This window comes from Pristis pectinata, chromosome 8 (assembly GCF_009764475.1).
Source record: "Pristis pectinata isolate sPriPec2 chromosome 8, sPriPec2.1.pri, whole genome shotgun sequence".
Lineage (NCBI taxonomy): Eukaryota > Metazoa > Chordata > Chondrichthyes > Rhinopristiformes > Pristidae > Pristis > Pristis pectinata.
In genome coordinates this window covers 39,537,022-39,658,917 of record NC_067412.1, presented here as the reverse complement: position 1 = coordinate 39,658,917, position 121,896 = coordinate 39,537,022, and the positions used below count along the sequence as shown (strand labels likewise).

At 41.8% G+C, this 121,896-nt stretch overlaps 1 protein-coding gene across 1 annotated transcript; it reads left to right on the top strand.

Annotated features, from left to right (window-relative positions):
* The first annotated feature begins 5,630 nt into the window (after positions 1–5,630).
* LOC127573759 (dual specificity mitogen-activated protein kinase kinase 3) lies at positions 5,631–62,382 on the top strand. The gene is made up of 10 exons (XM_052022255.1): positions 5,631–5,672; positions 24,492–24,605; positions 36,763–36,882; positions 42,111–42,227; positions 46,954–47,005; positions 48,259–48,386; positions 54,069–54,146; positions 54,278–54,417; positions 56,051–56,096; positions 56,207–62,382. The coding sequence occupies exons 2-10, from the start codon at positions 24,594–24,596 to the stop codon at positions 56,291–56,293; spliced, it is 780 nt and encodes a 259-aa protein (XP_051878215.1). The 5' UTR covers positions 5,631–5,672; positions 24,492–24,593; the 3' UTR covers positions 56,294–62,382.
* The last annotated feature ends 59,514 nt before the right edge of the window (positions 62,383–121,896 follow it).

Sequence of the window (121,896 nt, the reverse complement as noted above, 5' to 3'; positions counted from 1 at the left end):
GAGTCATCAGAAGAAAACCTTTCCTGCATCCTCACCACAAAATTCAGCATCAGAAGTTTGCACAGGAACATTAAACACGCCTGATGCATTTTGGAAACAAGTCCTGTGGAATAGAACTTTTTGGCCGCAATGAGCAAAGGTATGTTTGGAGAAAAACGGGTGCAGAGTTTCATGAAAAGAACACCTCTCCAACTGTTAAGCACGGGTGGATCAATCATGCTTTGGGCTTGTGTTGCAGCCAGTGGCATGGGGAACATTTCACTTGTAGAGGGAAGAATGAATTCAATTAAATACCAGCAAATTCTGGAAGCAAACATCACACTATCTGTAAAAAAAAAGCTGACGATGAACAGAGGATGGCTATGAACAGAGGATGGCTTCTACAACAGGATAACGATCCTAAGCACACCTCAAAATCCACTATGGATTACCTCAAGAAACACAAGCTGAAGGTTTAGCCATGGCCCTCACAGTCCCCCGACCTAAACATCATCAACAATTTGTGCATAGACCTCAAAAGAGCAGTGCATGCAAGATGGCTCAAGAATCTCACAGAACTAGAAGCCTTTTGCAAGGAAGAATTGGCGAAAATCCTCCAAACAGGAATTGAAAGACTCTTAGCTGGCTACAGAATGCATTTACAAGCTGTGATACTTGCCAAAGGGGATGTTACTAAGTACTGACCATGCAGGGTGCCCAAACTTTTGCTTCCGGCCCTTTTCCTTTTTTGTTATTTTGAAACTGTAAAAGATGGAAATAAAAAAGTAATCTTGCTTAAAATATTAAAGAAATGTGTCATCTTTAACTTTATGCCTTTTGGAAATCAGGTCATCTTTTACTTGCTTAGCCATTCACAGTAACAGAAATTTTGACCAGGGGTGCCCAAACTTTTTCATGCCACTGTATATTACAACAGATTTGTATCTCTTACTGATTTATGTTCACTCTGTTTTCTCTTTCAGTTGTTTGGTTAACATGTGCTGAATTCTAAACTTCTGCCAATTCTCAGGCTTGCATCTCTTATTGGCAGCTTTGTAGGCCTTTTCCTATAATCGCTATGATTCAGCCATGATTGGCTGGCTTTTCCAGTAGGATTTTATTTGTGGGAATATATGTGCACTAAAACAGGCTGTGCCAAATATTTAAATAAATAATTTTTATCTACCATTATATCTTTTTGATTTAATTTCTCAAACTATCATAACCAGTTCATCCCTCACACTTGTCTGTAAGTTTGTTTCATTGAGTTAAGATCTATAATGTTGGATCTCTTGAGGCATCTTTACTACAAGGTTATTAATTCACTTTGTCTCATTTCACAATATTAAATGTAATATAGATTGTTCCTCAGTTGGTTTTTTGATATACTGTTCTTAAAAAAAAAACTGATTATATTTGGTGAATTCATCTTCCACGCTGTCACCTAGAATTTCTTTTGTCTGATGCATTTTCTTTCTTCATTGAAAAATGGGACTGTCAGTTAATCACTGTTAATACTTGTAATTAATCAGACTACATATTAATGTGTTCATTTTTAAAAAATGTTTTAGCAGTGCATGCTACTGGGAAGCTGGTAGCCTTTGTAAGACAAAAGTTACAAGTATCTATGGCCTTCCGTCAGCTTGGGATATTGCCTTGAAACTCAGATCCTCCAGTATTGGGCCTTGTACAGCACAACCTTCCCAGTACCTCACCAGCCTGCATTATTTGAGGAGTAGGCATGAAAGCAGAACTGACCTGGTTGATCTGCCAATATCCAGGGTTGAAAGCAGAACTGACCTGGGTTGATCTGCCAGTATCCAGGGTTGCTTGGCTGCGTAGGTGAATAAGGGACTGGTTTACACTGTAATAATAGGGGATTATTGTGACTACCAGTTTCCCAGTAGTGCTGCCTTTGACTCTGCGTAGCAAATCAAATGGAAGCAGAAGTCCAGTGTGTAGAAGGAGCAAGATAGAGCTCCATCTTCAGAACTGATGGAAGCATTTCTCCCTCTCCCTGTCTTTCACACTTGCACTCTCAGTGAAAACCTGGAACAGACATAGACTTGTCTTCCTGGCTTCTGCCACAGAGGCCCAGCCCCAAATTGCCATGGCTTGCAGTATTTCATACAAAATGTATTCTTGTTAACAGTGAGTTTATAAATTATTTAATAATATGCCGCATAGTGGGCGGGGAATACCCAAGTAGTGAAATTGGAGGACTACAGGTATTTGACAGTTACAGTTTTGCAATCTATATCCAGGAGATTCTTTTGACAAAGAACTGTGCTGCTACAAGCAGTAGCCCACCGTCACCTTCTCGAGGACAATTCAGCACAGTTTTAACAAAAAATACATGAATAAATTTACCTGGCTCCAGTCAATGTCTTCTTGCCTCTCCACCAACATTTCCTCTCTGTTCCTGCCCAGTCCCAGTGTTGATCCTAGCTGCCACATTATTGAATATGAAAAGCATATGTTCAGATTTAAGGACTCCAGCACATCTGAAATTTGCAGTGGGGTCTGTCACCATTTTGGTTATTTGGGTGAATTTCTAGGCAGGTATGTTCTAAAGCATAAGACAGTGATTTATAAAATGATGCAAACCTTGAGTCATTTATACATTGGAATATCTGTCCAGCTAAACTAGATTTTTTAAAGCTAGAATGAGTTTACGAATACTTGTGCTGTTCCATTGATCCAGCTGTTCGTCCAGGATAGGATTCACCCAATTTCTTACCATCTGATCTTTTCTCCACTGTAAAGACATAAGTTTGAGTAATGGTCCATTCCAGGTGGTTCTGGCAAACCTCATACAGATATGGACAACAAGCATCCATATGTGAATAAGCTAATAGATCTATTTTCAGATCTGACTTTGATTCTGTATTCTCCTAGCCCTGAAATCAACATATTCTTCAATATTAATCAGACAGCAAACTATTTGGAAGCTTCATTAGTTTCTCCAGCCCCAGGCCAAGGATAATGGAGACCAATCCAAATTTCCAAATTGTGACCCTAACCAAGATCAAATTGACTGAGGATTGAACCAGAGATTTCCCAGTTCAGTATAATCTAATTCTATGCAAGAATGTACTCCCCTGGTGGTTGTGGCAGCTCTACTTTTGCTCTCTTAACCGTTTGAGTTTAGAGCTTACTGTCTATAGCATGGTCACCTAATTTTACCAAATAACTTTGCATCATTACTTTGCATGTAATCAGATTTGAATATTAGACCACAGATGTTTTTTTTAATGTCTGACATTCTTGACACAAAAAGCAGTCCTTTATTTAAGTGTGGTTTTTATTCAGGTTTAATACTTCTGCATGCATATTTTTAAAGAAAGGCTGGGGCATAATGTTGAAGTGATGTACTGCTAACAAGTTATTGCTGTGACACATCAGTAAAGTATTGAAACTATTTAGTTATTTGTGCTTCTTGGATCTCCTTTCCAGTGTGTGCATAATTCTTAAATCTGTCATGTATTAGCTGACCTACTAAAACCTCTTGCAATTGTATTCCATAAATAAGCTTTTACTTACAATTTTTTTTTCTCTTCTCCAGAACCTTTGCAGAGCTAGGTTCAGCTCTTGCTGCCTTTCCCTAACAATTTTTGTTTTGCTTTGACGTAAGATACTCCATATTGAACCTGATCCTTTCAGTATAATGGGTTGGCTTTTTAGAGCTGAAGAGAAGTTTATATATGGCGCAGGGTTGTAAACCTTCCAAGTTCTTCTATAGGCTGTGAATGCTCAGCTGTTGAGATTGATTCTTGGAGAATCAGAGATATAGTAATTGGACAGGGAAATGTCCTTGAAGACAGGCCATGACCTTGTTAAAAGGTGAAGCAGGTTTGAAGCCCACATGTTGATAGGCCCATTCTTAATTCTTTTGTCATTGTGTCTGTTCTTGTGCAGTGTCTTCTAGTAAAACAAACAGGAATGTGAACAGTGGCTGAAGCCAGTTGTGGCACCTACCCTAGTTCAGATCAGGAAACCAAAATAGCTTGGGGATTCAACATCAGACATTCCAGCCTTGTGCCAGTTACTGTACATGCTGGTTAAACTGTTAACTGTTGAGGGAGTTTGCGACAGAAATTCTTGTTATTGCAGGCTGGAAAATAAAATGTCTTGAAACAGTTTCTGTATCTGACCTGGCAAGTTGTATAGATATCTGGCCACTTAATATGGGCAAAGTTCTGAAATCTTAGCCCTCCCTTTATATTTTAGTGCTACGGCTAAAGACATTCCCAGCAGAGTCTTCCATTATTAATGAGGAATCACCAGAAATGTGTTGAATCACTTCGAGGTCGTCGTTTTGATTTTAGCCAAGGGGTGGGGTTTGTGAATTTCTGGCCTGTGCGAACTTGCCCATCCATCCAGGAAAAAATGCAGCCAAATGTCTGATATTTAAAACAACACAATATGAGCGCAGTCATGAATCTGCAGCTTTGTCCATTGCCAATGGTGCTGTGGAATTGGTCCCACTGTAATTTGGGCAGATTCCCAACTCCAGCCTCTCTTCAATAAAGCTCTTCTGTAATAGAAGGGAATACCTGTCTTTGTAGTGATCTACTAGAGACACCAGTACTTTTTGTTCCTCCTGAACTGACTCTCTGTGGAAATACATAACCATCTGGCATAGAAGGAGATAATTCGGTCCGTACTGCCTATGCTAGGTCTTCAGATAAACTGATTAGTCACACTCCTGCAATTACCTGTTAAGCTCTGCAGTTTTTTCCCAATGGTTCTGAATGTCAGTTGTCTTTTACTGTTGTGCCTGTTTGCATCACCTTCTTGGGCAGTGCCCTCCAAATCATAACTATTTACTCGGATTTAAAAAATCTTCTGCCAGACTTCTTCCAAGCTATAAGAAAGCCAGCCTTTACACAAAGTGCCTTTAAGGGGAACTGAGTGTTCAGACATGCTCGTGCTAATATGCCTGCTCCCTACCAGAATGATGGGCACTGGTTGTGTGAGTCATGTGTTTTTTATTTTGATTTGGGTATTCGGGCGGATGGGGTGAGGGGGAATTTCCCAGAAACTGACTGAGCCAGCTGTTTGAAAAATGTTTGCAGGTTCATTCTGCCAAAAATTATACATAGAAATTAAACTGGGAAAAGTATCTTTGGAATTTTCCCAGGACTGACTGGATTAACATGAAATTTGACTTTGAGAACCAGTGTTTTGTGTCTCATTTTATGGAAACAGCATATCCATTCCAGGGAATACAGAGGCAGTGAGATGTGGCATGGGATTTTCTTGCTCCTCATTCAGGATAATAGATCAGGAAGGAACCCGCCTGGATGTGGCCAGATTTTATTATTGGCACTGCTGAGAACTTTGGTCCTTTTCTTTACCTCTTTTTTTCTTCTTTTCTGTGACTTTTAGGTACTGTGTAAGAAGTGCTATTGGATAAGATATTATTTGTGCATTATCAAATTCAGAGTGAATACCCTACATCCAAGAAATTGCTGCTCTTACATTTTAAGTCTACGCCATCTTCTAGTTTTCCCTCCTCTGAAACCTTGTATAAATCTACCCCATACGTTGCTCTATGTTAAGCCTGTGGTCTCACTGTTTTTGTACAATTTGTGCAGTTTTCTGCTAAGTTAAATATTTCTGTTCAAATTTATTTTCTAGACCCACCGCGAGATCTGGATTCAAAGGCTTGCATTACAATTGGAGATCGAGTAAGATTTTTTCATGCTATTTTAAACTTCAGTTTATTGAAAATTTGATTCCTGTGCTTTCAAGTATTATAATGCAAAGCTTGAAATGATTTACTGGCTGAATTTTGTTTATTTTAAATAGAATTAGTTGGATTTCTTTAAATAGAGGTTTACAGCTGAATCTATGTGTGGATATAATTGCTGTTGATGGAGAGCAGTAACAGATGCTGCAATTTAGACTGTGCAGTTTCAAAACTCCAATACACTATGTGATTATGTAATGATCTTGAGAGGTCTCAGCAGTGAATAACCTTAAGGTTGAATGCTTCCTACTTTAAAATGGGATGTTAAACTAAAGTCTTCATCTGGCATTTCTGGTGGATGTAAAAGATCTCTTGGCTTTACTTCAAAGGGGAGTTATCTTGGAACCTTGGTCATCATTTATCTCTCAATCATTATTAATAGAAATGTATGTTTATTTGGTCCATTATTTCAATTCTGGTTGCTGGAGTGTTGCTATGTTCAAATTGGCTGCCGTAGGGTGGCAGAGTGATGCAGCAGATACTACAGCTGCTGCACGGCTCTAGAAACCTGGGTTCGCTTCTGACCTCTGGGGTTTGCACATCCTCCCTGATTCTTAGGTTTCCTCCGACATTCCATTGATTCACTAGTCATGAGGTTAATTGGCTACTGTTAATCAACCCTGATGGAGATGAGTGACAGAAGAATCAGGTGGGTGGGGGGGGGGGGTCTTGCTGGAGCTGATGGGCATGTTGGAGAGATGAGGTTACAGCGAAATAGAGGGGAATGGGACGTGATGATACTCATAGGAGCCAAGTTGATGGGATAAATGATTTTCTATGTCATAAGAAAATATGAGAAACTGTGTTTCCCCACATAACAGCAAGGGAGAACCACCAGCTGGAAGTTGCCGTCGAACCACACACCATCCTGACTTGGAAATAGATCGCCATTCCTTCACCCTCACTGCATGAAAATTCTAGGACCCTCTCCCACAAAGCATTATGTGTATACCCACACCTCAAGGATTACAGCAGTTCACCACCACCACCACCACCTTGAGGGCAACTAGGGATGGGCCATTAAATTCTGGCTCAGCCTACAAAGCCCACATCCCTTGAATGAATGTACACAGAATATATAAAATAAACAATATTGGCTATAATTCAAATAACCTCATTGGCTATAAAATGCTTTGGGGCATCTTGTGAGGAATGTATATATAAATGTGAATTTTTTTTTAAAGAAAGGTCCCTACTTGTAGATCTGACTGAATTTTCAGAGCTGACTCCTTCCTTTGTCCATCCTTGAGTAAAGTAGTGCAAAGGCACTGTTTTACTTCTGCTGAAAAGAAAATGGTAGAGTCACAGAAACACAAGCTTAGTTGCTTCAACACTGGAACAAAGGTACGAAGCTAAAGGCCAAGTAGCCCAAACTTCCAATGCATTGTACACAGCAGAATTAATAGAGCTGTGAAATGTAGCTTTCGTTTCAGTCATTTGGTGAAATATAACTAATGTTTACATTAAAGTGCTAACATTTGCTTGGCACATCATCAAATAAAAAGAAAGTGAAAGAGAAATTTCTTTTTTCAATACTATCAACATTCCTTTCGGGATGTTTCGAAGCACTTTACAATCAGAGGGATGCTTTTGATGAGCATTCATTTTGTAATATGGTAAAAGGTGACAGCAACTTGGATATGTCAGACTCCCAGAAACAGCAATGAGATGACACTGATTAATCTGCCTTAGAATTGTTGTGAAGGATAAACACTGATCATGACTCTGGGGAGAACACACTTCCTGTAACTCTTTGAAATAGTGCTGTGATATCTTTTTATTCATCAAAGGGACATTTGAGGCACCTGAAAGATAGCTCTACAAAAGTAGGCTAGCAAAGTGTAGTAAAGATTTATGCTTAAGTCTCTGGATTGGGGCTTGAGCCTAAAACCTGACTTGTGATACATACATCCAGGAGAATTAGATCAACGAGCACATCTTTAAAACCATCAGCAGTAAGTCGGTGAAGCATCAGCACTTCTCTTGTTGATTAAAGAGCCACTTCTAACTTGTATAAATATGAGCTAGCAACATTTGACACTGCTGCCTCATTAATCTGGTTTGAACCCTGATCTCCAGTGCTGTCTCTGTATAGAGTTTGCACATTCTTCCCGTGACTCCTCCCTTTCCTCTAGGTACTCTGGTTTCCTCCAACGTCCCAAAGATGTTGGTAGATTAGGGACAATTTACAGTGGCCAAATAGTGTGGAGATGTGAAGTGGAATCTGTGGGGAGATTATTTTTTGTATTTTCTGAAATAAACTTTATTCATAAAATATAAGCAAGAAATGCAAGAAAACTGCATGGCTTTCGTTACATTTATAGTGTTTTTTCAGTCTATATGTTCGTAATATTATCAGTTCTATAATTTGGTATTATAAAATGGGAATTATGTAAATGGGTATTTGATGGTGGGCATTGTCTCTGCTGAAGTGCCCATTTCCATGTTGTATAACTCTGTCAGTCCCTACAACAAATGCGATGAAGTGTTGTTGCTATGAAATGATCCATAGATAAAAATGTTGTACCATACTTTTTAGCAATAGAGGCTCAGGATGCTTTGCAAACCTCCGTAGGTTTGTAAGACAAATTACCAGAGAGAAAAATAAAATGATTCAGCCAATGGACTGATCAGAGCAATTGCCCAACAAGTGTTTGAATCAGAAGGTTCTGTGCTTCTTGTTCTTCATAGATTGAGCACGTTTCTGGATGGACACATTTGTCTTTGGGATGGGATGTTAAACTATGTCTGCACTCACAATATGATGTAGCAAAAGTTCCATTGTGCGAGTTTGCAGAACTGCAGTGGTGTTCTCCCTAGTGTATGAACCAATATTCATCTCTTGGTGTCATGGGGGGTAGGGAGATGTTACATGATCATTGTCACATTGCTTTTTTGGGAGGTTGCTGGGAGTGCAAATTAACTGCTTCACATTCTACATTGCAACAGAGTCTACATTTTGAAATACAACGCAAATTAGGACATCCCAAAGCAGTGACAAGAGCTTTTGAAATGCAAGTTTCTTTTTGGCTTAACCAATGAATTGATTAATGCAACATTTTTCAAGGTACTGTACAAATGAATTTTATCAGATGCCCAATTGCAAATTGTGTGCCTGCATGGCACCTGCTTGGGAATGCACAGTGAAGGTAATCAGTTTGCAACACACATTTTGATGTCTTTGCATAATATAGTTCTATGTTCGTGGCCTGTGAGCAACATTGGTCTTGTGCATATTGGCTGGCCCTAAGTGTGATGCAGCCTAACTCCATCTGGTTGACTGCCACCAAGTCTGAAGTATCATTAAAATCGTAGAAACTTAAGGAACAGAAGCAGCCCATTCAGTTGATCACTGCCATAAGTTTAGATTGCTCCCACTTTCCAACTCTTAGCCCTTAGCCTTTTAGATTAGCCTTTCAAGTGACCATCCAGTTACCTTTTTAAAAAAAAATGAATTTTTGCCTTCAACTTGTTATGTAGTGAGATCCACAGCCCAGTACTCTGTTGGTGGAAGAAAAAATGCTAGACTTGTCTCTAACCCTTCTACCGATTTAACTTGAACCTATGTCCTTGCTAACCGAAAATGAAAATGGAAAATGTTGAAAGCACTCAGCAGGTCAAGCAGGATCTGTAGAAAGAGAAAAGGGGTCAACTTTTCAGGTTGATGACCATAATTCCCCAACTCTGGCAACGTCCTCAAGGCTCCGCAACACTATAGATCTATTGTTTCCTTCCTATACTGTGACGTATTGCTTCCACATAAGAAATCCCAGGGGACCTTTTGTTCACTTCCACCATTCTTCCTCACTGCTGATGGCCTCGGAATCCACAATCATCCTTGCACCAACTCCTGCTCATCTCTGTACTGGGCTCTGCCAAGATCCTCTTGTTGTCTGATTCCTATTCTGAACTTCCCCTCTATCTCTACTTCTCTAACAAGTCCTGCCCACCCAATAGTGTCTCTATTGTTGCCTTTGCCTTCCGAGATGATTCATTACTTTAGAGGTAACTGTATAAATATAGAACACAAACATGTAGAAATGTAAGAGCAGGAGTAGGGCATTCAGCCCCTTGACCTTGATCTCCCATTCAATATGAGCATGGCTAATCATCCACATTCAGTACCCTGTTCCAGCTTTCTCCCCATAGATCCCTCTAGCCCTTAAAAAAAAAATCTAACTTCTCAAATATATTTAATGATTTGGCTTCAACTGCTTCGTGTGGAAGAAGAAATTTCTCCTCATCCTGGTTTTAAAAGGTTTACTTTGAATCCTTAGATTGTGACCCCTGGTCCTTTGCTCCCTAGCACTGGGAACATCCTTAATGCATCTAATCGCAAGAACTGTAGAATTTTGTAGGTTTCTCTGAATATCCCTCTGTCTTCTAAACTCTAGCGAATATAAGCCTAATTGACCCATTCTGTCTCCATACATCAGTCCTCCCATTTTAGGAATGAGTCTGGTGAACTTACTCTCCCTCTGTAGCAAGAACATCCTCAGATAAGGAGACCAAAACTGTGCACAATATTCAAAGTATTATCTCACAATTGCAGCATTACATTCTTGCTCCTAGACTCGAATCAACTCATTTTGAAGCTAGCATACAATTGCTTGCTGCACCTGCATGCTCAGGGACTGTTGCACAAGGACACCCAAGTCTTGTTGCATTTCTCCCTTTCTCAATCTGTCACCATTCAGATAATCTGCCTTTATGTTCTTGCCACCACAATAAATAACCTTGCATTTATTCACATTATACTGCATCTTCCATTTATCCACCTACTTGCTGAACCAATCCAATTATTTAGGAGCTTTTCTGCATTTTCCTCAAGGCTCATGCTCCACTCAGCTTTGTTGCCATCAACACACTCAGAGATAGCACATTGAATTCCCAGGTCCATGTCAATATCTATTGTGAATAGCTGGGGTCTCAGCACTGATCCATGTGGTACCTCACTAATCACTGTCTGCTACTCAGAAAAAGATCTGCTTATTGCTATTGGCTTCCTGTTAGCAGTTCTCTGTCCATATCAACACTTTAGCCCCAATCCCACAGGTTTTAATCTTGGATGCTAATCTCACATGGGACCTCATTGAAAGCTTTTGGGGGAAAAAAAGCACAAATACATCATGTACACTGGTTCTCCCTCCTCTATTATGCTTGTTACATCCTCAAAAAAAAAATTTCAGTAGATTTGTTAAGCATGATTTCTTTCATAAATCCATGTTTACTTTATCTGATCTTGGCATACTTCTCCAAGTGCTCTGCTGTTGCATCTTTTTTCATGGACTGTAGCATTTTCCTCACCACTGATGCAAGGCCAGCCTCTGTTTTCTCTGTGTCTTTCTTAATATTAGAGTTACGTTGGCTGCCCTCCAATCTGGTGGAATTGTTCCAGAATCTGAAGAATATTGGAAAATGACGTCCAATAAATCCACTATTTCCAGGGCCACCTTAAGTAGTCTGGGATCTAACCAGTCAGGCACAGGAGTTTGTTGGACTTTTAATCCCTTTAGTTTCCCGAACACCATTTCTGGACTAATACTGGTTTCATCATTTAGTTCCTCCCTCTCACTGGACTCTGTATGCCCAAACATTTCTGGATGGTTATTTATATCCTCCTCTTGTGAAGATGGAACCAAAGGTTGAATTTAATTGGTCTGCTATTTCTCAGTTCCCCATAATTAATTCACCTGTTTCTGACTGTAAAGGACCTACCTTTTACTGTACTAATCTTTTTTTCTGTATGCATACTTCTCCAAGTGAGTTTTTGCAGTGAGTTTTCTGTTTTCTCTGCAAGTTTGCTCATTCTCTATTCCCTTTCTATATTGATTCTTTTGTTCTCCTTTGAATTCTAAACTGCTCCCAGCCCCTTGGTTTCTTCCTTTTTTTTTATATTTCTCCTCTGTTCAAATACTTTCACTAATTTCTTTTGAAATCCATAGATGAGTTATCTTTTGTGGGTTTTTTTTTGCACCAAGAAGGAATGAACGATTGTATTTCATCCATAAACATTTTAAATGCTTGCTATCGCGTTTCTACTGTCAACCTTTATGTAACATTTTCTAATCTACCACAACTAACTCGTGCCTCATACCTTCATGGTTTCCTTTTATTTATTTGGAATCAACTCTCTCGCTCTCCATCGTAATGAAGAATTCCATCATGTTAAGGCTGCTCTTCCCTCCGGGATTGTTTATTAGTCCTGCTTCAGATTCCAGCATCTGCAGTCTCTTTTGTCTTCTGTTTATTAATCCTTCCTCATTACACAGTACCCCATCTAGAATGGCCTGCTCTTGGTTGGACTCTTGACATGTTGCTCCAAAAGGTCATCACAAATGCACTCCAGAAATTCCTTCTCTGCAGTATTATTGATAATTTGGTTTACTCAATCCATGTAGATTGAAATCACCAGAATTAGCTTTGTGCCCTTAATACATGCACCTCTATTTTCCTGTTTAATGCCATCCTCTATATCACCACTACTGTTTGGGATTGAGTATATGTACCACCCCACTAACATCCTCTGCTCTTTGGTGTTCCTTAGCTCCACCCATACAGATTCCCACGTCAGCATTCTCAGACCTAATATCCTTCCTCGCTGTGGCATTCCCTCTTTTACTGAAAATGCTATGTACCTCTGGATATTGAGTCCCCATCCTGGTCATCCTTTAGCCATGTCTCTATAATTGCCAATATATTGCATCCATTAATATCTATTCAGGCAGTTAATTCACCTACCTTATTGTGAATACTTCACACATTGAAATACAATGCCTTCAGCTTGCATCTTTAATGTTCTCAGTCATCTTAGCATTATTTTGCACCAAGGCTCTGGTTCTCCTTGCCCGTTGATCTTTCTTTCCTTCTCCCTTGACTTTTAAATTTTCTGTCTTTCATTTCTATCCTAATTTCTTCCCTCATCCTTAGTCTCCTCACTCAGGTTCCCATCCCAACAGCCCAGCAAGTGCCCTGCAAAGGCATTCGTCTAAGTTATCAGTATCTGCAGAAGTGGGTGAATTTAAGAAGTCAATATTTTGCTAATTTTGTGAACTTCATTGACCTTGGGTGCTGGCACCCCTCTGTGTTTCCTGTTTGCATTTTAATTTGATAACTTTTAATGTAGTGCAAAGTTTCAAGAAATATGGGAGTAACCGTCAAAAATGACCCTTTGGTGTATTTTCTTCTTGACTGAGGTCATCCACAGAAAAATGATTGTGAACTTGAAATTTTCCTGGTGAAGGTGTTTAGTTTTTTTTTGCAGGAAAATTGAATAGAAATGGAGGTCATGTCAAAACTTAAGATATGAGAAGAGATTGTAGACCAAAGGGTTTAAGTTAAAGACAAACATTAAAGCATAATTCAAAAGTGAGCTTGGTTATGACAGAACTGCAGACTCATTCAGGACCAATCATTTAAGATGATCCAAGAAAATCCTGGGGAATAGAAGTCTGAATATGGTATATTTTCCAGGGAGGAATAACAGGCAATTGTAGAATTTGTATTGTCTGCTTTTGTTGGTGACAATCACAAATATGCCCTTAAAACTCTTAAGTGTTCTACTGTGTTCATATTACTACTGAGGTTAAACATCAGCATTTTTTACCATGTGGGCAAGGACTAGCAGCCTGAGCTGCTGATAGAGGCAATCAGTTATTTGTCTGTTGAAATGTGAATATAATAATAAAAAAGTCCCATTTAGCTTTATTTTGTTGAATATTTGAGTGTTACACTCAGCTGATGCAGTACACCCTCTGTTGTACAACCAGAGAAATAAAATCCTGTTCTTATAATGTAGTGGTGGACTGAGACATCATTAACCACTTTCATCCTTTGGGTGCCTTTTACCATCTGCTCCCATCTACCTTTTGCTACCTATCTCTCCTCCGCTTCCCCCAACCCTGATCTCCTGGGGCTTCCAGCTAGTGATTTCCACCCCCCCCCCCCACTGATCTCTAATCATTATCTCCACCCTTTCACCCCAGCCTTGCTGACCCTTACCCCCTCCTTCACTCTGGCCATATACTTGATCACCAAATCCCCTTTGGCAAACCCCCCGATCACTGATCAAATGGCACAAATTTTATGCTCAGAATAAGTGCGACATCAGTGTTCATTTGCACCCTTTGTGTCATTCGTCTTTCACGTAGTGATTATTTGGAGCAAAAGCTTTTGGCATAAATTTTGCAAATCACAGAGCATCTTCCATAAAAATCCACCTATTCATTTAATGTAGGGAACAAAAATTAATTTTCCTTATCCCCCAACTCCCATCTTTTAAAACACAAGTATTTTCAGAAATGTAGATTGCACTCTGAATTTTGGTGAGTTTGTGAATGCTTTGAATGTAGGAGTTTGCAAAAAGACACCAAAGCAAAGGTTTGGTAATTGTTGATTATTGAAGATTTTTTGGGGAAATGAGTATAGCTAATATGGCCATTCTTTATTGCCCATGGCTGATTGCCCTTGAGATGGTGATGGTGAGCCAACTTGAACCCTTGGAAATGTACTCCCATGGTATTGTTGTTTAGGGGGTTCCAAGATTTAGACCCGACAACAGTGAAGAAATGGTGATATATTTCCAGGCTTTGTGGTGTGAATGTTACTTGCTGTATCAGGCCATGCCCGAATATTGTCGAGGTTTTACTGCATGCAGGCATGGATTTTTTTTTCATTCACTGAGCTATGAATGGAATTGAATATCTGTGCAATCATCAGTGAACATCCCCACTTCTGACCAGATAATGAATGGAAGGTCATTGATGACGCAACTGAAGATGATTGGGCCAGGATTCTGCCTTGATGATCTGCGACTGGGGTGGTTGATCGATAACAACTCCAACCATCTTCCTTTGTATGTTATATGGCTCCAACAATTGGAGTTTTTTTTTCTCCTTTATGTCCATTGACCAGATTTAACATGCTCCCCCTGCCAAATTTGGTTAAATGCTGCCTTAATGTCAATGACGGTCATCTTCATCTCTCCACGAATTCATGCCTGGACCATGGCTGTGCCAAAATCTGGAGCGAAGCAGACTGAAAATTCAAGATGGGCATGGGTGAGCACGATATTGGAGAGCAAGGACCATGTAAAGCACTGTTGATGATTCCTTCCATTGCTTCACTGAGAGTAGACTGATTTTTGGCTGTAAGTAGCTGGATTGGACTTCCAGCTTTTTGTGAACATTCCCAGTATTCCTTTGTATACATTTATTGCATGTTGAATAAATTCTGGTCTGGATTCAAATTTGAGCTATCAAATGAGGTTCTGTGGTTGCATACAACCATTCCATGACTGCTTGAACTCAACACATGCTGAATGAGTAAGGCACTCTGTCTGTGGTAACATAGTTGCAACTCCCAGTAGTTTAGTGTTTGGCAGCTGGCTAATTTGGGAATGTGTTTTTGCAAGTATCTAAGCATGCATGGACCCAAATCTTAGAAGGGCTACTTAGAATTGCATTGCATGCCTTTCAAAACCATGGCACATGTCCTGACACTCCACATGTTGATGTTTTCACTGAAATTAAATCTCGGTGCACAAAACATTGGGCTATGAAGTCTAACTTCTGGGGAGAGTTCTCTTGCACACATTCAGCTGTAGTTGAACAACATTTTTGTGTTTGTTGCTTCTACACCCTCAGGTACGCTCTTTGTTTTATTTACTGTTACAATTACTCTTACAGATGATGAACAGCAATATTATAAAAGTTTGCACAGCATGTACTTGGTAGATTAGCAGAATAATACATGGATTACCAGTCTCTGATGTCAGGTTAACTATATGGTGTCTCCAGGCTGCAGAGTTGTTGGAGTGGTGTGGGAGTGGAGTGTCACATAATGAGTGGCTAGACATTGCTAGTAGAAACAAAATTCAGTGTGGTAAAGTACTTCCCTTTGCATCTTTTCAAAGGTGTGCTTCAAAAAGTGGGAACACGAAATTTTACTCTCATCCGGCAATCATTTGCATGGATAATTTTAACCATTTCACACAAAACTGGACACTTGTTTTCGTGTGATTGGCACTTCTGAGTGGTTGACCAATAAGACCAACAGACTACATGTGCTCTGATACCATATGAAATGATTTACCAGAAAACAACATAATTTTAGTCTTCACCCTTAAGAATACTGAAGTGTTTCAACCAAGGCTCATTTGGTATATCTTTTGTCTTGGCATTAGAAGATTGTGGGCTAAAATCCAACTTCAGACACTTGAACACAAAAATCAAACTATCCATTGCTGTACAGAGGGAGTACTTCACAGTCAAAAGTGCCATCTTGCTGATGAGATGCCACTTGACCCTCCTGTATGCTTCTGAGACTTGGACTACCTGCCGTGGCACTTTGAGACATTGAAGAGATACCACCAATGCAGTCCTCTACAAAAATCAGCTAAATCCACTGAAGGATAAGCAATTCAACATTGGGGTTCTCTCCCGAGCCATCATCCCAGCATTGAAGCTACTCAATTGGTCCTGTTGGAAAAGCCACAGACGCCAGACTCGCGAACCTGTTACTCTGATTCAGACTCTTTCATGGAAAGAGATTATCAGGTGGTCAGAGGATGTTCTCAAAGTTGCCTTGAAAATCATGAAACATTCCCACTAACTCTTGGGATTTGCTGGTCCATGACTGCTCAAAGTGGAGAAGGAGCATTTGGCATAGCACTGAGAACCTCAAGCTTGTGCGCCTGAAGTAGATGGAAGCCCATCATGAACAACTGCAAAAGCAGACCTCCGAACCAACCACCCACCTTCCTGGCCATTTCAGTAAATTCTGCAGTTTGCACATCAGCATCGTGTTGAAAGAGAGTAGGTACTTATTTTTCGTATCCTGCTATCCCTCAGCCAGCAGCAGATTACTTACAGTGAGGAGAGCTGTTGTTATGTTTCCTACAAAAGTAACCACACTTCATTGGCTGTAACTAGCTTTTGGGCAACTTGAAGCAACAAGTATTTAATTGAAATGAACTGAGTAGGCATATATTTTAGGAGTTTTCTGCATGAAGTCAAGAACCAAACTATTTGAACTTTTATAGTATAATGTGGATTTTACTAGTCAGAGAAGTTTTATCCATCATGTATCTATTATTAGCTCATTTACCAATACCATAAATTGTACTCTCTCATCTGTCTTTGGCATATCCATTGATAATTAAGTTAATATGTTCCTCCATTAGTTGATTCATTTTTCAATAACTAGTTGTGAATTATTCCACATCCTAATAACTTTTTGCATGGAAGCAAAACCATAAGAGTTTCTCTTTTTTTATACTCAGTATAAAATTTGGAGTTTGGGCTATTTTGGTTTTCTCGCCAATCGATATTTAAATTTTGACTGATTTTAAAGGCTCCTTAGGAAATGCCTAACAAAAGGGAGATGAGATGAGGATTCAGTGTGCAGCTGTAAGCAATGGTTAGGAGTCTCTGAGCTCATCAATAATAATCTAGAAACCCTGCTTGCTCTATGGCAATGATAAATTAGGATGTAGATTTGTTGCAGGACTGAATGAATTTGGGTCATTCCTTTGGGCAAGGTTTTGTCTTCCAATTTTTGTTAGTATTCAGTGCAAATATTTATTCAGTCCCCAGAGAGAGCTTTCACATTTTGCAGTATCCCAGAAACCTGACTTGGAATAATCAAAAATCTACAAAGGTATTAGATGTAGTGGTATATTGGCATCATCATTTTCTATATCTCCCCATCAGTTCTAGCTTAATTAGAGGTACATCTGACATATGGAGAATGCTTGTCATGAAACTCAATACCCAAGCCATAATATTAAACTTGTATAGTAGCATCAGCACAATGTACTGAATTATGGAAAGAATTTTGGAAGCAGTGTTTCTGCTATACTGATAAGGTTCCATCCATAAAAGGTATTTTTGTTTTCTCTAAGGGTTGTGAGTCTCTGTTCCTCAGAGTGGTGGAGGCAGAGGTAGATTCTTGATAAGGAAGCGGGCTGGTGGGAATGTGGAGTTAAGGTTGTAGTCAGATCAGCCATGATCATATTGAATGGTGGAACAGGCTCGATGGGCCGAGTGGATTTCTCCTAATCTATATTTTCGTTGGATATCCATTGTTCAAATACCAGTTTTATGGCTTTGACAAAATCCAGAGATGAGTTTTGCTTCCCAGCTATAGTTTTGTGTGTTGGGAAAGATCCAACACAATGCGGGAAGCATTCCTTGCTATTATATTTGATACCTTAAAGACAAGTAATAGAACTTGATTTATTAAGAAACTTTGGGGCACAAATTGATCTTGGGTACTAATGCTTAACAGATGGTGGTCATTGACCACCTGATATACACGTGATTGGCATTTGCTTCTATTGAAGGTAATAGGATTAAATCTAAGGCAGGGAACAAAGCAGGGGCTAGATATAATACAAATTAATGGTACTGCTCAAGAAGAATGTCTATCCCTACATAGTTTAAAAAAACCCTGATTTATAATGTCTGCTAGATTGCTGTTGATTAGATTGGTGTCTTGGAATCTCTGCCTAAGGCTCTGGTGCAGTAAAGTCCTGGATAGGTGCAGCAATGGAGGACTGACATCCATTTGATTGTTGCCACTCCATTGTAAAGTTCAGTGGTGTCTGAGCTTGAGCCCATCCTGGGATGGGGTGGATTACGTGGGCATTGATACCTAGTTTTTTGGAAGAAGGTGGATTGGGGATAGTTTGAAGGATTGGAATCAGAATCGACATTTATGATTTTGTGAGGTGGTGGGGCTCGGCATTGGAATTGCCATTTGGAATATTAAAGGGTGGAGGGGTGGAATTTGGGCACTGGCAGAATCAATTGATGGGGGGGGGGGGGTTGGAAAACAGCAGCAAATCAGACTCTCTGACTCTGGGGAAATTGGCTTGACAGTTGTGGAACCTGGAGCGAGATTGGGTGGTGCTGGGATGAATGAGGTTGGTGCAGTGTTACGGGGACTGACGCCTGAAGGATGACGGTGAGGAATTGCATGGTACATACCCTAGTCCCTTGCTGCAGTGGGAAAGCTTAACTATCTTGAGAGTTATCAGTGGTGGCTGCTCCAAGGATAATGTAGGCCAATTTGCCATGCAAATGTGCCTTTTATGGGGAATTATCATTCGGGGCAGGTTAGTCATTCAGACTAACCTGGAGTAGCAAGGGGAAAATCAGGCCGCCTGATTAATAATAAATGTGCACAACATGACATGAAAATCTTGTAGGGGTGCAAAAGCGATCTACCCTCTGAAATGCCCAGCTGTGATACAGGATGACCTGAAAATTGTCATTACTCACTTTCGCTTCAGGAGGAAAAACTGTTTTGTGATTTCCAGCCTCACGTTTTCTCTTGGAAAAAGGTATAGATAACTGTATTTCTGTTCTGCACTATCATGCAAGATAGATGTAGGACAGGGTGCTTCTTTAGCGTGTGGCTAGTTGTCTGTTCAAAGAGGAGAAGTCCAATTTTTTTTGTGTCCGGTTGCTCAAGGCTAGTCTGGCGAAGAAAGGGTCTCCAACTTGCTTGAATGGCAGAGCGCAAAGAACACTAGAAGTACTTGATTGCAGCATTAACTCATCTACAGTTCAAACTAATGTAGCACTTGGGGCACACAACCTTGGGACAATTGAATGCAACATCTTTGACTTGTAAAGTAAAAAATACCTTGGACCCTTAAAAGCAACCCTCCTAGCATAGTGCTGCCCTTCAACTCCCAATTCTGTCAGCCCCACCCTCAGTCCGCCTGTTTCTCTCCCTTCCACTACAACCACCCTAACCTGCGAGCTCCTGAGCCCAGCCTTGAGAGGGGTGGGTGGTACATTTTCTTTTGGTAGCTGTATTTTTCAAGGCTGATTTCTTTGTCTTTCTACACACCCTAATGTGTTTATTAATAATTCAAGGCAGTGGTTTTAATTTGCTTTTTGGCAGAGCCATACTTCCCAACAGATACTTGCAGCCACAAACATGCTAATGTACTTTCTGGATACTGTGGTGTGTTCCTGGGGAAGTGGGAAATCTTTATTTAATGATAATATGCTTCAAAGTGCAGTAGTCTATCATGTTTAATAAAATCCAACTTCCTACAGAAGCAGAGACAATAGCTTCTGTACGGCCTTGTGCCATTTATATGTTAGCAAGGAACCACAATGGACACCATCTTCCCTCAGGAAATTTTGCTGTTGAATAGCAGTGTCAGCTATCTACATCATGCTTTAAATTGACACTGCGGGACTGCACTACTTAAAGTAACAAAGCATTGCACACATTATTTAGTATAGTCCTTCAGATAAAGAAAGACTGCTGTGATAGATTTTTTAAATGAGAAACATATCTTTTCTCATGCACTGTCTAAAATAAATCATCTAAATGAGATGGAGGTGATTGACTGTCAGGCCAGCAGCTTATCATTGTGGTGAAGACATGCAGCTGATTTCTACAATGTTTTACTGTACTTGAATTGTTAGTGTCAGAACATTCAAATATTAAAAATGTTTGAAGGAAGCTTACTTTAATACAATCTCTGCACAAAATAATGACGGGAAGGATGTCAATGTGTTGTTATATCTGATTAAAGTAAGATGGAGGACAGTCAAAATCTCTGGAAACCCTTGCCTTTGTTTTAAACCTTGTTTTGGAGTCATAGTTACACAGCACGGAAACAGGCCCTTTGGCCCAACTAGTCCATGCCTACCAAGGTGCCTGCCTGAGCGAGTCCCATTTGCCTGTGTTTGGCCTATATCCCTCCCTAAGCCTTTCCTATTCATGTACCTGTCCATATGTTGTAATTGTATCCACCTCTACCACTTCGTCTGGCAGCTTATTCCATATACCCACCATTCTGAGGAAAAACATGCCCCTCAGGTCCCCCTTTAAATCTTTCTCCTCTCATCTTGAACCTATGCCCTCTAGTTTTAGACTCCCCTACCCGGAGGGGGAGGGGGAAAGAACTGTGACAATCCACCTTATTTATGTCCCTCATGATTTATAAACCTCCTATTAAGTTACCCCTCAGACTCCTTTGCTCCAGGGAAAACAATCCCAGCCTATCCAGTCTCTCTTTATAACTCAAGCCCTCCAGTCCCAGCAACATCCTTTCTGCAGTCAACTTTATTGACTAGGAATCAAACTAATCTGTATGTCTATTCAAATACATTAAAATAAGCCATCCTAATTTTTTAAGTATGTGCACTCTTAACCAACCACTGGTATCAGTAGTGTCAGGAGATTTTGAAGGGGCCTGATGGGAACTGGCCTAGCGCTTTGTGTGTGTGTGTGTGTGTGTGTGTGTTGGTGGGGGGGAGGGGGGTCGTGCTGGGAGTTTGGGGTGGAAATCAGCCTGGTATTTGGGGGGTATTAGTGAGAATAGTGTAATTTGGTAGGGACATTGGAAGCAGAACTTGAATTCACTGTTGGGGAGAGGGAGAACAACCTGGGTGGGGGGGTGCTGGAGATTTTTAGGTTGAGAGTATAGGGCTTGTTTTGGTGCTAAGCGGGTGGGATGTGAGGATATTGCTAAGTATTTCACTTAGTTTGCAGTCCTTTATAGATTCTGTTGGCCACTCTTGGGGCAAAGAGGGAGACTGAGAACAAGGTGAACGAGTTGCCTGGAATGCTTCAGAAGTATTGCGTGAGGAATGACATTATTGCATGCAATCCTGACAGGAAAATCAGAAGGGTGACTTGCATTCAGTAACCCTGGTGGAATTTCATAGTTGTCGTGGTTTGATCCAGAAATGGTTGCAAGTGCAATGTGTCCTGACTGAAATCAATTTTTCGGTCACACTGTGCTGGAAAATCTGGTACAATGCTGTCTGATTTCTAGGTAATTACTTTTCCACATTCCCAGTTGTAACCTGAAACATTCCACAAATGACACTAGCGCAGCTGGCAGAACTGCTTCCTCTGAGCTACAGTGACCCAAGTTCAATCCTGACCTCTGCTGCTGTTTGTGGAGTTTGCACGTTCTCCCTGTAACTGCGAGTTTCTCCCAGATGCTTTGGTTTCCTTCCACATGCCAAAGACGTGGGTTGGTAGGTAAGTTGACTGCAGTAAATTGCCTTTAGTGTGCAAGTGAGAGGTGGAATCTGAAGAGAGTTATTGGAAATGTTGGGTGAATGTTGACTCTGTGATTCTAGTAAAATGGAGTGAGTGGAGGATTATTGGAAACGGATGGTTGATGGTCGACATGGACTTGTAGACTCAAAGGTCTGCTTTAGTGCCCTTTGCTGTTACATCACGTTGCTTTGTGACTTGTAACGACTGTTGCATAGACCAATGCTGTAGCTGAGCAGCATGTTATGAAAGGCCATTTATTTTATTTGAGAGAATTGATGAAATCTGATCAAGTATTTGCTCTGTTTTTTCCACTGATGCTGCCTGTCTTGCTGAACGTTTCCTGTACTTTCTACTTCTATTTCTGTTTCCCAGCATCTGCAGCTTTTTGCTTTAAGTTAAGCAAATGAGTTTGCTTCCAGTATTCTTTATGAACTGTAGATCTTCACTGAATTTCAAGTCATTGTTTAGTGATATTTGTCATTGAGATGTAATTTCAGTATTTGGTGCCAACTGTATGGAAAGCACTTAAGTGCAGCTTGTAAAAGTGGAAGATCAAAAATTTATATTAGGATGTGCCTTTAGTTTGGTGTGTATGTCTGTGAGCTACTGACCAACCTTATGCAAATTAGTGCCTCATGAGCCATGCTGCGCTTGAAGTGACATTTACCAAGATCATTGATTTCCATTTTGTATGACCTTGTACTGGGCAGTAGTGGCCTTACTATTTCTGTCAATGCTAGCATGCCAGAAGTATTAGCAATAACATCCGTCCACTCACAGGTCTCTTCCTCTTCCCCCCAGTCCCCATAATCACTGTAGAATTTCGTCCAGATCGCAAAATTTTAAAAGCTTGCATAGCAAAGCTTGAAACTTGTGCCAGAGGCCAGCATAGTTGAGGTAGTTGGAGCAGCGGTGTGATCCACCAGCGGAGATGCAAGACTCCAGCGTCCAATACAGTCTGGCCCCAGCTGATGAGCCTCATAATTTGGAAAAAATTATTGATTTATGTATGCACTGGTGTACAGGTCACACTAATGAAGAAGTTGCCCTCTTCCTCCCTTCTTCACCCCAACCTAGCTCTTTTACCTTGCCTCAGAACATTCCTAGAAAATCAACAGTCTCCTGACTTTGCTGTGTCAAACAGATCTGAATACTGCTTTTGTTACATTTATCTGTTGGCTCCCAGCAGTCTGTGTTAATGCATAAATGACATACGCAGTGACACTCTAAGTTTACTACATTGGCCAAAATGCCTTATGATCAAATTATAGCTGGAAGCATCTTGTAATTCGTGACAATTAAGGATTACATTTAACCATGGTAACTATGGCCATTGTCCATTATATAATGCCAGAATATTCTTAGCAAAATGTCTGCGGAACTCAAGGGACAGGAGGTTCCTGCAGTGCTTTTCAAAATAAAACCTCATCTTGAATTGACAAAAAAAAGTGATGTTTTATGATACAACCTGTGCCAATTTTATAGCCAAATCCAGAAGCATTAGACAATCATTGCTCAACCATTTTGCAGTGTTGTTTGTAAGCTGAGGATTGGGTTGAATTTCAATGCCTGAATTAACCTGTTCTAGAGTTCACCTGTTGTTTATTGATTAAGGTTTTCATTTTTATTTGTATACTTCATTAATGAATTTAAAGTTGTTTTTGCTAAGAAATACAAAAATTTGGGATCTGAAATTGAATGGGGATAATTGGTAAATTTGGAACTATGTTAGTATATGCAATGCCAAATATAAAGCCACTAATGGCAGGGTTATGCCAGTAATCTCATTATTCTAATTGAAGAATTCTTCAGGGTTGCTGCATTAAAAAAAACAGCTTGTATTTGACCCATGATCTTTCTGATATTGTGTTCAAAATGAATTAACTGATTAGTGCTTTAGTATGTTATAATTTCCCTAGTTAAGCTACTATCACATAGCAATCCACAATTTCTGACCTTTTCCAACATTCGTGAAGTTTTGTTGTAATTCTTCCAACTTTGTAATTAAGAATAAGTGCTTGGGACCTCACTAAGGCAATACAAAGCTATTTTTTAATAAAAGAACTGCCTTAAAATAAAAGAAACTTGGCTTTATACTGTACAGTTTTCACAATCTGATGGACACAAGCCTTTGGCAAAAGCTCAGTGGGGGTCATAAACCTGCACAATGAAATTCAAAGGGAAGGAAGAATTCTATCAAGAAGCAAACTGACATCGGCCAACCATGCCCTCCCCATGTTATGAACGTGAACTAATGTTTATGGCTGGGTGCCAGTGTTACTACATGCGAAAAATACCAGAAACACAACTTTTTTTTAACAATTCAAATCTAACTACCTGTATATTTTGTACTAAAGCAACAGAGAATTAAGTCCAAGTGTTCTTGTTTGGAGAAAACGATGCTTTGTTCTTCCCTCATTTTATGTTTTATTGGCTGTCAATCTGGAGTGCTAAATTTTCTTGAGGTGTGAAGTGGTGGACTGGGATGAGCTGCTCAGCGCTGCCTGCCACCATCAACCACCTCTTCCCACCACATTCTCCTATTGAATTACATCCCAGTCCATTCCTAATGCTTCACCTTTGCTCGAGCATTAATATGCTTCATTGCGTGCTCCTTAGATCCTTCTGAGATTGGTGCTCCTTGGTTATTTCTAATGCATTTTATTTGGAGAATCAACTGTCTAATTTTAATTTTTACCCTGTGCTTCAATTACAGAATTTTGTGGTGGAAGCTGATGATTTGGTACCTATCAATGAACTGGGCCGAGGAGCATATGGAGTGGTGGAAAAGGTGCGGCATACCCCCAGTGGAACCATAATGGCTGTGAAGGTAACTTTATTTTTAAAAAAAAAACTTCAGGCTCATAAACGAAACATTTGAGAGCCAATCTTCAGAAAATTAGAGCTAGACTTTTAAGGAATTAAATCAGGAAGCGCTCATGTAGAATGGTGTTCAAATCTGGATCTCTTGCAAAGTGCTCATTTCAAATGAACAGTTACGCTTTTGTTATGTGAGATAGTTGAGGGATTTGAATAGATCAGCCATTATCTAACAAAGTTGGAACAATCTCGAGGGACTGAATAGTCTTTGCTGTTCCAATCTTAGGTTGCAGATGGATGTGGTATTTATTTTAAAACTTACTTTAGGTTACAACTTTATTTTTCTTTCAGAGACCCATGTTTTCATTTATTTCCTGTATCTCCTCTTCTTGCTCAGAATCCAAAGAGCCTATTCTATTTTATACACAAATGTTTGCAGTTAAATTTTAGTTACCCCACTCCAATCTCCTGTGATATGCTTTCTCTGTAAGGATTTCTGTTTTTTTGTGTAACTGCTGAAATGCAAATGAAGGCCTTAGCATGGATTCCCAGTTTCTGGGTTTTTGGTTCAGCATTTTAAAAACTAATATTTGAAGCGATAATCAAAACCTCATTCAGATTGTGCAATAAATTCTTGATTCTCATTGATTGGTATTGGTTTATTATTGTCACTTGTACCGAGGTACGGTGAAAAACTTGTCTAGCATACCGTTCTTACAGATCAATTCATTACACCGTGCATTGAGGTAGTACAGAGTGCATTGAGGTAGTACAGGGTAAAAACAATAACAGAGTAAAGGGTAAAATGTCACAGCTGCAGGGAAGTGCATTGCAGTAGACAATTGCAGGTAGGCACCCAGCCATAAACATTAGTTCACGATCATGACATGGGGAGGGCATGGTTGGTGCAAGGTCAAACAAGGTAGATTGTGAGGTCAAGGTATAAGGGAACCGTTCAATAATCTTATCACAGTGGGATAGAAGCTGTCCTTGAGCCTGGTGGTGTATGCCCTCAGGCTCCTGTATCTTCTGCCTGATGAGAGAGAAGAGAGAATGACCTGGGTGGGTGGGGTCTTTGATTATGTTGGCTGCTTCACCAAGGCAGCGAGAGGTAAAGACAGAGCCCATGGAGGCGAGGCTAGTTTCTGTGATGCGCTGGTCTGGGCTGTGTCCACAACTCTCTGTAGTTTCTTGTGGTCCCGGGCAGAGCTGTTGCCATACCAAGCCGTGATGCATCCAGATAGGATGTTTTCTATGGTGCATCAATAAGAATTATCCAATATGGTGAGTAATTGAAGTGCTACTGTATCTCCATTTTATTCATTAGTCTTTCAGATTTGAAATTTCCCCATCACATATGAGGGTGATTAAGAATCAGCATTAAATGCTGGCCTTGGCAGTGATGATCACCTTGCATGAATCAATTTGGAAAAAATAACTTGCTATCTTTGTGTTTTATTCTGTCATTATCAGTCCACGTGTTTCTATAGAACAGGAGGAGGCTATTTGGCCCATTGAGTCTTTGCCACCTCACAGAACAATCCCATTCCTCAGCTAATTGTACCATATAACCTATTATTGCCACATTCCCAACAATTCTACTACCCACCTGCACTAGGGGCAATTTACAGTAGCCAATTAAAGTTCCAACCTGCATGTTTTGGTATGTGGGAGAAAACTGGAATACCTTGGAGAAACTCATGGGATCACAGGGAAAACGTGCAACTGGAGGTCAGATTGAAAATGGGTTGCTGGAGTCGGCAGTCGCGATACTATCTCTGCCACCTATTTTAAGTTCTTTTCATCACAGTTTCTTTATTTTGTTTTATCCCTCTTTCTATATATTGTGAACCCTTTCCTGGTATAGCGATACAGTTGAAGATATGGTTCTCTATTTTACGAGCATTATATTTCAGCAGTTGTCTCAGTTAAGTCTCAATTCTGGATGCCATCTAGTGGTTGCAGTGTCCTTGCAGTGAACCAGGATTACAGCAATAAATTGCACAGGACATTGGTTGAAATCTGTGCATTACCCACTAACTGTCCTGAAGTAGTTTACAAGCAATATACATTTTTTAACACAAAAAATCAATGAATGCACTTCAGTTAGCCTTGACTAAATCTCTTGAGTGGAGCCATTTAAGTTGCACAATGTTGAAATCCATTTGCCTTGATATTTGTATGTAATACACATCAGAACTTCTTCAGAAAACTGCTCATAGAATAGAGTCAGGCACTTGTCTGTCACAAAGTACATAAGTTTGTTTCCAACTCCTAAGTGCAGACTACCTGCTAATGCATGAAAGTACCCAGATGTAACCCATGGTTACCAAAAATTGTGCATCTTAAGTATAGAAGGCACTTCCATGAAATTCACACTTGCTTTCCATGGACCGTGTATGTGTTGGGCACTCATGCAGCAACATTACTATCAATGCAAGGACAACTTTTATGAGATTTAAAGGGATCCTTCCTCAGCTAGTCCCAAGTCATGGAGTCTGGCACTTGGAACCAGATGCACAGAGGTGCTGTTAGTTTAAGAAGGCTTCCCCAGTCACCAATCCCATTGCAGACACCCAAATATATCTCAATTGCAAACCCCACACCGCCACCGCTACCATGCACACAAGTTACATCGTCCCCTCCCCAACCCAATGCAGCCTTAACCATAGCAGAGAACTGTGGCTTAGCCCTAGTGGATTCTTCAACAAGTTATTTTCGGCCCCTAGAGCAGGGGAAAGATTAAGTGTGTTACAAGTGAGGCCTGTCCTGTTGTGCACGATGCCTTGGGTTCACACAGTGAATTTTGTAGCAGCAGGCCCTAGCATAAAATGTATTAACCTGCTACATATATAATACCCATTTCTCAGCACAGAATTATTACTCAGCCACTGTTCCTTCACATGGCTACTTTAAAAGGTTTATTTATCAGGCACATTGTACTTTGGGTCTTATTACCAAGCATTTTTACTTGCAACATAAACATGATTGCTTAGAAATTGGTTGGTGTCTCTAAAAGTGCATTAGGCAGTTAGTGGTGGATGGCCCACTGCAGGGAAGTTCAGTAGCTGTTGAACATACCTTGCACAGTCAAGACCCTTGCTCCACTTGTTGCTGCAGGGCTAGGATAAAGTTTGGGGATGTAGCGGAGAACAGCCTGGTTGAGAGAGTTGGTGATCATGCAAGTGGGGTGTGGTTGTGGGTAGAGGTGTAAGGGCAAGGGTCAGCTGCCAGGGAGCACGGAAGTTAAGGTTTAGTAATCAGGGCAGGGGTTGCTGGCTTGGTAGTCAGGGAGGATTGGTGAATGAGTAGATGGTAGTTGGGAAAGATGTACCTGATGGCAGGAGGCAACTGCTGTGTCTGTGATCAGTGGGGGGTGGGGGGGGGGGTGGTGGGAGATGGGAGATGTGACTTATGGTTAGAAGTGTTGGATTAGTGGATACAAAGGGGGGCCCTTTGGGTGGGCAGGTTGGAGGGTTGGTTGGGAGTGGATAGCAGGATTGTGGTGATTGAGGATTGAAGAACCAGATAACAACTAAACTGTGTGTCAGATTCCCAGTGCTGGTCATGGGACCTGCTCAAGCAGGCTTCCATTGTAAAACACTGTGAAACTCTGCTGCTGCATGAGTGACCTGCAGGCTGTGCAGACCATGTATACACCTTCTTCCAGAATAATGGATCTGACACCATGCTGTTGAATACAACTGTGCTTGTCTGTGCATTGCCATAAATTTGACACCACTCCACAGCATGCTCTGCAGTCTAGTCTTATCACCGCACCAGACTTCCAAGCGATTGTGTTGACCACTTGCTAACTAAAAAAACAATGCCTCTGAAACACAGTATTTTAGCTAAAGTCCTAACGTTTGGTGATGAGGAACATCTGACATAAATTCACAACTTCATCTCCCTCTCCTGGAAAGAGGAGAGCATACCAGGGACCTCGGAGACACTCTAATGGTGACTTCATTTAAAAATAAATGGACTGCTGTAATGACAGAACAGTCTCCCTGCTGACTGCCATAGGGAAGGTTAATGTAAGAGTACTCAACTGCCTTCTCCCAGTGGCTGAAGTACTGCTCTTAAAATTAAAGTGTACAATGGGCACGATCTTCACTGCGCAATAATCTCAGGAAGAAGCAGCTGCACCTATATATGGCCTTGTTCAACCTTATAAAAGACCTCGGCTGTAAACTAAGAGGAACTGTGGAGAAACTTCCAAGTTTGTCTGCTGACGGTAAAAGTCATGGCAAGACACTGAAAAATATGGACCATGTATCATGTGAACCATCTGTCAGCAAAGGGAGAGAATAGTGGCACAATCTACCAGCACTTCCAGTGCACCAGCACAGCCTTTGGCCATCAGAGGAAAAGTGCTTGAAAATCAAGAACTTAAACCCATTACCAAGCTTATGATCTACTGGTCAGCAGTGAATATCATCTTCTATGCACTTCAAAGACTTGGCTTTCTCAACACACTGGAGAGGTACCACCATCACTATCGCTGCAAATTTCTTCAAGTCCATAGGCAAGATAAGTGCGCCATCATCAATATTCTTCCCCCAGGTCAGCATCTACAGCACTAAGGCTCTTATTACACCGAGTTGTCTCCAGGAGGTAGGGCATGTTGTTTGAATGCCTGAAATGAGATTCGTGTAAAAAGCATTCTGATTTCCCACAACGAGATTACCAGGGAGTCAGAAAATATGATTCAAGGATTTTCTCAAATCCTCCTGGAAGGTGGCAGAGTGGAGCTGCAACTGGTGCTATACAGCTCCAGTGACCCGGGTTCAATCCTGATGGTGTGGAGTTTGCACATACTTCCTGTGATTGCATGGGTTTGCTGCAGATGTTCCAATTTCCTCCAACATCCCAATGATGTACTGTTGGATTAGTTAACAACCGCAAATTGCTCCTAACATAGCGGTTGGGTGGCAGGGGAATTGGGGGTGGGTGAGGGAGTCGATAGGCGAATGAGAGAGAATGGATTACAGGGAAATGTGTGGGTAAGTGGGTTTGATGAGAATGCTCTGAGACACTGCATGGGCTCGATAGAACAAGTGGCCTCCTCCTACTTCATATGAAATATGAAGAAAGTGTAATGTATAGCATCCTTACCAACTCATGGAAATCCCTGGCCAGGCCGGTCAAAGTAGTGAAGGAGTATCTGGTGAGACAGTGAGAACCTTGAATCTCTTTGTTGGAAGCCCAGCAAAAATGGTGGAAGGAGTGTCCCACTTCCCATATTAGCTACCGACCTGTCCCACTTGTGACAGATTCTGCGAATCCCACCTCAGAACCCAGGGAACTCAAGTGAAAATCACCCTTGGCTTTGAAGAACTGCTGAAGAAAAAGAACAGCAGCAGCAGATCACATGCAGGGCTGTCTTGGAACAAAAATGTTGTGATTCTTGCATAAATTTGTCATTTTTCAATTACGTTTATCTTTCATCGAGGTTGGATCTCATAGCACCCAAAACACAATATTACCCAGTCCAATTTCTATGCAGACACAAGAGGCTGTAGATGCTGGAATCTGGAGCAACAAACAATATGCTGGAGGAACTCGACCTGCTGACTTCCCATAGTCGATTGTTTGTTGCTTCGATTTCTATGTAATCCGGAGTGCACTACGTTCTACTTCCATCATCTTTTCATGTAAAATAACTTTCTTGGAAGAATTGGAAGTAGACTTGAAACAAAGTTGAACAAACTCTCTGGGTTGTAGTGAAAAAGCAAGGAAGTAGAACCAATTAATTGTCTTTTTCAAAAAGCCAACATGGGTATGATTAGCTGAATGGCCTTATACTGAGCTTCAAGAATCAATATAGTTTTTTTGTAACATGTTGGAGTTTCTTTTTTCTTTGCAAGTGTGTTTCCAGTTTGGCATCAAAATATGTGACTCTACATTTAGTGCAGGACAATAAATAATGGAAAGTGTCACACATTGCTTTGATAAGAGCACAGATAATGAAAGGAGCATTCTTATTGTAGTACCCAGTTTTTGTTTTAAAAGCAGTTTGTGGCTGGGAACAGGGGGCTGTGTAATTTTGCACATGCTTTCCAGCACTGTCCCTGGGGATAGATGAAGACCTCGCAGCTGAGAGTCTTTTTCTGTCCTTTTCCTCTCCCTTTTCAAAATGTTAAAAGGTCTATCAGACACTCCAGTTACTTGCCTAACATTCACAACCCACAGCAAAGGCAGAGAACCATAAATAAAATTACTTAAAAATTATAAGTGTGAGGAGCTTTAAAACAAAAATTGGCAGCAATTGCAGTTATTCCACCTTGGCTGACATAGCCATGCAGTGGGATTGTGCACTGATTGATTTCAATTGTTGCGTTTCTAATTCCCAGAAATTAGCTGGCATTGCTGTAATGTTGCACTGGTAATTAATTCCATCTCTTCTACTGTTCTCCAGATTTATTAAGCAGACATGTAAATCTGTCATTTAAATCTATGTATTCACCAGGTTGACAAAAGCAGTTGAATTTATGGCTTCTATTGGTTTGCTATTAACTTCTGTTCCCTGTCCCTGCTGTACTGCAATTACATAATCTCATACAAGCCTTTAAGATCTGAGTATTATTTATTACTTTAATTGCTGGAACATTGACTTTGAAGAATAACTTACAAGTTATAGTCCTTGTAGATTTTTTTCCCTCATCTTTGAGCTGCCAAGGCTCCCATTTCTATTTGAGGCTGCAAGACAAGATTTTGGATAAGACAAAATGAGCAACAACCAATAGTATGTCAGTAATAGATCAACATCTTATTAAATATGACAAGGGAGGAGATTGCTGGGGCCCTGACCGATTTTTGCATCTTTGTTAGCCACAGGTGAGGTACCAAAAGACTGGAGGATAGCTAATGTTGCTCCTATATTAAAGGAGGGCTGTTGGGATAAGCCAGGTAACTACAGGCTAGTGAGCCTTGCATCAGTGGTAGGGAAATTATTGGAAGAATTAGACTTATGTACATTTAGAAGTGCGGGGACTGATCAAGGACAGGTAGCATGGCTTTGTATGGGTGTAAATCTTGCCTCACTAATTTGAGTATTTTGGAGCAGGTCACTAAGAAGTTTGAGTGCAGGGTGGTAGGCATTGTCTGTATGGACTTTGGTAAGGTGTTTGACAAGATCCCGCATGGTAGGCTGTTCCAGAAGGTTAAGGCACATGAGATCCAAGGTGGGCTGGCTAATTGGATTCAAAATTGACTTGGTGATAGGATACAGTGGGTAGTGGTGGAAAAATGCTTTTCTGATTGTAAGTCTGTGGCTAGTGACAGACTGCAGAGATTGGTGCTAAGACCTTTGTTTTTTGTGATTGTATATTAGTGACTTGGATGTGAATGTAGCAGGTATGATTAAGTTTGTGGATGACATGAAAATTGGTGGTGTTGTGGATAGCGAGAAAGGTTGTCAGAGGCTAAGGCAAGATGTAGATCAGATAGAAAGTTGGGCAGAGCATTGGCAGATGGAATTTAACCCTAACAAGTGTGACATGATGCACTTTGGAAAGTCGAATCAGGGCAGAACATGTACAGTAAATGGTAGGGCACTAAGGATAGTTGGTGAACGGCGAGACTGTGGGCTTCAAGTCCATTGTTCCCTGAAAGTTGCAACACAGGTAGATAGGGTGGTGAAGGCATAAGGCATGTTTGCCTTCATAACTTGGGGCATAAAATTTGTAAGTTTGAATGTAATGTTGCACCATTTTAAAAAAAAAACAAGGTTAGGCCACACCTGGAGTATTATGTGAGGTTCTATTCACCATACTATAAGAAGGATGTGGTTGTGCTGGAGAGAGTGCAGAGGAAATTCACCAGGATGTTGCTTGGATTGGAAGACCTTAGTTATGTGGAGAGATTGGATAGGCTGGGTTTGTTTGCCCTGGAGTGAAGAAGGCTGAGGGGTGACCTGATAGAGGTATATAGAATTATGAGAGGCAAAGATTGGGTTGACAGTCAGAATCTTTTTCACATGGTAGATGTATCAAAAACAAGAGGACAGAAGTTCAAGTTGAGAGGAAGGAGTTTTTGAGGGGAGGAGTTTTTTTTAGACAGAGGGTGATTGATATCTGGAATGCACTGACAAAGGAGGTGGTGGAATCGTATATAATTACACTGCTTAAGAGGCATTTCGACATGCACTTGAACAGGCAAGGCATAGAAGGATGTAGTCCTAATGTGGAAAAATGAGATTAGTGTAGGTGGGCAAAAGGTCAGCGTGGACATGGTGGGCCAGAGGGCCTGTGTCTGGGCTGTACAACTCTTATTACTTTAAAATATCCATACTTAACAAGAGACTATAGTTGACATGTAGCCCTCAGTCTTCCACCTTTTCAGCCTCTCAGAATTGTGACATTGTTTTCTGTCTGTTCTCCTCTTTCCAATCTCCTATCTGGACCTTAAGCCAGCTCTAAATTTGAATCCGTTTACTCAGTGTCTATGTGTGGGCTGTAACAGAATCCACTTTATTTCATTAGCTCTGGTCAAAAAAAGCTGCTACCACTTAAAATCCCAGGGATGTGTGAACTTCACCTGGATTAGTGCCTCCTGGTAGTTTGGCCATTGTTTATCATTATCTTCCTCAACAAGCAGATAGCTTGTTGGTCACTGAAATGTTACTACATAGGAGAGCTACCTATCCCCGCCTCTATTCTATTATTTCTGCTCTTCCATTGCTACATTCACACCTGCTCCTACTCCATTATTTCTGCAGATCTGATCTCATGAACAGTTGTTCATATCTCCTTGCCTCCGCCAGCTTGATCACCATACAGATTTGGTCTGGCTCATCTTTGTTCACAATCTTTCGAAATAACAAATGGACAACCAACTGCTTTATTGGTTACTGGGTTAAAAAGAAGCTACTTTAACAAGAAGGTATTTGCATCTCCTCTCAGTTATGCAGCATTTAGATTCATGGAGTTATACAGCATGGAAATAGGTCCTACAGCCCAACTCATCCATGCTGACCAAGGTGCCTCCCAGTGCTAGTCCCATTTGCCTGAAGTTGACCCATATCCCTCTAAACCTTCCCTATCCGTGAACCTGTCCAGAATTCTTTTTAAACATTGTAATTGTACTCTCCTCTCGCAGTTCGATTCTTCATATGCCCACCACCCTCTTTTTAAAAAAAAAATTGCCCCTCAGGTCCCCTTTAAATCTTTCCCTCTCACCTTAAACTTTTGCCCACTCATTTTAGACTCCTCTACCATGAGAAAAGGACTGTAATGATCCACTTTATCTATGCCCTTGATTTTGTAAACCTCTAAGGTTACCCCTCAACCTCCTTTGCTCCAGGGAAAACAGTCCCAAGCTATCCAGTCTTTCCTCAGAACTCAAGCTCTCCAGTTCCAGCAACATCTTTGAATCTTTTCTTCACCCTCTCTAGCTTAATCTCATCTTTCCTATAGTACGGTGACCAGAACTGCACATAGTATTCCAGCTGCAGTCTCGCCAATGTCTGGTATAGCTGTAACATGACATCCCAACTCTTTAACTCAGTGCTCCATCCAACAAAGGCAAGCATACCATACACCACCTTCACCACCTGTGTCGCTACTTTCAGAGAGCCTGTCCTGCCCTCATGCCTTCCAAAAATGCATCACTTCACACTTGTCGAAGATGAATTCCATCTGCCATTCCTTTGCCCACCTTCCCATGTTGTAGCCTTAGACAACCTTCTTCACTATCCTCCACGCCATCAATTTTGGTGTCATCTGCAAACTTACTAATCATGTCACTTACATTCTTATCCAAATCTTAATATATATGACGAACAACAGGGGAACCAGTACTGATCCCTCCAGTACACCACTGATCACAGGCTTCCAACCTGAAAAACAAACCTCCACTACTAGCTGTTGACTCCTTCCACCAAGGCAACTGACTAGCTCATCCGGGATTTCATGATCTCGCCTTCCAGACCAGCATACCGTGTGGGACCTTGTCAAAAACCTTGCTAAAATGCACAAAGTCAACCACTCTGTCCTCATCAATCGCCTTGGTCACCTCTTCCATAATTACATTTGAGAGGCATGATTTCCCATGCACAAAGTTGTGCTGACTATTCTTAATCAGTACTTAACCTTTCCAAATGTAGATACATCCTGTCTCTCAATCCTCTCCAGTAACTTGTACACCACTGATGTCAGGCTCACTGGCCTGTAGTTCTCTGGCTTGTTGTTGCACCCCTTCTTGGATAAAGGCACAACCACCTTCTGCTACCTCACCCATGGCGAAGGAAAATACAAACATCTCTGCCAGGGCCCCAGCAATTTCTTCCCTTGCTTCCCACAGGGTACATTTGGTCGGGCTCTGGAAGTTTATCCTTTTAATGCACCTCAGCACTTCTTTTGTAATATCGACTTGTTTCAGGGCATCACTGTTTTCTTCCCTGAATTCCCTAACTTCCATGAGCTTCTCCGTGGTAAATACAGACTAGAACTCTTCATTTAAGATCTCATCCATTGTACCTCTGCACGTAGACAACCACACTGATCATTATTGGGACCTATTCATTCCCTAGTTACCCCTTTTGCTCTTACTAGTAGAATCTCTTAGCATCCTCCTTTATCTTATATACCAAGGATATCTCGTGTGCCCTTTTTGCCCTCCTGATTTGCTCGGGTAAATGCAAAATGAAAGATTGTTATCACAGAAACACCAGCATATATGCATGATTTATATATTAGCCTTAATTCCTTAATGTTTAATTAACTTAGCCAAGCTTCCAATCATGCTTTGCAGTAACTGTTTTATAATTATTTATAAATAAAAGATTGAAGGGCTTCTTTGATACCTTAAGTACACCAATGAGTTCATACAAAAAATGAACAAACTATTTGATTCCCTTTCGTTGGCCCAAGTAAGTGAGGTGTGTAAAGCCCCCACGAATTTTGTTCAAATTTCTCAACCTCAATTTCAATAGGTTTCTCTTGGTCTTTATATTTTGTTTATTCTTATATTCAATGTTCACCACCAAATATAGCCCTAATCCAAATGTGGAAATTTGGATTTTACTACTTCCTGTGGCTCTAAATCTTTGCTAATAGCCCTTGAGAGGGGAGGGCAGGTTAACCCTGATTTATGGTTTCTCTTATCAGCATTTCAGGGGATAACCTCACCATTTTGGTCTCCAAACACAAAATGGAGTCACCTCCCCACCAGTGAGTTTTGAATATGGTAAGCCGACTGATCTTGGTCTTGTTGCGAGTTGGCAGTAAGTTGAGCCTTTTTGCTGCTTCCTTGTTTTTGGACTCTGTTTCAAGGAGCTGCTTTAACAGGCGTAAAAGAACTGTATACCTGTGCCCAGAGAAACTCTGGTCCTTCGGTGCTAGCGGTTCATGGGAATTGGATGTTGAGTAGGCCTGAAGTTTGCTGGGTTTTTCTCCGCTATGGAGAAATACTCAAAACTGACAACTTCCATTAGGGCAAACTGTACTTCGGACAACTTATGTACTCAATTACTAAGCTTGCCAATTTCCACCTCTGTAATATCACCTGACTCTATCCCTCCCTCATTTTATCTGCTGCTGTAAACCCTCCTCTTTGTTGTCTCTGGACAGTTCTAGTGCATTCCTGACCAGCCTCCTGCTGTGAACATGAGATATTCTCAGACTCTGCATACTGTACTTGTACTCTCCCTATTTACCCATCCATTTTTCAGGGAGCTATAACGGAACTTGTACCACTATTTTGCAAGAGATCAGCAGCGGTGCTCTGGTGTTGTAGCCAACACGTAGTCTTCAATCAGCATCACTATAAGTGTTTGTGAGACCTTGCCATGCACAAAACTCATGACCACATTTCCTACTTTACATAAGTGACTACTCTTCAAAAATACTTAATCACCTGTAAAGCACTTTGCAAGGTCTACAGGTCATAAAGTGTTCTATTTAAATGAAAGTCCTTCCTGTGCGATGTTTATGCATTGCAGTTACAGCTGAAGGTTACTGGAGGGCATTCAGAAGCACAATTTGTTACACGTTTTAATCACTTCAGCCCTACGGTGTTTTGGCTAGTTGTGCTGTCATTGCCAACTTGGCTGAGATCAAGTAGGGTGCAACTAAGACTCCTGTGTGTAGAATATTGGGAACTGATGCTGTCAGAAAAAGGTATGGAATGAAGCATAATGCAGTGTGCTTATTTTTGTTTTTCAGAGAATTCGAGCAACTGTGAACAGCCAGGAACAAAAGCGATTGCTAATGGACCTTGATATCTCAATGAGAACTGTTGACTGTTTTTATACAGTCACATTTTATGGAGCATTGTTTCGTGAGGTAGTAAAAAAAATACTTAACAGGAGAGAAAATGTGCAATCTTTCATCTTGAAAATTAAAACTGTGAATCCTAATAATGGCTAAAGAAAGCATCGACATCCTCCATCTTTTAAGAATGCGGGAGAATGGGATTAATGTAGATGGGCAAAAAAATATTGGCATGGACGTGGTGGGCTGAAGGGCCTGTTTCTGTGCTGTACAACTCTGACTCTCGGGGAAAACGGCTCAAAGTGAATTGTGTTTAACATTTGCCATGATATCAGAATGGAAAGCAATTATTTGATTCAAAATAATCTTTAAATTGTAATGTGCACCTAGCAATCTTTTAAATATCTTATTTCATAGCCGATATTGTCTCAGTATTTACATGTCCCATGTTGCTCTTGTTGTTTTAGGGTCATTTTGAAATTCCAGCATTTTGACATTTATTTTCTCATTATTATTGTAAAACCATCTTTAGCACAATACTGATGAAGTTCTGTTACAGAGGAATATTGGTAATTACCTGCCTAACTGCTGACGTTTCCAGAGTAACTAACCACAACACTGGAAATTGTGTGCAGGCTTGTGAGGTCCAGCAGCTGAATGTGAAATTGTAGCACATCTCAAGCACCTTTGGCTGAGCGGAATGCAAGAATAAGTTGTGCCTGTTTAGACTCAAAGCGAGAACAGTCTCTCCATTCCTAGGAGACTCCTGCAACAGGATTGGTATTAGCTGTTGGGTAATATATTGTTAATTGATTGTGGTTAGTTAAATTTCTTAAACTATTCTTGTGTGACGTTAAGTGTTTGTTTCCACTTCTTTGTTATAAAGTGTGAATAATTTTGTAATGATTTTTAATTGGTTAAATATTTTATTTCTGTGTGTCAACCATTCAGAAGTAGTCTGGCATAGGTTGTGGCTTATGCAACTATCAATCTTTTCTCTTCCTCATGTGCAACTTCTCATGATTGCATTTATACAACATGGGCCTTCCCACCATTTACATAGTGCAAGCCAGGAGCATGATGACATATTCTCCATTTGGCTGGATAAATGCATCTCCAATTGCTCTCAAGAAGCTAATTTCCATTGAGGATAAAACACCATGGTTAATTGGCATCCCCTCTATTGTTTTTAAAGTTCACAACTTCCAGCACCCAAGGTTGCAGTGTGCAACAACTTGAAGGATTTTTCTACAGTACCTCCCAATCCCATGACCTTCTATCTCTTTGAAGGCCATGTGATGCAAGCACACAAGAACAGCACACCTGCAAGTTCTCCATTGAAACACACGTCATTATGACTTGGAAATGTGTTGCCTTTCCCTCATTGTCACTGGTTCTAAATCCTTAAATTCACTATTCAGTGTCGCTGTGAGAATACTACCATTTAGGCCTTGTCAGCAATGCTTGCATCCTCTAAATGAATAGAAAAAAAACAAGAAAGACCAGCTTTTTTTTTCTTTTTGTCTTCTGAAGGATGCTTTTTGGTTCATTATAGTTCCAAATGCCAATTCAACATGACTGAATGATAGCAATCCCTCTCAGCACTGGTCAGTGAACCAATATATTGACTACAGAGTTGCTACTCACCGAAGAGTGTTTAGTGAAGTAGATCAGAGGGACTGTGCAGTATTCTTCCTGTTGGAAAACTGGGAGAGTAGATGATCTTATTTATAAGGTGTCAGCATATGGTCATAAATTTTTCACTGCGATAGACAAGGTGCAGGTCATGAACAAATGGACATCAATTGAGAGTGCTTTGATTCAGCCATTATTGTTTTGAGAATTATAATCACCTCTTTTACTGCCTGGAGTTAGCTTTCATCAGTATCTGGAGGCCAAGGCCCTTGCCTTCCCACTCTGCTGCTCTCAAAGTGAGCTAACTCAAACTATCACAACTAGAATCATTGCAGGCAGGAATCAAGGAAGCAGCAAAAACTGTAGAGCTCCATGATGAGCTCAGCATCACAGTGCAAGTACAGAATTATTTGTACACCATACCTCAGAAGCCAGGCATATCAGCATAGGCATGAGCCTGGTTTGAATTGCTGAATTTCAAAGAGGAATGCTGGTAAGTCCAGCACTTACGGGTGTAACTTGAACATCCACTGAAAGATCCAGTATTAGTCATTCTGCCAGCAATGTGGTGTTCTTGGGCCATGAATGAACGTGGCTTAACTGTACAAATTACTTGATGCATTGTTTAGCTGATACTAGACCTACATAAATTAACACCAAAAATAACCAGCCTAACTTTCCAACAGTAATCTACATTTTTTATTAATAAAATGGTCTACTTGAGTTTTTTATTAGCATTACATGCGAGTTTTGTTTATTGCAGTGGTCTCTATTGCTGCGGTCTCTCATCAATAACCTCTACGTTAAAGGATTTCTGAGAATGTGATTTCTGTCCTCATTAATATCACAAACCATAAACTTAGGAAGTGCAGGAGAAGGTCTTTTGGCTTATCTTGTCTCTACTATCTCCTCTAAGTTGTATCTGATTTATCCCTTTCTCCATGTCCCTTCCTGAGCATATGTTTTGTTTAAGTATTTAATACTCTTTTTAAACTTTACTGTTGAATTTGCTTTCGCCATCCTTTTTCAATTTGCTGTTTAAACCAAATTCTCACCTTCCTATCTGATTACATTATTAATTATCTTAATAGTACCATGATAAAACAAATATTAAAAAAAAACTATTTTTACAGAATGGAACATGTATAACTGAGTCTGGGAGGGAAGGTATAGAAGGACAGAGGGCAGTGTTACAATGGAACTTAGCTTGCTAGGCTTTCTGAGCAGCATAGGACTGATTAAAACCTAGTTATTACAGAAGTGAACAATCATGGTTACTCCTGGGATAACCTGGTCTAGTTTCCCCACTGGAGAACCTCAGAAATCCTCCAGTGCGTGTCGCAGGGGGTTTCCAAGGACAGAAGTGTAGCCTGTGAATGACTGCACTTTAAGTAAGTGTGCCATTCAGGCAAAAGACCATATCCCCTCTCCCTGAAGTCTCCTCGTCTTGAATTTGGAGATTCGGTGACCTCCCTAATGCATCTGCGAACAGCAAACAAATTTAGCAGAGATCAGCAGTCTGGAAGGGTACTGAAGCCTAGAGTGACCTGACCTGCAACTCCACAGATGAAGCATTCTATGCACATGTAGCAGGCTGTGTTTGAGATTTGTGTCATGAGGACAAAGCAAGGACAAAGAATGCATCCATCTGATCCCTGGGAGGATTCTTCCACATCCTCCCATCGTTGCACTATCCACCCATTCATTCAGTGTCAATACTTCCCAGTATTTCAAAGATTGGGTAGCTGGGTTAATGCCTACAGCTGCAAGAATTTATATTGCATTGAAGGGGTGGGTGCAGAGTCTCAACCCAAAACGTCAACCATCCTTTCGCATCCACGGATGCGGCTTGACTTGCTAAGTTCCTCCAGCAGTTTGTTTTTTGCTGTAGGTCACAGCATATGTAGACTCTTGTGTGTCTACTTTTTCCACTGGCTGGACAAAGTAGAAATAGGGGATATTGTTTCAGGATAATGGGTCAGCCATTTAGGACTGAGATGAGAATTTCTTTTTGTATGCTGGGATGTAAACTTTTTAAGTCTTCTATCCCAGACAGTTGTGGATGCTCGGTTGTTGAGTGTATTTGAGTCTGAGGTCAATAGGTTATTGAATCAAGGGACATGGAGATCAGCCAGGAGAGTGAACTTGAGGTGCAAAATCAACCATGATTTTCTCAAATGACAGAGCAGGCTTGAGGACCTTTTATGATCTACACCACCTATTTCTTGTTCTTTCCAGCCTATGATGTCCTCTTAAAATACATATACTGTTATAAGAAATTTAATAACCAATATGTGGATAACGAGGTCCAACAAACAGCAAAGAAATAAAAACCCAAATTATTTCTATTTGTTATTTTTGAGTGAGAGAATAATATTGACCAATACACTGGGAAGAAAACTCCTGCTGTTCTTTTGAATTGTCTCGAGGGGTCTTTTAAGTACATCCGGGGACAGGCAGAGCTTGGAACTTTTCCTTCAGTAAATTTGTAGAAGATTGGGACTCCCTGCCAAGTTTGCAAGAATTCAAAAGTCCTGAGCTGCCAAACAGCAAGTGAGTGCTGTTCCAACTGTATTTCAATGCTGCTTCATGAAGTCCAGCAGTGGAGCCCAAACTCCTGCAGTTGTACTGTTAAAACGCATGCTAGCTGACTCCGTACTGAATGAAAAAAGGGTGTCATGCGATGGAATTTATGGACTGCTGCCAACACATCAGTGACGGAGTAGATTTTGTGCTAAATGTGTAATGGGATGTTGAAGTGTCAAATTAAGCTATTTGTTGCAGCCTTTAAGGAAATTGTAAACCTCAAGCTGCTGAAAGAAGCAGAAACTTAGTTTTTCTTATAGTTGTTTTCCACAGTGACGCCACTACAATATCAAGCTGGGCTGTTAGGCCAAGGCTTGCTATGCATTTGGTGAATCGCCATTAACTCATAGAGCAGTACAGCATAAAAAGGGGAGCTTTTGGCCCACTTTGCCCATGCAGACCTTTTGGCCATCTACTCTAATCCTATTAGCCCACATTAGGACTGTATCCTTCTATGCTTTGTCTATTTAAAGTCTAAATCCTCTTTAAACGTAATTGTATCTGATTTCGCTGCCACCTCTGGTGTTCCTGATATCAACCACTCTGTATTTCTTTTTTAAAAAAAAACTTACCCCTTCAATTTCCTTAAAACTCCTTCCTCTCACCTTAAACCTATGCCCATTTGTTTATGATACCCCTACTACAGGAAAAAGATTTTGACTGTCTACCCTATCTATGCTTCCCATAATCTTAAATGCTTCTATCGGTCACTCCTCACCCTCCTTTGCTCCAGGGAAACAAGCACAGCCTATCCAGTCCTTCCCCATAACTAAAGTCTTCCAATCTAGCTTGCTGTTCAGAACAGCAGCGTCCTGGTGAATCTCCTCCGCACCCTTTCCAGCATAACCACATCCTTCCTATAGTGTGGTGATCAGAACTGCTCACAATGCTGCAAGTTTGGTCTAACCAGTATTTTGTAAAATTGTAACTTAACATCCCAGCTCTTTTATTCAATGCCCCAACTGATGAATTGTCTTAGCCTATAAACCTTTTTGGAACTCAGTAAGGTTTATTCAATGCATCAGATATGGTTTGAAGGAATGTTAAAACCTGATGTTTGTTTTTGTTTTTAATTTTAGGGTGATGTGTGGATATGTATGGAACTACTGGACACATCGCTGGACAAATTTTACAAAAAAGTGATCGAGAAAGGAAAAACATTTCCTGAGGATATTTTGGGAAAAATAGCTGTGTCTGTAAGTTTAGTTCAATAATGTCTGAATTCACTGGGTAATTATTGTACTATTGTACCTTGATGGTTGTTTGGTGTGTCTGTATGAGGCTGTACATCAACCTGATCGCTACGTTGTTAATCCAGTGACTAACTCACAAATTTTATTTCTTAACAGTAGTTAAATATCTGTGCTTGTCTGTTCTTCACAAGAACATTTTGGGTAGAATGGTGATAAGTTACCAGATGCCAGGACTAACAATCCAGAAACTAGAGTTCAAATCCTACCATCACAGCAATTAATTTAATTTTGGATTAATAATCTAGAATTCATTAAAATTCTTAAAAAAAAACAAAGTGAAAAAGTCTACAGTAATAATAATGATCACAAACTGTAGGATTCTCATAAAAGGAATAGGTTCACTAATGAATTTAAGGGAGCAACCAACCAACCAACCTTACCTGGCCTACATGTGACTCCAGATGCACCAGTGTGATTGCTTCATGAATGCTCTCTGCTTAGCTTGATAGCAGGACCTGTTTAACAGGATTGCTACATGAAAACCTGTCAGATTCACAAGCTAGCTTTCCATTGGAGACAGTAGAGACTGCAAATGCTGGAATGTTGAGCAAAAAAAACAAACCGCTGGTGGAGCTCAGTGGGTCTCAACCTGAAATATTGACTATCCCTTTGCCTTCTGCTTGATTCACTGAGCTTCTCCAGCAGTTTGTTTCTTGCTAGCTTTCTGTTGGGCTGGAAAACAGCTGAAGAGCGGTGAAAGGTCAATCCAACATAAACCACCTAGATTTTGAAAACATCTGTATGCTTAATATCCAATAGACCAATGTTCAAGTCCCAACTGTAAGCAAGAGATGATTTTGATTGAATTCAAATTTGCATAGTGCCATTTGACTTTGTGTTCACTAGGTTATTGGTCCAGGCCTTTCACTACTAGTGCAGTTACATTACTGCTATGCTAACACATGGTTTGAAGCTGAATCTGTGAATTTCAGTAAGACATAATTTCACACTGGAGCTTGAGTTGTTGGAAAAGCCCTAAAATGGCTGGCCTGTTGTACAATTTTTTAATTAGTTGATGGGGAGCTCAGCAGTTACGCAACATGCAACAGTTTTGGCTTTGCTTGTTGTAAACACTTCCAATAAGTGCTCATTTACTAGGATCACTTCCAGTAAATCCTCATAAAAATTGTGAATACAAAATAAATTGAGAGTAGCAGGCAGATCCACAACAAAGACCAAACAATGCTGGAAATGCTCAGCAGGTCAGCAGCATCTGTAGAAAGAGAAACAGAGGTAACATTTCACACCTGAGATTCTTCAGATATGGGAAAGAAACAAAAAGTTGGTTTTCAGTAGCAGTGAAGGCGGGGAGGGAAGGGAGAACAGAGGGAATATCTCTAAGGTGAGACCAAATGAGGTAATGTAATGGTTAGAATCAGATTAGATTTCTTTTTGTGTGTGTGTGTGTGTGTGTGTGTGTGTGTGTGTGTGTGTGTGTGTGTGTGTGTGTGTGTGTGAGAGTATGTGTATGTTATATCTTGTTTATAACAACATTGTGGGACATGCCCAGCAGGATAGATCATTATTATTAGAAAGAGAAATATTGTGTCAAAATCACAGATGGATTACAGGCAGAAATGGCCAGTTCTGATGTGGACCATAAGTATGCATTACCCAAAGTTGGCAAGTAGAAGGCCACAATGTGGAAGTGTTGTTTCCCAAGCTTGCATTCGACCTTGTCGTAACTGTGCAGGAGGCCATAGACAAGTCAGAGGGGATGGGTAATTAAAGTGGCAGGCACCTGGAAGCACAGAATTATTCCAGCAGACTGAACTCGGGTGCTCTACAAAACTGTAGAGGAGCCACATTGTAAAGACTGAATGCAGTAAATTGGTAAATTTTTAACTTGGTTTATTATTGTCACATGTACCGAGGTACGGTGGAAAAACTTGTTTTACACACCATCCATACAGATCAATTCATTGCAACAGTGCATTGAGGTAGTACAAGGTAAAGTAATAACAGAATGCAGAATAAAGTGTTACAGTACAGAGTGCAGTGTAGGTAGACAATAACGTGCATGGTCACAGAGAAGTAGATAGTGAGGTCAAGCTTTCATCTTATCATACTAGGGAATCATTCAATAGTCTTATAATAGCGGGATAGAAGCTGTTCTTGAGCCTGGTGGTACATGCTTTCAGGCTTTGTATCTTCTGCCCAATGGGGGGGCGGGGGGTGTGTGTGGGGGGGGCGGGGGGGATGGTGGGAGAAGAGAGGATGTCTGGTGTGGATGGGATTTTGATTATGGTGGCTGCTTTACCGAGGCAATGAGAAGTGTAGACATGGAGGGGAGACTGGTTTCCACTAGATTGGAAGAAGTGCCAGTGTGTTGCTGCTTCACCTGGGAAAGATTGTTGGGAAGGGAAGAGGTGAAAGGGCATTTGTTACACCTCCTGTGGTTGCATGGGAAAGTGCCTTAAGATAAGGAGTGGTTGGTGGGAATAGAAGAACGGACCTGAGCATTGTGAAGGGAGGGAGCCCAATGAAATGCCAAGAAGGAAGGGGATTACCTAATGGAGATTGCAAAGGATGACCTGTTGAATATCGAGGCTATGGCGTGGAAGGTGAGAAACTGGAGAACTCTGGTTTTGTTCAGTCAGGGAGAAGAATTGAGGGCAGAGGTGTGGAAAATAGTGGACAGAGCCCTTGACTATATTTCACCTATGAGAGGAAGCCATGGTTCAGGAATAAGGAAGGCATTTCAGAGGCACTTTTGCAGAATGTCTCATTATTGGAGCAAATGCAACAAAAGTAGAGCAACTGGGAGAATGGAATGGAGTCCTTGCAGGAGGCAGGGTGAGAGGAAGTATAGTCGAAGGCTGTAGGAGGCTGAGTTGCTGACCTATATTCCCTGAGAGATCCACAGATGCTGCCTGACCTGAGTGTTTCCAGCATTTTCTGTTTCTCTTTCAGATTTCCAGCATCTGCAGTCTTTCTGATGATCATTTGCTGTCGAGAACAGTGCTTTCCAATTACTCAATTATTGACATGATGTTTAGGATGTATTTGGCTCTGCTAGGAGCTGATCTTGCTCTTCTCGATCGAGTGCTATTGTGGCAGTGGATATTTTAATTAATATTAAGGAATTTCACCCCTCCCACCTTGTTTTGTTATTGAATTCATATGTTTAAATATAGTTGGAGATGGTTTCCTCTGAATGCATTCATAAAAGAATGAATCTGTCAACTTGAGATTGCATGCGTCTCAAGTCAGGTTATTGGAACTTCCCACCACATAGCAGTGGTTTGTATTTGAGTCACGTACCATTTTGGAGTTGCAGTATAATGTCATGAAACTCGATGTAAAATGGGCCCAGCCAGTGTCTGTCTGTCTGAATTTTCAGGATGTAAATAGATTCTTGGTCACTTTCCTTCCTGTAAAATCCATTTTATTGCATGTTTTACTATGTTTGTCAAGCATTTTAAAACTAATAGGCTATTAAATCTCTCAACTATTTTATGAAAATAGTGAGTAGATCTAAATATCCTGGGGCTAATTTTTTTCTTTATGTAATGATGTTAAACGGGTTGCATAAAAATGTCAAGCTGTTTTAAGCATCTTGTAATGTTCCCTGTGGTAATAAAAATAGGGAGAGGTATAAAACAGGCTGTTGATTTGTTATCACCTCTTATTGTACAAAGTCAAAATAACTTTCCCACTCTGTTACTAGCCTATCTACTTTTACCCCATGTATTTTAGTGTGGTAAAATTCACACTAGTATCCCCCTTTGTCATATTTAAGAAGATAGTTGAAGGACATAAGTCCTCCTTTCCTTTTAATTAATGTGACACTTTATTGTATGGTCAAACGTAGGTTGAAACTCTCTAGTCTGGCACCTTTGGGACCTGACTGGTGCCAAACCACAGAAATTGCCTTTATCACCTTCTTCTGAGCAGGGGAATTGTTCTTTTTATGTATAAACACACCTCGGGTCAGGTAAGAGTTGCAAGAACTGTCTGTGACCCCAATCCTCCCTAAGTTGGAAATGCTGTCAGCTGAGATTGCAAATGTTGCACTGGTAGGTTAACCAGTAGCTACATATTTGTACTGATCTTATTTAATTTTAGATTGTAGTTGGGCCTTAGTTAGAATTAATTAGTATAAATCTGTACTATAGATTCAAAACATGCTGGACCACAGAATGCTGGACCAGAGTGTTTCAACCTGTACATCCATTATCACCAAACTCTCTAGACGTCTTCCTTGCTACCACAACAGAGCCAAAAGTTGCTGTGCATAACTCATTGTTAGCTCATTTATTGCTTACAAATGCAAGAATGCAATAATGTAGGTTACTTCAGGTTGTGACAAAAGTGCCATTACGTCACATGCTTGTGCAAGAAATGTCACATGGTTATAGTTATCATAATGACTGAGATGGTATCTACTTAAAATAGAAGGGTATATTTAAAGAATATGGAGAGACAAAAGCTCAACGACCAGATATTTGACATGAACCATAATATCCTGCAAATAGCAAGTAGGACTATCACGATCACAAAAGATTGGTCAGTATCTCAAATAGAAATCTATTATTAGTCATTGGCTAAGAATGCCTCAAAACATTTTTCTGTAATGTTACATGGGAAGGAAGGTGCACTTTTTTTTGGTGGTTTTGCAGTATTTTCAGAAAGTTAGTAAAAGTTTGTTTTTGTCCCTTCTTTACAGATTGTAAAAGCATTAGAACACTTGCATAGCAAACTTTCTGTGATTCACAGAGGTGAGTGCAGCCCATTTCAGACAAGAGTCAATGCATGTTAAGTTCATTTATTCAGTCATGGGATGTGGGTGTTGCTGGCAAGACCATCATCTCTTGCCCACCTCTTTTGAAGGTGCTGAGATGCCATTTTAAATCACTGCTGTCTTTGTGGTGAAGGTAATCCTAGAGGACTGTGTGAACAGAGTTGAGGATTTTTGACCCATTGATGCTGAAAGCATGCAGTATTTCCAAATGAGTGGATTGGACAGGTACTTGCAGACAACGGTGTTCCTTTGACTTGCTGCCCTTCTATGAGGTGAAGATGGGAGGTGCTGAAAAAGAAGTTAATTAAGAGAGAAAATAATCATTGCAGTAGGTGGCTACTCAGAGCTTTAGTAGCACCAATGAATTGCTTGCATAAAAATATTTCAAAAATTTAAATATATGAATATTTTGTTTATTCTATGTTTATTTCCTCTGATGCCTTACAACCACGAACCATATCCTGCCCTCTCAAGGACACCCTAGCCCTGGTAGCTGGAGTTATATTAAGATGCTCTGTGTTACCGAATGCATTTATTCCTATGGGAGAAAGGTTCAAACCTAAGCTTTGTATCCTCATGGCAGGAATTGGGCTAAAACTAGATTGAAATACTAACATGCTGTCCATTTTAAATTATAACTTTACCTGGTTTCCTGGCTTGGGAATAGAGATTTACTGGACTCTTTTAGTCATTAAAGCCAACGAAAGCTGTAATATCCTCATACCCTTGCCCTTTGTTTTTTCATTTCAGAATGGAATGTGTCTTTTATCTCAAAATCAGTATTTGCCTACCTATGGTTTTGAGAAATAAGATGTATTACTGTTGTATGCACACTACAGCAGTAATCTTTGCTTATAGCCTTAAGATTCTGATTCCATGGAAGATGGACTTAGTCTGGGTAGAAATCAGACTCTAGTTGAGTATCAAAGTAAATGTGCATAATTAACAAAAGTGCCATAAATGTTTCCATGTGATTTAAGCAAAATCCTCCGCAAAACAGATATTTTACTATGCTTTAATGTTACCAAGCACACTCTTAGTTGGCTCTCATGCCCTCTGTGGTTTGGAATGTGCCTGGTGTCTAGATAAATAACAGCAAGATCCAGTGGTCAGAAAATCCCATAGTGTTAAATAGATCTGTAGTTTTTCCACTTACATTGAGGTTTCAATTGGATCACTATTGAAATAATGGTTTATGTTGGCATATTTATTTCTTGCTGCCCTTTACAGATGTAAAACCTTCAAATGTTCTCATCAATAAAGAAGGGCACGTGAAAATGTGTGACTTTGGGATTAGTGGATATCTGGTGGACTCTGTGGCTAAGACGATGGATGCAGGCTGCAAACCGTACATGGCTGTGAGTAAAGACTTCGAACAATATCTCTTTTGTCCTCCAGTATTTTGTGAGCAAAGTCACTGTGTGTTTCTCGTATCAACTGTGGATCCACAGGTAGGATCCTAGTCTTTGTGGCTGTGGATTCAACTCCCACTCCAGAGATTTAAATGCATAAACTTGGGCTGTCTCTTCAGTGCAGTATTGAAGAGGTGTCCTTTGGATGAAATGTTAAACTGAGGTCCGTTCTGATTCTGAGATGGTTGAATAAAGACATAAGGAAACAATTGAGGGTATGGAGCATACCTTAAGTACATAGTAGGAGGAGTTCATGATAAGAGAGACTATGAAGGGTTTAGGAGAACTCAAAAAAGAATTAGGAAGGCGAAGAGAGAAATTTTTGAATTCTTGTTCAAGAATGGCATAGTGCTAGTGGGCGGGCAGATAGAAAATGTAATACCTATATTTAAAAAAGGGGATAGAACATATTCAGGGAATTATAGACCAGTTAGTTTAACATTGTGTAGTAGGAAAAATAAGGACATGCTATTAAGAGAGAAGTGACGAAAGTCTTAGAAACAAAAGGTATAATGTGAATAGTCGGCATTGATTTCAAAAGGGAAGATTGAATTTTTTTTGAGGAATTATGGAATGAGTAGACGGTGGTAATGCATTAGATATAATTTATAAAGATTTTCAAAAGACCTTTCGATAAGGCACCCCATAATAGACTAATCGATAAAGTCAGAAAATATGGAGTTGGGGAACATAGCAGAATCTTTCCTAGCTCGTTTCAAGACAGAAGCAGAGAGTGGGAGTAAAGGGTAACTATTTGTAGTGGGTGGTGTTGTTCCATAAGGATGGGTTCTGGCACTATGGGTAATTAGAATTTATGTGAACAACTTGGGTTCTGTAATCAAAAATACAGTTTCTAAATTTAGCAGATGATACCAAACTGGGATGGTCGTCATTGCTGAGGAGGATGCCATTAAATTCCAGGAAGGCATTGATACATATGTGAAATGGGCAAATGTTTGCTAAATGAAGTTCAACACAGACGAATGCAAGGTGCGAGGAGGAAGTAAAGAGAGGTCACTTTAAACTTAGAAGGTGCTTATCTAGTTGGGGTAGAAGAACAAATATAGATATACCAATATTAGAAGTTGTGCCTCAGTTTAGCAAGGGTATGAATAATGCCAACCAAGCACTGGTTTTCGTTTTGATAGATGGAATTGAAAAGTAGGGAGGTTATGAACCTTGGTTAGACCACACTTGGAGCACTGTATAGAATTTTGGTGGTCATATAAAAAGGATAGAGAGGCACTGGAGAGGGTGCAAGGATGAAACTAAAAATGAGAAAATGCACATCAAATGAGAGTGAGCAGATGGAATCTCTTTTCCCTTGTGGGTGGGGGGTTGCCAACCTTCATGCCCAACTACATTAATCCTATTTGCCCCCCCTAGGCACTTATATAGGCAGGGCATATCTAAATGCTTATTAAATGTAGTCATTGTATCTGATTCCACCACCTCCTCTGGTGGTGAGTTCCAGATATCAACCACTCTGTTTTTAAAAAGAAAGTTCCTCTTAGATCCCCTTAAAGCTCTTTCCTCTCATCTTAAATCTATGCCCTCTTATTTTTGTTACCCCTACCATATAGTTGAAGAAAGATGGAAGAAAATTCAAATGGAGCCTAAATGCTGACATAAATTGGACCAAATGGGTGGTTCTGTGTTGCATAGTCTATGTAATCTCATATAAAAGATTCCCTGGTGTTAGCAATCAGGCAAGGATTGAAGTTGGAGGGGAGTGGAGCTGATTTGGAGTGCAGTGCTGGGGTCTGAAGAAGAGCTGAGTAAATAACCACCTCTGCTGAGAGGGTTCACTTGTGCCATCCTGGGACCTATTTAGGCAAGTCCTCCAAGTCTCAATGAGGTAGGGCATCCTTTAAAGAGCAGTGTGAAAGCCTGCTTCTGCATGAGTGGTTCAGGAGAGGCGTGGGCTGTGTATGCAAGAATGAGTACTAAGTAGTGGTGTACATGTCTGTTGCCTCTGTGCAAGTCAGGAATCATTTGCATTAGCATGTCTGATGCACAGAGGACCCGGAACAAAAATAATGGAACTTGCATGGTCTTGATTTTCAATCACTTCGACTTTTCACTGAAATTGGATTGCATAGTACACAAAAGAATGGTGTTATGCAATCCAATTTCTAGGCAATTATCTAGTCATTCAAGCATCATTTTGTGGGAGCATGCTGTATCACAGCATTGACCAACTTCAAAAGTACTTCATTGCCAAAGTATTGGGGGACATCATGAAAAGTTCTATAGAAAAGTTCCTGGTGGCCACTCACTGCAATTCCACATCCCACTCCCATACTGACATGTCTATCCATGGCCTCCTGCACTGTCACATTGAGGCCAGACACGGGTTGGAGGAACAACACCTCATATTCCGCCTTGGGAGTTTCCAAACTGATGGCCTTAACCTCGATTTCTCAACTTCCAGTAAACCCACCCCCCCCCCCCAACTCCTTTGTCTTCCCTTATTCCTGTGGCTCCCTTCCACCACCTTGATGACCTGCCCATCTCCTCTCCTCCCCTCCTCCATCCTTTATTCCATGGTCCACTGCCCTCTCCTACCAGATTCCTCCTCCTTCAGCCCTTTGCCTCTTCTACCTATCACCTCTCAGCTTATTACATTTTCTCCCACTCCCTCACCCACCTACCTTCCCCCTCTCACCTGAACTCGCATATCCCCTGCCTGCGCGTGCTCATTCTCCTCCCCCCACCTTCTTGCTTCTGTCCTCTTCCTTTCCAGCCCTGATGAGGGGTCTCAGCCGGAAACGTCGACTGTTTATTTCCCTCCATGGATGCTGCCTGACTTGCTGAGTTCCTCCAGCACTTCTTGAGTATTGCTTAGAGATGCAAGTCTCTTTTTCCTTTATACTCTATTCATCAGTATTGGGAGTGTCATGCCTTGAATGGTGCTAATACTTAGGCATCAGTTGGGATGTAATGAAGCATTTTTTACACTGCCTTAGCTCCAATCTTGGTTTAAAAACAAATCACCTCATGCATTTTTCACTGTCCCCCATTTCTCTCCATCTCCCAGGAAGTAATATTTCCCATTTTGCAAACTGGCTACCCTTTGAAACAAATGCAAAGGATGAAAGGTAGTGTGTACCTTGCAGAGTCAGGCCACGTGATTCATTGTTGCAGGCTAATGGATCCAGAGGCTCCCACTGATTAACTTCCCTGCTTTGACTTCCTGCTTTGACAGCTGAAATGACTGGGGAAAAAGAGCATGAATTTGCACGTGCTTGCTGTCTGTGTAGTCGCAGTTATACTGTGTGAAAGTGGCAGACAACTTGCACACAATGTGCACCTACATATAGCAATGTGGTCAATTATCTTGATATTGAAAAGTTTCAGCAGGATGGGCAGCATCTGTAAAAAAAAGGAAACGTAACCTTTCTGGTTGATGACTCTGCCAGATTTTTCTGATAAGCCATTGACCTGAAATGTTACCTCTTATATTTCTGACCTGCTGACTATGCTCTGTTTCTATTTCAGGCTTCTAACAATTGTACTACAGTAAAACTGTCAATCCAGCCTGCTGGGGATTTTGGTGGTGCTGGTTTGGCAGATTTTCCAGACTATTGGATGTTGTTCCTATTCATAAACCAATACACATTTAATTCACATTTTTATAACGTGTTACACAGTATAATCACTTTTCCAGTGAATCCAGTAAGTTTATAAGGAGTGTAAGATGTGTCACCAGTGAGCCAGATGCTGAACCATCGTGGTTTTGAAGCAATTACATAGCAGATTATCAGAGTTTTGCAGTATTTCACTTCTGTGCTGCTAACTGAGCCTTGTTGAAATATGTTGTGTTTGCACAGGTTGACTAATATGTAGGAAAAGGTCACTAATTTAAAAATCAATAGCAGCTGGTTTGCTGCTGGAGAACAGCTTAACATCTGTCATGGGGGAATGATGGGAAGTTGTTGTTATAGACGTGGCAGAAAAAAATCATAGTAGAACTACTATGTTGATTACACAACATGGTTTTACGAAAGGGAAATGATTTTTGACCAGTTTATTGGAGTTCTTCGAAGAAGTAAAATGTGTTTTGGATAAAGGGGAACCAGAGGCTGTGCTGAAAACAAAAGGTCATGGTGAGGGAGGGAACATGTTGATGTGGGTAGAAGATTAGCTGGCAAACAAGAAATAAAGAGTAGGTGTAAATGTTTTTTTTTCGTTGGTAAGATCTAATGAGTGGTGTCCCACAGGGATTGGTGCTAGACCTCGACTTTTTTACAAGTTACAACTTGGATGAAGCAGTGAATGTATAATTGCAAATGTACTGAGGGCACAAAAATGGGTACAAAAGCAAGTTGCAAAGAGGACACGAGACTACAAAGGAATGTGGATAGGTTAGTGAGTGGGCGAAGATCTGGCAAATGGAGCAGGATGTGGGAAAATGTGTAATTGTCCAGTTGGCAGGAAAAATAAAAATGAAGCATATTTAAATTGTGGAAGATAACAGCAGTGAGATGCAAAAGGATCTGATGTTCAAATGCATGGTTTATAAAGGATGGTCTCCAGACACATCAAGTAATAAGGAAAGGTAACAATGTAATTGTTTATTTCTCAGGGAATTGAATACAAAGTGCAGATGTTAAGCTTCAGCTATATAGGGTGTTTGTAAGACCACATCTGGAGTACTGCCTACTGTGTTGGTCTCCATACTTGGGGAAGATTAGAAACAGTTCAGAGAGACTGATATCCGCAATGAGTGTGTTGTCTTATGAGGAAAGAGTGGACAGTCTAAGTTTATGTTTGCTGGAGCATTGGAGAGGGAGAGGCAATTTGAATGAAATATTTAAGATCAGGAGAAGTCTCAACAGGGTGATGTGGAGAAAATGCTTCCTCTTGTGGGAGAATCTAGAATTGAGGTTCACTGCTTAAAAATGTGTCAGCCATTTAAGATGGATGCCACAGCATTTTATTTTCTCACAGAAGATCATGAGTCTTTGGAATTCTCTTCCTTTAAAGGCAGGCAAAGAAAAGACTTTGAATATTTTTAGGAAGAGGTAGATGGATCCTCTGTAAGAAGGGGGTGGAGGGTTACCTTGGTTAGATGGGAATACAGAGTTGAGATTACAGTCAAATCATCCATGGTCTTATTAAATGGCAGAACAGACTCAAGGGACCGAGTGGCCTACTCCTGCTCCTAATTCATATGTTTATAAATGAGCTGGGTTTGTTACCACATCATTTCCGTGAATCAGAGGGTCAAAAGTAAAATGAAGACTTGATACTGTTGGAGGTAATCAGTACAATGGATGGTGCATCTTCAGTCAGAGCTTAGTTCCAATTGTTTTGCAACACGATTCATGCTTCTACTTCTTGAACAGTGGATTTATTTGCATGATTTATTCCTGGCGTTAATCTGGTTGTCTGTAAAATAAAAATGAAAAATGCTGGAAACAGTCAAAAGGTCAGGAAGTGTCTGTGGAAAGAGAAACAAAGTTCTGATGAAGTGTCTTGACCCTGAAGCATTAACTCAGTTTCTCTTTCCACAAATGCTGTCTGGCTTGCTGAGTATTTTCAGCATTTTCTGTTTAATTCCGAATTCTAACTTCTGCAGTATTTTTTTCATTTTAATTCTGTGTCTTTGTTTTTAATTCACAGCCCGAGAGGATTAACCCAGATCTGAATCAAAAAGGATATAATGTGAAGTCTGATGTCTGGAGTTTAGGAATCACAATGGTATGTAAATAAATCAAATAGTTTATTCTTGATGAAGCAATTTTCAAGAATTGTTCTTAAAGATGTCTTCTACAAGATTTTAAGAAGTTGAATTTTCACTGTGAAGACAATAGTTTTTAATATTGTTGCAGATTGAATTAGCAATCCTACGGTTTCCCTATGAATCCTGGGGTACACCATTCCAGCAGCTGAAGCAGGTTGTGGAAGAACCTTCTCCCCAGCTACCCGCAGATCACTTCTCCAAGGAGTTTGTAGATTTCACAGCGCAGTGGTAAGCCTTTGAAGTGGTTTGCCTTTTAAACAAACCAAATTTGTGTTGGAATCCAATTCTAGGTGTTCAAAGTAGGGTAACCAAACAAATCTTTTAAATCAGTATGATCAGTTGCACTTCAACGTTGACAGATTCATTCAGTTTGGTAAACGCATAGTTTGATATAGAAATTAATCAAGGAGGGAAGAAACAGGTGTACCATTACATTAACAAACTGATTATTGATGTTGTTACAATGACCATGTAACATGGCAGACTTTTAGCACCTACATTTCAAACTATTCATAAAAGTGAACTTATTGCTTGGTCTGCGTTCTGGAGTATGTTAATCTTTACTCTGATATCTGTGTATGTGCTGATATCCTAGGACAAATGGACATTTCCATTTTCTCACTACAGCTCTTGCTTCTAACCTTGCTACCTACCAATAGCTCCTCATCACATGTATGAGAAACAGCAGAATAACTTTGCATAAGAAATTATATTAAATTAATTTACCATTACACTATGCCTTCACAAGCTACTTCACAAAAGGATCAGATAAAATTTGGTATGAGGTAGATTAAGTTGGAAATTGGAATTGGTTTTTTATTGTCACATACCGAGATACACTGGAAAGCTTCTGTTTGCGTGCCATCCAGATAGATTATTCCAGTACATTGTGGTAGTAAAAGGGAAAATGGAATGCAGGAAATATACTGTTGCAGTTACAGAGAAAGTGCAGGTAGACAAAGTGCAAGGGCCATGACAAGGTAGAGTGGGAGATCATGAGTTCATCTTTTAGTATACAGGAGATCCATTCAAGAGTCTGGTAACTGTGGGTTAGGAGCTGTCCTTGTGTGGTACATGCTCTCAAGCTTTTGTATCTTCTGCCCAACGGGAGGGGAGGCTGGTTTATGTTACTGGGCTGCGTTCACAACTCTGCAATTTCTTGCAGTCTTGGACAGAGCAGTTCCATACCAAGCTGTGATGCAACTGAATAAGATGCTTTCAATGGTACATCTGTAAAAAAAAAATTGATGAGGGTCGTTAGGAACATGCCAAATTTTGTTAGTCTTCTGAGGAAGTAGAGGCATTGGTGTACTTTCTTGGCCGTAGCGTCCCCATGGGTGGACTAGGACAAATTGTTGATAATATTTACATCTAGGAACTTGAAGCTCTCAACCATCTCCATCTTGGCATCAGTGATACAGATGGGCATGTACTCCACCCTGCTTCCTAACATCAGTGACCAGCTCTTTTGTTTTGCTGACACTGAGGGAAAGGTTGTTCACTTGACACCATGTCTCTAGGCTCTCTATCTCCTTCCTGTACTCAGTTTTGTTGTCATTTGAGATCTGGCCCACTGCAGTGGTGTCATCTGTTAACTTCTAAATGGAGCTGGAGGTTTATGGCTGAAATTCCTGAACGTAAGGTCTGGGCAGAGGAAGGCATAGGCACTGATGATATAGTGGTTAAAATTGGGAGTGCTCTGGAGAATTGGAGGTGTGCAGATATCAGTGGGCCTTGGGCTGTGGAGGAAGTTGCAGAGATGGGGAGGGAACATAGCAGAAACTGCAGAGATTTTGTATGAGTGTTCTCTACAGCATGTTACGATAGCTGCTTCTGATTTTCTTCCTCTTCCACTTTTCAGTTTAAAGAAGAACCCCAAAGATCGTATGAGCTATATAGACCTTATGGTGAGAAGCCCTTCTCTTCACTTTTGCCATTTACATGTAACTCTATGGGTTGCTTTTGCCTGGTACATAGTTAATGTATTTTTTTTGTTCCTTTCCCTGACCCAAAACAGGAACACCCGTTCTTCAAAACACATGATGCTAATGAAACAGATGTGGCTTCCTTTGTAAAGGAGGTTTTAGGAGATGATCCCATCTGAAGTCTGAGTGAATAGTAAATGCAATGTTGATTCCTTTTTTGTTCCTGCATCATCCAATGGGATTTCCATTTAAGAGTGAACCTAGTTACCTAAGGCGAGGCAGTTGAGTTTATGGCTGTTTGTGCAGGTTGGTCTGTGCTTGACGGAAATCTGTCTGCTATATCTAGGAGATTCTGAGAGGTTTATGCTTGCACCCTAGTGATCATTACCAAAGCTGCTACTCCCTGTAAGATCCAAAATCAATGTGTGCAGATTAAAAGCAAATCCAAGCCCAGTCCCTCTGGGTGTGTGGGAGCAGAAGAGTCCGGTGTAAGTCAGGCCTGGAGATAGCAGAGTCTGGAACAGTAGCAAAAGACTATGCTCTTTGCTTTTTTAAATTCAATTCAAGCCCAAGCAGCCATAAACTCTTGATTCTACTCCTGGCCAGATTAATGTTGGCCATTGTATATATTTAAGTGAGAGTCCTGCTTCTAAAAAGCAGAACAAGGAAAATAGACCTTTGACAATCATACATTCACTTGATGGTATTTATCTTTTGTTTGTTGCATGGGTTTTCATTCTGTGTGTCACTGGGGTTTAAACATGTAGCACTTCAGAAACCAGCAAGGATCTCAATGAAGACCAATTACTGTGAAAACTAGCAGAATTAAGGCAACCATCTGTGAAAAGATGCCCAATTTAATGGAAGTCCTAACTAGTAAGTGAGGAAAGATCTTCCCAGACATTTGTTGCATGGTTGTCAGCCTCTAATGTCTCCAAAAAAAATTATACTTGGATGTTTGTATCCATACCACGGAATTAATTGGGATAACAGTCAGGATATCTAAAAAAACATATTTATTTCTGATACGGCAGAAAGGTTTCCACAAAATAATTTGGAGCAGCAAGCAGTGTTGGGCTACAAGACCGAATGATGAGTGCTTGTTCCTGCTGCCCAATACAGGAGTTCACACATATTTCTGAATATGGGGAAAGGAAGCTGCTGTGCAGGGGCTAAAGTGTTTCTGCATTACGGGTAATAGAAGGACGTGTTTGACTTTGTACATTCCAACACACTGTAGATCTCAATATCAGTACAGACTTGGCATGCTGTTTGCCAAAATATTGGGTGTTGGAGAGTGGTGGGTGTATGGAAACACAGCTTTAGGAGCAGGTGCAACAACAAATGAACAGAGGAAACTAAATGAAGCTTGAATAATTTGCATAAATATAACCTACAATATTTACTTAAAAAAATAGAAAAATGGGAACAAACTGGATTTTGTCCACCTTTTTAGGATTCAAATTTTATGATATCCCAATTTTCTAAAAAGCAATTCAGAGGTGATTAGGATAAAACCATTACTTCATTGTTATTGCACCGTTTTATTGTGCAAAACTGAGTTGCATCTGCTCGTTTTATATGCTTCATGTATTTGGTAGTGGTACAGAGCTTAGATAGTCCTTTGCACTTTCAGACTTATGCTGAGAAGCCTCTGACTGGATGTATTCTGCAAGGGGCTGAGATTGCTCTGCTGCTTTTGAAAAAGAGCACTGTCTTTACAAAAGAGTACTACACACAACCTGAAAATATTTGCAACACCCGCCTCAACTGCAGAAGAAAAATTCCATATTTATGAATCCCATTTGTATAGGGCTGTAAAGATATCCAAGCAGATGTCCATACATGAACCTTTTATTCCGAGAAAATTCTAGCATAGTTACACAATCTACATTGGATTATACCTGACAATCTCATCTCATTAATATATACAATAGTAGACTTGCGTTATTTCGTAATACAGCATGGTCTCCCTTGGTTCCTCAGTTAATTAGTGCTGAACTGGAACAGGTGGGTTGAAGGATCCCAGGTTCGTTATCTAGAATGTGCAGTTAGCTAATCTTGGCCAAGGATGGTGGAAAGATTGCTATTTATGATTCCTTGTAAGTATCAAGTTCATAAACATTTTCATTAATTACTTACTGATAAGTTACAGAATGAGCTTTAAGGTAGCTCAATGTGTTTATCTTTATGGTAGTTGAAGAACCAAGACTACCTGTCCAATAGCCTTTTAATGCTGAGTTAATGGCAGTAGAGGGACTGTAATCTTCTATGACATCTCTGCATTTAGAGTTTGGACATCAGCCAGGGTTCATCCAACAACTTTCCTGTGAAGTTTAGTGGCAGGATGACTGCAGTCAAGTAACCTGCCAACAGTAGGGTTTACACAAGAGCAATAACCAATTGTATTAGCTATACCTCAAGCCTGTTGGATCCCCATAAGAAACAGGAAGTGGTTCTGAAAATGGATTCTATCCAAATTTGGGTGTAATCCCAAAGCACCCATACATGGACAACGAGGCACACATTTAGGCTGTGGATACTTGGTTATCATTGGTGAGCTGTGGTCAGTTATAACTATTGGGGGAATGAGGTTGCTGGTGGGAAGGAAGATCTGGTTCTGATGCCAGTTTTAATGAGTTTAGTTTAAGTGTTGGGGTGTGGTGAAATGCAGTTGGATTAGGGTGTAACAAGGGGTCTGGGGAGCCTGCAGATTTATGCAGGAGGAATATTCCTTGAAACCTGGTCATCTCCCAAGCACCTGAAGAAATAGACCATAGTATACAAGGCACATTCTGCACAACTTCGTTTAGTAAAGGACAGCTTGAAGCACTAGTTGAGGGCCTGACTTGCAAATGCAAAGGAACTACTGTCTTCGGGCAAGCTCCCTGGACTTGGATTTAAGAGTCATAACCAATGTGGTAGCTGGCACAGAACACGTGCAAATGCTGCCTACTAATTTGAGACCTCAGCCATTTTACAATTTTAAAACAGACATAGCACAATCCAATTCTTAGACCCCTATATTTAGGGCATTGCGAAATAAAAGCAATTATTGCAATCTTTTTAAATAAAGTTTAATTCCCAGTGATGTTATTTTGTACTTAAAATTTTGCCAAAGAAAAATATTTTTAAAATTCTGCATGGGTATGGAGTATACATTTTATGAATAGTTGTATCCAGATTCTAATGTGAATGTTGCTCAGCTGTTTATTATAGGCTTGTGTCACACTGAAATGTACAGACTGGGCAACCTGCTCATTGTAACTGTCATCAATTAACTTCATCAAGCTTTAGTTTCCATTGGTTTTAAAGATGATCAATTCTGGGAATTGTGTGGAACATTAATAATATAGCTTTACATTTCAAAACATACTTGAAGCTTCATCATTATATTTTGTACACTATAAACTATTAAGGTATTTAATATGGCAATATTCAGCTGTATATAGTTTATAGATACTGAAAGAATTTACCTTTTATGAAATTGTAGAGGAATAATTTTAAATGATTTCTACTCCGAAATGGAGTAAATGTACTTGCAAAAGAACTTTGAGAATTTTTAAAGAATTCTGTATTTTTGGGTCCCTTAGCCTAATATAGGGAAAGTACAGTTTGCTAGATTTGCAACAGTTCTGCATTAATGTAATATTTCAGCAACCTGCCAACTTCAAATATTTTCTATTAGGTGGGCATATTTATTCCTCTTTCTCTCAAATTGATCCAAATATTCAGAATTAGTATTCTCATTTGAGGTGAAGTGGGAAGCTGAGACTTTTATCTGGAGGTCAAATTACCACCAAACCAAGAAATCTTGAAGCCAAAGATGATATAAGAATGACCACTAATAACCTGTGCTCACTTGATGTAAACAGAGATGTAAATGTGCTTTATGAATAACAATAAAACACTATTTACATGGAACTCGATATGCAGAATCTTTTGAAGATGTTTTGGGAATTACAATCATGCATTAGTTGGATATTGTTAAATATTCTTATTGCTGGTTGTTTCTGAAATGCCAATAACTGTGCAAGAAAATAAAGGAGTTCGCTTTATCAGAGAATCTGAGTCAGGTTCTTCAACTGGCATAAAACCAATGGAAAGGTTGGTGGCTTTGAAATCAAATGTCAACAGTTTTTTGGAGACCTGGTGTCTTCAAACCTCTGTCTACATTGGATTTGGATTTTCAAGCTGAGTCCTTCACCCATTACTTTTTTATTTTGAAAGACACTTTAAACTTTTAGGACCTAGGAGGATGGATGGGCTGTCGATTTCTGGTTTTCTGGTTATAAGGTGTAGAAGATTGCGATCTCACATTATATTGATCCTAACAGAGCTGACAATGGGAATTGTTCTCTCTGGTATCAAAGCATCAGTGGGTTCTGATCTTCTACTCCCAAACCCTCAGGATGATGGTGTTGAGCAAGGTCCAGCTAAGTGATTATGAAATCCAGCAGCTGGGATGCAAAAAGTGTCATTATATGGGACTGAGCAACCAACAATAGCTGAGCCAAGAATTTCTACTAGCTGCCTTTGCAGAAATATATCCATTGACTGCACAAGATGTATTCTGGTTTCCTAAAGGGATCTTCCCCATCCCTTTTCCTAGTTTTATTGCCCCCACCAGTGCAGCCAATAATCCTTCAATGTTTTTCTTCCTTTTGCTGAAAGTGAAGTCTAAAATTCCATGAAAAATAAAAAGTCAGAAGTAATCAGCAAGGATTTCCCTCAGTGGTAGCACATCCATAGAGCCATAGTTGTACACCACAGGAACAGGTCCTTCAGCCCACCATGTCCATGCTGCCCTCTATATCTATCTATACCAATTCCATTTACCAACATTAGGTCCATAGCCTTCTATGCCTTGGTAATTTGAGTACTTGTTTAAATGTTTCTTAAATTTTGTGAAAGTATCTGTCTGAACCACCTCCAGGTAGTACATTCTAGACTCCAACCACCACCTATGTTTTTTTAAGAAAAATCCTCAACTGCCCCCCCCCCCCCCCCCAATCCCCTCTGAACCTCTTACCTCTCACCTTAAACCTCTGCCTTTTTGTCTTAGATACCTGCACTGTTCTTTCTGATACTATCTCAGTTTTAAGCCTTGGTCTACATAAGCAGACAGCAATGAAGGTGGCCTCCTTTTATTTGACCACCTGAAGAGCCAAAACATACAAGCCATGAATCAAAAGCTAGGAAGTGGGAACAGTGTAAATAAGCTATTTCTGGCCAGTAAGGGACAATGACCTCTTTTGCTGTGAATTTCTGATCCTTGTTCTTAAACTAAAAAGAAGAAAACATTATGGAGGATTATACTATGTTCAGTAGGGATAGTAGAGCCAGAAATATCACTCTAAACCAGCACCTATTCGTTCACTAAATATACCTTCAAAGGCAAGATGATCACTGTCATACCTCCCCGCAACACTCCTTGTGTGTGGAGCTTGTGTAATGCACTCTGGAGTGCAATCAATAGTAGCATCCCATTGGGGATTGATAAGTTCCTTGACCTTTGCACAAGTGATATTGCTGAAGAATAACATTTTGCTTTGCATTGAAATATAATCCAAGTGCAGGCGATCTTTGGTTGAAACACAAGATAATCTGTCATAGTCACTCACTTTCGGCTGTGCACCTACTGTGTAAAGCCATGGTCAACCTATTTCCAGGAAAAGGTTTTGTTTAGTTCATTAACCAAGAGCAATGGGGGAATTAGAACCACAGGTCAGATCTGCCACATTGTTATGTCCCCTAACCAGGGACTGGTACATGCAACTATGGCAAGACCCTCAAGATGCTGGCTCAACTCTTCCCTTTCTTGGTGCATTGATGCAGGCATTATGTAATGGCAAACGTATGCAGACTCTCCCATCTAATGGAAAAAGTTCACAGGCTTAGTTGTTTGTATCCCTGTTTTATTCTTGCGGGAACCTAGAGATGTGACAGCATAGCTGGTTGTGCTGCATCAAGAACATATTTGGACGCGCACTGCTCTATCCATTCCATGTGGTGTAGAGTGCCATTGGTCTTATGCTGAAAGAAAGAGGCCCACTAACCTAATCTGGGATGTTGCTTTTGCTTTCTTCTTTATGTTTTAATTCAATATTGCATTGTTTTGACACTGTATATTTTGTATTTTGCTGTTTAGCTGCTTGCTAAATGTGTGTGTGTTGATAATGTGACTGGGGTACATGTCCAAGGTTAAATGGCATGCCAGTTCAGTGGCTTTTATACAAATCTGTTATCTTTCCCTCCACATATATACAAAAATAAAAAGATTTTTTTTGTAATATAGTGAGTGAGTGATTTTTAAAAATTATTATTTGGAGATGTGCTTTTCATCCACCCTAAGGTTGATCTCTGCTGAGTTGATAATGGGATATCCAGAGTACCTTTTGTAAGTGGTGCAGATTTATACAGGAGCAGAAAGGATGAGAGCCACATCATGCTGCTGCGGGGAAATGACTCAACACAAACATAGCTTTGCACAATATTACCAGGTAACAATGGGGGGGGGGGGGGGGTGGAGACTGCAGAATTCATAATGAGAGTCATGGGATTAGCATTGATGGGCATCATGCTCGGCATGGAAAGGGCCTACTTCTGTGCTGTACAAATCTATTTAACATAGCAATGGGGAGGGGTCGATTACTGAATTGCCCAGACAGGTGTGTGAGAATTTTTTTGAGTAATAAACTTGTAGAGAAGGAGTGCTCCTGCTCAGCTCTTGAACCTTAAAGGGAAGTCTTCAGCCACTCCTCACCATATCCATCAGTAGGCTTTGCCTTGTTCATCCTTCCTCAAGAACCCATTGCCTACCAGGAGCACCCCTAAAACTCCCTGGCACTGTCCTACAGCTGCCCTACCCTCAGCCAAGCTCTCACTCTGGCTGACTTGGCCAAGAGATCCTGGAACTCTTCATCCAACTGCAGTGTGGGAATACTTGCACCAGAAGGGCTGCAGTGGTTCGAGGCAGCACACCACCACTTTATTAAGGACAATTACTGATGAGCAATTAATGCCAGCCTTGCCAGTAGCACTCATATTCCAAAGAATGAATGAGAAACTTCAACCTGTTGTGATCTATAATGCCGTATCTTTGGTCTAGTGTCTCCTCCAGTACCTCACCATTAATAGTGAGGATCTTATTGCTGGAGTGGTTTTATTCATCCACGGGAAATGTGTATTGCTGGGAAAGTCTAATCGTGGGGGAGTTGTGTTCTTGGACGTTGCAGTGCATATGGTGAAGACCATCTGCATTGATAGTGTTTTTTTAAATATGTCCAAATATCCTTAATGAAACATTTCAGAAGACATTTAAGAATCACCACAGTACTGAGAATTTGGAATCCACTGTGGTTCATACTGGGTAATGACAGCAGATTTCCTTCCCCAAACTTCACTGGCAAGCTATATGTTTCACAAAAGGTGAGTGGTTTCATGCTCACTATTACTGGTAATATTTTTTCTGAAAAAAAATACAGATTAAGTTACTAACTGTATTTAGTTATTGCAACGAGGTGGTTATCATGCCTGCAGAATTTTTGGTTACTAATTCAGAAACATAAGCAGCATGCTGTCATTTCTATCTGTTAGAGTTGGCTCCCCAAATGAAATGAACTAGCATTGACAAAAAGGGGAAAAATACTTGAGGCTAATTTAAGGGTAGTCAATCATTATTAGGGACTAATGAGTCATAGTTGGTGTGTATACAGTATAATAACCACTAATTTCCTTCAAACAAGCAAGAACCAGCCTTCAAATGACATCCATATGTAACTTATAAGTAGGAATTGGTTTTAGAATTGCCAGGACAGTTCTACAAACAAACACCTCTATCTGTGAATGGGGCAGGCTACCAGCTCACTGTAGGAGGCCACTTAAGAGATGATCTTTGGAACCTGAAAAGAATACCCAATCTCTCAAAGGAAATCTGAATAGATATGACTGTTAAATATTGGGGCAATTCAAATGTGACTCAACCATGAGACATTCCCGTATGCTTTGGTCAACAGGGCAATGTTAATTGGACTACATGAAACCACAGCCAGGACCACGTGGAAGTGTGACATCCATCAATACTGACAAACAATAGACAAAGGTTAAGGTAGATATCTTGAACTAAGCTACTTTGTACCATTGTAACAGACAGGTGGGCACTACAAATAAAGGGGGCCCCAGTATTTCCAATCAGAATCAGATTTATGATCACTCACATGGCGTGAAATTTGTCATTTTGCAGCAGCAGTACAGAGCAAAGACGTAACGGATTGAGATCAATAAAGGCACGGACCCAGTGGGCTGAAGGGCCTATTTCACTTGTGTGAGCCCTGTTCTACCCCTGCTGCTCAGTACAAATCTTTACTATGATTCTTGCGATCTTCCTTAAAATATCTCCCTCCTTTTGATCATCAATTGCAGTTCTTATTAACTGCAATTGTACCAGTTGTGTACAACCCCCAAGTAATTTAAATCTTCCATAAATCTTTCGATTCCACTGATTCTTGATTGAATAAAGCTAGCACTGAGATCCAGAAGAGTCAAAATAACAAAGAATTTTCAAACACTTCTACCACAGTAGAATAATACTGGGAATGATGTCATGCTTTTCTGCCTGACTATAACTGTTGAAATGCCCGTATACTCTCTCACTCATTTTAAGATAGGCCATTCAGTCCACTAAATCCATGCCAGCTTCCAGTGCAACAATCCCATTTTCTCCACTCTTTATTTTCCTTTATCACTGTAAGTTGCTCTCTGTCTCGCAGATGCCTACCAACTCCCCTTTAACTCTTTTCATACCAACCTACACCAAGGGGTAATTTGCAGTAACTTACCAGCACATTTTTGGGATGTGGGATGAAACTTGCAGGTATAGGCAGCTGGGATCAAGCAAATCCCTTGAGGGAGTACAAGATATATAGGAGTGCACTTAAGAGGGAAATTGAGGGCAAAAAGAGGACATGAGATTGCTCTGGCAGATAAGGTGAGGGAGAATCCCAAGAGATTCAAGTATATGAAGAGCAAGAGGGCAACTAGGGAGAGAATAGGTCTCCTTAAGGATCAATGTGTAGAGCTACAAGAGATGGGTGAGATCTTAAATGAATATTTTTCATCTGTATTTACTGTGGAGAAGGTCATGCAAACTAAGGAATTAAGGGATATGAATAGTGATGACTTGGAACATATCCACATTACAAAAGAGGAGTTGCTGGTGATTTTAAAGCATTTTTAAATCCCAAGGGCCAGACTAAGTTATCCTAGGACATTGTGGGAACCATAGAACCATACAGCGCAAAACAGGCCCTTTGGCCCACCATGTTGTGCCGTCCATCAAACCACCCTCACACTACCTAACCCTTTCCTCCCGCATATCCCTCTATCTCACATTCCTCCATATGCCTATCCAACAAGCTCTTGAACCTGTCCAATGTATCTGCCTTCACCACCACCCCAGGCAGTGCATTCCATGCACCAACCACTCTCTGGGTGAAAAATCTCCCCCTGACATCTCCCCTGAACCTCCCACCCATAACCTTAAAGCCATGACCTCTCGTCTTGAGCATCGGTGCCCTGGGAAAGAGGCGCTGACTGTCTACTCTATCTATTCCTCTCAATATTTTATATACCTCTATCATGTCTCCCCTCATCCTCCTCCTTTCCAGTGAATAAAGCCCTAGCACCTTAAGCCTCTCCTCATATTCAATACTCTCTAATCCAGGCAGCATCCTGGTAAATCTCCTCTGCACCCTCTCCAACGCCTCCACATCCTTCCTATAATGAGGCGACCAGAACTGAACACAGTACTCCAAGTGTGGCCTAACTAGAGTTTTGTAAAGCTGCATCATCACTTCGTGGCTCTTAAACTCAATCCAGCGACTTATGAAAGCCAACATCCCATTGGCCTTCTTAACTGCTCTTTCCACCTGTGAAGCAACTTTCAATGAACTGTGAATATGAACCCCCAGATCCCTCTGCTCCTCCACACTGCCAAGTACCATGTACTCTGCCCTGGAGTTTGTCCTTCCAAAGTGTACCACCTCACATTTCTCCGGATTGAACTCCATCTGCCACTTGTCAGCCCAGCTCTGCATCCTATCAATATCCCTCTGTAAGCTCCAACAGCCCTCCACACAATCCACAACACCGCCGATCTTAGTGTCGTCCACAAACTTACTAATCCAGCCTTCCACCGCCTCATCTAAGTCATCTATAAATATCACAAAAAGTAGAGGTCCCAGAACCAATCCCTGCGGGACACCACTAGTCACTGCCTCCAATCCGAGGGCACTCCTTCCACCACAACCCTCTGCTTTCTACATGCAAGCCAATTCCTAATCCACACAGCCAAGCTTCCCTGGATCCCTTGGCCTCTGACCTTCTGAAGAAGCCTACCATGAGGAACCTTATCAAACGCGTTACTAAAATCCATGTAGACCACATCCACCGCACTACCCTCATCAATCTTCCTAGTCACCTCCTCAAAGAACTCTATCAGGCTTGTGAGGCAAGATCTTAGAGAAGAAATTAGAGAAGAAATTGCAGGGGCCCTGAAAGATATTTGTATCTTCCTCATCCATGGGTGCAGTCTTGGAAGATGAGTGGGTGGCTAATGTGCCTTTATTGAAGAAGGGCTGCGAGGACAAACCAGGCAACTACAGGCCAGTGAGCTTAATGTCAATGGTGGGAAAGTTAATGGAGGGGATTCTGAGAGACAGGATCTGCCAGTATTTAGAAAGGCAAGGACTGATTAGGGATAGTCAGCATGACTTTGTGTGTGGAAAATAGTGTTTCATGAATTTGATTGAGTTTCCTTTTGAAGAGGTGACCAAGAGGAATGACAACGGCAGGACGATAAGTGTGGTCTATATGGACTTCAGCAAGGCTTTTGACAGTTTTCACATGGTAGGGTGGTCTTGAAGGTTAGACCACATGGAATCCAGGATGAGCTAGCCAAGTGGATACAAAATTGGCTTGGTGGAAGGAGTCAGAGGGTGGTAGTGGAGGGTTTTTAAGATTGGAGGCCTGTGAACAATGATGCGCTGCAGGAATCAATTCTGCGTCCGCTGTTGTCTGTAATATATATTAATGATTTGGATGACAATGTTGTTAACGTGGTTAGTAAGTTTGTGCGATGACACCAAAATTGGTGGTGTAGTGAGCAGTGAAGAGGGTTAGATAAGGTAGATAGTCAGAGTGCAGTCTTTTTCCCAAGACGGAAGTGTCAAATATTAGAGGGCATAGATTTAAAGTGAGAGGTGGAAAGTTTAAAGGAGAGTTACCAGGCAATCTTTTTTACACAGAGTGGTAGGTGGCTGGAACGTGCTGCCAGGGGCAGTGGCGGAAGCAGATACGATAGCAATGTTTAAGAAGCATTTAGACCGATACATGAGCAGGCAGGGAATGGAGAGATATGGACCTTGTACAGGCAGATGGGATTAGTTTAGATTGGCATCATGGTCAGCACAGACGTTGTGGACTGAAGGGCCTGTCCTGTACCATATTGTTCTGTGTTCTATTATAACAGAGGCTACAAAAACAGTCAATATTTTATAAAAGGCAGGGATCGTAGGCAGCTGAGAAAAAAAATGTTTAATGTTTTTGGTGTGAAAACAAACCTAATGACAGATTGTTGATTACTCTGGTGAATAAAGGCTGATTGTGGGAATGGGCAATTTTCTGGGGCTGAGATTTTGATCCAAGCTGTTGAGATGCAATCTTCATTATCTGAAGCCTTCCTCATTAATTATTAATACGCCTGGCACAGTAGCAGCAGACTGTTAATGACCTTGAGTAAATGGGATATCAGGCGCAATCTCATGTAAGCTTTTTTAATTCGTGAATTCAGTTTTTCTCCTTCCAGTTTCTTCAACTGAAGGCTGCATCTCCCCCAGATGTAGACATCAAAGGTGTCCTTAATGTCAATGTATGATCCACGTGGCTGAAAGCAGCAGGATTACAACGAGCCATAGAACACTACAGCACAGAAAACAGGCCATTCAGCCCTTCTAGTCTGTGCCGAAACTTTATTCCACTAGTCCCATTTACCTGCACCTAGTCCATAACCCTCCAGACCTCTCCCGTCCATGTATCTATCCAATTTATTCTTAAAACTTAAGAGTGAGCCCGCATTTACCACGTCAGATGGCAGCCTGTTCCACACTCCCACCACTCTCTGAGTGAAGAAGTTCCCCCAATGTTCCCCCTAAACCTTTCCCCCTTCACCCTAAAGCCATGTCCTTTCGTACTTATGTCTCCTAATCCAGGTGGAAAGAGCCTACTTGCATTTACTCTGTCTATACCCCTCATAATTTTGTAAACCTCTATCAAATCTCCCCTCATTCTTCTACGCTCCAAGGAATAAAGTCCTAACCTGTTCAATCTTTCCCTGTAACTCAACTCCTGATGAAGACCTGGTAACATTCTAGTAAATATTCTCTGCACTCTTTCAATCTTACTGATATCCTTCCTATAGTTAGGTGACCAAAACTGCACACAATACTCCAAATTTGGCCTCACCAATGTCTTATACAACCTCACCATAACATCCCAATTCCTATACTCAATACTTTGATTTATGAATGCCAGGATGCCAAAAGCCTTTACAACCCTGTCTACCTGTGATGCCACTTTCAGGGAACTATGTATCTGAACTCCCAGATCCCCTTGTTCCTCCGCACTCGTTAGTGCCCTACCATTAACAGTGTAAAACTGGGTGTTGTTTGGTAGGTCTTAAAACTGCATTATAACCAAAAACTCAACTCTCAAAATGATTATTAACCATATGACTTCTGTAGTAATTGGATCTCTCTGAGGAATAAGGTTGCGCAGTGTGAATGAGCAAGTCCATAGGGAATTATTAGTTCCTAGCCTCACAATTGAATGCCATCACATTGGATTTGAACAGCAGTGAACTGGTGTTAATTTTTAAAGAACAATGACCACACAATAGATTAGAGCAGTGCCTTCATTCTGTTTGAGGTTGAGAAACTGTTCTGCACACTACTTTCCCTGGTTTCCCAAGCAACTCAATAGTTTTTCAAAAGAAAGAACCAACTGCTTTTACATTAAGATCATGAAGGGCAGAAGGAGATTATTTGGCCAACTATCTCCCTGCTCACTCTTTGGTTGAGCTTCCATTTAGTCTGACTTGCCGTTCACTCCCATGAGATTCCACATTCATCAGGAAGTGCATTCCAGATCTTAATAGGCTCCTCTGTTGTACTGTGTAAGCTGTTGGGGAAAACACAGTTTACACTGACAAGAAAAAAGAAATAAGTGAACAATTAATTTTTTTGGTGTTGGCTGAGCGATGAGTGTTGGCCAAGAGAGTGGGAGAGGACCATGTGGTTGCAGTGGTGATGAGACACCTTATACTTTCAAGTGAACATTATATTGGACCCTCAGTTAATACCTCTATTGAAAGATGGTACCTCCAACAATGCACTTCATTAAAGACTTAATTACAACTTATGTCTTCAACATTTGGAGTGGAATTTGAACCGACAACCTTTTGGCTTGGGAGAGAGCGAGAGCATCATCTAAGCCATGCTGGCATTTCAATATTGCCTAATGACAGAGGAGGCCATTTGGCACATCGAATCAATACTGGCTCTCAATCCCACCAATCCCATTCCCACATTTATTTCACTGTAACCTTCACTGAAGCCACTCACTTTTGATGCAGTGACAAGTTTGGGCACATTTAACATTGCTCAGTCAGTGTTTGTAGACGTGAAAGACTACAGACTCTTCCTCATTAGAAGTAATGTCACTATAAGATATCAACATGAGGGAGACTCAGTATGTTAATGACCTACATAATTTTGGAGAAAATCTGTCACACCATGGAAACAGACCCTTTGGCCAACTGACCATCAAGCACTTGTTTATACTGATTACATTATATATATGAGGAAGGGAGGGATAGTGGTCTCTTAAATGCCACTGTTGTATCTGCTTCCACCATCACCCCTGGCAGCCCATTCCAGGCACCTACCACTCTCTATGTAAAAGAAAAAACTTGCCCTGTACATCTCCTTTAAACTTTCCCCCTATCACCTTAAATGCATGCCTTCTGGTACTTGACATTTCTACCCTGGGGAAAAGATTCTGGCTGTCTACCCTATGTATGCCTCTCATAATTTTATAATCTTCTATCATGTCTCCCCCCCCCAAGACTCTTGACGCTCCAGAAGAAACAACCCATGTTTGTACAAGATTCCTTTCAGCTCATACAATCTAATCCAGGCAACATCCTGTTCAACCGCTTCTGCACCCTTTCCAAATCCTCCACATCCTTATTGTGACCAGAAATGCACACAATACTCCAAGTGCGGCCTAACAAAAGTTTTATACAAAAGCAACATGACTTTCTGACTCTTCTCCTCAATGCCCCAACCAATGAAGGCAAGCATACCATATGCTGCCTTTACCATTCTATCTGGACTTGGCAAGCATCAGTCTGTATGAATGGGGGAGAATCACTGGTTTTTTTTGTCCACTGAGATTAGTCCAAGGTACCCAGGCCAGAGATATGTTAGATAGCTGTGGTAACCGCAAACCAATGGCTGCACTGAGCATGCTGCAAGTTTAAGCAATTCACAGGATCCAAAGGTTGCATGCTGGTGGAATTGTACATGGTACATTTTCATTATTGACAATGTGTCGGTCAGGGCTGGGGTTGGGGATGAAGTGTGGGATTGGGAGAGGCGTGTGGCTGTAGACGTAGGTTGGGGCCTGGAGTTGGGTAGGTGAGGAAGGTAAATGTATCTGGTCAGGGGTGGTTCAGCAATGTCAGGATGATGAGGAAGCTCTGCTAGAGCAACTGAGACTGAGAGGGCGGGGGAGGTGTTTAGGGTGGAGAGGGGTTATCAGAGTCTTCATTATGGTTGTGGAAGCTGGAGGGGTCAGGAGAGAGATTAGGGTTGGAGGGTGTTAAGATCAAGATTGGGAATCAGGAGTGAGATCAGGGTTCAGGGTCTGGGTCTCAAAGAGTCAGATAGGGTCAGGGCCTGCACCTTGTGGGGTGGGAAGTGTGGGGGTGGATGTCCCTGAAAGTTCAGTGCTGTGTGGGACAATTTGTACATGGTACACACTGCAGCTACTGTGCTTTAGTAGTGGAGGGAGTGAACGTTTAGGGTGATGGATGGGATGCCAGTCAAGTGAGCTGTTCTGTCCTGGATGGCAATGAGCTTCCAGGCTAGGGGACAGTATTCCATTACAATCCAGATTTGTGGCTTGGAGATGATGGAAAACCTTTGAGATGTCAGGAGGTGAGAAATCTGCCTCAGGATATCCAACCTCTGACCCAATCTTGTAGCCACTGTAATAATGTAAATTGGTAATTGGTTTATTATTGTCACATGTACTGAGGTACAGTGAAAAACTTTGTTTTGCATGCCATCCATACAGATTATTTCGTCACATCAGTACATCGAGGTAGTACAAGAGAAAAGCAATAACAGAATGCAGAATATAGTGTTACAGTTACAGAGAAAGTGCAGTGCAGGCAGACAATAAGGTTCAAGGCCATGACGACATAGATTGTGAGGTCAAGAGTCCATCTTATCATACTAGGGGACCATTCAATAGTCTTATAGCCATGGGATAGAAGCTGTCCTTGAGCCTGCAGGTACGTGCTTTCAGGCTTTTGTATCTTTTGCCCAATGGGACGGGGAAGAAAAGAGAATGTGACTGGTCCAGTTGTATGTCTGGTCAATGGAGACCCCTGGGATGGTGCTGGTTGTGGGGGGAATTAAACTTTCCCTATTGAAGATGTTCATTGTGTGGCATGATGTGAATATTGTCACTTCTCTGCCCATGCCTGAATGTCTCGGTCTCGCTGCATGCAAACATGGGTTGCTTCATTTGCTGAGAAACTATGACTGGAACTGAACATTGTGCAATCATCAGCAAACATCCCCACTTCTGATATTTATGATGGAAGGAAGGTCACTCACTGATGAAGCAGCTGAAGGATAAGTCTGGGTGTTTAATGTAAGGTTCTTCAGACTGACGTAAGCAATGAAATCTCCAGGAGACCAACCATACATCTCCTATTGTCCTGCTGCCAGCAAATCAAGGCAACTTTCTAATTCCCATGTGAAGATTTAACCTTCAGTACAGGTGGATGCTCATAGTATCACCACTGTTTCCACAATACCACTTAGTCCATTGGTTCGCACAACAATTGTTTTGGTGGCACCTTGCCCTTCGAAAGCAGCCTCTCGTCAGCAGACTCTTGTAATACAAGCTAGCTACCACACAGTGTCAGTGTTTGTCCATCTCATTGCCTGATGTTGCCCTGGCCATCAGCTTACACATCTATGCAAGAGGATCTGGAAACTATTTCAATGCCACCTTCGAGATAGTTTAAACATATTCCCCTCCGTGAGATGCATCACAAGGCATTTCACACAAGCCAGGTCTGATTTGAAGTTTTCTATCCATAACATTAACTCTGTTGTCTCTATCCACAAATGCTATCTGACCTGCTGAGTATTTCCAGCATTTTCTGATTTTATTTCAGATTTCCAACAACTGCAGAATTCTGTATCTCACAGTTCCAGCATCATTTTTCACCTTTTGCCACCTCCTCTACTTACACCTCCCTCAGACAGATCAGCTGTCATTAACAAGAGTTCATCACCCTCTCTTAGATGGCACCAACAACATTTGTATCAGTGGACAACCATTTATTTCCACCTGATCACAGACATCCCATCTACTCCCTCCACAGCTCACCCCTCCCCCCTTCCCCACAACCTAAAATACAGTTGTGTTTTCACTTTTCCAATTCCAACGAAGGATTTTTGACCCAAAACATTAACTCAGTTTCTGTCTTCACAGATGCTTCCTGACCTGTTGAGTGTTTCCAAAATTTCCTGTTTTTATTTCAGATTTCCAAGATCTGCCGTTTTTGATTTTCATTTACTGGACAAGGCATCTGTTATAGTTGGACACTGGTAAATATCCAGTCCATGCAGCACACAGAGGTGGGGTTGGAGAGAAGGAGACAATTGTGGAGAAAGGGGAAGAAGAAACTGAGGGGACAATCTGGAGGGATAGCTGGCCAATGACAATTGGAAGGGGGTTAGGAAGATGGGGAGAGACAGATAGTGAGAGGTCTTTGGAAGGGAGGGGGTAATCTTATGGGGGAAATCAGAAAGGGAAGGAAATGGAGAGTTTGATTGGAAGAGACACTTGAGAAGGAGCAGATGGGGCAATGGGGAGAGGTAAATTGATTGGGAAAGAGAGAGCAAGTGAGAGAGGAGGAGGGCAATAGGAAAAGGCGAATAATAGAGAGGAGTAATTATGGAAGGGGTGCAATTGTGAGAGGGTATCCAGAAAGGAGGGGGAAACCCAGAGAAGCCGAGGATTTCTGTAGGGTGAGGGAGACGGAAGGATCGGACCGTGGTGCCCAGTTTGAATGTTGAATGTTGGGTGAGTGCAGTAGGGCCCCTTCCACTCCTCATCCACAGTCAGGTGAGCATGTTACAGATGGAGGTCTACAGTGGAACCATTAAAGCCATACTGGTTAGGCACACACTGACTTGGTCTTCACAAATGCAAGTGCTGAATGCAGGTGGTGAAAACATGGCTGCTCTTTGGCACCTGGACTGCTCTCACTGAGAAGGCCAAGGTCATCTTGACCTCAACTTCCTCACCACAAGACATTCCAAGCGGCTGCAGGAGATCTCTGCTGTGTCTCCCAGTTTGCTGCTCACTGCTGCTTCAGAGAGGCCCCCTTGCACTGTGTTCATGGAGAAAAATCTCACCCACTTCACTTTCAGTGAAGAACAGATGGCACCTTGAGCCCTGGGATTTGTGATGTTGTTGGACTCCCATAAGGGCAGGTAGCCACTGACTGCATTGGTACATCCCCTTAACCACCCGAAGAGGAAAGGTTTCCATTCCCTTACTGTTCAGGTTGCTGAGGATCGTCTTAATAAGCATAGAACAATACAGGACAATACAGGCCCTTTGGCCCACCATGTTGTGCTGCCCTTCAAACCACACCTAAGACTATCTAACCCCTTCCTCCCACGTATCCCTCTTAACTTAAATTCCTCCATATGCTTATCTAACAATCTCTTGAACTTGTCCAATGTATCAGCCTCCACCACCACCCCATGCAGCACATTCCATGCACTAACCACCCTCTGGGTGAAAAACCTCCCTCTGACATCACCCTTGAACTTCCCACCCAATACCTTATAGCCACATCCTCTTGTTTTGAGCATTGGCGCCCTGGGAAAGAGGCGCTGGCTGTCCACTCTATTTATTCCTCTCAATAATTTCCTCTCCGGGAAAACGCACACAACTCCTTCATCCACAGGGAGACAAAATGTCCAGGCCTGGACAGATGGATCCTGGGGAAGACAAGGACTATCCTCGACTTCCCTGGATGCTCACACTGGTCTGCTCTCCAAACACAGCAGCTGAGCACAGATACAAAGATGACTTTAGCGGATGTGCTGCCAGTCTCCTGGAGGTTTCATGGCTTACATCAGTCTGCAGGACCCTGCATTACACACCCAGAGGGTGCGGAGGGTTCATCACTGTGGGTAGCCTGTTGCACGACCTGCAAACTGTGGAGAGAGCCGGTGCCGGAGGAAGATCAGCGAGGAGACCCAGAGCCTGAAGGCCGTGAAGTGAGGCCAGGAGAGGAGGAAGAGGAGACTGCCGGGAGGTATTCCTCCACAGAATCCACAGCCTTGTCTCCCAGCTGAATAGAAGCCAGAATTATTCTCCATATGGGATGTAAGGGGAGATTCATGGAGAGATGCTTCTTGCCTCTCCGTACTTCAATCATTGTTACCAATATAGTACACCCTTTTTCAGGTGTGGGAGCCCTGGGGTGCTTGACATTCCCTGTTGTGGAATGTGCATGGGCACCAACACTAAGTGCAGTATCTGTTAGGTGAAACCCAATTTCTGGGCATTTATGTCTCAGAGACTGACAAGTTGTTAACTCCCCACCCAATGAATTGTGGCTCAGAGACTTGGTCACTGGGCCTTGCTGCCAGGCAATACCAGTGAGAGGAAATTGGAGACACGAGACTACAGATGCTGGAATCTGGCACAACAAACAAACTGCTGGAGGAACTCAGTGGGGCAAGCAGTGGAGAGAAATGGACAGTCAATGTTTTGGGTTGAGACCCTTCATCCGGACATGGAAATTAAAGGGTGAATTATGACCCCTAGCTGAAGCACAAACTCATTTGCCTGCTTAGGGCCAGCAACATTGATTGGACTTATTCGTAGAAGTCTCGTCATAAGATCCTGCCTCCAAACCTCTCCTCCCATTAGCTCACCTTTCACAAGACTGAAGACTAACTATTCAGAATCATGGTGCACAGAAATAGGCCCTTCAGCCCATCGAGCCTACACTGACCATCAATCACCATTGACACTAATCCTACACTAATCCCATTTTATTCTCTCCACATTTCAACTCCCCCAGGTCCTACCAGTCGTCTACACAGTAGGGGCAGGTTACAGCAGCCAATTAACCTACCAACCTGCATGTCTCCAGCCTACAACCCGCACATCCTTGGGATGTGGGAGGAAGCTACAGCACCTGGAGAAAACCCACACAGTCACAGGGAGAATGTACAAACTCCACACAGAGGCATCCGAGGTCAGGATCGAACCTGGGTCTCTGGAGCTGTGAGATAATGGCTCTACTAACTGTGCCACTGTCCCACATATGTATAGAAGATAGAATAAAAGCACACTGCTCTAAAAATGCCCTGGGAATTAACATCCTGGGGTTTAGCTCACAATAATGTGTGGAGACACATTTTAATATACATAAGAAATAGAAGCAGGAATAAACCATTTGGCTCATCATGCCTGTTCTGCTGTTCAGTGAGATTGTGGCTGATCTTTTACCTCACCGCTGCTTCTCTATACTAACACCATATCCACTGAATCCTTTAATATCCGAGAACCTATCAATCTTGGCCTTGAATAAGTCTCCCCTGGGTAGAAGATTCCAAAGATTCGCCACCCTCTGGAGAATCCTGGACAATGCTGGAGGCTTGGCAACCTCTGACCTGATGAGGCCACATGACTAGCACACGCCCAAGGCCAACGATTGATACGTGATGCAGGGAAAGGCGAGGACAAAGAAAAATTGGAAGCGCTCGACCAAATAAAAACCAGGACAACATTTAAAATAGCAGTGCTGGAAGTCGTTTGGGGACCTTGACTGATAATTTGGAAACAAAGCCAAAACATTTCAAATTTTCAGGCCGCAGCAACAGTACAGGCTCTACTGCTTAACAGAGTAAAAATAATGTAAATTTCAGCAAACGTCAGTAGTGCAAAACTTTACAACAAATGCTTGCATGTCACCCATTTAACAAGAGCTGCCTGCATTTATAGTTCCTCTGTAATATTTAGCAATGCCCTAAGGCAGTTCATGGCAGTGGTGTGGTTATCAACCTCATTGACACCGAGCTATATGAGCTATATTAGAATGAGATTAGAAGTATTAGACCAAAGGATTGGTTAGAGAGGTACATATACAATTCCTGCACAATTTTCTGCTAATTAAAATCATTTCTTTCTGCAGTGAAGTACTATAATAACCATTTCCTAGTCACTCCATTGTTGTGTCTTCCTTTGACACACTGAGGCCAGGTTTAAGGGGTATTGGTTGAGATAGTTGTCCCACACAGGCTTGAATAGGTGTCAGGACGTGGCAGTTCCAAAGTGAACCCAAGTTAACTAAAATTCAATGAAAGCAAACCAGATATCTAACTATAAAGCACTGTCGGCTTTAAGTTTCCCACGGGGGCATTACAATTATTGAAATCATGGGATGTTGGTGCAGTTGCATCCTTTAGTGTGAAGCAGAGTTACTAGGCCAATCCTTTTAAGACAGAGAGGAAAGTTATGTGGAGAAATACAGAGATCTGGGGAGGGACGTGGGGGGAGAGCTGAGAGCTGGCAGAGAACCTTCTGTGGTGGATGTGTTATATTTGGAAACTGATCAAGTTCTTGAGATCCAGCCAGTTATTGGGCTGGAGAGAAGGGGATCAATGTTACTATCAAGCTCACAGCCAATGAATGGTCTTTGTATTTCAACTTGCAACCACAGAGAAGAAATTTTAAGCAACATTGGTTTATAATTGGTTACCCACATTGTCTTCACCAGACTTTAATTAACTTTAGTTAACCTTGCAACTAGTAGAGCCATTACCTCACTGCTCCAGTGGCCCAGGTTCAATCCTGAACTCAGGTGCTGTCTGTGTGGAGTTTGCACATTCTCCCTGTGACTGCGTGGATTTACCCTGATGCTCCAGTTTCCTCCCACTCCAAAGACATTGGGTTGGTAGGTTAATTGACTGCTGTAAATTGCCCCTCAAATGTAGCTGAGGGGTAGAATATTGGGGGAGTTGATGGGAATGTGGGGAGAATAAAAAATGGTGATGGTCAGTGCAGACTCGGTGGGCCAAAGGGCCTATTTCTGTGGACCTATGGCTCCAAGTGCTCATTTTTCATCTCCTCCACAGTGCCGGTCTGATCAATCGTTGACCTCCTTTCAGTACAGAGAGTGACTTCTTACTGGTGTAATCATATCACTAACATGTCCGATTCAACCCACTGTACTAAGTACATGAGCCACTTTCTCACTGTATGGCCTACAACAGTGCTGCAAGCTCACCTAAATTGGTTCCTGCTCCACCAATGCAGTAAATTTAAAATTCTCATTTGTCCCATCAGGTTATCTCTTGGTCATTCTCTTGTCTGCAAACAACAGCAGCCAATGCAAGCCCTCGTTGCTAGCAAGGTGACAATATCCAGGCCACCTGTATCATGGCTGGTGGTTGAGGGATAGACAAGGGGCCAGGAAAATTCCACTGCTCTCAGGTGGAACAGAGAGACAGCAGGCTTCATGCCACAATAGGGCAGGTGGGACCTCTGCTTAACCCTTTAGGCCAAAGATGCCTTTATCAGCATTCCTACCATCTGCATCTCCCCCTCCCTCCATCCTTCCCTTCCCTCCATCTTGCACCTACCTGTCCTCCATCCTGCCCTGCTCTCTCCCTCTAACTTACCCCCTCATCTCCCTCCACCCTGCCCCACCTTCCACCTCCTCCTCCCTCCATCTTCCCCATCTCTCTAGTCTCCCCTCCCACTAACCCCCCTCATCCTGCCCCTTGCCTGTCCACCAACGACCCTCCTTCTCCTTGCCTGTCCCTCCCCCTGCCTCCGTCCTCCTCCTCCCTCCATCCTTTTCCTCCCCCCTCCACTTCTACCTCCACTGTCCCTCCATCCTGCCCCTCCCCCTACATTTCCTGCCTCCCATTCCCTCCATTCTCCCCCCATCCTGTCCCTCTATTTCCGACCCGCCCCTTGCTCCATCCTATCCTGATCAATTATCCTATCCTATCAATTCCACCATCCTGATCGCCCTCCATCTGCCCCTCCATCGTCCCTCTCTCTTCCTCCATCCTGGCCCCCTTCTCCCACCTGTCCCTCCCTTCATCCTGTCTGTCCACCTCCATTCATCCTGCCCCCTCCCTCTTTATGTCAGCTGAAATATTTCTGCTCAGTTCCCTGGAGCAGAGACCTGAAGCCACAACTACTGGACTGCGAGCAATCTGCACCCGGAACCTGCAGGAGTTTAAGTCCAGCCTACACAGGTAACTCAAGCTCTGCCACACACAGAACTCCCTCACCACCACCCCGCCCCCGCCCCCCCACCCTGGCCTGCCTCCCTCCAACTCTGACCACAGAGTGGGTCAGGGTAGAACTGCATTGTTTAATGCACCAAGTCAAACGGCAGAACAATAGATCACCTCCATAGCTCACACAGAGAATTAAAAATAGTGACTGTGGTGATTCAGCATCTGAGCAACAGCTGTGTCCATTAGGGTTTGATAGAAGTGCAAATTACAGCACTGGCTGCATGCTGGTAGGCAGGCCGGTGTTTAAAATCCATGACCTGTTATTAACAGTAAAATCTACAGCAGTCTTTGCATTATAATGCACGTTGCAATATTAACCATTAAGAGTGACCTTTGTTTCTCTGTGATTATCCTTTAAATGATTGACTGTTTTATCTGCAGAATACCAGTACAGGGCACACTGTCCCTTCAGTGTCCAGCCTCTCTCTAATTTACCAGCAGGGTCACAGCACAGAGTAGTTCGCATTCTCTCTCCATTTGGTTCGTGCTTGATTTGAGCCTGAGATGTAGATTGTGATGACTTGTCCCTCACAAGGAGATGTTACATTAACAGTCAATACTTACAGTACAATGTTCTCTGCCTTCTTTTATAGATTTCAAAAATAAACATTTTTTTATATAAAATGTGTGTTCAAGTGCATTCATTGTGTCATTCAATCAATACATTCATAGTGTTGTCATTCATTGTGCCACCAAGTTAAAGCATTCCATGTTCAAAGTACCAATGCCACTCATGTGGCCTCTTTGGACAATAAACCCATTAATTGTTTGAGAGGCTGTTACACGGGACCCAGCCCCTCAGTGCCCAGTGACCTGTGGACCCTACACTGCAGTCCTTCCCCTCAAAACTTTGCGGTGGCTGCACTGAGCACGTACTCCTGCAGCCTGAAATGAGCCTGTTGGCAGCATTCCCTTACGGACATATTGTACTGGAAGACCAAGAGGTTTTGGGCAGACCAAAGTGCCTCTCAGTCTATCGCACTGCACTGTCTTGGCTCAGCATCTCTCCCTTTTGTAAAAGCTCCCGGGGCAAGCATATTAGGTCCACTTCTGCTAACAACAAGGTTGTCTTCTGTGCGAAGAAGAGAGGAGAAGTTATGCAGTGTGATAATAGGTAGTTCTGACTGCTCCAAAAGATATAAGAAGAAAGGTATAAAAATGTGCATACTCACTAAGCAGTAAGCAAATTTCACCCATGATTCATGCCCCTAGAGAGGGTTTATTGTGAAATATTTCAAATAAACATGTACATTATGTTTGACCTAGTTAAAAGGAAGGGTTTAACAGCTTTCAATGGCTGGGTTTGAATAATGTGTGTGAATAGGTGTGTGAAGGCAGCTGGTTGTCCAAAGGTTACGAACAGGCCCAGATTTGGATGTAGAAGGCACCTGCATTACTTCTCCCTGGTGGCAGCCCTGATCATATTTCTGCTGCTGAAAAGTAGGCATGGAGTTGGACTGAATGGTCTGGCCCAGCAGGTACAGGCTGGTGTTTATACTCCCAGTTGCCTCCCTCCTCCCACCTTTTTCATGCTACAGGCACCTCCTTTCCATCAGCAGATACAGCCTAGTCTGTTTTGGCTCAGAATCTCCCAAAACCCACCTGAGAAAGTGTCTTGACCTCTGTTTAGTCAAAGATCCAGCAGCAGAATGCATAACTCTCAAGCCCAGAGTGTGGAAGGGTGTGAATGGGAGGGTGGATGAACTAGAGGTATGCCCACCTTATTGGGCTGAGTTGGGCATATAATGAACTGCGTTGCCTGACCAGAACTCAGCCTGTGTTTAGTTCTGATTCAAGTACCCAACCCTCCCATTGCATGGAAACTGATACCAGCCGTTCCCCTACTGAGAGCCAGCTGCCTCAGGTGAAGAGAAGAAAAGCGTCAACCATAAACATACAGATTAGAAGATAGAGTAGGCCACTCTGTACACAGTACTCCAGATGTGAAATCACCAGTGCCCTACATAATTGAAGCTCCCTACTTCTGTGTTCAAGTCCTCTTTCAATAAACGATAACATTCTGTTGCACACATAGATTGGTACTAGGAAGGGTGGGATTCCTCTTTATGTCGCTTCCAGCACCAAAACCAGATTAAATTGACATTCACCCAATCGACAGATCTGGGATCATCCTCTGTAGAAATGGAACCATGCACAAAGCAAAAGCAAACCCAATGGCTTGGCCTTGATATCACACCTTTTGAAACCTCAGGACATTACAGCCACTGAGGTGTGGCTATCATTGCAAACAGGGAGCCCCAGGGCACCGATCAGTGACTATAAGACTCACAACAACTCACTTATTCCAAGCTTACTTCGCAACCCAGAACTAGGGTAACAGTTACAAAATAATCACTATAAATAGTAGGGAATCCAGATGGTGAGAGTGAGAGACTCACTGGCTCAGGGACCTGTTGAGATGAATGATAGTGATGTGGTTTCGGAGAAGCTTGATCAGGCCGAGGAGATGTTGACAGAGTGGGAAGATGTTGGTAGTAGGCAGCTCATGTGGAAATAAAGACCATTACAATCATATTTATTTGAATAGTCAATAAGATCCAGTGTCTTGGGTTAAATCCAAAGTCCTGTTTGTAATTTGTCAGATTCTCAGTCAAAGTTAAAGTCGAGTTTATTGCCATATGCACATGTATATGTAAGCACAGGTGCAATGAAAATCTTACTTGCAGCAGCATCAAATACACAACATTCACAAGATAAAAACATAAATTAAACATAAATTATACACATTTTTTACAATAAAGAACACAATTAGAACAAAAAGAAGTCCATTGTCGTGCAAAGTGGTCATGGTGTTTTTATACTGAGGTAGTGATTAAGGTTGTGCAGGTTGGTTCAAGAACCGAATGGTTGAAGGGAGCTAGCTGTTCCTGAACCTGGTGGTGTGGGACCTCAGGCTTCTATACCTCCTGCCCGATGGTAGCTGCGAATAGATGGCATGGCCTGGATGGAGGGGATCTTTGGTGATGGATGTTGCCTTCTTGAGGCAGCGCCTTCTGTAGATACTACCGATGGTGGAGAAGGGTGTGCTCCTGATGTTTTGGGCTGAGTTCACTACCATCTACCGTTTCTTATATTTCTGCGAGTTTGAATTACCGTACCAAACCATGATGCAACCAGTCAGGATACTTTCAACTGACATGCCGAACCTCCTTAACATTGCTAAGAAAGTAAAGACGCTGGTGCGCCTTCCTTGTGATTGCATCTATGTGCTGGGCCCAGGACAGGTCATTTGATATGCCCTTCACTATCAAGGTGTCTATTCAGGCTGTGTAGCCACCACCCCTCTATGCAATGTAACCAATGGGCAATAGAAACAGAACATGCTGGAAACATTCAGCAGGTCAGGCCGCATCTGCTGATATAGAAATAATTGACGTTTCAGGTCTGGGACTTCATCAAATGAAGTTCAGACAAAGGCTTACTGAGCTGAAACATTATCTCTGTTTCACTCTCCACAGATGCTGCCTGACCTGCTGAGTGTTTCCAGCATTTTCTGTCTTTCTTTCAGCTTTCCAGCGTCCTTTAATTTTCATAACACAACCGGCAGATTTTTCCACTACAACTCTTAGTTTTGGGAAGTGAACAGCAACAAGCTGAGTGTAGAAAACAGGGAAGGGTCCACTGGTGGGAGATGTTGAGTGTTCGGGTGCTCATTGATATATATGTTGGCTCCTGGTCTGAGAATTTTAAAATTCTTATCCATGTCAAAGCCTTTTAATCATCCCTGAATTTAGTTGGTGGTCATGCAGCCCACTCCCTGGAATTTCCTCCCAAAAGAGCTCTGCCCCTCTGCCTCTATTTTGTGCTATGAGATGGTGCAGTTAGTAGAACTGCTGTCTCAGAATGTCAGAGACCCGGGTTCAATCCTGACCTCCGGTGCTGTCTGTGTGGAGTTTGAATGTTCTCCCTGTGACTGTGTGGGTTTCCTCTGGGTTCTCCAATTTCCTCCCACATCAGAAAGATGCGCGGATTGTTAGGTTGATTGGCCATTGTAAATTGCCCCCTATGTGTAGGGGAGTGGTAGAATCTGGGGAGAATTGATGAGAATATGGAGACAATATAGGCAGAAGATACAAAAGCTTGAAAACACACACCACCTGGCTGAAGTTCGGCTTCTGTCCCGTTGTTATAAGACTTTTGAATGGACCTCTTGAATGATAAAGGCGAACTCATGATCTCTCAATCTACCCCGTGGCCCTGGCACCTAATTGTCTACCTGCACTGCACTTTCTCTGTAACTTTAACAGTAGAGATTGCATTCTGTTATTGCTTTTCCTTTTGTACTACCTCGATGTACTTATGTTTGGAATAACCTGTCTGAATGGCATGCAAAACAAAGTTTTTCACTGTATCTCAGTACATCAATGGACTCTGTACTAACTCAATGTAACTGCACTGTGTAGTGAATTGACCTGTATGATCGGTATGCAAGACAAGTTTTTTACTGTACCTCAGTACAAGTGACAATAATAAACCAATACCAACACCAATACATGTGACTATAATAATCCTATTACCAATTACCAGTTAAAAGTGGGATTAGTGCAGGATTGCAAATAGGTGATTGATGGTCAGCATGGACTATATGGGCTGAAGGGCCTGTTTCGGTGCTGTATCTCTCTATGACTCTATCCATTGACCAAGCGTTTGGTCACCTGCCTTTCTATCCTCTGCTGAATCTCCTGTCTGCCTTGGGATATTTTTGCTGCACCAAAGATTAAAAGTAGCAGCCTTGCCGCATGGGAGCACAGCTGAAGTGATGTTTCAAAGAAAAACTAGGTAATTTAATATTTTTAAGTGGAAGAATGTTGGGAGCTGAGTCTCAATATTAGCTTCAAAACTATTTGCAGCAAAATCAATTAAGCCTTGACTGTTTCTTAAATTTAATATATTCTAATGGTATTAGGGAACTTTAAAACTGTAAACAGCAATTTATTCTGACTCCTGTGCTTCCTCCAATCAGTTGCAAACTCACTGCAGAAAGCTATCAGTCAAGCATCAGAGGGCAGGGTTTGCTTTTAGCTAAGAACTAAGCCAGGAAACAGGGCAGCATTAGCACGATAAGAGGAGAAACAAGAAGCAAAATTCATGACTTCTGCTGCAGATTGATTTTCCTTAAACTATTTACTTCTAATTTTGAATGAATCCTCCTCACACTGTCCTTTTATGTCTCTCTTTTTATAGCTTCACGCTGTATCAGTTCACAAGAGTGGGAAGTGATGGGGGCGACTTGGTTCTGCAGAAACCTGGAGGTACATTTGCTGAAGCAGGAAAGCTCAGGGAGTTATCTCTCAGAGGGGGAAAAGATCTATTGTACTGACCCACACAAAAGCTCATTATTTTAGGAGATGCTGAATCTTGTTTAATCTAATCCTATGCTTGATACATCCTTGTACTTTCCCACCAGCAAAAAGAAACACCTCGCCTCACTGGACCAAGTGAAAATGGAACACCTGGATAGAACCAGGTAAGAGTGTTACATCTACACAGGACCAGGACCAGGACCAGGTAAGACTGATACATTTGGATCAGACCAGGTAAGAATGTCACACCTGGACTGATCCAGGTATGAATTACACATCTGGATCAGACCAGGTATGAACTACACATCTGGATCAGACCAGGTAAGAGTGATATATGTTGATTGGACCAAGTAAGAATGGTACAGTTGGACCTGATTAGATAAGGGTAGCATATTTGAACCAGACTAGGTAAAGTGACACATCTGGACCAGACCAGAGAAGAGTGGCAGATTACTTTTGCTTAAAAACATTAGAGAATTAACAAAATTTGTAATTAATGATTCAACAGATTAATGGTTTCCTCTATCAGCAATGACTTTTTAATTCAAAGTTCACTTAATGAACTGAATTTTAATTCTGCAGCTGGTGAGATTTGAACATATCGCTGGAACATGAGTCTATGCTGCTGTGAAGCTGGAACGACCAATTAACCTTCTGACCAGCAGGCCTTTGGGATGGGGGAGGAAACTGGAGCACCAAAGGAAACCCATGTGGTCACAGGGAAACGGTGCAGACTCCACATAGAAAGCACCCAAGGTCAGGATCAGACCTGAGGCACCAGAGCTGTGAAGCAGTGGCTCCACTGGTTGAACTTCTTGTTTTCTACCACCTTGCCCTATGTGAGTAAGTTTCTCCAAACACCTGGGGTATCACAGCTCCAGTATTGTTATCCTTGTGACTGCGTGGGTTTCATCCGGGTGCTCCAGTTTCCTCCCACATCCCAAAGGCGTGTGGGATGGTAGATTCATTGGCCTCTGTAAATTGTCCCTGATGTGTAGGTGAGTGGTAGAATCTGGGGCTGAGTTGATTTGAATGTGGGGTGAATAATGTTGGATTAGTGTAATCCGTGAAGGAGTCTTCATGAAAGGGTAATAGTATGGCCAAGGATGCCTGCCACCCTGGCCATTCCCTTTTCTCTCTTCTACCTTCTAGGAGAAGATACAGGAGCTTGAAAGCCCAGACATACAGACCTAAGAACAGCTTCTTCCCCACTGCTAGGGAACTTCTGAACCAATCACCTGTTTCACATCCCCTTCCAGGTGGTGTTGCCACGATCTTGGACTCTTAATTCTACCTCTTCTTTTATTGTCATTTTAACAATTCTCTTTGCACTACTTCAGTTTGCATGACAGTCCTTGCACCATTCTGCTGTTTTGTACTTGTCATAGTATTTATTGTTGTATTTATTATTCCATATGTATACTATTTACTCTGTGAGCTTTACACGAACAAGGAATTTCATTGCACCCTGGTTTATATGACAATAAACTAATCTGAATCTGCTTGATGGTCAGTGTGAACTCTTGGGCCAAAGTGCAAGTTTCCACCTTATATGATTCTGTAACTCTGACTCTGAAAGTCTGCTTTGCTCTCCACTGAAGCTACTTGACCTGATGAGTATTTCCAGCATTTTCTGTCAATATTACAGTCCTCCAGATTCTGCCCTGATTCACTTCCCTGTGTCCAAGTTGTATTTTGTGTACGTAATCTGCTTCAGAGCAAGGCTGGACTTGACAGTGACACCTTCACATAACTCACCTGAAACCCCTCTCAACTCAGCAGCTAAAAGTGTGACCAGCGGCTTGTGCAGACTTTGCTTGTAAAAGCTGCATTTCACAAGAGCTCTGCCTGTAGAGAGTGCTCCATGTGTTAGCCTATCCTGCTGAAATGAAGCAGGATTTTCAGGAGGTGGTGGATGATCTTACAGTCTTCTCTTCACCCTGGCAACAGTCACCGACCCTTTGATGACCTAAACCTCTCCCACTTGACATTTTGTTTGCAGATATTTCCACCTCCTTTAATGAATATTAAATAGGGTTTCCTTAATGCAATCACACTGCTTTCTTAAAAGAAAATGCATCAAACTCGTCCTCTACATTGACCTTCTCCTAAACTATCTTGAAGTGCCTCGTGGGGATGTTTCCTTTTAATCCTGAGTCAATTTGTAATCCAGGCAACACAAGCGAGCTGTAACCTTCTACATATTTATAATTTGATGATAGTTAATAGCAGATAAGCAACTGGAGTTGTGGAATGGTATCAAGTGGGATTTGGGAAGTTCTCGCAACATCCAACACATAATTGTTATGGAATAAAAGAGGCTTAATTCTACCTCTGAATAAATCAGGAGCCATGGTTTTGTTGATAACACTCTCACACCCTTGCCAGAAACTTCTGTACTTGTTGAGTACAGAAATCTCTGCTGACATTTCAGTGCAGTACTGAAGGATCCCTACCATTAATAGTATCTACAGGAGGTGGTGCCTCAAGAAGGCAACAGCCATCATCAAAGATCCCCACCTTCCAGGGCATACGATCTTCTCACAGCTACCATTGGGCAGGAGGTACAGATGCTTGAAGTCCCACACCACCAGGTTCAAGAACGGTTACTTTCCTTCAACCATTCGGTTCTTGAACGAGCCGGCACAACCCTAATCACTACAGTTTAGCAACACCATGACCACTTTGATCACTTTGTACTACAATGGATTTTTAAAATTCTAATTGTGTTCCTTCTTGTAAAAATTGTGTATAATTTATGTTTTTCTTGTGAATGCTGCTTATATGATGCTATGTGCCTATGATACTACTACAGTTAAGTTTTTCACTGCACCTGCACATACATGTACTTGTGCATATGACAGTAAACTCGACTTTGACTTTGAGTGCCCACTGTCATAGATGTTGCCTTTTGGATGAGACTTTAAACTGAGGCCTGGTTGCTTTTTTGCCTAATGGATTCCATGGCAGTCTGAAGAACGACAGGGAATTATCCATGATCTACTGCCCAATACTTATCGCCCAGTCAAGTTTGTTGAAAACAAATTACCTGCTGTATTGTTTATGGGAGCTTGCTGTGCAAAATTTGGCTGCTGCATTTCCTACTTTACAACAGTGGCCACACTTCAGAAGTACTTCACTGGTTGGTGAGTGCTTTGGGAAATCCTAAGACTGTCCAAAGTACTGAAGAAATTGAAGTTCTTTCTTGGTGTTATTATCTCTGAGAGATCAACTCCAAAACATGAAGAGTTTTAAAGCTATGAGGACAAAGTAATGTGAACACCACTTCGGAAGGATATTCCAGGGCAGGTGTGGGCAGGATTCCCAACGACCCAGGGGCAGAGCAGAAGCAGCACACTGTAGTTCACACCTGCCTCGTGTTAGGACAGAAAGGGGAGTTGCTGGAATGAGCTTGCTCCTCTGAGAGTTAACGTAAGCAGATTAATTCTTAAAGCTGCCCTAATGCTAACTGCCAGCATTGAGTCACGCTTGGCTTGGCTGTCTGGATGACAGGAGCCCGTGCCTAATAAAGTGGGGAGCATTTTATCAGACTTGTTCCGTCTCAGAGTTATGACAGCCCAGTGAGTAATCCACGCTACCCAAAATTATGACCCATTTTACTTGTGAGTCATCAGGTCCAAAGGTGACTGGAAGGCGAGTAGGTTGTGACAAGTGATGAGAATTCTCCTGCAGTTTTTAAATGCTCACTGCAGCCTTGAGTAAGCTGGTGAATGCCTTTATCAAAGCTTCACTGAAGCCTTTCTTGGAAAGGACCATTATAAAGTATTAGCATTGTACATTTCAAAGTGAGCTCCTGACATCTGAGGAGAACTCATTAGCCCTAAAGGGTGAAATGCTGATGCTGAATTAATACATGGATCTGATCCAATAGCCTCCAGGTCACCCCAAACAAAAAACTGGTTTCTCCGAGACAAGTTCTTGCAATTAGAATGAGAACTCTCACTGAACAGGGATCGAAATTCAGTTTATTCTCAAAGCACTTTGCATTTGATGCTTCAAAGGTTTATTTAAGGCACTTGACTTCTGATGAAAAAATATGAGCATGAAAGGACAAACCAAAGGAGGTTATGTTGTTGCAGTACAAAGCATTCATAAGCTGTCCATGGATGAGAAAGGTCACTCAGTCCAAGCTAAACTTAAAAGAATGACATGCATTTATATAGCCCATTTCACTTTCCTTTCAGGGTTCCCCAAAACACAATGAAGTCCTCCAGCAGTGCAGCCACTGTTACAATGTAAACCACTGCCAACTTGAGCACAACAAGCTCCCACAAAAAACAATCGTGCAAGTAAATTGATGATCTGTTTACCGCAATACTGATTCAGGGTAAATATTGGCCCGAAAACCGGGGAGAACTCCCCTGGTCTTCTTTAGGGGAACAACATCAGGCCTTTTAGTTCCAACAGAGAGAACAGACATGGCCTCTGTTTAATGTCTCATCTTTGAAAGTGTGGAACTCCCTCACGTTTACTAGTCGAAGAACCCAGTTGTCTGCATGTAGTTTACATGTTCTCCCTGTGACTGCGTGGTTTTCTGCCACGTCCCAAAGCTGGTAGGTAAGCAGTAGAATCTGGGGTCTGTTGAAGAGAATGTAGGGAGAACAAAATGGGATTAGTGTAGGATTGGCGTAAATTGGTGCTTGATGGTTAGAGTGGACTCAGTGTAGTGAAGAACCACATTCCATGGTGAATGATTTTCTACAAGTTTTGTGCTGTAGTAACAAACTAGATTGTTGTGTTTAAGTCTCTGGAGTTGAGCATGGAGCCTCTGTCTCAGCAGTGAGAGTGCTGTCAGATGCCAGCTAGACCATTGGCATGTTAGTGTTCCAAATAATGGACGAAACAGACTGCCTCCTTATTGAGAAAATGTTAGAAACAGTGTTAGAAACCCCCACAGACATGAGCGGGTTCTAGTACCAGTCTATTTTGCTGTAACATGGACTAGTACAGGAATACAATGGAAATTTGGCCTTTGTACTGAGAGAACTTGAGTTAAAGAGGGTAAAAGTTGCGTCACAAAGACCTGGATATACCTTGCGTGGAGTGCAGTGAGTAACTCTGGGAAATGCATTGGAAGGAAGGATGGATCAGCTTTGAAAGGAGCACAATTTTTCCAGAATAAACCTGGGCATTGAATTATACTGTGAGGAGATATCATAACAAACTAGGATTGTATTAGATGATATGAAGGACGGAGACACAAGAGACCACAGATGCTGGAATCTGGAGCAACACACAAGACACTGGAGGAACTTAGCGGGTCAGGCAGCATCTATGGAGGGAAATGGACAGTCAATGTTTTGGTTCGAGACCCTTCATCTGAACTGATATAATGGATGATTTGATTTGATTTAAACATTCAACACAAAAAGGAGAGCACTGGTGGGAATCTAGGACTAGAAGGGATAAGCTAACACTGGATAAGCTATTAGGGGTGAACTTAAAAATTACATCTATTGTTAGAGGGTGGTAGAAATTGGAACACTCTTCCTTGAGTGGCAATCAGTGCTTAATCAAAAGTACATCTGAGGTTGCTAGATTCTTGTTAACCGAGGAGAAAGGCAGGAATGTTGAATTAGGTCACAGAGAAGGACTGCAGTCTAAGGTCTTTCTGCCACTTGACACTGAGGGGGTAAGTCCTGTGTAGAAGCCTCTCAAATACTTGAAGTTTATATCATTCCAGGAGGTCCACATGAGTGGCAATGATGCTCTGTACAATGAATATGCTACCACTGCCAATGTATAGAACTGATAACACTGTGGATGCACGGACTGAACAAGACTATGAATGTAAAGGAAGCCATACACGTTTTCTACTATTTCTTCTATATATTTTTATGAATAAAGTTTAGTTTTGAAAATAAAAAATCACAGACCAGATACCGACTCAATAGGTCAAGAAGCTAAGCTGCCCCCTCCTCTTCCTGTGTTGTGGTTAGGCTAACCTAGACTGCAGGTGAATGATAATCCAGTGATTATGGGTTCAAATCCCATCATTGTAGTTTTTAGGAATTAGAATGCAGTTTAGATATCAGCAAGAAGAGCGTAAATGACTGTCAGATTGTTGTAAGTTTTAGCACTCCAATGTGATCTTTAAGCATTGGTTTAAGTAAGATGATGGATGACTTTATCAGAACATTGTTGCAATGCCCACTCACATATTGCTGAACGTTTCAAAGTGAGGTCGTGCCTCTTCTGATTCGTTACATCAGTGATGAACACAGACTGTGGATAATAAAAATTTTAGTTTGCATCTCCACAGCATCTTTGATGTAGTTTAACATCCCAAGATGGTTCAAAAATAAGCACACAGACAAAAATTGACAAAAACCAAGGAGACTTCAGAGCAGATGACTAAAAGCTTAGTCAAAATGTAGATATTAATGATGTTCTTAGAAGAGAAAGAGAGATGAGGCATTATAGAGGGAGAAGTCCAGAGTTTAATGTCTAGGTGGTGGATGGAACAGTTGTCATGGATGCGATGAAGGAAATGGGACCAGAACCAGAGGAAGTTGGATCATTCAACCGGTCAATATTTACAACTCACATATCTGGGGAGAGCCAACAGCTGGCATCAACATTGCCAAATTGCTCAGCCTAAGGAAGTGCTCACCAAACCGATCTACTGTGGGTTGGTTTGTGCCAATGGGTGATATAGCCTCCATTGGAAAATTGGACTGGACTTTTCTGTGTAGTGGTAGGTGTGCACACCTGGCATTTCCTGGTCTCAGGTCAGCACCTAAGGACAGCACTATTTGTGCAATGCTCCACTTTCACCCTAGTGGCATGAACTGGAACCCAAACGTGTGGCCCATGACCCTTGATGAATAGTCACAGTAAATAGAGGACCACATGGGGCTGTGATGTGAATTAAAGAGTGTCCATTCAGACACCATTAATCAAACTCTGATAGACTCATGCTCCACTGGAAGAGGTATTCTTTCGGTCACTTTTCTGCATACCCTCATTGTTTGCAGCCCTTTTGTTTTATGCCCTTCAGTGCATTGTGCTGTGATCTCTGCCTCACTGATCATCCCAGACTTTGCCATGACCATTGCTGTGTGCTACCTTCCCTAATGGTTCCCTCACCTTCGTGGCTACCCTTTTATGCAGCTGTTCTGCATCTGCTATAGGGATGGGTCCTTTAAGGCCTTAGAGCCTTCCCTGTTCACAGTGAAAACAGACAAAGCTGAAACTACTCAGCGGGTCAGGTCACAACTACAGGAAGAGAAACATTTAAGGATCTGCAATGCTTTTGATTTCCCCTCCTTGCTCACAACTCAGCAAAGATGTAGCAACTGAAAATAAAAGAAAACACTGCAGATATTGAAACAAGAACAGAAAATGCTGGAAACACTCAGCAGGTGAGGCAGCATCTGCGGAGAGAGAAACAGTGCTAACACTTCAGTGGAAGAGCTTTGGTCAGAAGATACAGCAACTGCAATGAACTCCGCAGCTCCCATTGGGAAACGTGTAACCTCTGCTTTAGTACATCTTTCAGAGTGTAAACCACCCTTGCATCTCATTTTGGCCATTTTCATGATGTTTTGCAAGGTCATGACTAGATATTTGCATTGAGCGGAATGAAAGGGTTAGCACAACAACTGTAGGTGAGACCCAATATCCAGGCACATCATTTTCTATCAGTCTTTGCCTTGCTTCCAACAGTAGACTGAAAGGCAGTTAATTAAAAAAAATTCAGAGGGATTATAGTTCAAGGGGGACAAAAACAGATTATGTAATGCTAATTATATAATAAATCGTTCCTTTATTGATCTTGCATGTGGTAATTTCATAAGCAGCAAAAACTATTGTGATTTTCAAATAACAGTGCACACCAGAGGCTTATTAAAGCAATGATAAGCTTAATAAGACTTCAGAAGAATGAAGCACTAAGTTTGTCTGGATAACCTCGATTACTCACGTTCAGGAGTTAACAATGATTAATCTTTCTGTGGAATTAACAACCACAATCGGTTCTAACTCAGATTGTTGCAAGTGTTCCAGCTTTCCCCTGCAATTCCAATCTACCAGAAGGAAATGTTGGGAAATGGGGTTTGGCCTATTTTTGGCGCTGCATATCATTGCTTTGTGTAGCACTCAACCCCTATCGCAAAAGAACCATGCAACTGGCCAAACCAAAGTTTGGAGCACTCTGAAAGGTGTGTTAAACCTGTGTGTGCTCCAATGGAAGCTGCAGAGAACCATTGCCATTCATAGAACCAGAGACTCCAGAGAACACTGACAAAACTGAACTAGGACATTCAGCCCTTCATTTCAGCATTGGTGAAGAAGGAGCTCCCCAGTCCAAACCCATCTTCCAGCAGTGGGTCTGTACTCCTGCAGGTAACAGCTCTTGAATTCTGCATTCAAGTTCTGCTTAAGCGTATTGAGGGTTTCTGTCTCTACTTCTCTTTCAGGCAGCGAGCTCTAGAGTTCATGTAAACATTTCTCCTCTTCTCCCCTCTAATCTTTCTACCAATTTGTTTCAATTACTGTAAATCTATGCCCCTGTTTATTTGACCAACTCATCAAGGTAAATTGATCTATTCTATTTACTCTTGTAATTTTATTAATTTCAATCAAATCTCCTCTTAACCTCCTATATTCCAACAAAAACAGCTTTAGCCTATTCAATCTTTCCTCATGGGTACAATTTTCCAGTCCTGGCAACATCCCTGTAAATCCCCTGTGCACCCTCTCCAGTGCAGTCACATCTTTCTTGTCATACAATGACCAGCACTGTGCTTGAGCTGTGACCTCACTAGTGTTGTGCACAGTTCTAACATCACCTCCTTGCCATTATGGTCTGTTCTTCAATTAATAGTGGAGAGCACCCCGTAAGACTTATGAACCAACTTATCAACCTGCCCTGTTGTTTAAAGATTAATGGTAGCAGACTCCAAGTTCTACTGTACCTCCACAGCTCTCAATATCCTCTCAGTTAACAAATTGCTCCTCCCCAAATGTATTACCTCAAGCTTCTCAGGATCAAATTCCACTTACAAGTTTTCTGCCGAATTGACTAGACCGCCTATATTAAAACATATACATGTCATCCCCAGGTAACAAATGGGTTCTGTTTTTATAGACGTCCATAAGTTGATTTTGTTCATAAGTCAAAAAATACACTAAAATCAGTCTCTATGGTAACCACACCTCCACTGCATTGTAATGAATGGCAGCAAAAGCACTTAAGACTGATAAGAAAGAACAATTCCTTAAAGTGGAGAGGGAGAGGAAAGTTGTTCTGCCATTCGTTGGAACAGATGTAAATATGTTTGTCGGACCTTTGAATGTAATAATGTTATGGGAGCTCATTAGTGTGTACAGGTGTCCATAAGTCAGATGTTCTTAACCTGGAGATGGCCTATACTCATCCAGCACAGAACACACTAATAACACACACAAACACATACATTCACACAACACATACAAAACATATATTGTCACAACACAGCGGAGACACACACACACACACACACACACACACACACACACACAGACACACACACACAGACACATACTTACTTTCTCAGGTTGTGTGTGTGTGTGTGTGTGTGTGTGTGTGTGTGCATATACCTGTACTACCAGCTTGTGGCTTTAATGGAAGTTGGCCAAAAATAGAAGAAGACATTCCTAGATGGTTGTCACCTGTCACTGGAGCACGATTCTGGTTTATCCACTCAGATGATGGGGCACAAGAGGTGGCAAAACGCCTGCCTACTGGAGCGAGAGTTATATAAGGATCATGTGACGGAGTTGTATCACAAAGACCCAGTCTTCCACTATTCTGATTATTAGTCAAGGAAGTAGTAATCTGTGTATAATTGAAAATTCACACAATCATTATTTTTTAATTAATGAGTTGTCACGTTGCTCGTTTAGTTTCAGAAGTTTCCCATCAGAAGGAATGAAGTCAGTGGCAGTAACTGTATGTGAGCCGGAGTGTGCTCATTCCCTGTGGGAACGCACCTCATTTGTTCTGATGATTTTGTTTCAGCCCCATGACTGCATCAGCAAAATTCCTTTCTCTTAATGGTCTCGTTATTGAAGTTACAATTTGGCAATTAACTGTGGTAGCTGTAAAGTGAAGAAAAAAATTCTGCTTGTTAAAGGCCGTGTTACCGTCTCAATCATTGAGACAAGTAATAGATCAGGGCACAAATCCAGTGGTGTTCCCCTTCTGCTCTGAGACCACACTCACCTTCCTTTCATCCATCCTCTTCAGTGACCTGTTCTGCTTGCCTGGGACTCCAGACCACCCTCAGTTGTAAGGCTGAAAGTTCACACAATCATTATTTTTATAAGATGAATAAGATCTTTTACCTCAGTGCCACTTTCCTGCACTAACCTGTATCCTTTGATTCCTGGACTATCCAAAAATCTATTGATGCCTGTCTTGCACATCCTCAGTGACAAAGCCTTCACATCCCTCTTGGCTTGAGAATTCCAAAGATTTACCTCCTTTTGGGTGAAGAAATTCCTCATCTCTGTTTTGAATAGCTGAGAGTTCCAGATACTCCAGCCAGGGAAATGTTAACCTGTATCTACACTGTTATAGAAGGCCAGAATTGGGTGGAGTTAAGATGCAGATTTAATTCAGCCATGATCTAATTTCATGATGGGATAGGCTTAAGGGGCTGAATGGCCCTTTGTTGTTCGTATCTTTCCAAGCTTGCTGGATCTCAGTAGGAGAATGGAAAGGATTGCTCGTAACTGCTCTGACAACCTCAGTGGCCCCTGAGTACCTACCCACTGTGACATGATTGAACTGGGAAGGATTCCTGTCAGTCTTTATACGTGCGTGTGTGTGTGTGTGTGTGTGTGTGTGTGTGTGTTTGTGTGCGTGTGTGTGTGCACAAATCACACTTTTAATTGGTAATAGGTAATTTTGGTAATTTGGTAATATAAATAATTTCAAAACATAAGTACATCAAGAAGTACAAAGGGAAAAGCAATAATAGAATGCAGAATATAGTGTTGAAGTTACAGAGAAAGTGCAGTACAGGCAGACAATAAGGTGCAAGGCCATGATGAGGTAGATTGTGAGGTCAAGAGTTCATCATTAACATACAAGAGATCTGTTCAATTGTCATAACAGCAGGATAGAAGCTGTCCTTAAGCTCTGTGTTTGTGTGTGGTGGGTGTGTGGGTATGCGTGGGTGTGTGGTTGGGTGTGTGTGTGTGTGTGTGTGTGTGTGTGTGTGTGTGTGTGTGGGTGTGTGTGCATGTGTGTGGGTGTGCATGTGTGTGGGTGTGGGTGTGTGTGTGTGCACGTGTGTGTGGGTGTGTGGGTGTGTGTGGGTGTGTTGGGTGTGTGTGTGGGTGCGTGTGTGTGTGTGCATGTGTGTGTGGGTGGGTGCGTGTGCGCGTGTGTGTGGGTGGGTGTGGGTGTGTGTACGTGTGTGCGTGTGTGTGTGGGTGTGTTGGGTGTGTGGATGTGGGTGTGGGTGTGTGTGCATGTGTGTGTGCGGGTGTGTTGGGTGTGTGTGTTGGGTGTGTGTATGGGTGTGTGTGCGTGTGTGCATGTATGTGTGTGGGTGTGTGTGTGGGTGTGGGTGTGTGTGGGTGTGTGTACGTGTGTGCATGTGTGTGGGTGTGTGTGGGTGTGTGTGGGTGTGTGTACGTGTTTGTGTGGGTGTGTTGGGTGTGTGTGTGCGTGTGTGTACGTGTGTGTGTGTGGGTGTGTGTGTCTGTTGGGTGTGTGTGTGTGTGTGGGTGTGGGTGTGTGTGTGTGTGTGTGTGTGTTGGGTGTGTGGGTGTGGGTGTGGGTGTGAGGCAATCTCAAGAATGCTCCTCAGCCATGTCCTTGCTTGCTTGCTTGCTTCAGGAAACAACACCACCCAGAACAAGTGCAGTGTTCCCAGTTTTCCCAGGAAGCAGCTTACTTTTCCATCTGCTCTTCCGCCCTGGTTGGCTTTATGCTGCATGTCCACACAGCAACGAGCAATGCTGAAGGCAGGATGATCTAATGAAATTACTGCTGTAACACCTTTAATACAGGAAATGACCCAAGGCACTTAATCCATAAGATCATAATCAGACGAAGTTTGACATGCAACTGACAAAGGGAATATTTTTCTTGTTCCACCTGGATCAGGATCACTCCTGCACAGGAGCTGCTGTTTAACATCTTGAAAATTTGCAGAGATCTGGCCAATACACATTTGTCAAATCCATTGAGCCTTATAATCACAACTGCTGAAGCTCCCACAATCTATGTTCTCAAAAGATTGAAAGGCTGAATAAATCAGATCTCATTTCTCTGCAAAAAGCAAGAGGCCACACACTGGTGCAGCAGGTAGTGCCATTGCCTTACAGCCCCGGTGACCCAGGTTTGATATTGACCTCGGGTGCAGTTTGTAGTGGAAATAGAAAATACTGGAAACACTCAGCAGGTCAGGCAGCATCTGTGGGGAGAGGAAGAGTTAATCCTTCAGATCTGTGACACTTCTCTTTTCCCAGATGCTGCCTGACCTGCTGACTGTTGCCAACATTTTCTGTTTTGGTTTCTGTTTGTAATTCTAGCACTCGCAGTGTTTTGATTTTCATTGTGTGTTGTCTGTGTGAAGTTCGCATGTTCTCCCTACGACCGCGTGCATTTCCTTCCACATCCCAAAGCTGTGCTGGTATGTTCATTGGCTGCTGTAAGCTTCCCCTCATGTAGTGTATGTGGGTGAGAATAAGGGGGGAAGTTGATGGTTATGTGGCAGAGAATAGATTACCATGAAATAGGGGGATGGGATTGATGAGACTGTGCTGAGGACCGGCATTGCATCAATGGGCCAAATAGCCTCCCGCACCATAAGGAAATCTGAGAAGTAATGTGTGAGGTGACAGAAGTCCAGGAGGCATGTTTGGTGGGCTGGAATAGTTCTCCATATTGATAGAGACAAGGATAATGTAATCACTCATAATACAGTGAGGGATTCAGGAGAATCTTCCTTACAGAGAGACGGCTGGGGGTGTAAATGCCGTAAAAAGAGCAATAGCTGGTGTGAATATGACATGTGTGTTTGAGGGAGAGCTGGAGCACTGAGGGATGAAGGGAGGACAGAAGGATATGTTGATAAATGAACTAATGTCAGTGTTTACCAGAATGCTACTGGGACTGGAGGGCTTGGGTGACGAGAGGCTAGATAGCCTGAGACTGTTTTCCCTGGATTGTAGGAGGCTGAGGAGTGACCTTATAGAGGTTTCTAAAACCTTGAGGGGCATAGATAAGGTGGACCATCACAGTCTTTTCCCAAGGGTAGGGGAGTCCAAAACTAGAGGACATAAGTTTAAAGTAAGAGGGGAAAGATTTAAAAGGGACCCGAAGGGTATGTTTTTTTACACAGAGGGTGGTGGGTATATGAAACGAGCTGCCAGAGGAAGTAGTAGAGGTGGGTACAATTACAGCATTTAAAAGACATTTAGATAGGTACATGGTGTTGGATTCGACTGTTTTAAGTAGTTTTTTTTAACATGTATGGTGTTTAATACACCTTAAGTGGCTGCACAAGGAATGGCCGCCTCTTAGCTTATTGGTTTGACCATCAGGTGAATACGTGTTTTCTCATTGGTTGGCTTTGCCACAGGTATCTAATAGGTTTATCTCAGGTATAAAAGGTGTTTTTTTGTTAATCACTCTCTTGCTCTCTTCCCACTAGCTCATTTTAGTTCCTTTGTCTCGGCTCATCTCCTAGTAGTAAAACTAGTGCCATGTGCTCTGTGACTATTTCTTTGTTTTAAACATTTCCAATAAAAAGGGAGATTTTATTTGAAAGGAACAGGGGCAGAGGTAAGAGGTGGGGGAGTGGCTTTGCTGATCAAGGACAGTGTCACAGCTGTAGAAAGGGAGGATGTCCTGGAGGAATCGTCCACTGAGTCAGTGTAGGTGGAGGTCAGAAACAGAAAGGGAGCGATCACTCTATTGGGAGTATTCTACAGAACCCCCCCCCATAGCAGCAGATATGCTGAGGAGCAGATCGGGAGTCAGATTTTGGAGAGATGCAAAAATAACAGGATTGTTGTCATGGGTAATTTCAACTTCCCTAATATTGATTAGCACCTCCTTAGTGTAAAGGGGATAGATGGGACGGAGTTTATTCGGTGTGTACAGGAAGGATCCCTGACACAGAGTGTGGACAGGCCGACGGGAGGAGAGGCCATACTGGACCTGGTACTAGGCAATGAGCCTGATCGGGTTTCAGATCTCTCGGTGGGAGAGCATTTTGGAGACAGTGACCATAACTCCTTGACCTTTACCATAGCCTTGGAGAGTGATTGGAGCAGACAATATGGGACAGTATTTAACTGGGGGAGGGGGAATTATGATGCTATTAGGCAGGAACTTGGGAGCATAAATTGGGAACAGATGTTCTTGGGGAAGTGCACAGTGGAAATGTGGAGGTTGTTTAAGGAATACTAGCATGGGTCTCTGGATAAGTTTGTCCCCTTGAGATAGGGTAAGGATGGTAGAGTGAAGGAACTGTGGTTGACATGAGATGTAGAATATCTTGTCAAGAGGAAGAAAGAAGCTTACTGGAGGTTTAGAAAGCATGTATCAGACAGGGCTCTGGAGAGTTACAAGGTAGTCAGGAGGGAGCTTAAGAATGGACTTAGGAGAGCTAGAAGAGGACATGAGAAGTCCTTGGCGAGTAGGATCAATGAAAACCCCAAGGCGTTCTACACGTATGTGAAGAACGAGAAGATGACTAGAGTGAGGGTAGGACTGATCAGGGATAAAAGAGGAAACGTGTGCCTGGAGTCAGAAGAGGTAGGGGATGTCCTTCATGAATACTTTGCTTCAGTATTCACCAGAGAGGGAGACCTTGACATTTGCGAGGATGACGTATGACAGGCTGATATGCTAGGGCATGTCAATGTGAGGAAAGAGGATGTGCAGGAACTATTGACAGACATTGGGATAGATAAGTCACCGGGGCTGGACGGGATATATCCAAGGTTACTACGGGAAGCTAGGGAAGAGATTACTGCACCTTTGGCGACGATCTTTGCATCCTCACTGGCCACAAGAGTAGTGCCGGATAATTGGAGGGTGGCAAATGTTGTTCCTTTGTTCAAGAAAGGGAGTAAGGATAACTCTGGGAATTACAGGCCAGTGAGTCTTACTGCAGTGGTGGGCAAATTACTGGAGAAGATTCTTAGAGACAGGATTTATGGGCATTTAGAGAAGCATAGGCTGATTAGGGACAGTCAGCATGGCTTTGTGAGGGGCAAGTTGTGCCTCACAAGCCTGATTGAATTCTTTGAGGATGTGACAAAGTACATTGATGAAGGTAGAGCAGTGGATGTGGTGTACATGGATTTTAGTAAGGCGTTTGATAAGGGTCCTCATGGAAAGCTTATTCAGAAAGTCAGGAGGCATGGGATCCAGGGAAACTTGGCTGTGTGGATTCAGAATTGGCTCGCCCATAGAAGACAGAGGGTGGTGGTGGATGGAGCGTATTCTGCCTGGAGTTCAGTGACCAGTGGTGTTCTGAGGGATCTGTTCTGGGACCCCTGCTCTTTGTGATTTTTATAAATGACTTGGATGAGGATGTGGAAGGGTGGGTTAGTAAGTTTGCTGATGATACAAAGGTTGGTGGTGTTGTGGATAATGTACAAGGTTGCTGTAGATTACAACAGGATATTGATAGAATGCAGAGCTGGGCTGAGAAGTGGCAGATGGAGTTCAACCCAGATAAGTGTGAACTTATACACTTCGGGAGATCAAATTCGAAGGCAGAATACAAGGTTAATGGCAGGACTCAGCAGTGTGGAGGAACAGAGGGATCTTGGGGTCCACATCCATGGATCCCTCAATGTTGTCACGCAGGCGATAGTCTTGTTAAGAAGGCGTATGGAGTGTTGGCCTTCATTAGTCGGGGTATTGAGTTCAAGAGCTGCAAGGTGATGTCGCAGCTCTATAGAACTCTGATCAGGCCATACTTGGAGTATTGTGTTCACTTCTGATCGCCTCAATATTGAAAGGATGTGGAAGCTTTAGAGAGGGTGCAGAGGAGATTTACCAGGATAATGCCTGGATTGGAGAGCACGTCTTACGAGGATAGGTTGAGCAAGCTAGGGCTTTTCTCTTTGGAGAGAAGGAGGATGAGAGGTGACTTAAGAGAGGTGTACAAGATGATAAGAGGCAAAGATCGAATGGACAGTTGGAGACTTTTTCCCAGGGCAACAATGGCTAACATGAGGGGACATAATTTTAAGGTGATTGGAGGAAGGTATAAGGGGGATGTCAGGAGTAACTTTTTTACACAGAGAGTGGTGGGTGTGTGGAATGCACTGCTGGCAGAGGTTGTGGGGGCAGATACATAAGGGACATCTAAGAGACTCTTAGATAGACACATGAATGATAGAAAGATAGCGGGTTATGTGGAAGGGAAGGGTTAGGTAGATCTTAGAGCAGGATAAAAAGTTGGCATAACATTGTGGGCCGAAGGGCCTGTACTGTGCTGTAGTGTTCTACATTCTATGTTTTATGTTCTAAAACTTTGTGAAGCACCAAGTTGCTTTCAACTCATTCTTGGACTCCTGAAAGAACCTGCGGATTCGAAAATAACCGGATCCGACAATGGGTAGGAAAGATTTAGAGAGAGATGGGCCAAATGCAGGTAGATGGGATGAACTCAGTTTGGCAAATTGGTCAGCATGGACAAGCTGGGCCTTTTTCCATGCTGTATAGCTTTATGTTTCCATGACTCTCTCTTCCCAGGCCAACATCCCCAACGTTGAGGCCCCAGTTACTCTCAATTGACTTTATCGGGCATGCTACATAGCTTGCACGCCTAATACCAGACTCCCAAAACAGACCCTCTATTCCTAGCTCTGTCCTTGGAGGAGATTACCAGACAGATTCAGGGATCTGCTCAAAGCTTCCTTGAAGAAATGTGACATTCCCATTGATCCATGGGAGCTACGAAAGCTCAAGAAGAATGGAGAAGAAGCATTCGGGAACGTATTGAGGAACTTGAGACATCAGGAGCACATGGAAGCCCTGCGTAAGTGGCAGAAGGAGCCCACCACCTCAGAAATTACCCCTCACCCACCCTGTCAGGCAGCTCCCGTGTAGGACTCCCTTCCAGGTAGGACTCTGACTAACTGCTGCTGCGCTGATATCAAGGGTCCACACACTTCCAACCTACATTATATCTGAGGAACACCCCAACAGCAAAGGATGAGACACAAGAGACTGCAGATGCTGGAATCTGGAGCGACATACAGTCTGCTGAAGGAACTCAGGGGTCGATCAGCATCTGTGGGGGCAAATGTCAGTCTGTTCACACAAATAAAGCTGTGCGTTAAACATCTGGAAGCCTTATAGCCAAATACACAGCTTTGTAGTTGCTAGGTAGTAGAGAGCCATAGTCAGTGTTAATACAAGAACCATTGATCTAGCTTTCAAACTGCTTCTAATGAAAGCATTGATACTCATAGATGGTGATTGGTTTTGACATCACAAGCTGTGTAAACAAAGTATGCTTTCTATTGAAACAGTAGGCAACCACTTGATTTGGAAACTGTTCACAGTATTTACACAGACAATGATTGGTTACTCAATGTGTACATGTATATGGATATGTTTGTTCAATATTGGGATGGATAAAAGTGAAGTGACTATAAGGCATCCTGGGAAGGCTGGCCAAAGGCTCTTGGAACATACTAAGGCCACCCAGAGGCAGATGAGATAAAGGGCTGGTAATCGGATCCATCCTTGAGAAACACATTAAACCTCCATCGAACATCTGCAACACACTGATGAGATCAGAGAAGTGTGAAATGTACCTGACGGCTGAGAGCAGCCATCTCTAGAGGGAGACAATGAATAAATTGCTCGTGCATTTGAACCTCTGGACATTTTAGAATGATGGTATTTGGTACCACTGAAACACAAATGTGCCTTTGCTCAAACTGATGCAAAGCATCATGGGAAGTCCCAGAGAGCTCCCAAGCCACCCAGTCTCACCAAAACTTGTCCTTGTCATATTTGATGGGCTGTCAATCACCTGTCATAGATTATCATTGAATCTAAAAATTATAAAACTCAGTGTATTTGTGTTTGGAGAACACTCTTCCACCAGGTTTGCCCTGCACTGTTGCTTGTACTGAATAAAAGCTTGTTATATCTGCCACTCTGGACTCCAACCACAACTGTGGTTAAAAAGGAACAGCCTAAAAGAATAGCTAGAGCTTTAATCCTGTTCCTATACTTGAATTCTGCTCCAACATGGAAATATAGAACCAGGAGTAGGCTGTTGGATCCAATCCTGCTGCACCATTCTAAGCTATCGTGGCTGATCCTTTATCTCAAGACCATATTCCAGTACTCTCCCCATTGCCTTTGATGCACCTTGTACCTAGAAGTCTACCTGTCTCCTTCTTAAATGCATTCAGTGACTGGCTTCTGTGGTAGAGAATTCTACCTGCTTGGGTGAAGCCTCAGTACACCACCTGAGGCTCACTCAGTCCAACCCCCAGGTCTGTGGGTCAACTCATCTGTCCTGCTACTGGTTCAAGTAAGGGTGGGTCAGTTAGGGTATGCAGGCAGTGTATCCAGGTAGAGGGCCCATTGAAACAAGGCCCGGTCTGCTCTTTCAGTTGTTTATAAAAGATCCCAGGATACAATTTTAAAGAAGAACAGGATTCTCACCTTGTATCCTTGCCAATAGTTATCTCTCAATCAACGTCAGTAAAGCAAATCTTCTGGTTATTTATCTCACTGCTGTTGGTGAGTGTCTCAAATGTATATCCTGTGTCACAGCAGTAGTTACTCTTCAAGTGTCGCATTGGTTGTAAAGCACTTGGGACATGCTGAGGCCAGGAAAGGTGCTGCATTAATGCACAACTTTCTTTGCATATCATCTTTCAACAGAACAAACAACTGTCTCATGCGTCCATGGCTATTTCTTTGCAAAGGAGTCCTTACTTCCCCACTGATAAACCTATCTCCCGTCTTCAACCCTCCTCTTCCTCAGACACCCCATTCTAGATTTTACCCTCTCTCAACCTTTTCATTTCCAACTACTGACGTGACATTAACCATCTTGACTTCTGTACTCCCCTCACCCACTCCAATCTCACCTTCTGCAAATATGTAGCTCTCTGCTCACTCTGGACCAATCCCAATCTCACCCTCAAACCCGCAGACAAGGGTGGTGCTGTTGTAGTCTGGTGGACAGACCTCTGCTTGGCAGAGGCCAGACGACAGCTCTCGGACACGTCCTCTTACCTACCCCTGGGCCAGGACCCCACTGATGATCATCAGGCCACTGTCTCCCATAGCATCACAGATCTCATCACTTCAGAAGATCTCCTTCCACAGCCTCCAACTCGATAGTTCCCCAGCTGCGTACTGCCTAGATCTATCTCCTTCCCAAGATTCACAAAGAAGACTGCTCTGGTAAGTCCATTGTTTCTGCCTGCTCTTGCCCTACTGAACTTATACCTTGACTCCATCTTGTCTCCCCAGTCCTATCCCTTCCTGCTTACATCCAGAAGCCACTCAACAAATGCACAGCTGCACATGAGCCGCACAGCTCGGATTCCTAGTGCTGCCTTCCAGCATGCCTCCACCATTGAAAATCCCTTCAATTCTGTGCCTCAGTCCTTCACCCTGCATGATGTTTGACACCTCTACCTTGATGTTGAGGAGGGATGCAACCGATCAGTTGTTTTTCAAAGATCAAATGAGTGTGCCCCATTGCTGATGCAATAACATTCCCTTTCTCTGTAGGTCTTTTGATGGTTCTGTGGTACCTGAGACAAAGTTCCTGCTCTTCAGGTGATTCTTCATCTGTAACTCTGGACAAGGTTGACACTAATCTCTTCTTGATCAGTCTAGACATCTGGATTCTGATAAACTGCAGTTTGCTTCACATTGAAAGCAGAACCAAATTGCGATTTTTCAGCGTCTATTCTGCGGCTCCAGCTGTGGTTCCAGATTTGAGCTGTTAGATGTTTACTGGGTTTCAATAGATTGGAAAGCTTAGAGTCATAGACTCATACAGCATGGAAAAAAGGCCCTTCAGCCCAAATCATCCATGCTGACCAAGGTGCCCATCTAAGCTAGTCCCATTTACTAGTTTCTGATTACTGAGAATCAAACACAAGCGCAGCTAATAGATAGAAGTGCTTCCTTTACTTCTGAATTGGTTCAGTTTTACTGCAGTGCTAGAGAGATGAAGATCAATATCTGTTCATTTCACTGTGGGTTACATTTAATAATTACTCACTATATTTAACACCACATTTTAATGTTAATTTAATTGTTGCATTTCGTAATTAAATTACTCATTGCCTTTAATAATTACGTACCTTATTGTCTGCAGTTAATAATTTAATCACTCATTACATTAAAGTTATCCATATATGGGATCGTGTTCATAAATTAATTATTTCCTCACTGAAATTAAGAAGGACATTTCTGTCTGCATTTATTAATTTATAACAAGGTGTTCCATCCAAGAGCAATGGCAAGATAGGTCACCTAATTTGTTCATCTACCTCTACCTGATGCGACCATCCATGAAAGTTAGTGTAAAAAGTGAGGGTGATAATCATGTTGCATTTGACATTGTGCTAAATTCCATTCTTTTAGGAGAAAACTGGCTCTCTAAGCAATACACTTCCATCACTGCTCCAGTGCCAGCTCTTTGACACTGCTAGTTAGGACATCTTTCAGAGATCTTAACTTCAATGAAGCTTACCTTCTTGTACATAAACTCGCCCTTTTTGTTGATTTCTTTTAACCTGAGTTGGAGTTATTCAGATAGAGTTATTGGATGCATCACGGCTTGGTATGGCAACTGCTCTGCCCGGGACCGCAAGAAACCGTAGAGTTGTGGACACAGCCCAGTACATCATGGAAACCAGCCTCCCCTCCTTGGACTCTGTCTATACCCCTCGCTACCTTGGTGAAACAGCCAGCATAATCAAAGACCCCACTCACCTGGGTCATTCTCCCATCAGGAAGAAGATACAGGAGCCTGAGGGCACATTTCACCAGGCTCAAGGACAGCTTCTATCCCACGGTGATAAGATTATTGAACAGTTCCCTTATACAATGAGATGAACTCTTGACCTCACAATCTACCTTGTTGTGACCTTGCACCTTATTATCTACCTGCAATGCACTTCTCTGTAGCTGTGACACTTTACTCTGTATTCTGTTAATGTTTTTATCCTGTACTGCCTCAATGCACTGTGTAATGAATTGACCTGTACGATCGGCATGCAAGACAAGTTTTACACTGTACCTCAGTACAAGTGACAATAATAAACTAATACCAATACCAATACCAATAGAGCCTCCTCCAGGAACAATTGTAAGAATGGTACACCCCTCCTCTCACCTCTCTACATTTACAATGGGCCAATAATGTGATTACTGTCACTGTGCAGAGGTCCTGATTTAGGATTCTTAGGGAATGACAAAAGACGAAGAGAATTCCTTATTCTGCGGGGAAATACCTAGTTTGAGGCTGAGAGATTGAAGTAACCTTAATGTAACAGCTGACACTTCCTTTTCTCTCCATCTCTCTATGCTATAAACAGAACCCTGCTCACCAATGTCCTGAGGCTCAATCTGTTGATGATCCAATGAGGCATGAGTTCCAATGACTGACTAGGCCCCCCTTCCTGGCTATAGTACCTCTATCACTAGTCCATCTGCCAACAGCTGCTGGTAACTGACCTGGTCACTTTTCACTGACCTCCAAGTCACAAGTACCTCCATGGTTAAGAACTCTTAAGGTAAAACACCGCTTGCCATAAAAAGCTGAAATTGCAGCTTCCCCTTTTATCTAAGATTAATTTTCATACTCCCCCACCTTCCCACACAGCTGAGCAAACAGGCTTCAACTCTGTCCCCCTTCTTCTGCCCACTATCAGTGTTGGCTGTTTGATACATTTTTTTATGTTATAAGATAATCATTTTGAAATATACTCCAGGTGGTCAAACACAATTTCAATAGCTACAATAAGGTTAGGCTTTTCACTTCAATAGTGGAGTTCAATAGTGGGAACAAGTTGGAAAAGAGCTCCAATGGAATTATATGTTCATAGTGGTGTTGGGTACATCCCAGTGTGGGAATAAAAACTTAAAAACCCTCCTCTGTTCATACACATAGCTTTGATGTGGCATCATCATCTCTCTCCCTCTCCCTCTCCCTCTCTCTTCTCACAGGCTTGGCTCTCCCATGTTGGGATACTGGACGGGCTTCTGGATAACAAACAATCCTGCTGCCCAACCGTGTTAATGTGGATAGAGTTAATCAGTTTTCCTAAACAACAGACTCAAGGAATTCTGATCTTTGGAGAAAACACAATCCCGTGACTTTGCTGGATGTGGGTCACCTATATGGATTGGGTGAAGCTGAAAGAAAATCACTGGAATGGGATGTGAATTGGAGGATTATAGCTAAAATGATTTGAGGTCTTTTAAGTAGCCCTTGGGGTAATCTTCTTGAAGTTCACCAACCTGTCTGTGCTACACCAACCGTGGAGCATACAGGCTTTTGATGGTTTGTTGGCTCCACACTGCATCATGGTATTTCTGGATTTTTTTATTTTTCAGATAAAGTCCAATTCTATGGGTCAAGTTGCTGACATAACTCAATGTTGGCGTCTGATCCAAAGTTTTTTACTACAGGAGGCATGACTCTATAAACTGGCTATTAAAAGCTTACTGGGGTTGTAAAATTCAACAAGGTGAATTTAACAGAAACAGTTATTTTCTCCAAATCATGGGTCACAATTTGGACAGTTCTAATGTAGAATGTGATAGTTCAAGAATGTAATTTGCCTGGTATGTCCCTACCTCTGTAACCTCTTCCAGTCCTCCACCCTTCTGTAAATATAGTCTTATGTACACCTCCTGCTCCCAACTGTCTTGCCATCAGTAGACATGACTTCAGCTGCCTAATATCTGCCTAATTGCTAGCTAGAACTCCTTCACTAGATCTCTCCAACTCCCTTAAGGCAGTGTTAAAGATTTACATCTTAATGTGGTCAGTCAAACTTTGATAGTTCCAGTGAATTATTCAAATGTTCCACTATGTCAAAACTGTGAAATAAAAGTTGTTCCACAGCATAATTTACTGCAATATATTTTGATCCCATTCTCTTGCTTTATTGTGGAACAAGAGAATAAGTGAATTGATTTGGAGTGTATTTTAAACAGGCCAACGACTATCTTGGCCAGTGGAGAAAGATGTTTCCATTTGTCCTTTACTCCTTGTTCACAGTGTACATACTCGGTCAGATTCAAAGAGGGCACGCCAGCAGCTCTACTTCATTAGGAGTTTGAGGAGATTTGGTATGTCACCAAAGGCTCTTGCAAATTTCTACAGTTGTACGGTGGAGAGCATTCTGACTGGTTGAATCACCGCCGGGTATGGAGGCTCTAATGTGCAGGATTGAAAGAGTCTGCAGAGGGTTGTAGACTCAGCCAGCTCCATCATGGGCACAACCCTCCTCACCATCTTCAAGAGGCGGTGCCTCAAGAAGGCGGCAGCCATCATTAAGGGCCCTCACCACCCGGGACATGACCTCTTCACGTTACTACCATCGGGGAGGAGGTACAGGAGCCAGAAGACCCACACTCAATGTTTCAGGAACAGCTTCTTCCCCTCCGTCATCAGATTTCTGAATGGTCCATGAACCCATGAACACTACCTCATTATTGTTCTTTGCACTATTTATTTATTTTTGTAACTTATAGTAATTTTTATGTCTTTATGTCTTGCGATGTACTGCTGCCACAAAACAACAAATTGTATGTCAGTGATAATAAACCTGATTCTGATTCTGATCCTGAGGTTCTTATGTTAATAACAGCACCAGGCTTAAACACCCCTTTTTTGAATTCCCTTTAGTCCGTTATAGGAGATTTACCATTTGATCCCAGATTAGTTTGGATAAATCCTGAAATATTTCTTCAACATTTAAATCAGCAATGGATAATTTTAGAAGGCACTGTATTCTGTATTTAGAAGGCACTGTGCACAACAGGGTAGATGTCAAGATATTTCCACTAGTGGAACATTCTCACTTAAGGGGACATAGTCACAAGATTAGGGGGTGATCATTTAAAACTGAGGTATGTTGGAACTTCTCAATAGAGGGATGTGAATCTCTGGATTTCTCTACTGCAGAGGGTTGTGGAAATGGCACAGAAGAGGAGATGAGGCTGGTATTGAATAATGAATGGTGAGGCAGGCTTGAGGGACCAAGTGGCCTGCTCCTGCTCCTATTTACTTGGTTCTTATAAATCCCAGTATTGTCCAATATAATGTGTTGATTCAGTGCATATACTGCATGACCAGGGCAATTGCATTTTAGCCATATGTACTAAGTTTTGTGAAGAACAATATACATCTAATACAGATATAAATGCATTTCACATACATATATTTATTACCAATCTGTAGCCAAGAAAGTAAGACACTCACAACAATCAAAAAACACTCTGATCTTCTTCTTACTGTTTTCACAACACACAAAACAGTAAAATTTTGCGTTCACCTGCCATATAAAAGTGAGTATTCAGATCACAGGGTTAACTGCATCATCTGATAGCTCATTCTTTCAATTTACTATTCGGAAATGCAATTATTCTCATCTGGATTCCTAATTAGCCACATGCAGCTAGTGGCTCATGTTTGGACAACACTGATGTATCACTTTATCAGATCACGAAGAGGTTCCAAAGTACTTCTTAATTAATTACTATTTTTGGAATCTGCAGAGTCGTTGCTGTTATGTAGGGCAGCAAGCATTCAAAACTAACAAATGAGGATGGTGTCATCATCAAATATTTGCACTTACATCGTACATAAAATGCAGAGAAACATCCCAAGCAAATTCACAGAACTGAAAAAAGTACATATTGACACTGCGGCAAAAGAAGAGGTTGGAGTGTGACAGGAGCTGGCTGGCAGGGTTTCAGACGAGCTTATGGGGCAGATGGACACAGAAAGCAGTGGAATAGCCACATCTGGAGCTAACAGCTGCATTGATGGGGTTATTGTAGAAGCAGGACAGCAGCCAGCATTCATGATGCCAAAGATGAGCATGGAAACTGAACTCAGCTTTGAATAGAATTCCAAGATTGTCAGCGGTCCGATTGCAGAAATGACACACAGGAAAATCTGATGGTTTTACCATTGTGGAAAGAAGTTGTTGATATTCCCATCCTTAAAAAGGAGAGATATACTAGTTATAGCGAACAGTGCGGCAGTTCATCTGAGGAGGAATGTGGTGGGTCTGGCTGTTAATATTTTCTTGGTTGCAGGGGCAAAAATGATAAAGTTGGAGGCTAACAAAGAAGACATAAAAATACCCCACAATGTTTTTCTGTTGACTTCATTCAAGTGCCTGCCTTGGCTCAATTGATGACCTCAGTTGTGGGCATGCTATGTTGGCGCCAGAAGCGTGGCGACACTTGCGGGCTGCCCCCAGAACGCTCTACGCAAAAGATGCATTTCACTGAGTGTTTTGATGTACATGTGACTAATAAAGATATCTTATCTTATCTTATCTTATATTCTGGGTCTGAGTCCCCTTCTTTTAAATTGGTAAATTGGTTTATTATTGTTACATGTACTTAGGTACAATGAAAAGCTTTGTTTTGAACGCCATCCATACAGATCATTTCATTACAGGTGTGCATTGAGGTAGTACAAGGGAAAACAATAACAGAATCCAGAATAAGGTGTTACAGTTACAAAGAAAGTGCAGTGCAGGTAGACAATAAGGTGCAAGGTCATAACGAGGAAGATTGTAAAGTCAATAGTCTACCTTATCGTACTAGGGGACAGTTCAATAGTCTTATAACCGTGGGATAGAAGTTGTCTTTGAGCCTGGTGGTACATGCTTTCAGGTTTTTGTACCTTCAGCTTCATGCGAAGTGGGAGAAGAGAGAATGTCTGGGGTGGGTGGGGTCTTTGGTTATGTTGGCTGCTTTACCGAGGCAGTGAGAAACCTTGAGTGGGAAGAATAAAATTGGATTAGTGTAAATGGGTGCTTGATAGTTTGCATAGACCTGATGAGTCAAAGGGCCTGTTACCATATTGTCTGTCTCTGTGAGTACATAATCTAGGTTGATACTTCTGTAAAGCACCAAAAGAGTGATATACTTAATCACTTTTACAACCCTTTTTTTCTATTTCTTTCTCTCCTTCTCTCTCTGGCAGATTCTATGTGTGACTGTTGAGTTGCCTCTGCATTGTCTATGCACTAAAGTTTTACAAAGCTTGAATAAAAGTGACATGACTATAAAGTGAAATATTTTTTGCTTTGGCTGCCAGCAGAGATTCAATTTGTCATTGCAAGGTGTCATTTTGGTTCAAGAAATAACAAATCTTCTGACATAGAGAAAGGAACAACTTCTTCAGCTGCTGACATTGCATAACCAGTCTTCCCAAAATAGCCAGTGACACCCGCCCAGGGAAGTATGTTTTCATCACTCACTCTCCATCATCTGCAATGACCAATGTGTTCAGCTCAAAATTTATGTCAGTTAACAGCTATGATGGCAAGTTTTTATAGGGCCACTGTAGGCCGACTAGAATCTAAATGAAATATGGTCTGGTACCTGGGATTAAAAGGAAAGCTTAAAAGGAAAACAGAAATGCAGATATAACTGGACTTTTATCCCCCACCTTTATTACTTTCATTGCATTGTCAAGCGTTGTCACAGTTGCCTCGGGGATGGGGAGAAACTGAGGTAAAAGGAGCAGGTGATTCAACCATGACAGTAAACTGCGAAGCATATAGACGTTGCAAGCTGCTGATCATCTCAGCACCTTCCAGGGAAGGGGAGCACACACTTGAATGAAACTGTCCTCTAAACAAGTAGAGAGGACAATGTTTATCCAGAGTGAAAACAAACAGGGAAGTGGATGTAATGCTGTCCAATTGGATTTTATTTTCTCCTTCCTCCTAGGCATTGGCTGTTCTTGGTCAAGATCCTGTGCAGCCTGTTAGCTCTCCAGCACCTTACACAAGTGGATATTTAGTGTTCATGGTTAAGTACATTCTGCCAATATGTTCAGATGACCGGAGAAACAAAGGACTGCAGATGCTGGAATCTAGATGATAAACATGATCATGCTGGAGGAACTCAGCAGGCCAGGCAGCATCTGTGGAGAAAGGCAGGCAGTCAATGTTTCAGGTCAGGACTGGTAGGATTGGAGAATTGAAAATCATAGTATTATGAAAAATTTAGAAGATAGAACATAGAACATAGAAGAGTACAGCACAGGAACAGGTTCTTCAGCCCACTATGTTGTTCCGAACTGATTAAACTTATGACACCTAATCCCTTCTGTCTGCACATGGTCCCTATCCTTCCGTTTTCTGCATATAGATGTGCCTATCTAAGAACCTCTTAAACAACTCTGTTGTATCTCCCTCCACCACCACCCCGGCAGCTCATTCCAGGCACCCACCACTCTCTGTGTCATAAACCTGCCCCACACGTCTTCTTTGAACTTTCTCCCTCTCACTGTAAATGCATACCTTCTAGTATTAGACATTTCAACCCTGAGAAAAAAGATACCAGCTGTCTAGTCTATTTATTCCTCTCCTAATTTTACAACCTTCTATCAAGTCTCCCCTCAAACTTCGCCACTCTAGAGAAAAGAACCTCAGTTTATCCAGCCTTATAGCACGTGCCCTCTAATCCAGGCAGGATCCTAGTAAACCTCTTCTGCACCCTCTCCAAAGCCTCCAAATCCTTCCTATAATGGGGTGCCTAGAATTGAATACAATACTGCAGATGTGGCCTAACCAGAGTTTTATAAAGCTCCAACATAACTTCTTGGCTCTTGAACTCTTGATTTATGACATAGAAAGAGCCTATTCAGAGCTGCACAGCTAAGCCCACCTTCCAGCATTGGAACTGGAGTACTGCAGTTTATGGCTCTTTAAATCCACACCCAAGTCCAGTTTAAATGTTCTAGTTCTATTCTCGCCAGCCAGAGGAACCAACATCTCAGCATCCAACCTGTCAATCATTCTCAGAAGTTTATATGCCTTAATGAGTCATAGAGTCATGCAAGACATGTAAAAGCTGTGAAATGTGGGTCAGAGTTGCAGAAAAAGCAGTGTCAATGGAGACAAAAAACTGAGTTAAGATTACAGATGGATAACCTAGAGGAGATTCATGAGAATATTTTCAGTTCTTGAAAATTGTAGAAATGAGGAAAAATTGAATAAGTTTGGGTTGTTTTATTTTGGAAGTTTAGAGATGGAAGGGACCTATTTCCTGTAGCAGAAGGCTCAAAACCTTGAGGTCATAAATATAAAATAACTGGTGGATGGATTAGAGGGGAAGTCTCTACTTCCTGAGGAAGTAGAGAAGCTGGTGAGCTTTCTTGGCCGTGGCATCTGTGTGGTTGGACCAGGACAGGCTATTGGTGATGTTTACTTCCAGGAACTTGAAGCTTTCAACCCTCTTGACTTCAGCACCATTGATGTAAACAGGAGAATGTGCACCAAAAACCTGTTGAAAATCTAGATATAATACATCTCGTGGTACACTCTTTTCTACCCTGCTGATACTTCCCTTGATTTCCCCTTTATAAAACAATGTTGACTCTGTCCTGTTACTGTCCAGCATTTTGCTAATATCATATTTTAGGCCAATCTGCTAGGACTGTTCCAGAATCCAAAGAAATCTGGAAGATAATTGTTAATGCATGCACTATCTCTGGGTTACCTTTTTAAGAACCCTGGGTTGCAATCTCTCTTGCACAGAGGATGTATTCAGTTTTATTCCCCATAAGATTATTTTGACATCATCACTGTCATTAAATTTCCAAGTCTTCTTCATTTCTCTTGCATTGACTGTGTCTTCTGTGGTGAAACCAGGTGCAAAATATTTGTTCTGCTATCATTGTCTCTATGGGACCCATATTGTTATTTGTCATTCTCTTTTATATAGCTGTGGAAGTTTTTAAATTCCTCTAATATACTCTCAAAATCCTTCATCCTCTTTATCAACTTTTTAACTTATTGTTTGTTGTTGCTTGAAACTTTCCCAATCCTCAGGGTTTTAACTCTTCTTAGCAATATTACAAGCCTCTTCCTTTAATTTAATACAATCTCTAACCTCTTCAGGCAGTTACTGGTAGATTATTTTTCCTCCTGTATTTTTGCAATGCATTTGTTGAGTATTTTGAAGTATTTCTTTAAACGTTTTCCTTTATTTATCTATTGACATATCTTTTAATCCAATTTCTTAATTTACTTCAGCCAATACCCTGCATGATTGGGTTTATTTAAATTTACAACTGATCTGTGCCTCACTGTCTCTGTGCATACATAATTCTTACATGCCACAATCACTTAGAGGATCAATTACTAAAACATTATTAATTAAATCTGGCTCACTACACAGGATAAAGTCCAAGATAGCCTGTTTCATAATAGGTTCCATAGTATACTGTCAGAACATGCATGGAAGACTATACCGTGAGCACATAAAATTGGAGAGAGCAGAAAGGAGAACAGATTACGGTGAAAAATGCTGAGATCTTTGAATTGGATGCCGTGAAGATGTATCTGCACTTAATTGCCTAGACGTAAGGAGTGTTTTCACAGCGGAGGATACGTGCTGGATAAAGCCACATACTTTACTGACATAATGGTAACCAAATTATTGATAAGATGTGATCAAATTTATCTCACCAATCTGTGTGCCAAAACACATCGTTCACATGACTTTACTTAATTCAATGCAAATGTTAGTGCACACTAACAATGGAAACACAGGGTTTTCATAGTTGATGCACTGAGGCACAAAAGCAATCTAAGGCTTGTGAGAGAGAGAAAGCGAAAGAGATGTACTGTATGTTGGTGGGAGCTCAACTTCAAACATCACTCCTACAAGAAACAAGTGGATCTGTTCATTATCGACACAAGTACATTGGCAGGACCTGAGCTCAATAAATACCGCTGGTACATGCATTATCAATCACATAACACTAGTGTAGCTTATTATCTGTCTTAGTGTTGTAAGCTCACACTTTATTATTAATGTGCAACAACTTTGCACAGACAGTTAAAGCTAACTGCTTTTACCATATTGATGTCAGTTTGAATCATGAATCCTTTAAGATTTTAAGTATTGTTCCAAAAAACTGTCCTGCATACACTGTATGAATCATCCATCAAACTGTTTTTGCTAATTTGATTTGTCCATGCTGGATGAAGATTAAAGTCTTTGATGGTTTTGCTTTACTTTTGATACAGGCTTCTCTTACTTGGTTATTTTTTTTCTATAGGAGCTGTAAACCACTCCAAAATAGTTTGTTTCACCTCTTGTTATCGCTTAACCCCACTCACACTTACTTAGCCAAAAGTCATACCCATCTTTTGCAGTTGAGTCATAGAACCATAAAAGTTGTGGAGTCATAGATCCATAGAGTCATAGATCTATTGTCACACAGCACCCAAACAGTCCCTTGGATTACTAGCTGTCTGGATGGTATTGAACATTGTTAGAGCTGCACTCCTCTAGTCAAGTGTAGACTATTCCATCACACTCCTTTTTTTTCAATCTTTTTATTAGTTTTCAAATTAATACAGATTGATATATAGCATCAATATTTATACATGTAATACAAAGAGATCAGGATAACAATCATAGCATATATAATCATAAAGAACAATAAAATATAAAAAAATCTGTAGATCCAACGATCTCTTAGTTAATGAATATAATATAAAAGATAGGAAAGAAAAAAAATTATTATATAGATTTAAGAAAAAACCCAAATCAATAAAAAAAATTATGAACAATATAAACTAAACAAAAAAAAACTTTAAAAAAAAACAAACAACAAAAAAAGAAAAAAAAACTGGGCTAAAATTTCTCAGTAGAAACAGAGCAATATTATGTCGTCAAGTCCATTCCTCCAAGTTGGAAAATCATTGAAAGGGGATCTACATCATGTGAAAATATTCAATAAATGGACTCCAAATATCTTCAAATTTAAGCGTAGGATCAATAGTACCACTCCTAATTTTTTCCAAGTTTAAACATGATATAGTTTGAGAAAACTATTCCATCACACTCCTGATTTATGCTCTGTACATAGAGGAAGGTCTCTAGGGAGTCATGAGGGGAGCCACTCACCACAAGATACCCACCCTCTGACCTGATCTTGTGACCACAGTATGTATGTGGCTAGTCCAGCCAAGTTTCTGGTCAATGGTGACTTACAGATCTTTCTGTATGCAGAAATGGATTGCTTTATTACAATAGAGTTGTGAATGAAACTGAAGATTGTGCAATCAACAGGGAACATTCCCACTTCTGACCTTATGATCGAAAGGAAGGTCATTGATGAAGCAGCTGAAGATATTGGTCCTAAGACACCACCCTGTGGAATTCCTGCAGTGATATCCACGGGCCAGGATGATTGACCTTCAACAATCGCAACCATTTTTCTTTGTGTGAGGTACGACTCCAACCACTGGTGTGTTTTCCCCTTGATACCCATTGGCAGAGCTTATACTCAGTCAAACTCAGCCTTGATATCAAAGTCACTCTCACCTCACCTCTGGAATTCAGCTCTTTGATCCATGTCTGGATCAAGGCTGTGGTGTGGTCTAGAGACCAGTGGTCCTGGTGAATCCATGAACATACCCTTGTGCCTGTTTCTTTTACCCAAGAACTCCCTCCTGCAACTGCACAGGTATCTAAACCATAAGAAATGGAATTAGATCCAACATTGGTCCCTCCTCCACTGTAGGAGTTTGAGCTCAGACACTGGTACTCCATAGACAATAGAGAATGGTCATAATATACAGCCTGACCTGCAGAGTGTTTCCAACATTTTCTGTATTTATACCTCAGTTGATGATCACCTTAAATTGCATAGACTTCTTTCCACGCTCCCTCCTCTGTGTACTTAGATTAAGGTGTAGAGTTGTGTGATTCAAAGTCACAAGTAGCACAGGGTAGACTGTTGTGACCCTGATATATGATTAAATTGCTCAAAATGGAGAGCCTTAGTGGAATAAAAATGGTGCTCTGCTACTGAGTGTTTGACTCCCAGATCTTCAAGACTCAATGAGGGTTGAGTATTATTTCCATTCCTAATTCTTCGTGGCAGAAATCTCCCAATGAAAAAAGACTTGTTTTTAGAGTCATAGAGTTATCCAGCACAGAAACAGGCCCTTTGGCCCAAGTCATCCCTGCTGACCAAGGTGTCTATCCCAGCTAGTCCCATTTGCCTGCTTTTGGCCCCTATCTCTCTAAACTTTTTCTATCTGTGTACTTGTCTAAATTTTAAACGTTATAATTGTACCTGGCCCTACCACTTCCTCCGACCTTTCTCCAGCCTCCAATGATTTACAGCCAATGGAATACTTTTCAGGTGTTGTCAAATGTGAACCATCCAGTTTGTGATCGGTTAATCTGCCTGTTTGACAACATTAAGTTGAGGTATAGATATCAGCTGGAAGAATATTCTTGGTTTGCTTTAAATTGAGTCCTGAGATCTTTTCCATTCCCTGGAGAGGGTGGATGAAGCTTTGGTTTAATATTTCATCTGAAAGATGGCATCTTGAACACTGCAGCACTCCCTCAGTACTGCACTGGATAGATATTTACACTGTAGAGGTGCTTCTGACTCAATGAAGAGAGTGCCACTCCAGCAGCCTAATGACTGACACTAGCAAACATAGTAACACTAACAGCTCACTATAAACAGAAGATGACAGCCTTGTGAAATTCAGCAAAGTCAAACTCATACAGCATTTCTTCTTGATCATTCTTCAGGAGGTGTGTATCATTGGCAATGCCTGTACCATCCACAGCTGCCCTGGAGGAGGGGGAGGTGAGCCTGCTTTTGGAACAGCTGCAGATTTTGTGGTGTGGGAGTTCCCAAGGTGCAGAGGTAATCTGTACAGGGATTGGAGCTCATGCTTAGGAGTATTTGTTTGTACCTTTGATAGGACAGAAACTGTGATCACACTTTCCTATTGAGGTATATATGGCACAAGAATTTCCTCTTAACCTTACCCCCAAGGCTAGTGGGTCATATGTTCGAATTTATGCTGAGGTATTGAAACAGAAGCCTGGATCGAAGCCAGAAGGTTGTTGGGACCCAGACCAACATTCCAGCACAATGCTGTGGGAGTCCAACATTGCTCAAGGTGCCGTCTTTCACAGCCAACACTGCATGTGGCTCTGCATGTGGGTATAAAAGAATCCACTCTTCTACCTAACTTCCTAACATGTTTTGAAATGGATTTTTATGTAATTTGTCAACAATACTCAAACATCAAGTCTTAATATTTTGGAAACTGAAAATAAGATTGTCATCACCTCTGCTAATGCTTTGTTGTCAAGGTGAACAGTGTGTTTATTAAATTTGGGTCATTACTTAATGTGGACAAAATTGTTCAGAAGCAAGTTATTTATGAACATTTTTAATTGACGTATATTCAAAAGAAGGCACTGATAGAAACAAAAGCTATTCCATCCCAAGATCAGTAGTGGTGAAAATGCCGGTGAAATAACAGAAATCTCTGTTCTTAAGGAAGTCATAGGGTCATAGAGTCATAGAGATACAGCAGGGAAACAGGCCCTTCAGCCCAACTGATCCATGCTGACCAAGGTTATCATCTAAACTAGTTCCATTTGCCTGTGTTTGGCCTATATCCCTCTAATCCTTTCCTATCCATGTACCTGTCCAAATACCATTTAAACATTGTTAATTAACCTGCCTCAGCCACTCCCTCAGGCAGCTCATTCCATGTGTGTCCACCCTCTGGATGAAAAAGTTACCCCTCCTATTAAATCTCTCCCCTCTGTGCGCATTCACCCTATCTATGTCCCTCATGATTTTATACACCTCTATAAGATCATCCCTCATTCTCCTACGCTCCAATGAAAAATGTCCCAACTTGCTCAACGTCTTTCTATACCTCAGTACCTTGAGCCCCGGCAACATCCTCATAAATCTCCTCTGCATTCTTTCCAGTTTAATGGCATTTTTCAAAACTGAACACAATATTCCAAATGTGGCCTCACCAACATAACATCCTAACTTCTATACTCAATGAAGTGGTAGCAAGGAATAGGAGTCTCTCTGTACTGATGGATATGGAACTAAGTGCTCCGCAGAAATGATGGACAATGAAATGGGAGCCTCTCAATACTGATGGACATGAAGTTTCTCTGTACCAATGGACTTAGAACTAGGTGTTCCTCAATATTGATGGCCGTAGAATGAGGAGTTCCTCAGTACTGATAGACATGGAACTAGGAACTTTTCTATACTAATAGACACAGAACTAGAAATCCTTGACCCAATCCTTGACCCAGAAGAAGGTGGAGCAAGGAGCTCCTTGACATTCTTGAATAGAATTAGGGGTTCCTCGATACCAATGAATGTAGAACCAGGAGCTCCTTGATACTGTTAAAGGTGGAACCATGAACTGATCAGTAATGACAATAATGCTTTGGAGTATTAATTGGAACAATAAATTGGATGAATGGCATTTTGCTGTATCTGTGATGCCTCTAGAGTGAGGCTTAAACCCACAGCTTCCCAACTCGGTGACAGAAAGGTAGAGCGGAGCAATGGTTGACAAAATGCATTGGATTATGGTGGGAATAGGAGTCATCACATGAAAGAAAGAAAATAGAGCAAGGAGTTGGGGATAAGTCTGGCAGTGCACAGCAAGGAAGACATGTTGAAACTGAAGCTGTATGCCAAATCCATTAGCAAATGTGAACTGTAGTGTTAACGTTCCTATAAAACTAATGAAATCTTTTCAGTCCTCTCATTCCTGGCTTTCATTTCTCCCCCATTAATCATTCCATGCCACTTGCAGTCTTGACTGTCAGAAAAATGTAATTCCTGGACAAAAAACCTGAAATGTTAATATTTAGTGTCAAGAGGAATGAAAATAATTCAATTGGCACTAATTGCAGAAAGTTTCTGAAAGGAAGTTGTGAGGCTGTAATTTTTTATGCTTTGTGCTCCATACAATGTGCCTCCTTGTTCCAGGTATTTATTCTGAAGATTTCATAATCATCTGCTTACATAGGACGGTCAAATGGGGAGACTTCAATCAACTCTTGCTGCTACACAAAGTCTTGCAGCTCAGGTAGATTATCAAGAATATTGACCCACTGTTGTCATAGTTTCCTGATTCCTTTGTTCCTTTGTTGACAGCTCTGGAAGGTAAGCCTGGATTTGATGACAAGTTTCTTCAGCACACATTTGCATGCATGCACACACGCACACACACACACACACACATGCGCACACACACACGCGCGCACTCACACACATGCAGACACACAGATGTGCACACACACACAGATGCACGCGCACACACATGTGTACGCACCCCCCCCCCCTCCCCACACACACACACACACACATACAGGAGGCTTTACAAAGTCCTCCCAATTTTTCCCAGTTAGAAAGAGGGATTCCAGGAGAAGGATGAAGCATCCCTGGTTAACAAAGGAGGTCAAGCAAACTATTAAATCGAAGGTTAGAACATACAAAGTGGCAAGGGTTAGTGGTAACTCAGAGGACTGGGAATTTTACTTCAAACTATCAGTGAGGGACTAAAAAGTTAATAAGGAGGAGGAGAACTGATTATTAGAGAAAACCAGCAAGTAATATCAAGAACAGCAGCTCCAGTGGATATTTAAGAGGAAGAAGATAGCTGGGTAAGTATCAACCTGCAGAGGGCGATACTGGGGAAATAATTACGGGAAACAAGAAAAGGATTGAAAAGTCAATACTCTTTATCAATCTTCATGGTGGATGAACCTGAAAATATCCCTAACATAAAGGATAGGAAAGCATCAAACAGCATGGAAGATCTTTTAACAACCACTATCACAAGGCACAAGCTTTTGAAAGAGCTAATGGCATCAGAGGCAGACAAGTCATCATGTCCTGATGGCCTGCACTTAAGGGTTTTGAAGGAAAAAGTTATGGAGATAGAACATAGAACAGTACAGCACAGGAACAGACCCTTCAACCCACAATGTCTGCACCAAACATGATGCCGAATTAAACTAAATCTCTACCGCCAGTAAAGGATCCATATCCCCCACCAGGTAATGGGGCCATCACTTTTTCGAAACTCACTGAGTTCCAGGAGGGCACCAAGGAATCAGAATTCCACCAATATGACTCCATTGTTCAAGAAGGGAGGAAGACAAAAGGTGGGTAGTTATCAGTCTCTTGGCTTAACGTCGGTTGTTGGCAAGATACTGAAGTCTACAATCAAGGAACAAATACAGCTGGTCACTCGAGCAGGTCACTTAGGTGGAGTAGGTCAGTGCCCACATTGATGCCAGCCAATGCTCTGGATTGGTGCTGAGTACATTGTTAATAAGTATACTAGTTCAATTCCTACAGCACTTCTAACCACTAGGTCCATACTGACTACATTGCCAACCAGTCACTGGGTGAGAGCCAACTACACAACCAACTAGTGTACATGGTCAAAAGCTAATACATTGCTACCCAGTGCACTGGGTCAGTACCACATTCCAGTTTCTCCGTGGCTTCTTTCAAAGTTCTTAGAATCCAACTCTGCTCCTGTTCACCTTGTCCAAGTGTTTCTGTACATGTTGATAGAGAGGCCTTCTGTCTCTCAGCCGGTTGTTTCCTTCTTCACCACCTTTCATTGGAATTTGTGTTAACCACATCATTCACTTGTTGATTAGCAGTCTAATCCCTGTTATTTACAGCCAACTGGTTAATATTAACAGTTTACATGCAAGAGAAATGTAATTGTACGGATTATACAAACCATCACTGATATCACCAAGAATTATCTGATTCGGCACTGCTATGTTAACTTTTGACCTACTGAAACATTTCTGGAGTTCATTTACCAAGCGTGCATGTATGTGTTTGTGCACACATATTTTTAAGATATCTTTATTAGTCACATATACATCGAAACACACAGTGAAATACATCTTTCGCGTAGAGTGTTCTGGGGGCAGCCCACAAGTGTCACCACAATTCCGGCGCCAACATAGCATGCCAACAACTTCCTAACCCGTATGCCTTTGGAATCTGGGAGGAAACCGCAGCACCCAGAGGAAACCCACGCAGTCACGGGGACAACGTACAAACTCTTTACAGACAGCGGCTGCAATTGAACCTGGGTCACTGGCACTGTAATAGCATTATGCTAACTGCTCCTCTACTGCGCCTGCCCCTGAAAATGGGACTTGAACTCACAACTGTGAATCAGTGGTTCAGAAGTGGCTGCTAGTCCAGTAACAACCATTACACTACCATATCCCCAATTTTATTTGTGTTTGGATACATTTGCATTTGCATGTACATATACCGGACAGGCACGGTAGTGTAGCGGTTAGCGTAACGCTTTACAGTGCCAGTGACCCGGGTTCAAATCTGGCCGCTGTCTGTAAGGAGTTTGTACATTCTCCCCGTGTCTGCGTGGGTTTCCTCCGGGTGCTCCAGTTTCCTCCCACATTCCAAAGACGTACAGGTTAGGAGCTGTGGGCATGCTATGTTGGCGCCGGAAGTGTGGTGACACTTGCGGGCTGCCCCCAGAACACTACACAAAAAGATGTATTTCACTGTGTGTTTCGATGTACATGTGACTAATAAAGGTATCATCTTATTTGCAAGTGTAAACACTTGTATCTGTGAGTACATGCATGCGTGTGCATGCATGTGTTTTCCTTTGCAT

Coding starts and splice junctions, on each gene's coding strand:
- LOC127573759 (XM_052022255.1), top strand. Junction 54,418..56,050: donor GTAGATTTCACAGCGCAGTG/GTAAGCCTTTGA, acceptor TCCACTTTTCAG/TTTAAAGAAGAACCCCAAAG. Junction 56,097..56,206: donor TGAGCTATATAGACCTTATG/GTGAGAAGCCCT, acceptor GACCCAAAACAG/GAACACCCGTTCTTCAAAAC.